General features: G+C 50.5%; 5 protein-coding genes and 2 long non-coding RNA genes across 34 annotated transcripts; 4 read left to right on the top strand and 3 right to left on the bottom strand.

Annotated features, from left to right (window-relative positions):
- The first annotated feature begins 9,909 nt into the window (after positions 1-9,909).
- Positions 9,910-18,478, top strand: Ccdc9b (coiled-coil domain containing 9B). Of its 16 annotated transcripts, none has more exons than XR_015682899.1 (11): positions 9,910-10,046; positions 10,803-10,916; positions 11,186-11,293; positions 11,775-11,927; positions 12,011-12,139; positions 12,772-12,928; positions 13,234-13,289; positions 13,856-13,909; positions 13,996-14,086; positions 14,618-14,657; positions 14,740-18,476. XR_015682899.1 is itself a non-coding variant. In XM_087651982.1 (11 exons), the coding sequence occupies exons 1-9, from the start codon at positions 10,035-10,037 to the stop codon at positions 14,088-14,090; spliced, it is 921 nt and encodes a 306-aa protein (XP_087508108.1). In that variant the 5' UTR covers positions 9,910-10,034; the 3' UTR covers positions 14,091-14,093; positions 14,618-14,657; positions 14,740-18,476.
- Positions 18,479-23,330: 4,852 nt separating this feature from the next.
- Inafm2 (InaF motif containing 2) lies at positions 23,331-26,333 on the bottom strand. Its single transcript, NM_001431871.1, is given in 1 exon segment — positions 23,331-26,333. A coding segment is annotated over 1 exon segment (456 nt). The 5' UTR covers positions 26,011-26,333; the 3' UTR covers positions 23,331-25,554.
- Positions 26,334-31,663: 5,330 nt separating this feature from the next.
- LOC102548045 (uncharacterized) lies at positions 31,664-50,349 on the bottom strand. 5 transcript variants are annotated; one of them, XR_015684551.1, is made up of 5 exons: positions 50,011-50,180; positions 45,343-45,468; positions 41,900-41,980; positions 33,857-33,955; positions 31,664-32,001 (listed from the first exon to the last, which is right to left on the bottom strand). It is a non-coding gene; the product is annotated as an uncharacterized LOC102548045 (long non-coding RNA). The 5 variants fall into 5 exon arrangements; XR_015684552.1 differs by lacking the exon at positions 33,857-33,955 and having other exon boundaries at positions 50,011-50,349; XR_015684550.1 differs by lacking the exon at positions 31,664-32,001 and having other exon boundaries at positions 33,225-33,955.
- A 74-nt stretch (positions 50,350-50,423) lies between these two features.
- Plcb2 (phospholipase C, beta 2) lies at positions 50,424-71,008 on the top strand. 3 transcript variants are annotated; one of them, XM_087654826.1, is made up of 33 exons: positions 50,444-50,605; positions 53,564-53,641; positions 54,216-54,284; positions 54,839-54,979; positions 55,111-55,190; positions 55,298-55,351; positions 55,451-55,526; positions 58,686-58,786; positions 58,938-59,104; positions 59,196-59,342; positions 59,481-59,638; positions 59,846-59,928; positions 60,185-60,269; positions 60,968-61,130; positions 61,196-61,320; positions 61,404-61,500; positions 62,928-63,012; positions 63,123-63,247; positions 63,785-63,939; positions 64,468-64,632; positions 65,094-65,193; positions 65,849-65,953; positions 66,089-66,183; positions 66,309-66,381; positions 66,730-66,774; positions 66,896-67,106; positions 67,187-67,349; positions 67,543-67,619; positions 67,709-67,804; positions 68,257-68,314; positions 68,853-68,939; positions 69,331-70,268; positions 70,779-71,008. In XM_087654826.1, the coding sequence occupies exons 1-32, from the start codon at positions 50,522-50,524 to the stop codon at positions 69,532-69,534; spliced, it is 3,552 nt and encodes a 1,183-aa protein (XP_087510952.1). In that variant the 5' UTR covers positions 50,444-50,521; the 3' UTR covers positions 69,535-70,268; positions 70,779-71,008. The 3 variants fall into 3 exon arrangements, with proteins under 3 accessions (NP_445930.1, XP_087510952.1, XP_087510953.1); NM_053478.2 differs by lacking the exon at positions 70,779-71,008 and having other exon boundaries at positions 50,424-50,605; positions 69,331-69,888; XM_087654827.1 differs by lacking the exon at positions 70,779-71,008 and having other exon boundaries at positions 66,674-66,774; positions 69,331-69,804.
- A 648-nt stretch (positions 71,009-71,656) lies between these two features.
- On the top strand, positions 71,657-79,560 carry Ankrd63 (ankyrin repeat domain 63). 2 transcript variants are annotated; one of them, XM_087654591.1, is made up of 2 exons: positions 71,657-76,441; positions 78,104-78,130. In XM_087654591.1, exon 1 carries the CDS (start codon positions 75,250-75,252, stop codon positions 76,420-76,422), a length of 1,173 nt encoding a protein of 390 aa, XP_087510717.1. In that variant the 5' UTR covers positions 71,657-75,249; the 3' UTR covers positions 76,423-76,441; positions 78,104-78,130.
- A 748-nt stretch (positions 79,561-80,308) lies between these two features.
- Positions 80,309-115,559, bottom strand: Pak6 (p21 (RAC1) activated kinase 6). Of its 5 annotated transcripts, XR_015682749.1 has the most exons (12): positions 115,114-115,429; positions 114,226-114,304; positions 100,590-100,695; positions 89,119-89,327; positions 87,708-88,361; positions 84,580-85,077; positions 84,309-84,442; positions 83,892-84,018; positions 83,672-83,797; positions 82,973-83,107; positions 82,004-82,091; positions 80,309-81,918 (listed from the first exon to the last, which is right to left on the bottom strand). XR_015682749.1 is itself a non-coding variant. In NM_001106498.2 (11 exon segments), coding segments are annotated over 8 exon segments (2,046 nt in total). In that variant the 5' UTR covers positions 89,323-89,327; positions 100,590-100,695; positions 114,226-114,308; positions 115,118-115,559; the 3' UTR covers positions 80,309-81,750.
- Positions 115,139-117,741, top strand: LOC147995645 (uncharacterized). 2 transcript variants are annotated; one of them, XR_015684548.1, is made up of 4 exons: positions 115,139-115,432; positions 116,317-116,453; positions 116,611-116,714; positions 116,819-117,741. It is a non-coding gene; the product is annotated as an uncharacterized LOC147995645 (long non-coding RNA). The 2 variants fall into 2 exon arrangements; XR_015684547.1 differs by having other exon boundaries at positions 116,608-116,714.
- The last annotated feature ends 3,309 nt before the right edge of the window (positions 117,742-121,050 follow it).

Here is a 121,050-nt window from a genome sequence, read left to right as displayed (position 1 = left end):
TCCGACTTCCATACTCAGTTCATGGCATGCTCATGTACACACACACACACACACACACACACACACAGACATACACACACAAACACACACACACATAGAGACACATACACACAGAGACAGAGACACACACAAACACACACAGATAGAGAGACACACACAGTCACAGAGAGAGACATACACATATACACAAAGACAGACAGACAGACACACACACACAGAGAGACACACATAGTCACAGAGAGAGACATACACATATACACAAAGACAGACAGACAGACAGACAGACACACACACACACACACAGGTAGAGAGACACACAGACTCAGACACACACAGACACTGAAACACAGACACACACTCACAGAGAGAGAGAGACACAGACACATACATAGACACACACAGACACACATAGATAGACCAGACACACACAGAGACACATACACACAGAGACAGAGATACAGACACACACAAACATACACAGATGAGAGACACACACAGACACACACACAGAGACATACACAAACACACAAAGACACAGACACACACACAGAGAGACACAGACACACACATAGACACACACAGACACAGATGCACAGAGAGACACAGAGACACACAAACACAGAGATGGAGAGACACACACAGAGACACAGACATACACACAGAGACACAGACACACACATAGACACACACAGACACAGATGCACAGAGAGACACAGAGACACACAAACAGAGATGGAGAGACATACACAGAGACACAGACATACACAGGTAGAGAGACACACAGACTCAGATCACATGGACACACACAGACACACACACAGACACACACACACAGACACACACAGACAGAGAGAGGAAGGAAAGAAAGATGTATGTGTGCGTGTGTATACACATAAAAAAGATGTTAAAAAAATGACAGGGCTGGGGTATAGCTCAGCAATCATGCCTAATATGTCCAGGTCTTAGGTCTGATACCTAGAATTTATGAGTGTCATGGTTTGTATATGCTTGGGAGTGGCACTATTAGGATGTGTGGCCCTGTTCAAGTAGATGTGTCACTGTGTGTGTGAGAGCTATAAGAGCCTCACCCTATCTGCCTGGAAGTCAGTCTTCCACTAGCAGCCTTCAGATGAAGATATAGAACTCTCAGTTCAGCCTGCACCATGCCTGCCTGGACACTGCCATGCTCCCACCTAGAGAATAATGGGCTGAACCTCTGAACCTGTGAGCCAGCCCAGTGTTGTTCTTTGTAAGACTTGCCTTGGTCATGGCGTCTGCTCACAGCAGTAAAACCCTAACTAAGACAAAGAGGAAAGAAAAAAAAAAAGGTAAAACATGCTTAAGGTGAATAGAAACCCAGGTTGTCAGCTTTGTGCTAACTTCTCCTAGCAGTCTGGGGAACAGCTAAGATAGTCTCTATCTTGTCCCACAATGTGAGCTAATAAACCAAATGTGGTACATACATCAATTAATATGAAGGAGTAAACACTATACAAACCACACTGTGGCAGGGGGTCAGGATAATTATGTGGAGTGAAAGAGGCCGCACGCAGAAAAGGCTTACTGTATGTTTTTGTCTAGAATAAAAAAGCCTAGACGGGGGTTGGGGATTTAGCTTGCCTAGGAAGCGCAAGGCCCTGGGTTCGGTCCCCAGCTCCGAAAAAAAGAACCAAAAAAAAAAAAAAAAAAGCCAGACAGTTGATAAGGACAGCAGACCCATGGGCAGTGGAGAAGGGCAGAGGGAATAAGCAATGAGGCAGGTGTCATGGTTGCTCTCTCAGCCATGATCGTGGCTTCATGAAATATACATATACCAAAACAATGTGCACAATTCAAATATGCGTGGTTTATGACATGTTAATTTGACCTCAGTTAGAATTGTAAAATAAAAACCACTGTGGCCACCATCAGAAAACAAGAAGAAAGCTTTGAGGAACAAGGTAAGTCTTCCCTATCTCAGTGCTGGGGAGGAAGAAACCTGCCAACCAGGGTCTTCTATAGTGTCAGTGAACTTGGGTAAGCTCTAGATGGTGTTGTGAATACATATATACATCATACATACATACACACACATACATACATGCACACATGCACACATCATACATACATGTATCATACATACACAAACCATACATACATATATACGTCATACATAGACACATCATACATACATCATACATACACACATGCACATATATGATTCATATATACATCATACACATATACATACATCATGCATGTATACATGCATGTATACATGCATTCATACATACATACATACATACATACATACATACATACATACTTGCGTCATTATGGGTATTTTGTCTGCATTTGTACCTGTGCACCACATGAATGCCTGGTACCATTGGAGGCCAGGAGAGGGCATTGGATTCCCTGGAACTGAAGTTACAGCTGGTTATCAGCTGCCATGTGGGTGCTGGGAATTGAACCCTGGTCATTTGGAAAAGCAGCCAGTGCTCTTAACTTCTAAGCCTTGTCTCCAGACCTGCAATTTAGGAGGTATTACCCTCACCTCTCTTTTTTATATTTTAAACCTTTGTCTAGATGTATTTATCTTGCCTTATGTCTATAAGTGTTTTGCATACATGCATATAGGATCTCCCACACGTGACTTTTGGACCTTCTGGAACTGGGGTTACTCATGGTCATGAGTCACAGGTGGTTGCTGGGAGTGGAACCTGGGTTCTCTGCAAGAACACACGCTCCTAATCACTAAGTCATCTCTCCAGACCCATCCTCACTTCTTTTAGAGGTGGGGCTTCAGTTTTTGAGACAGGGTCTCAATTCTCCCAGGCGGCCTCAAACTAGAGCAGCGGCTAAACTGGAGCTCTTGATCCTTCTGTCTCCATCTCCTCAGCGCTGGGATTGCGGATGTACAGAACCACACCCAACCAGTTATGGGTTTGTTTTGTGCATGTGTGCATGAGTGCACACATGGGCACATGTGTGTGTGTTGAGACTTAGTCTCTCATAGCTGAGACGGACACTGGCTTTCTGATGCTCTGCCTCCGCCTCTGGAGAGCTGGGATTATAGGCGCGCACCGCCACTGTAGTTTTATCTTCTTTTCTTTGACAGACTTTAAAGGGAACATGGTTCAGAGATATTAAGAGGTTGCCAGTACACAGTGGTTCTAATCAGGGACTGCCTGAATGTGGGTCCTGGGCTTTTCTTCCTTTCAGGAAAGCAGTTCTTTAAAAGAGGGGAGGGGTACCCAGGGAGACAGTTCAATGGTTAAGAGCACTGGCTGCTCTTTCAGAGATCCTGAGTTCAATTCCCAGCAAGGAATAACACGGTAGCTTACAACCGTTTATAGTGAGATCTGATGCCCTCTTCTGGCAAGCAGGTGTAGATGCAGATAGAGCACTCAGAGACACAAAATAAATAAATCTTTTAAATTTTTTTTTTTAAATGGGGCTGGAGAAATGGCTCAGCTCAGCTGTTAAGAGCGGTTAAGAGCACTGACTGTTCTTCCAGAGGTCCTGAGTTCAATTCCCAGCAACCACGTGGTGGCTCACAACCTTCTATACTGTCTTCTTCTGGTGTGTCTGAAGACAGCTTCAGTGCAATCACATACATAAAATAAATAAACCTTAAAAAAAAAAAACCCAAAAACAAACAAGCAAAACCATTCACTCTGCTTTGGAAATGCCTTTGGAAGTCTGCATAGAGGACTTTGGTTTGTAAGTAGGCAGGGCACTAACGACTGCTCTGTTTACAGTCATTGCCATTCTGAGGAGAGTGAGCCGGGCAGAGGCAGCAGACAGGCAGAGCCCCAGAGGAGGTCTGCAGTGTGGGGCCTGCGGAGCTCCTACATGGCAGTTCGGGCAGATGGTACTTCCTGTACCCATCACCACCTGTGTTACCAGCCCTCCTCTTTCAGAAACCGTCCTGTATCTTTAAGGGATACTGACAATACATCTTCCTCACTGCCAGCCTTGGGCAGGAAACTGAGAAAAGAGCCGTGTCCTCATAGACCCTCTCAGGAGGGAGGTGGGACAGTGCTCTGGGCTCCAGATTGGAGGCACCAGTTCTTTCCTTCTCTGGAGTCAAGCTCTGAGACCCTAGCCTAGGGCAAGGAAGGCCAAAGTAGAGGTGCTGAGGGCTTTGGAAGATGGGGTAGACAAAGATAAGACATTGTGGGTAGTCTGAGCAGAGACCTTGAGGGGACAAGGCAGCTGCCAGAGCAGTGATGGGCACACTGGGGCCAATCCACAGCAGCGCTTCTGACTGTGGCCGCAGTCCTAAGATTTGAAGGCCTCAGGGCTTCAGCCAAATGTGCATCCCCTCCCCCCCCCCATCTTCAGCCCTGTGCCTCACAGAGAATAAATGGTCCCAAAATGCTTGATTTAATGACAGAGGGGACCTTCCTGACGGTAATTCCTGGGAGGTGAGGAGGGCATTTTTGTGGTGAAATGCAGGGATTAGGCTCATCAGGAGGAAGAGCTGTAAGGGAGTCTCCTAGGGCAATGAGGGAGAACACACGGGCTCTTTGGGTTGATGAAGACACGCAATAGTCCCCCAACGCAGGACACTCACTCTCTTTGGAACCTCCCAATACTTGTCTGTAGAGTCAGCCAGTCCACCCTGCTCCCTTGGCTGCATGGCTGTGCTGACAAAGGTAGCCCAGCCTGGACATGGGTTGGAGAAAGTTCTATAGGGCTATTAGTGCCAGGAAGGAGGGAGAAGGCCTCACCCACAGAGACGTTTAAGCAGGCCACTGACCTTGATCTCCCCAGAGATGCCAATAGCACCAGCTCAGACTTATTCACAGATTTTGGGACTTGAAGAGATCAAATGACATCAGAGGTATGAGACTCAGCAATCTAGGCTGTGAGTGCAATGTGGTGCTGTGGTGAGTGTAAGCATCCTGGCCCGTTTGACCCTCTAACCCATCATGCCTTGCTTCACAGTGGGTATCTGGCTGCTGGACACATCACCACCACCTCTTTGGCTTTCGCATAATTGTACCTGGCTAGCTCCCACCTACACTTCAGCCTGCTCATGGCCTCTGTCTTTGTCACCCTTAAAAACTGTGCCAGGTCCCTCTATTTCGACAGGATGTGGCCTCACCCACACCCTAACCTGAGGTGGTAAGCTTCATGGTAGTTAGAGCCTGTGTAGTTCCTGCCCCTGGGCCTCTGCGCCTTTCTCCAGGCCTACATGAGGATTGTCCGAGGGAGACACAGACTAGCTCTTTCTGCTAGGACTCCTGGCTTGAGACTTGGAGACTGTCCTGGCTGGCTCTGTGTCCATGGTAGTTCTTGTTTTCCCTGAAGATTTCCATGCTCTCTCTTTCCCCAGATCCCCCAGGGCTCTCCCAGGCCCAGGCGCCACTCTCTGGTGTCTGGACACTGCCTTGGAGTGTCTATCCCAGTTCCCTCAACTGATTCATCTCAGAATTTCTGGCTTCTACTTCCTTGTCTGACACAGGGTCTCATCAGCCCTGCCTTGGAATCTTCAATGAAGCTCCTTGACTTTGTCACCGCTGAGGCTGCCCTCTAGTGACCTCCCCAGTCTGGCTGCTATTTTCCTAACCTGACATCCTCTTGCTGGTAAAGGCCACCATCCACACTCGATCCCAGCACTGGGGAGGCAGAGATGGTAAATATCTTAGTTCTGGAGCAGCCTGGTCCACAGAGTGAGTTCCAGGAAAGTCGGGGCTACACAGAGAAACCCTGTCTTTTTTTTTTTTTTGGTTCTTTTTTTTTCCGGAGCTGGGGACCGAACCCAGGGCCTTGCGCTTCCTAGGCAAGCGCTCTAGCACTGAGCTAAATCCCCAACCCCGAGAAACCCTGTCTTAAAACACACACACACACACACACACACACACACACACACACACACACACACAGAGAGAGAGAGAGAGAGAGAGAGAGAGAGAGACAGAGAGAGAGACAGAGACAGAGAGGGACAGAGACAGAGACAGAGACAGCGAGACAGAGTCAGAGAGAGGGAGAGAGAAAGGGGCACAGAGACAGAGAGAAACAAAGACAGAGACAGAGAGGGGTGTGTAACGATTGTTCCTCTGCCTCTTCCCACATAGGTCTTGAAGCCCACAGTCAAGGTTCTGCCAATGGCACCTGACGGAGGGTTCTGGGAGAACTCTGTGAGTCTCTGTGTCCACCATGAAGAACAGAGGCCCAACCTAAGGAGCCTCAGGGGCAGAGGGGGTCAGTCCCACACCAGGGTTCACCTCCCACTGCTAGGACTGGGGTGTAGAACACGTAGATTGGGTGTGTCTTCAGAATGGGCCTTGCAGCCTGGGAGGTTGGGGATGGAGTGAGGGCGCAGGCTGCAACACCCAGTCTGAGGACAGGTAGGTCACCAGCTCTGTCCAGAAGCCACCCTGCTGTGGCATGCATGCTTTTGGTAAGGTGGGGCGTAGACTTTGCAGCCTGCTCAGGTCCGGTCCCTCCAGCTCTACTTCATGTTCTAGCTTCTGCTTCGAGGTCTGTATTCCAGGCCTAGGAATCAGGACATGTCATGAGACAGGAGTGTCCGCAGCAGGGGCAGGTGGTGTTGGGGCCAAGCAGAAAAGAACATGCTTTGAGCTGCCTCTCCTCCCATCTGGAGGGTATCCTACCTAGGCAGGGCCTTCTTCAACCTAGCCTTGTCTCTCTTCTTCAACATTTCCCCACCAGTGGCCTCTAAGGACTCAGCGCCAACAAAGAGCCGTTCCTGAGCACTGGGGTGGGAGCTGAGAGCAGCCTGCTGGGATCCGCAGGCAGGTAAAGGCCAGCATCTGTTTCCAGAAGTACAGAGTGCTGGGGTGGAGAGAAGGGGCCTGGAAAGGGAGCAGACACTGGGGATTGCCTGGAGTGGGTGGTGCGGGAACCTGGCTTGGATATGTTGGGTGGAAGACAGGAAAAGAGGTCTGGAAAAGATGCTAAAGAGGCACCTTAGGACATCCCCAGTACAAATGACCCCTATTCACTAGATGACTTCGACTGCTCAGAGCCCCAGAACGAAGGGAGGCAGGCAGCCTTAGGCACTCCTTAAACTGAGGAGATGACCACCGTGAAGTTACCTGAGGCAAGAAGAAAACTGCTTGACCCTTCCTCTGGCTACACACTATTCCAAATATGGATGTTGCTAGGTATTTGAATGCTGTCATCATATGACTCACTGAGGGATAGCCACCTGGTTTTTATACAGAGATAAGGGACATTGCCTGTAAGGAGGAAGGAGACTGGAATCCACCATCCCACCTACCTCTGCCTAGACTGAGCCTGAGAGGAGTAGGACAAAGGCTAAACACTATACTCCATCAGCCAGCCGCCCACAGCAGCAGTGGGGGCAGCGGGGATGTCCACGGTGACAGAAATGGGGAAGAGGGCCTGAGCAGTGCTACCCCTATGGACTTCTTAAGCTTTTCCTCCTGGGCAGATCTCCTGTTTCTCCCCAGAGAAAGGCGTGGCCTTACAGCTCTCCTGTTCTTGAAGTTGGCTCCAACTGTATTTTTTCCAGATGCCACCAATAAAGTACATCTGATATAGGCCCTAAAAGGTGTGGTGGCCACCTGAGTTGGCAGGTGACCTGGGAAGGTGTGGAGAGCCACTTGGGAAGGGCAGAGATCCAAGCCCAGGCTAGGTCATCCAGCCCAACCCTAGTAGAAGAAAGAGAGGGCAGAGAGAGAGAAGTCTCAATCAAACTCGTTTTGGTGGAGCAGCTGTAATAAGAGGCCTTGAGACAGCAAGGCCACTGCCCAGGCCTTTGTGTTGTCTGCAGCACAAACAGGTGAGGCAGCCCAAGAGGAGGCAACACCTATCTGGGCTCATCAATAGAACAGAGCTTTTACCTCCATGTAGTTTGACTGTTCTGTCAGAGTTGGAAGGTGGCATTGAGCTAGACTTGGAAGATGACAGTGACACAGAAGGGGTGAAGAAAACCCCGCCCCCTCTCCAATCAATAGCCGAGCTTTTTAAATGCTTCTGCCCCCTAGTGGTGACTCAGAGTAAAAGACTCCTGGTTTGGAAATTCTCACCAACCCCCCCCCACCCTCACCCCCATGGAATTCTTTGCTACTCACCTGCCCCTCTTCAGTTTGTGTGCATCTGAGTGGTCAGAAAGGCAGTCACAGCCCGTGCACAGGTACCCACAGTGACAGATTGGCTAACTTCATACTCACGCTGCAGGCAATGATGCTCTGCAGCACGGGGGGGGGGGGGGGAAGGCTCAGGGCACTTAGCTACCAACCTCTGCCCAGCGGGAGAGCAGACCCGTAAACAGTGTTTTGGGGAGAAAGTGGTAAAAGACCATGGGGGCTGTCGAGGGTGTGAGAAGCTGTGTGAGTGACACTTGGGGTTCAGTCTTGACATGACTGGGAAATGTTTGCTTCTGCGTTCAGGATATGTTCCTGTGGCCCTTCCGGAGGGCTGGGTTTCTGCCTGTGACTCCTGACCCCTCTGCTCTGACCGTGCTGGGAGCTGAGAAGCACAAAAACCTTGCATTATCTCTGTCGTCTGTCTATGTCCCTCTGTCCCTCCTCCCTAAACTTGATCAAGGGCTGAAATAACAAAGAGGGGGACAGCATTAGGTCTCTGTCCTCTAGGACTGGGATCTGTGGACATCCTAGGTGAACGGAGCATAGAGGGTGCAAGTAGAGTGGGAAGCTAGGGACTTCTGGGATAGGGCTGACCTCAGCAGTATTTGTGAGTCAGGGTGCAGAGAAGATGGGGGAAGTGTGTGCATGAGCATGTGCATGTGTGTACGTGTGTGTGTGTGTGTGTGTGTGTGTGTGTGTGTGTGTGTGTGCAGACAGAAATGGGGAGGGAGACAGAGAGAGATCTAGGAGCTTGGGTGCGTCACTGTCACTGTTGCTGGGAAAGTCGACAAGAGTCTGACTCAGTGGGAACATCCGGCAGGAAGGGAGGAGGGTACACAGTGGCATTTGCAAGCAGGATGGGAACTCTGGAGCTGCAGAGATGGGGTGCGGGGCCAGGGGCAAAAGCCTAGACAGCAATGGGGCTGAGAATAGTAGCTGGAGAAAAGGGAGTGGGGGGTGGGGGGTGGGGGGTGGCTAGTTTATGGTGAGGGAAAACATCTGCAACCTGGTCAGTCTGGGATATGGGGAATGTCAGGGTTTATGACGATCATGTCAGGGCCTGGAAGTCAGGGCCACATAAGCACTGAAGGTGACCTAGACAACCCTGGGCAGAGACTGGCCTCTGCTGTGAACTGGGAAAGGGGGCTGTGTCCTTTCTTGGGATCAGAGAGTCTGCACAGGTTATCCTGGGAGTGCAAGGCATGAAAGGGCCCTGTGCAAGGATCCTGAGGGAGGAAGGCAGTTGATTGTTCCCAGAGGAAATGATAAGGACCCCAGAGAAAGGCTTCTTTCGGCATGGAAGGGGGCTGGAGACACAGGGAGTTAGGCCTCCAGGAGTGGCCATGCTTGGAGTACAGAGAAAACCACATTCCACTTCAGGAACCAAATGGGGGAGAGTGGCATTTTAGGTCTGTGGTAGTGTGGGGTAGTAGGCCTTGGGAAGGAGGCTTCTCACTCTTATCTAATGACTTAAACACACTGACTGGACAACCAGCAGGAAAGCAGAGAAACGCTTGAGGGAGGGCTGTTAGAGGGTGGAACCTCTTGCCTTTTTCTACTAGTGGGAGGGATGAAGACCGGTGTGTGCTGGCCAGCTATCCCATTTGCAGGCAAACACGGACAGGAGACTTACTGGGACTCAGGACCAGTAAGTGGGCCCTGCGTGCCTAGATCTCGTGTGTGGGGACACTGAGGCAGGGCAGGGAGAGGTGTTAGACAAGACCGGCCGGCTGCTGGTGCCCTGGTCCTCGCCCTCTGAGAGTGGAAGGGTGGGGGTGGCGGCTAGGCGTTCCTGGCTGGGAGCCCAGAGCACTCTTTTGTAATCACAACATGATCTCTTGTGCTGAGCAGCAAAGCTGAAGCCGGCAGGGAGAGGCCAACAGGCCCGGCTCTGGTGGCTCCAGCTTACCTCCAGCTCTGGCTCCCGGGAGCTGCTTTGGAATTCTCTCAGCGCCTGGCATTTCCATGCGTTTGGCTGTGAGTGGTACCTCCTCTTTGGCGGGGGTCTTCTAAGGATGGGAGGGAGCCAAACTACTAAGCAGCCACATTCTGGGGACAGCTGGTGGCAGCTGGGCCTGGGAAGAAGAGGGCCATGATGAGGCAGGTGGTGGGCTGGGCAGGGACCGAGGAAAGCACAGACCCCACAGCCCGACAGAATAGAACCTCGGCCCTTGATCCGGAGGCATAGCTTGCCCAGAGTAGCTCCCAGCCGGGGCTGCTATGGACCTGCTGCTCTACTGCTCCAGCAGCTCAGACCTGGAGGGCTGGCTGGGCCTGTGAGAGAAGCTCTCTTCTTCCGACCGCGCACAGGCTTAGGGAGTGGGGTTCAGTGCCTGGGAGGGCAGAACCAAACCTGTCTGTGTGTGCCGGTTCTAGACTTGGGAGGCAAAGAGTCGTCCCCCCGCCCCGGCCCCCCTCGACCTCCTGAATCCCCTGGCAGCTTCCCAGTCACGGCAGGTTCGGCTGCCAGAGCCATTTTTAACTCTCATTCCAGGCTGTGCTCACAGCAGAACCCCCTGGGGAGTTAGGGGGAGGGGCAGCCTGCTGCTGGGAGCAGAGGCCCTGGGTCTGTATCCCTGACCTGAGCCCCTCAGGAGGCAGATTGGCAGACAGGCATCCCTGGGATGGGGCTTGACCCTCTGTAGACTATCTTCCTAAGGACCTCTGTCACCCTGTGTGCTGTAGCTTAGGACTATAACCTGTTTCTTTTATTGGGTTCCTTGCCTTCCATAGGGGCCTCCCAACGCTGAGCCCACAATGCGCAGGCACGAGGAGAAGGATGCCGAGCTGGACCGTAGGATAGTTGCCCTGCGCAAGAAGAACCAGGCTTTACTCAGAAGGTACCAGGTGAGTGAACTGAGAGAACCCCGGTGACTGGCTACCTTCAAAAGGCTGTTTACACAGCGGGTTCTCTCTGAGGGCTCTAGACCATGTCCCCAGGCTCTGGCTCAGAGTTTGAGTCTCTCACAGAGGCGCGGTCAGAGTCTTGGGCACTGGTGATGTGGTGCCTCTGCCCCCTGGTGTCCCATTGGTGTTTCTCTGTGTAGGCCTGTCAGCGTCTGTGTGTCTGTGAGCCTGGGGGTCCATGGCCTTGCTGACCTCAGGCCCTCCCACAGGAGATCGAGGAGGATCGTCGGCAGGCAGAGCAGGGAGGCATGGCTGTGACCACTCCAGGGTTCCTCCAACCTGACAGCCTCACGGTCACCATCAGCCAGGTTCCCGGTGTAAGTGTCACCTTGGAGACTGGCAGGGTTGAGGCCTGGTCCATGCCTGGAGTGTTACAGCTATCCCATTTTCTCCTATCTGCCTTTCTGGGTGCACATATGCCCTATGTGCTCCTTACCTTTATCGCAGAACCTGAGACGGAAGCCTTGCAGGGAGCGGAGGTTGGAGAAGTCTGGGCTGAAAGCAAAAGAAACTGTTTTAGAGATAAGGCCATCTTGTCTGCATTCTCTGGATTTCTTGACTCAGGGATGACAAGCCCTTGTGGCATCTTGGGCCGCTCTGTTGGCTCTGAGCTCTGAATAACTAATATCATTGGCATGTGGACTCCTGAAGGGCTAAGCTTTGCCATGGGCATTCCTGGGAGGCCTAGGGCTGGAACCCAAACCTAGGGAGCCCCTCCCCCCAGCACCCAGCACCCAGCACCCAGGTTCTGCTAGGATCACCCATATGTCCTGAGGATGCAGGCGTCTCACTCTGCAGGAGAAGAGGGTGGTCAGCAGAAACTGGGCGAGGGCACCCCTTTCCCCTGGAGTGATGGCCACACAGACAGATGGAGATGCTGCAGACTCACTTGGTACTTTCAGCATGGGGGACCGGGTGGAGCTCGCTGTCACCATGGAAAACAAAGCCAAGGTGAGCAGTTAAGGCTTCCAGACCTCAGGTGGGCAGTCTCCCTCCCTTGGCTCAGCCATGATGCCTATTCATACCCTCTCCAGGCCAAACGGATAGTAAGTGAGAAACCCATGAGCCAAGCAAGGAGCCCAAGGGCAAAGGGGACATCTGGAGGAGGCCGGGGCCAGAGTTCTCCCTTGCAGACGACCTTCAGCCCAGATTCCGCAGGGAAGGTACATCTTAAAAATGGGCTAGGGACACAATCCCCATCTGGGGAAGGACGAGAAACTATGTCAGATATGTTCCTTGCCCAGGCGAACCTGGCCTAGGCACCGCCTGGGAGAATTCTGACTTTCTTCCCCTTCTCTGGCTAATATCCACTTTGGGTATGCCTTGTGGTGAGAAGTGATAAAGTCAGATACATCATCCAGCCATAATATGACCTATGACTCGCCTGTTAAGGTGTCAGAGGGATGTGTAGGGGACTGGCTATGTGCCAGCTCTGACCTCTAGGTGGCAGCAGCCCCTTGTAATTGTTCTCGATTTTGCTCACCGTCTGTGGGGGCCCCTCCTATCTAGGGCTGGTCTACCCACACTAACAACTCTAAGAAAAGAGACGGCTCCTTTTACAGAGATAAGGACCTAATATACGGAGAGGTTAAATTACCTGTCTCAAACTGGCAGCGACCAAGTGGATTCCTGCAAACAGTTCATAGCAAACACAGCATGCTAGAATTGAGATAGACCTAATTATGAACTGGGAAGCAGAGACCTTGAGAGAGGAAGGGGCTCAGCTGACTCTGGAGCTCTACTTAAATCTTCTCCCTACTTCTCCCCCATAACACTAAGTATCATCCCCTTGCAGGGTGCTCTGGAGCCCCGGAGTCCAGGCCTGGTCCCAGGCCCACCTTCCCAACAGCCCTTGGGGATGCCTCCTGAGGCCACCTGGGACTACACGCAGTGGAAACAGGAGAGAGAGCAGATTGACCTGGCCCGCCTTGCCCGGCATAGAAACCCACAGGGTGACTGGAGCCGCCCATGGGACCTGGACAAAGCCAAGCCCATGTGGGTGGCATGGCTGAGCAGCTTGCTGTGAATGTGGGACAGGGGTAGGGCTAACTATGGATGCCTCTTAGAGGGAAAAGACTTACCTGGGACTTCTAGTCAGACCCTGGTTCCAATGTTCTGTATGCCCTCTCTTTCTTGGAACCACCAACTCTGTGCTGCCCGGAGGTCTGGGGTTGGGAAGACAGTGTCTGCGTGGAGCCTGTCGCAGCCTCTGTCCATATTGCCACTAATGACTAACTGCCCTCCTCTGTCTACACAGGCCACAGAACTGCAACAAGCCTAGGGACAAGGACCTGGCCATGGGCAGCAGAAAGGGTGAGCCAATACCCACCTTATGTTCTTGTGCCTTGTTTGTTTTTTGAAAGTCTTAACCAGGGCTGGCCCAGAACTCATGATCCTCCTAGCTTGTCTAGGATCCTACTCTCCTCTCTATTCATCAAAGATGAAAAGGAACACAGAAAAAGTCTGTCCTTCCTCCCCTCCACACTACTTGACCTCTCTTGTGTTTTCTGAGCTACAGCTCAGAGTAGATTCAGGGAGCCTAACTACACTTTCCAGATGCTGTTCCTTGTGGGGTAAAAGTCCTGTTGACCTTCCCTAGCTTGCTGTGGGAGGAGTCCCCTGGATTTCTGGTGATTTCCTTCTCCATACACAGAGCCTTGGGGCCAATGAGCTGGCCAAATCACTTAGATGGGCAGTGTAAACACAGTCCAGGACCCCAGGCCAGGGGAGGCTTTTCTGGGGAGGTAGCTTGGGCTTCGGGAAGGTAAAACTCCTAAGGGAATGAATGACCATTGTAAGCTTCCTGTTACTAGAGAGTTCCGGTTTCTGTTTTAGATCCTTTGACACGTCCGGTCCCTATTTGCTTTGTTTCCCTTTAGGTCCTAGGACCCACCAAAAGCCTCAGCATCCACCGTCATTCCTGGATGGAAAATGTGAGTTGGGGGTGGAAAAGGAGCAGAATCGCTTCGGCTGTTGAAGGCAGTTGTCAGAGCCCTCTGCCCTCTTCAATGTCTTGCAGGTCGGGGTGGACAATCTGGAAGACCCTCTGTGACATCCACCATAGGCAGCAAACCCCAGGGGAAGGAGAGGCTAACTGGCAGGGCCCGAAGGTAACAGGTGACAGGGGACAAAATCAAGGCAGGTATGTAGGTGTCCTAATTTCCTGGACTGGCCCAGGTCCCTCTGCTCCATCCCCAGGGCCCCTGATTCCTGGCTGCTTGTTGCCTGCCACAGGTTAATGAGATACCAAGAAAGGCCACCAGCAGAGGTGGTAGCGGTTAGAGCCTGGTGCCCAGAGGCTGTGGTAATTACAACAGCTCACTTCCCCTGGGATGTGAGGTGTGCCTTTCCCAGGCAGAGCATGCAGGGACATGCCTGGAGTCCCCATGGATCTCAAGGTGCATCAGGCTTGGTCATAAACAGCAACTGGGAACCTGGGATGGATGCTCAGAGGGAACGGCTAGGTTTGAGAAGTAAGGTCAGGCTGGGAAGGAAGCATCCAGGAGCCTCTCTGACTCTCCTCTGAAATCACTGGGCTTTAGCTTCTTACTGGGGTATGCAGGCCACTAGCTATAAAGAGGGGTTACTGGAAGCAAGGTAGAGCCCGGAACAGGACCTGCTGCTTGCTTGTGTTTCTACAGGTGTGATGTCAAAGAAGACCAGAAACTGCAGAGCCAGGAGGTGGGTCCTTTGGCATAGGATAGGACAGGCTGGGGACAGAAGCCCCAAACGTACTAGCAGATGCACTATTCTTTTGCTTCAGGGAAGCCAGAGCACCATGAAGACTCCCAGTGCAGAGGAAGAGTGCATACAGAAGCGGACTGAAAGAGAGCCAGACAGACAAGAGACCAAGTCTGCAACCAGCCCAATTCTAGCCTCCCCAGAGGGGCTAAGAGAAGAGTTGGGAACCTCTACAGCCAGTTTGGCCCCAGACTCTCCACAACATTCTGACTTGGCTCCCCTTGACCTCTCTGTGGGAGGAGCTAGCAGCCCCAGGCCTGGAGAAAGTACACATATACCCAGTCCAAAGGCTGGGGCTCAGGAAAGTCCAGAGTCATGGCCAAATGGTTCTGAGCAGCAGACCTTGGAGGGCAGTGACCACCAGCCGGGGCTGGAAGTCCACAGTTGCACTGAGTCACTGAGAGAAGCAGAGACCCCAGAGCCCAAAGAGGACAGGGTTGCTAGGGCTGGGGCCCAGCAGAACCTGACACCAAGAAGCAGGCCCCCCAGAGGAATTGGCCCAAGGGCAAGAGGCATGAGTAAAAGAAGCAGGGCAGGGGGTCCTGGCCCTGCAGGAAGGTGCTGAGTGAAGCTCAGGGGATTTGGGGAGCTAGGCTGGGGGGAGGGAGGCTCAGTCAAGAGTCTTCTGTGAGGTGGGAGTATGGTTGCTGGTGGGAGTCTTGTACTTTTCTGGTTGAGCAATGTGGCAAAACTCCACAGGGACACCAAGTGAGGGCCTCTTCTGCATGCCTCTCTACACCAGTGGGTTGTTACACACAGGCAAGGGCCCTGGTGTACTTGCCAGGCTGGGGTCTCCTGTTCAGGGCTGGTACCCCTGGCCTGGGCTTACTGTTACCTAGGCCATAAGCCTTTCCCACAGAGATTTGGTAGGACCCCAATACATAGGTCTCCTGGCTCCTTGTAATTCGTCATTGCCTGGTCTCCCTCCCCAGTCACAAGCCTCCAGGCTCCTCAGCTCCAGGCCGTCTCAAAGCTGGTATGGTCAGCTTAGGCTCTTTCTGATAACCATGCCCTTCATCCAGGTGACTCTCAGTCCCACAGTTCCACAGTCTTCTAAGATGGCCAAACCTGGATTTCAACAGTTGATGGAGGCCCCGAGAAAGTGGTTTGGGGCTCACAGCTGTCAGGAACACACTTGGAGAGGAAGAGTAAAACCTAAGGCTTCTTGGGGGAAAGGAGGCATTCAGAGGGCCTCTTTGAACTGGGCTAGGATTCCCCTGTTGCTGCAGGAGAGTGGGAGAGCTCACTAGCAGGTGCTGAGCCTCCCTCCTCACATCCAGATCTGACATAATGGGTGCCCTGAGTAGACCTTGCAGCCGGGAGCCATTTCCTGCCCTCTCTTCCTTCTCCACTTCCCCTCACTAAGGCCATGCAAAAGCAAGCACACAGTCAGAGACAGAGGGATAGCAACCTCAGCTGAGTGCGACATTGGGATGTGTCTTTCTCACTCCATCCAGGCCCCTCCCATGAGGCCCACGTCTGGTGAATTATCCAGACTCTGCACAAGCTGTGGCTTCCTTTCAATACAACAAACATTTCCTGAGCATCCTCTCCCAGTAATCCAGCCAGTGGGCGAGGGTGACTCTGCCAACAGGAGGGAGGGAAGAAACCCAGTCATCCAACAGCTCGAGGCTGAATGGCAAGTGTTCTCATCTGTTGACGCCTGGCAACACTGGGTATCATGAGGGTAGGAGCCCCACCTCTACTCCCCTCTTGATATAGCATGTGCCCTCTGCGCCCAAGCCCTTGGTGGCACCATGTAGCCCCCCTTCCTCCCCTCCTCTCTACAAGGGTAAGTGGGTCTTCCATAACCCTCTGAAGCTCTAGGAAAAGTGCTTGTCTTCTCATCTTTACGCAGGAGGCCTGTGACTTGGGTTCCTGCCTTGTTCTTCCTGCCTCTTGGTCCCATCTCTATTCCCTCTACTCAGGCAGGGGTGAACCTTCAGCAGGTCAAGCTTTTTAGACAACTCTTCTCACACTTGTGTGTGACGTGTGGTGCAGTTGAACTCAGTGGGGCTGGGGAAGGTCCAAATGCTTACATTTCTAATATGCCCCAGGCGAGGGGGACATGGCTGCTCCGTTTTGGCCTGAAGAACCCTTTGAGGAGTAAGAGTCTGGACTTGAGTGTGCAAAGAAGCCAGTTTAGAGCAGACTCTAGATCTAAAGCGAGTTGCAGGCCCTTAAGAACCAGGAGAGTGCTACCCTACCAAGTGGAGGAGGCTTCCTGGCTTAGAGGTGCCTGCAGAGGATTATTCGGGCAGTGGGTATTGGAGTCAACTCTGCAGTGCATCAAAAGGAAGCTGACTGGGGTGTGGCAGGATGAAGGGGTGGAAGAGTCAGTGTGGTGGCTCAGAGGAAATCCAGAAATGGGAAAAAAAAATTCCTGTACATATGAGACATGCCTGGGCCAGAGGGAAGAATCCAAACTCATGTTTCCATTTTGCCTTCCAGTCTCAAGTATATTTTGATTTGGAGTGTGACACAGGCCCTGGAGCTCATGACTCCTAAAGATGGGACTGGAATAGAGCAGGTTCGAGCAGAAAGAGTTCTTGAATTCTGATGTTGCAAAGACATGGCTGTGATCAAGAATGTGAAGTCTTGGCTGGGGGCGTAGGTTGGTAGAGTTCGTTCTCAGCATACCTGAACTCACAGGTTCAATCTCTAAGACTCCTCAAGACAGAGACAGACGGTGAATGAGTGACTGAGTCGGTCAGTCAGACAGACAGACAGATACAGAAAGAGAGAGGAGATGAGGAGAAAGGAAGAGAGGAGAAAAGGGGTAGGGAAAAGGGAGAGAGGAAAAAGAAAAGTCACATTTACCTCCCGCTTGATGCTGCCCACTGTGCAATGTGATCCATCGAACAACACAGGGCAAGGCATGTCTGACCACAGGTTGAGGATGTAAAGATATGGCGGGGATCTGGTTCGGTCTTTACAAATGAACCTAAGCAGGAAGTGGCAAAGAGGACTGAGAGGACATGGGGGCTTCTCTTCATGGGCAACAGCCTTTAGAGGGAAGCCGTCCTGGCAATTGGTGAGACAGGAAGCTGACACAGGACATCTTCATTATAGAAGTCTGCAGTGCCTGTCACAACAGCAAGCTTTTCCTGGGAGAGGGGAGCTCTTCTCCAGGACAAGACACAGGTGACACCTCCCAGCTGTCTGTCCAGGTTGTACCATCCTGCTGTTAGTGTCAACTATGGAACAGGAGAAACCCGTGTCAGTCGTTCCTCTTGAGGCCTCAAGGGCCAGCCATGACTGTTCCTGGTTGCTTTGTTGAAAGGTCTGACCCAGAGTTTTCCCTTAGGAAACCCTCCTCCCTCCAACAAGCAGACGCAACTACTCTTTAAAAGTCCGGAGTCTTCTTTAAACGCAACTCTGGGGAACCAGCTGCATGGTTGGAAGAAGCCAGGCAAGGAGGGCACCCGGAGGGCCTGGCAGGGAGAGCACGAGGTTAGCCGGGGTGGGAGTTGGGGGGCAATCCTGTCAGAAAGGTGTGCATTTAGATCCCAGGCCCCAGGCGAAGCCCACTTTGGAGTCTGAGAGAATAAATCCCAACCCCACACCTCTCATCTACTTGTTCAACATTAACCTCTAAAAGCCTCAGTCTCCTTACCTGTAGAATGAGGCTTGCTGTGCTGACCTTGAAGGGTTGTTGAGAAAGCTAGAGTGTGCAAGACATGCCTACACTCAGTAGACACTCGGAACAGTAGCCTGGTGCTCTGAAAATACGTTGAATTAAATGAAGTGGGCGTTTGACATGTGGTCTTTATCTGCTTCTTTTTTTTTTTTTTTTAACTTTTCTTTTTATTGGGAATCAGTACTCTGTCAGGGAAAGGAGGAATGGCTCAAGCCATTCTGACAGCTCTTTAGGACAGATGGCTTCTTTTACTTCCCTGGAGGTAAGGCAAGGCACGTCTGACCACAGGTTGAGGGTGTCTGGTGGGGTAGGTACCCTTGCTTTTATATGGAGTACACTTCTCTGACTCCATCATAGCCCTCTGAACTCCACAGCTGACTTTAGCTGACAGGACGCTTCTTCCCTTCTGTTTAAAACAGAAACAGTCTCACAAATCCACAGCATGGCTTTTGTCCCACTGCTTTCCCCTAGAAGCCACCCCCACCCCAGGGAGCTTCCTCTGTGTCTCCCAGAATGAAGTTCTGTCAAATGAGCAAATGACCGAGTTCCTTCTGGCCGGCCTTAGCTGTTTAAAACAAGGTACAAGTTTGGAAGGTGTGACCACTAGTGAACTCCAGACCTGAATCCAAGGTCAGAGACAAGAATTACAGGAAGAGATGGCACTGGTCCTTAAAAACACCAAGAAATGGCAACATTTTCCCTTATGACCGAGGATGGGGCCAGCGGGGCTTGCCAAGAGGATAGAGATAAACAAAGTCACTACCACTTCGCACTGTCATTTATCAGTGGCCACAGAGCCCCACCAGCATCTCCTTCTGAGTCAGAAGCCTTTTCTGGGCTACAGAGTTAGGACAGATGGGTGGCTGTAGCTGCCTCACAGAGGCAGAACTGGAGGCTGGGAAAGGTGAAGAGGAGAGAGCCAGCAGATAGCCCAGGCTGTGGCTGCTTTCTCTCAAGTCTGCTGCACCTACGTCACGGCTCTCATTAAGCATCCACTTGACGCCAGGGAGGTGAAATAACGCAGACCTGGCACCAGAAAGAACAAATGTGGCACTCGCTGCTCCTTTTAAGGACTGGCTGGAGAAGCAGCAGGCCCCAGGGCAGGAGGTGAGGCAAACACACCAGCACCTTTGAGGCAGAGGGAGGAGGCTCTCAAGCCTACCTCCATCTTAACAAGCTCTCCAGGGCGCACTGTCAAAAACAATGGACAGTGCAGGCTTTTTCCTTTTTCTTACAAACTCTGGAGACAGTGTTTTCTCTCCTCTGCACAGGGCAAATGGCTCTACTGAAGCAAGGGGGCCAAAAGTCACCACGATAACAGAGATTCCCCAAACTACAGAAGCTAGAGGCAAAGGCAGGGCCAGCGGCTCTCCAACGTCAGTGTGCATTAGAATCCCCTGGAACGCTGATTTTTTTGGTTTTGTGAGACGGGGGTCACTGGCCATGCTGGAACTCACTCCATAGACCAGGCTGACAGCAAACTTTGAGATCTATCTGCCTCTGTCTGCATTAAAAGTGACACCACCACCACACAGCTGGAAAGCTGATTTAAAACAGAAGGCCTGCCTCCACTTCCTGAGCCAGCTGCCCAGCTGGTCTGGGATGTGGCCCACAGTGTCACAGTTCTCCCAATTTCCCAGGTGATGCTGATGCTGTCGGACGGGAGTTAGCGTCCTGTTTACTGGCTTTCCCTTCACATTTCTTTCCATGCATCATTTCCCCCCAAAGGGATGCACATGCCCTTGAGGATATATTACCTCATGTGTATGCACAGTCCCTTTATTCCCAAGGTCTTAAAGCCCTTTCACATCCACTACCTCGTTGGCTCTCATGACATGCCATTTGGTCGGCAGAACAGGAGGCTGAGCCTTTATCAATGCTACGGACGAGGTGTCATGTTTCTTACCTCCCTGTTCAGGATTCCTTCTGAGAACATCCTGCCTCCACATCTAGGTCCTGATCATGCATGAGCCAACTGTGGCTCGGAGATGGGCGCCTGTAACTTTTTTTTTTTTTTTTGGTTCTTTTTTTTTTCGGAGCTGGGAACCAAACCCAGGGCCTTGCGCTTCCTAGGCAAGTGCTCTACCACTGAGCTAAATCCCCAACCCCGCCTGTAACTTTTTTAAATATAGAATTTATTCTGTATAGGTATGGTGGTTTTGCCTATGTGGACATTGGTGCACCACGTTTATGACTGGTGTCTGCAGAGGCCGTAAGAGAAGGAGGACTCCTTGGTCATCAGCCACCATGTGGGTGCTGGGTATTGAACTTGGGTCTCTGGAAGAGCAGCAAGGGCCCTTAACCGATAAATCATCTCTGCAGCCCTGCTTCTGTAACGTGGCACTGCCCTGCAGGCACCTAAGGGGACAGGTGGCCTCTAGGACACAAATAGGAAAAGCTCGGAATGGCTATGAGCACTTAGGGAGCAGAAGAAGAGATATTTAAAAAGAAACCATTTCTGATTAACACGATTGCTTTTTTTTTTTTTTTTTTTTTTTGGACAAGTTTCTTTTGAGTTTTGAAGTCCACTTGGCTCAATAAATACCAAATTAATGGTAATGGTTTGTGGAAAATATTCCTAAGGATATTAAACAGAATCTTACTGCTGGTATAAAATCTGATGGCTGAAATTAGGGAAATGGGGCTGTTTAGGCAATCGAGAGAGCATGACAGCCACGGGCAAAGTGTGTGGTGGCTTTCTGGTCCCCTTCTTGTAGCTTAACCAAGGCTTCCAGAACTGACTAGAACCGCAAGAACTGGTCGGTGAAGGAGCTTCTGACTGACCAGGTGACTCGAGTGTGAGAGGGAGCACTGGAAGCCCTGTTTGTTGTGACTGTGGACTTCTTAACAGAGTCAGGGTGTGTGGCAGAGGCAGGCTTTGTTTATTTTTTTTTGATGAGCCATTGGAAGGAACAAAAAATCGTAACACAGGCTCTCTGCAGCAGAAAACCACAGGCTATGTTTGTGAGGGAAACAGATGTGACCAAGAGACCGTCAACAGTGCAGCTATTTTTGTAGCTCTGCATTAATGCTGGGGCAGACAGGACAATGAATGGGTCGAAAGCCTATACTGCACCCACATGATGACAGCCATGGCTCCCAGACAAAGCCAGAGGGCCAAAGCCAGGCCTGTCAACATGGACAGAAGGAACCATTCCGCCGGGTCAGTGTGGCTATCGTTTGAATGAGAGTATGGGCTATGTCCCATGCGGGTTCTGAGTGGGCCGTGACAGGGACACCATGATGGCATGCCAATTACTTCCAGTGTGTTGATCGTCAGACTCTGAGGGCCCAGTGTGTTGTGCCAGGCATCGAGTTGGCGTTGGTCATGAGAAATGAGCAAAGCGACTGTACTCCTTTCCTCCCCAGAGGGAGGCCAATTAAACAGTACAGCTGTGGCCCTTTTGTTGTTGAACTGCAATTGCAGAAATACCTCCATTTTCTGCAGACAGGAAAGGGAGGGCAGTTATTACCCTTTTAAATAGCTGCAGTGGCCCTAAAGCCACCAACCTTTCAGCCTCCTTACAGCAGCAAGTAGGAACAAGTCCATGTTCTGCCTTCAGCATTTCAAACCAGGATATAAATACTTGACTACAGAACACACCAGCGTAGAATTCCCCAGTGAACACTGGAAAACAAGGTAGACGCAAAAGCTCCCAACCGTGGTACTGTACTGTGTAGAAATATACAGCTGTCAGAGGGGAAATAGCGCTTCAGAGAAACAATTCTTTGTACCTGATCATCCACGGAGGAGAGAGGAAGATACAAGCTTAACCAAAGGGCTTCTGGACCCAGTACCTTCAAAACTTCATCTTTTTTTTTTTTTTTTAAACTCAGGCTGCTAAATCGTGAATGGTGGTAACACTCAGTATAAGCAAACACCAAGGGATCGTCCCAGTGCAGTGCAGTTAGAGGGAGATACGAACCCACTTCGTACAGACCTTCCAGGCTTAAAAGCACAAACAGTTTTTTTCCTTCCCAGCATCTGCAAAGAACGCTGTTGCAAGCTGGTTCCCATCCCATCGGGCCCTGTTCTCATCAGCCAGCAGGCTCTCTGTGTACCGACTGCTGGCTTTGGCCAGTGGGGTAAGCTATGTGCAGCTGTAGAAGCCACATGTCCCCATCTGCAGAAAGGAGGGGCTGTGCCCAAAAGCCAACAAACTCTCTCTCTCCTGCTCTGCTGTACCAAGCCCTCTCACAGAAAGCCTTTGTGTAGGCAGAGGAGGGAAATAAAGGAAGGCGGACCTTTTCCTTGCCTCGCTGCAGACTACAAGGTGAAGTAAAAGCACAGTGGCTACCCACTAACTGCTCTGGAGAAGTGCAGGCCACAGGGGGCTCCACCAACACTGGCTTCTCTTTCGGATTTGTACTGAGCTCCATTGTCTGGTAATGAGCTGAGTGCAATTTCGTACCATGTATTTTTGCAGCATAACGAATCCCTTATATTTATACTTTTCACCCACAGATCTTTTTTGTTTGCTTTAAGGGTAGGAAAAAACCCTTACCTTTAAAGCAACCTACAGTCTCAGCAGCTTGGCTCCAGGGGTGACAGGCTCTGATCAGGCAGTGCATATGCAAGGCTTTGTCTTTCCCAGTGTCAGTACCTCCTGAGTTAGCAAAAGGCCAAAGGTTTAGGGTGAGAATGTGATGCCAGCAGGCAACCATATCTTCACCTCAGACAGCTAAATGCTTGTGACTAACACAGTATTCACACTCACTAGTCCTTTAGCTAAGTATCCACTTAAGGATCCTGTAGAGTAGAACTTTTTGTGGCAAAAGCTGGCACCCTTTTCTGACCAGTGGCTCCCTGATTAAGATGGACCCTGCTACCCTCTCTGATGTCCAGTCGCAGGCACTGAGAACAGCAAGGCAATTGCCTTTTCCTTGCAAACCTATCCATCACAGTTTCCGCACCTGAGACCACCTCTGCTCCTCCTCCACCGAGTCAGTGAGAAATGATCCATTACACAGACTTAGGCAGAGTTCTTAGAATGTATTTTTGTTCACCTGAAAAATAAAACTTTTAAAAAATATACAGGACTTTTAAAGTACAGGTATATCTTGAATGGCTGAATTATAAATAATGTCTCTGGTCATGTTCACAGCTAGGGCTGGAGAAAATGTCCCAATTCCAGTGAAGGCTTATAGAGTCAGGAGGCCAGCTGGACCACAAGTGGTCTTGCTGAACTCTTTGATCCAAAGTGGATTTAAACAGTCCATAAAGCAGGGTCAGGAGGGGAAGAGGAATGGACTCCCAGACACTCTCCCACGAGTCCAGAGGATTCTTGGAATAAGAGATCAATTTACAAATTATTAAAATATAGGACTAAAAATTCACACCATGAATATAAATGACAGGCTATTATTGAAGATACAAAGTGGCATTTTATGTTTCTTCCCCCCAGTCTCTCATCAAAAATTTAAAAAGTCCCCATGGGCTTCCTAATGACTTAAGTCCTCATCAGCTGTGAAGAAATCTCCAAGCCCAGACACCTTGGGGTGTTGGCAGCCTGCTGGGAGGCTGCCAGCTTAGTTGCTATTTTCTTGCCCAGGACAGGACATGGCTTAAATCAAGACTGTTGTCCTGTAAACCTGAATCAGAGCTAACTACAAGGTAGGCCAGAAAAGTGGATAGACAGTTTCAGGACTAAGGTGGGCAAGGTTCCTGTTTTGTTTCTTTTTTAAATAGCTTATTTCCCAAAAAGGAAACACTAGGGGGTTTGATCTCTGTCACTACCCACACTCTATTGCCTAAAAGCAAGTGGCAGGAGGGAATGGAATCTAAACAAAGAATAATTCCTGCTGCCCTGGAGCTGTGTGTTTCTGTGTGTGTGTGTGTCACCACCTCTAGAAAATTGTTGGCTGCATTTAAGTGGAAGCTTATAAGGAATGAGAAAGACAAGCTGCCAATTCAACCTTCCCATAGCCGGTCTCTTTACTCGATATCTAAGCACACTCCTGAGCCTGAAGTCTACCTTCTGCTCTTTCTTACCCAATAAAGCAACTCAGAACCACATCAAAGCTCTGGTTTTGCAACTGATTTGTTCCTAACAGCAAGCTGCTGTGTTGGGCTCAGAAAATAGGAAATGCAAAAATGAGTAAGACAAGATCTAGAAGAGCAAGAAATTAAATAAGACAAGATCTGGAACCGATAAGATAGTTGAGGAGTCGGGAAAGGAATGGGAGAAAACACTTGCCAATCAGTATACTTAAAAAGGCTTGCTCTTCCTAAAGGAGTTCTGTGAGGGGAAGGGACCAATCTAAACACAGCAGCCTTACTCTTTCTCTCCATTGCCCCTGGCACGGATCCAGAGATTCAAGCTACAACAGGAAGCCACTTTGGTGGGAGCACTAGGATGGGAACCGGAGGGGGATCAGCACAGTCCCCACTCTCCCTAAACAGTTTCTATTGCTAAGGTTTTTCCACTGTCATGGTAGCAGTCTAAGAATGATTATACTCTTGTGTAAGAACGTCAGAAACTTATCTTTCTGAAACAGGAGGAGAACAGGTGAAAGAGTGGGTGATGGAAAAGAAAAATAAAAGCTGTGTTTGTGCCCTCAGGCTAAGTGCAATTTGAAGGCCAGCAAATAGCCCTTGCTGGACCCCACCATTCAGTAGCTACACAGGGTGTGGGGAGATACATAGTCCTATGTGATTATAGCGTCTAGTGCATATGTCAACAACTATATACAGGGATCTATAAATTAAACGCATGTCTGGCCACTGCAACTAGGTTGACGTACCTGAGCTCCGCTACTTTTGGTGCTCTCTTCTTCGGGAGAGCCTCAGCTTACTAAAAAAGAGCCCCTACACAATTCCCTACCTTCCCCTGAGTCTTGGGGAGGGGGCGCCCGAGTCACCCCCTGCGTTTAGGAAACACCAGAGCTAGCAGCGCAGAAAGGTTGGGTGCTAGGCTCTCCCCACCATCCCCCCAGTTCCCCTTATGGCTCAGGGCCCTCGGCGCTGCACGGTGCTGGGAAGATCAAACCCGGAGTCCCCGGCGAATCGTGGTCCCTTGGCTGAAGATCCGGTTGTGCATTACCGGCTCCCGGGGCAAGCTGGCTATCGTTGAGGTGTGTGGGGGCGTACGCTCGCGTTGGGGTCACTCCGGCGGGCTCCGGAGCCGGTCCTGCTGCAAAGTCCCGCTTGGGGGCTTGGGGGACGATGATTCCCGACCGTCCCCAACACGGAGAGATTCAACGACTCCGGGACTCTTCGGCCGCTTCCTCTCCGTCTTCGTCCGGCCCCCGCGGCCGCTGGAGCGGCCCGGCCAGGGGGCTGTCTACAGCAGGCTCCGGGGGCGCCGGCCTCGCCGCCTGCAGCGGGGGCGCGTCGCGTGGCGCCTCGCGGCGGGACGACCTGGTGGTGTTGGGCCCGGCCGCCCCCGAAGTCCCAGACGGGCCGGTGGTGTTGGAGCCGCTGGGGGGCGGGCCGACGGCTCCCCCCGAGGTCCCGGCGCCCACCGGCTGCCAGATGAGACTGTAGTAGACGGCCAGTACGATGGCGGCCAGCGACACGGAGAGCACGTAGGCGAACACCGTGGCTAGCCGGACCCACTTCTTGTTGGTCTTGGCCGCCATCTTCGCCTTCTTGTCCCCGGTGTAGGTGGCCGGCTTGCCCCGCTCGGCCGGGGCCGCGTCGCGCTCCTTCATGGGGGGGCCCCGGCCTTTGCCCCGGTGCTCCACGGCCCCGGCTGGAGGGGGCCTGGCGGCCTGCGAGGACTGGGCAGGGGGCGTCTCGGCGCCCTGGCTTCCCGGCGGCCCCGCGCTCCGCCGCTGCTCCTCACGCCGCCCGCCCGCAGCCCGCCACCGCGTCGCTACCGCCGCCGGGGCCTGGGCCTGTCACCGCCGCCAGCGCCGCCGCCGCCGTCGGCCCGCCAGCTGCTTCCCGGCCGCCGCCACAGCCACAGCCGCCCGACTCCGCGTCCCCATCCGCTGCCGCCGCCTGCCCGGCCGCCGGCCGCCTGGTCTCCAGTGGCCGCGCGGACCGCGCGCTCGGCTCCAGCCCGGCTCCCCCGCCGGGCGCGCCGGTGCAGGGGGCGGGGCCGCGCGCTGCCGGGGGGCTGCCCCTTAAAAGGGCGATGTAGGGGCCCGGAAGTGCAGAGCTGGGAGGCGGCTGCGGCGAGGCGTCATGGGCCCCGTGGGGGACGCCCAGTTAAGAGAGAGTTAAGGGAGGCTGGGCCTTAAAGGGGCGACAGGCGCTTCTTTAAAGGGGGAAAGGCACTTTGAGGGAGGGAGTGCAGAATGGGGAGGTGGCAGGGAGGGGCAGGCTCCTTGGAGAGCTGTCAACTCCGGCGTCTCCTCACATGGCCCCAGACTAGGAGGTAGTAGATGGGAGAACTAAACAGGCCCACGTACACCAGGTCTCCGAAGTGTGGCTAACACTAAGCTGGTGCTCTCGCGTAGGAGAGGATAATGTCCCAGACCCCTTCACCCCAGAGCCTGGTTTGGGTCTGGAAACCTGGCGCTCTCACACCGAAACCGCGGTCTGTCGCGCTTCTTCTATTGGGCTAGATTCTAAGACCACTCGAATCTTGCCTGATTGGGTCTTCTTAGGACCCCCGAGTCAGGCTACGGCGAGCCTCAGGGGCAGACCCAAAGGTTGAGTTTCTTCCTAGACTCGCCTGCCACCTTAATCTCAAATCCCACAACAGGTCTCAGGTCCTACTTTCTGGTCTTCTGACTGGATTTGAATTGTACCCTAGGGGCTGCACTGAACTGGTGAAGGACATCTCCCAGCGTTTTCATTCATTGAGCCTCTTCAGTCCTAGGATCTAGAGAATTGTCTTTTCCCATTGAGGCTTGTTCCTAGTGGGCTTCAGACTTTGTTTACTCTTAGGGCTCTTTGGATGCCAGCAACCCCTCCGTACCACCTTTTCTATGCCTTCACCCTCTTCTCCTTTGCTTCTTTCCTCCCTGATTTCTCTTTGTAATTCACTGGCGATTGATTTCTGGGTCCCTCCTGCTTGTGTTCCCAAAGCAGCCTGGATATCTCAGCGGATGTGCCCTGTGTGGGAGAGAGGACTGTTGTTCCTGATGTAGTTGGGGTGGGGTGTGGCCTCTGCAAGGGCCTGGCTGGCTTCTACCCCTGTCCTCCAACCCCCAAGCAGGACTCCCTCTGCCCGGTCCACTTCTCCCTTTCCAGGAGCCTTTGACTTGCCTTTCCTTATAAGCCCTTCCCCAAATTTTCCATCCCTAAGCACAGAAGCAGCTACAGAATGCAGTGTGCTAGTGGGCTGCTGGAACCACATTTCTAATCCGGTGCGGGTTGGACGCTCAGGTGGGGCTGCGCCTCTAGCAATGGCCCACCCAATGCTATTTCAAGGGAATCCGTGACTTTTTAATTTCTGAGAAATTACAAGGACATTGGGAGTTTAGTGTTTATTGGCTCCTGTGGATTGATAGGCCATGTGTGTCTATGTGCGTATGTATGAGACACACACACACACACACACACACACACACACACATACACACACACACACACACACACACACACACACACACACACACACACACGCGGTGGGGTACTGTTTCCAGGGCAGCCAGAGCAGGTCTTGAAGGTGGCCTGTAGCATTAAAGTTCCAAGAATTGCTATCAAATCTTGCTTTCTCTTTTCTCAGTTGTTCTCCGACCTTCCTGGCAGGGTTGATCATAGCACCATCCCAAGGTAAAGATCTTACAACTTAAGATCTCATATAAGAAACACCCGGAGCCCCTTTGACTCCCTTTCTGGAATGCACTCCATATTGCCTCTTCATATTTCTGCTGCAAATTACACTTCCTTTTTCTTGCTTGCTTCCCAGCAGAGTTGGAAAACAACGTGTCACTCCTTTTTTATTCTAAACAATGATGTACTTGAAGCCCTTATTCAATTCCTCTCCCTATTCTTCCCCAAATGAAACAGTGCCAGATTCTTTAACCTGTCGTCAATAAGCACTATTTATTATCTGGATTTACATAGTGTCTTTTACCCCTGGAACTCAAAATGCTTTCAGATATAATTGAGCCTGATCTCCCTGGTGCCTGAGCCATTAAGAAACCATTAGCGTATTCCTGTTGCCGGCAACTAAATGGCCCCCTAGTGGCCTTAAAGTGAATATGCTTTTCTAAGTGCCTCTCTCCCACCAAGGTTAGGCAGGAACTCAAGAATCAAGGCAAGTTTGGGGACAGAATGGATCCAAAAGGCCATCTTTGGTGAACCCTCAACCACCCTAGGGCCTCTTGTGCAACACTCCTGCGGGGCGCTGTGCCGCGTCAACTAAATGACTGTCTCTGCGACGAGCCTCGTTGTCTGATCCCCGAAGAAACCCTTTTGGCCTCTGGAAAAGTTTGAAGCAGTCAAAGCAGCAGCACAGCCTGTAGTCTCAGTATGTGCCAGGCACTACATCTACAGTCATAATTGTCTGCCATATATCAGGTCGTTAATATCTATCTCCGTCCGTTTTGTAAGAAGAAACTGCTTCAAAAGGGTTAAGGTGCTTATCTCAGGTCACTTGACTAGACTTCAGTTAACACCCAAGTCTCACTGACTCCAGGACTTAGATGCTTGATTCTGGCTCTACTCTGCTCGGAAGCACAGCCAAACCTTGTCTCTCTAGTGGATTCTGTGTGGCACCAGCCCTATGACCATGGGAGGGAGATGCTGTGCCAGGAGTGTTGGCTATGGATGGCTCCCTGCTGCTACTGTTCCTGGGAACTGTCCCCAGCCAGGGAGGGAAGCTGCCTCTTTCTTTACCGGACCATTAAGGAGAATGAAACGGCAATGAAACCCATCCAGAGATCTGCAGGGCCCTTCTGGGAAAAACAGGAGGCGCCTTGCGTCCTGAAGGAGTTGCAGATGTGGACACCCCGTACTGGCAGAGACAGATGTCCAGTATAGGTTAGTGGGTGGGACGGGCTGAACCAGCCTGTGAAGAAGGATTTAGGACGCTGACAAAGACTTTGGGAGATTGGAGAAACACCAGAATAAAACAGAATACCAGAACTGCCATAGAAGAAGGGTTAAAAAAAACCCCAAGAGTTGGGGTGCTACTGTGGATATTCTATGTGTGCCCAGACTATTTAAGTCTGGCCAGAAGGCTCAGACAAACTTAGGTATCAAATCAGTGAGGGATGGCTGGTGGGAAGGATACCCGTATTGTACCAGGAAGCTTCTCGGTCTGAGCTGTCCTCCGGAGGCCAGCAAGAGTTCCTCCTAGAACTGGCCCCATGAAGTATCAGAAGCCAGTTGTCAAGATTGCTAACATGAGTTAGCATCCAGTGGGGCCAGGCGCTCACAGTGGCCCACTGTGCCTCAACTGTGCCCGAAGTTCTCAAGCACTTTACCTCAGGTTTCCAGAGCTACTCTTCATAGCACAAGCATGTAGTCCTAGCTACCTGAGGGGCTGAGGTAGGGAAACCACTTCATGCTGGGAGTTCAAGACCAATCTCAGCAACATGAGACAGACATGAAAAACATTGAGGTCAACAAAACAATTTTGTAGGACTAGAGAGATGACTTAGCGGTTGAGAGCATTGAATGGTCTGCTTTTCCAGAGGACATGAGTTCAATCCCCAGCACCCACATGGCGCCTCACAACTGTCTGTAACTCTAAGGTCTGACATCCTCACATAGGCATACATATAGGCAAAACACCATTGCACATAAACAAACCTTTTTCTTTGTGTGGGTTATAATTATCGATAAATTGACACATTAGAAAGGAGGCAGGGATTTATAAACTATTAATTCGTTAGGACATTTCAGTCCCGTTGCATGTGAATAAAGGACATGTTTTTATGAAAATCAATATATTTCTTTAAAAAAATCTTTTTAAAGTAACTTGGTTACTTTTAAAGTAAGTTAGACTTACCAAGTCTCCAAGATGGATTACAGGTGTCTGTGGTGGGCCTGGAACTTGCTATGTAGATGAGGCCAGGCTTCCATGCACAGGGCTCTGCCTGCCTCTGCCTCCCCGGTGTTGTGATTTAAGGCATGTGTCACTACGCCTGGCCACTTTCACATTTTTACAACTCTCTTGAACGTTGCTTTATAGAAGACAGCTGGAGGCTTACTTTCGCTGGCACTGTGTTCCTTCGGTCAAAATATATAAAGAAAATCTGGCATCATGTAGATATGTGGTTGGAAAATAGAAGAGTATTTTAGTAGTCTTTCGGATCATCGTGGCTATTTTTTGTACTACACCAAATCTCAACAAGTGCTAAGTGGAAGTTGCAATGCAGACTATAAAACGTTATTACTAGCCGGGAGGGGGTGGCAGCGGCGCAGGCCTTCAATCTTAACCCTGAGGAGGTAGAGACAGGCGGCTCTCAGAGTTCAAGATGGGTTAAGTCTACAGAGTGAATTCCAGGACAGCCAGAGCTACAAAGAAAAACCATGTCTCAAAACAAACAAACAAAAACCAAAAACAGAAAAAAGCACAAAAACAACAAACCAAACCAACCAACCAACCAACCAACCAGAAAAAGCCATACCCCATTATTACTCTATCAATGAACTTTCCATACTTCCTTGATTAAAGTCACCGTCTACCTTGCTCTTGGGAAGGCGTTTTTATCTACGTATGATTTTGTAACATCCTGTTTTAGCTATTAGGAAAATATTGACTTAGTGGCATGCATAATTCCAAATATTAATACATTTAGTGGTGCAATATAACAATTGTACTTGGGAATACCAGAAACAGTTTAAGCAAACCCTGGGAAATCAATCAAGTTCATAATATAGCGGACACAGGTTATTCCAAATTCTATTTTTACTTGAGAGGTCAGACTTTTATCATTGGCACCAGATGTCAGTTTTCCTTAAAGTGACAGGGACACCTGGTTCACATTTGAGAAAACGCCTGCCAAGTTGTCAAGCCTGTGTGACAATGGCTTTATGTCGTTATTCTTCAAGTGAGGATAATGTCCCACAGCAAAGGTGGCTGGCTCAGGTCACAGCCCAGTCACTCAAGAGGTTTCCCCAAAGGACAGTCACACTTCTGTGTGCAGTAGAGTGCTTTACAGTCCTCTGCCACTGAGAATGCTGGAAGGAGCTGTGCCTAGGTGTCGTTTGTGATTTAGTATAGTGTAGCACGGTTTTTGCTTGTGAACATGTTCTTCAGTGAACCTGGGGCTTGCTCCCTTTTCTTCCCTTCCTCTCTTAAACTCACAGTCCCCGTGTTGCTGCTTCCTTCACACTACTTGTTTGTACCACTGGTGCAAACGTCAGAGCCATTTAAAAGGCAGAACAGACACCTTAGTATCGTGAAAATAATTTTGACTTTGTGAAGTCTCTGAAAAGGTCTGCAAACTTTTTTTTAAAAGATTTATTTATTTCTTATAGATGAGTACACTGTAGCTGTCTTCAGACACACCAGAAGAGGGCATCAGATCCCATTACAGATAGTTGTGAGCCACCATGTGGTTGCTGGGATTTGAACTCAGGACCTCTGGAAGAGCAGTCAGTGCTCTTAACCACTGAGCCATCCCTCCAGCCCCAGGTCTGCGAAGTTAATATAAGATTGGAAACTTTGAAACTTCCACAGGAAAACACTTCCAGATGTAGGACTAGGCAAAGACCTTCTGAATGGGCCTCCAGGAGCTCCGATAACCAGTCTGAACTGACATCTTGGATCCATTCCATCGCTGAAAGGGCTTCTTCATAGAAAAAGAAACGGATGCCAGTGTGAAGGGACAGTGTGTGTGTATGTGTATGGGGGTGTTAGTGTGTGTAGGGGTTACCAGCTATATGCATCTGACAGGGGACTAATATCCAGATTATATGCAGAATTCAGAGGCTGGAGTCATAGCTCAATAGTTAAGAGCACTGACTACTTTCCCAGAGGATCCAGTTTCGGTTCCCAGTATCCACATGGCCCCTCACAGCTACCTGTCTCAGGGCTTCTGAGAGCACCAGGCATGCCTGTGGTGCAGAGACACACATGCAGACAAAACACTCATACATTTTTAAATAAGATTTTAAAAAAGAATTTAAAAGGTTAAACACCAAGGTAACAAATAACCCAACCAATAAATGAGTGAATGGACTGAACACTGAGTTCTCAAAAGGAAAAAGTATAAATAGCCAATAAACACATGAAAGGGGGCAGGGAGGGCTGGAGAGATGGCTCAGTGGCTAAGAACATTTGCTCTTGCAGTAGACCTGAGTTTCATCTCCATGGATTTACAGTTGTAACTCCAGTTCCAGGGGATCCAGCATTCTCTTCTAGCCTCTGTGGACATCAGGCACATACACAGTGCACATATAGACACTCAGCCAAACATTCATATACATAAAATAAAAATAAATCTTTAAAGATAAATAAATAATTTAAAAATTATTGAAATATAAAAAATAATACAATAGGAGAGGGTGTTTATCCTTATCCATCAGGCAAAAGCAAGCCAAATAACACCCTCATTTACCCAGTTAGGATAACCATCATCAAGAAAGAGAATATCAAGCTGGCGTGCTGGTACGCACTTCTAGTCCCAGCACTCAGGAGCAGAGGCAGGTGGATTTCTGTGAGTACCGGGATAGCTAGGGCTACACACAGAGACCCTGTCTTAGAAGAAGAAGAAGAAGAAGAAGAAGAAGAAGAAGAAGAAGAAGAAGAAGAAGAAGAAGAAGAAGAAGAAGAAGAGGAGGAGGAGGAGGAGGAGGAGGAGGAGGAGGAGGAGGAGGAGGAGGAGGAGGAGGAGGAGGAGGAGGAGAAAGAGAAGGAGAAGAAGAAGAAGGAGAAGAAGAAGAAGGAGAAGAAGAAGAAGGAGAAGAAGAAGGAGAAGGAGGAGGAGGAAAGGAAGAAGGGGGAGGGGGGGTGAAAGGAGGAGGAAGTTATGGACCTAACTTGAGATCATAAGCCAAACCTAAAGACCAATTTCACACAAGAACTTGTATTAGGGTTCTCTAAAGGAACAGAACTGATAAAATGGATTGTCTTACAGGATTTGGTCCAGGGAGTCCAAGCAGCAATGGCTGCCTCATGTTGTAGAGGCTGTGAATCTAGTTCAGTCTACAGGCTAGAATCCTTGCAGTCATGATCTGTCTCTGATGGTCTAAAGGAGTCCTGAGGGAGCTGCTGGTATTCAGTCACGTTGAAATGCCGGAGATGCTGGTTCTAAAGTTGGTGAAGGACTGGTGCAGCAGCAGGATAGATGGATTTGCCAGCAAGAGTGAGAGCAAGCAGGCAAGAAGCAGTGCTTCCTTCTCCACGGTCTCTTATGTGGGCTGCCATCAGCAGGTGTGGCCCAGATTTAGAGTGGGTCTTCCTACTCCAAATGATCTGATTTAGAGCATCCCCGAACCACAAGCCCAACAGCTTGGTTTTAGTTAATACCAGATGTAGTCAAGTTAACAACCAAAATTACCCATCACAGGGATCTAGATTTTTAAAAAAGAAAGGAAAGTGGAAGAGGAGGAAGGAGACCAACAAGAGAGGAGAGACGGAGCAAGAGAGGACAATGGAGGCTAAACACCATCAAAGTATAGTAACGACATGTGTGAAAATGTCACCTTAAAATCCATTTTTTGGTACCATCAAAGTATGCTAACAGGGCCATGGTGACGGCTGAGCAGGTAAAGCTGCTGCTACTTGAAGACCTGAGATGATCCCTGGAAGGAGAGGAGAGAACCCAGTCCCACCAGTTACTAATACACACACACACACACACACACACACACACACACACACACACACACACACGTGTGCACACATGCACAAGATAAGCTGTAAAGTGCACTAAAGATGCACTAGTAAGACAAAGTGCGAAAGACAAGAGATCAATGGCAGCTGTGCCAATAAAAAGCTACGTATGTGGCCAGTTTCTAAACCTAATTCTATTTTCATATCTGTTACATTCAAACTACTGTGGAAGTTGGAATAGGAATAGCTCCCATAGGCTCATATACTTGAATACTTGGTCACCAGGGAATGACCCTACTTGAGAAGATTTAGGAAGTGTGGCTTTATTGGAATAGGTTGAAGGAAGGTTTGGGAATGGGCTTTGGGACTTTTAAAGACCAAGTCCAGTGTCTCTCTCTTCCCCATGCTTGTGGATCCGATGTAGAACTCTCAGCTACTTTTTTTTTTTTATTAACTTGAGTATTTCTTATATACATTTCAAGTGTTATTCCCTTTCCCGGTTTCCGGGCAAACATCCCCCTCCCCCCTCCCCTTCCTTATGGGTGTTCCCCTCCCAACCCTCCCCCCATTGCCGCCCTCCCCCCATAGTCTAGTTCACTGGGGGTTCAGTCTTAGCAGGACCCAGGGCTTCCCCTTCCACTGGTGCTCTTACTAGGATATTCATTGCTACATATGGGGTCAGAGTCCAGGGTCAGTTCATGTATAGTCTTTAGGTAGTGGCTTAGTCCCTGGAAGCTCTGGTTGCTTGACATTGTTGTACTTTTGGGGTCTCGAGCCCCTTCAAGCTCTTCCAGTTCTTTCTCTGATTCCTTCAACGGGGGACCTATTCTCAGTTCAGTGGTTTGCTGCTGGCATTCGCCTCTGTATTTGCTGTATTCTGGCTGTGTCTCTCAGGAGCGATCTACATCCGGCTCCTGTCGGTCTGCACTTCTTTGCTTCATCCATCTTGTCTAATTGGGTGGCTGTATATGTATGGGCCACATGTGGGGCAGGCTCTGAATGGGTGTTCCTTCAGTCTCCGTTTTAATCTTTGCCTCTCCCTTCCCTGCCAAGGGTATTCTTTTTCCTCATTTAAAGAAGGAGTGAAGCATTCACATTTTGATCATCCATCTTGAGTTTCGTTTGTTCTAGGCATCTAGGGTAATTCAAGCATTTGGGCTAATAGCCACTTATCAATGAGTGCATACCATGTATGTCTTTCTGTGATTGGGTTAGCTCACTCAGGATGATATTTTCCAGTTCCAACCATTTGCCTACGAATTTCATAAACTCGTTGTTTTTGATAGCTGAGTAATATTCCATTGTGTAGATGTACCACATTTTCTGTATCCATTCCTCTGTTGAAGGGCATCTGGGTTCTTTCCATTTTCTGGCTATTATAAATAAGGCTGCGATGAACATAGTGGAGCACGTGTCTCTTTTATATGTTGAGGCATCTTTTGGGTATATGCCCAAGAGAGGTATAGCTGGATCCTCAGGCAGTTCAATGTCCAATTTTCCGAGGAACCTCCAGACTGATTTCCAGAATGGTTTTACCAGTCTGCAATCCCACCAACAATGGAGGAGTGTTCCTCTTTCTCCACATCCTCGCCAGCATCTGCTGTCACCTGAGTTTTTGATCTTAGCCATTCTCACTGGTGTGAGGTGAAATCTCAGGGTTGTTTTGATTTGCATTTCCCTTATGACTAAAGATGTTGAACATTTCTTTAGGTGTTTCTCAGCCATTCGGCATTCCTCAGCTGTGAATTCTTTGTTTAGCTCTGAACCCCATTTTTTAATAGGGTTATTTGTTTCCCTGCGGTCTAACTTCTTGAGTTCTTTGTATATTTTGGATATAAGGCCTCTATCTGTTGTAGGATTGGTAAAGATCTTTTCCCAATCTGTTGGTTGCCGTTTTGTCCTAACCACAGTGTCCTTTGCCTTACAGAAGCTTTGCAGTTTTATGAGATCCCATTTGTCGATTCTTGATCTTAGAGCATAAGCCATTGGTGTTTTGTTCAGGAAATTTTTTCCAGTGCCCATGTGTTCCAGATGCTTCCCTAGTTTTTCTTCTATTAGTTTGAGTGTATCTGGTTTGATGTGGAGGTCCTTGATCCACTTGGACTTAAGCTTTGTACAGGGTGGTAAGGATGGATCGATCTGCATTCTTCTACATGTTGCCCTCCAGTTGAACCAGCACCATTTGCTGAAAATGCTATCTTTTTTCCATTGGATGGTTTTGGCTCCTTTGTCAAAAATCAAGTGACCATAGGTGTGTGGGTTCATTTCTGGGTCTTCAATTCTATTCCATTGATCTGTCTGTCTCTGTACCAATACCATGCAGTTTTTATCACTATTGCTCTGTAATACTGCTTGAGTTCAGGGATAGTGATTCCCCCTGAAGTCCTTTTATTGTTGAGGATAGCTTTAGCTATCCTGGGTTTTTTGTTATTCCAGATGAATTTTCAAATTGTTCTGTCTAACTCTTTGAAGAATTGGATTGGTATTTTGATGGGGATTGCATTGAATCTGTAGATTGCTTTTGGTAAAATGGCCATTTTTACTATATTAATCCTGCCAATCCATGAGCATGGGAGATCTTTCCATCTTCTGAGGTCTTCTTCAATTTCTTTCCTCAGTGTCTTGAAGTTCTTATTGTACAGATCTTTTACTTGCTTGGTTAAAGTCACACCGAGGTACTTTATATTATTTGGGTCTATTATGAGGGGTGTCATTTCCCTAATTTCTTTCTCGGCTTGTTTCTCTTTTGTATAGAGGAAGGCAACTGATTTATTTGAGTTAATTTTATACCCAGCCACTTTGCTGAAGTTGTTTATCAGCTTTAGTAGTTCTCTGGTGGAACTTTTGGGATCACTTAAATATACTATCATGTCATCTGCAAATAGTGATATTTTGACCTCTTCTTTTCCGATCTGTATCCCCTTGATCTCCTTTTGTTGTCTGATTGCTCTGGCTAGAACTTCAAGAACTATATTGAATAAGTAGGGAGAAAGTGGGCAGCCTTGTCTAGTCCCTGATTTTAGTGGGATTGCTTCAAGTTTCTCTCCATTTAGTTTAATGTTAGCAACTGGTTTGCTGTATATGGCTTGTACTATGTTTAGGTATGGGCCTTGAATTCCTATTCTTTCCAGGACTTTTATCATGAAGGGGTGTTGAATTTTGTCAAATGCTTTCTCAGCATCTAATGAAATGATCATGTGGTTCTGTTCTTTCAGTTTGTTTATATAATGGATCACGTTGATGGTTTTCCGTATATTAAACCATCCCTGCATGCCTGGGATGAAGCCTACTTGATCATGGTGGATGATTGTTTTGATGTGCTCTTGAATTCGGTTTGCCAGAATTTTATTGAGTATTTTTGCGTCGATACTCATAAGGGAAATTGGTCTGAAGTTCTCTTTCTATGTTGTGTCTTTGTGTGGTTTAGGTATAAGAGTAATTGTGGCTTCGTAGAAGGAATTCGTTAGGGCTCCATCTGTTTCAATTTTGTGGAATAGTTTGGATAATATTGGTATGAGGTCTTCTATGAAGGTTTGATAGAATTCTGCACTAAACCCGTCTGGACCTGGGCTCTTTTTGGTTGGGAGACCTTTAATGACTGCTTCTATTTCCTTAGGAGTTATGGGGTTGTTTAACTGGTTTATCTGTTCCTGATTTAACTTCGATACCTGGTATCTGTCTAGGAAATTGTCCATTTCCTGAAGATTTTCAAGTTTTGTTGAATATAGGTTTTTATAGTAAGATCTGATGATTTTTTGAATTTCCTCTGAATCTGTAGTTATGTCTCCCTTTTCATTTCTGATTTTGTTAATTTGGACGCACTCTCTGTGTCCTCTCGTTAGTCTGGCTAAGGGTTTATCTATCTTGTTGATTTTCTCAAAGAACCAACTTTTGGTTCTGTTGATTCTTTCTATGGTCCTTTTTGTTTCTACTTGGTTGATTTCAGCTCTGAGTTTGATTATTTCCTGCCTTCTACTCCTCCTGGGTGTATTTGCTTCTTTTTGTTCTAGAGCTTTTAGGTGTGCTGTCAAGCTGCTGACATATGCTCTTTCCTGTTTCTTTCTGCAGGCACTCAGCGCTATGAGTTTTCCTCTTAGCACAGCTTTCATTGTGTCCCATAAGTTTGGGTATGTTGTACCTTCATTTTCATTAAATTCTAAAAAGTTTTTAATTTCTTTCTTTATTTCTTCCTTGACCAGGTTATCATTGAGTAGAGCATTGTTCAATTTCCACGTATATGTGGGCATTCTTCCCTTATTGTTATTGAAGACCAGTTTTAGGCCGTGGTGGTCCGATAGCACGCATGGGATTATTTCTATCTTTCTGTACCTGTTGAGGCCCGTTTTTTGACCAATTATATGGTCAATTTTGGAGAAAGTACCATGAGGAGGTGAGAAGAAGGTATATCCTTTTGCTTTAGGATAGAATGTTCTATAAATATCCGTTAAGTCCATTTGGCTTATGACTTCTCTTAGTCTGTCGACATCACTGTTTAATTTCTGTTTCCATGATCTGTCCATTGATGAGAGTGGGGTGTTGAAATCTCCCACTATTATTGTGTGAGGTGCAATGTGTGTTTTGAGCTTTAGTAAGGTTTCTTTTACGTATGTAGGTGCCCTTGTATTTGGGGCATAGATATTTAGGATTGAGAGTTCATCTTGGTGGATTTTTCCTTTGATGAATATGAAGTGTCCTTCCTTATCTTTTTTGATGACTTTTAGTTGGAAATTGATTTTATTTGATATTAGAATGGCTACTCCAGCTTGCTTCTTCTGACCATTTGCTTGGAAAGTTGTTTTCCAGCCTTTCACTCTGAGGTAGTGTTTGTCTTTGTCTCTGAGGTGTGTTTCCTGTAGGCAGCAGAATGCAGGGTCCTCGTTGCGTATCCAGTTTGTTAATCTATGTCTTTTTATTGGGGAGTTGAGGCCATTGATATTGAGAGATATTAAGGAATAGTGGTTATTGCTTCCCGTTATATTCATATTTGGATGTGAGGTTATGTTTGTGTGCTTTCATTCTCTTTGTTTTGTTGCCAAGACGATTAGTTTCTTGCTTCTTCTACGGTATAGCTTGCCTCCTTATGTTGGGCTTTACCATTTATTATCCTTTGTAGTGCTGGATTTGTAGAAAGATATTGTGTAAATTTGGTTTTGTCATGGAATATCTTGGTTTCTCCATCAATGTTAATTGAGAGTTTTGCTGGATACAGTAACCTGGGCTGGCATTTGTGTTCTCTTAGGGTCTGTATGACATCAGTCCAGGATCTTCTGGCCTTCATAGTTTCTGGCGAGAAGTCTGGTGTGATTCTGATAGGTCTGCCTTTATATGTTACTTGACCTTTTTCCCTTACTGCTTTTAATATTCTTTCTTTATTTTGTGCGTTTGGTGTTTTGACAATTATGTGACGGGAGGTGTTTCTTTTCTGGTCCAATCTATTTGGAGTTCTGTAGGCTTCTTGTATGTCTATGGGTATCTCTTTTTTTAGGTTAGGGAAGTTTTCTTCTATGATTTTGTTGAAGATATTTACTGGTCCTTTGAGCTGGGAGTCTTCACTCTCTTCTATACCTATTATCCTTAGGTTTGATCTTCTCATTGAGTCCTGGATTTCCTGTATGTTTTGGACCAGTAGCTTTTTCTGCTTCACATTATCTTTGACAGTTGAGTCAATGATTTCTATGGAATCTTCTGCTCCTGAGATTCTCTCTTCCATCTCTTGTATTCTGTTGATGAAGCTTGTATCTACAGCTCCTTGTCTCTTCTTTTGGTTTTCTATATCCAGGGTTGTTTCCATGTGTTCTTTCTTGATTGCTTCTATTTCCATTTTTAATTCCTTCAACTGTTTGATTGTGTTTTCCTGGAATTCTTTCAGGGATTTTTGTGTCTCCTCTCTATGGGCTTCTACTTGTTTATTTATGTTTTCCTGGAATTCTTTCAGGGATTTTTGTGTCTCCTCTCTATGGGCTTCTACTTGTTTATTTATGTTTTCCTGGAATTCTTTCAGGCATTTTTGCGATTCCTCTCTGTAGGCTTCTACTTGTTCTCTAAGGGAGTTCTTCACGTCTTTCTTGAAGTCCTCCAGCATCATGATCAAAAATGATTTTGAAACTAGATCTTGCTTTTCTGGTGTGTTTGGATATTCCATGTTTGTTTTGATGGGAGAATTGGGCTCCGATGGTGCCATGTAGTCTTGGTTTCTGTTGCTTGGGTTCCTGCGCTTGCCTCTCGCCATCAGATTATCTCTAGTGTTACTTTGTTCTGCTATTTCTGACAGTGGCTAGACTGTCCTATAAGCCTGTGTGTCAGGAGTGCTGTAGACCTGTTTTCCTCTCTTTCAGTCAGTTATGAGGACAGAGTGTTTTGCTTTCGGGCGTGTAGTTTTTCCTCTCTACAGGTCTTCAGCTGTTCCTGTGGGCCTGTGTCTTGAGTTCACCAGGCAGCTTTCTTGCAGTAGAAAAGTTGGTCTTACCTGTGGTCCCGAGGCTCAAGTTCGCTCGTGGGGTGCTGCCCACGGGCTCTCTGCAGCGGCAGCAACCAGGAAGACCTGTGCCGCCCCTTCCGGGAACTTCAGTGCACCAGGGTTCCAGATGGTCTTTGGCTTTTTCCTCTGGCGTCCGAGATGTGTGTGCAGAGAGCAGTCTCTTCTGGTTTCCCAGGCTTGTCTGCCTCTCTGAAGGTTTAGCTCTCCCTCCCACGGGATTTGGGTGCAGAGAGAACTCTCAGCTACTTGTCCAGCACCATGTCTGCTTGCCTGCCGCTATAAAAGTAACTTTTATTTTCCTGAAGTAATTGTCTTCCCCAAGGCCTACTGCATCCATCTGCTAACTTAGGCTTAGTCCTGGAAGCTTCTAGTCTCCTACACTCTTATCTAGGCCTATAATGTTTTCAGCCTCTGAGACTTACTGCTGAGTAAGCTTGCCCTGTCCAGCTCTTTCTGAACTCTGGCTGACTGGTTCAGCTCAGCTGTCGGGGTTCCTCTCCACACTGACTTGACTCAATCTGGCTTCTTTCTTTTGGCCTCTCCTGAATTGCTCTGCTTGGCTTCATACTAACTGACAGTATGTTCTAATCTTCTGGCTCCTTCTCATTCTCTAGCTTGTTCTGTCTTCACCTGTCTCTGTAAAACTTTCCTGGTAAAGCCACCTCCTCCCTCCTTCCTTTCTCTGCACCATTCTCTTAAGTAACATCCCTTTCCTCTGTCTTCTCATGAGAGTTGGGAAGATCCTATTCTGTCAAATCTTCCTCTGATTCGTCAGTTTGTCTGTCCACTCAATCAGACATCACTTTCAAACACAGGCGCTTCCTTCTACAAACTGACTTTACCTTCGTTGTGGGGATTAAATGTGTATACTAGGGCACATCTTATTCCAGCAGAGGGATTAAAGGCGTGTGCTAAAGGTGAACCACACCACAACTAGAAACAGGGTTTTTTTTCCTTCTTCAGTAAATAATACAATCTCAGGGTTCACAGTGTGCTCCCTGTGTTTTACAGAGACAGGTAAAGACAGAACAAGTCAAAGAATGAGAACAGGTCAGCAGATTAGCTATCCTGTGCATGCCACCATGCTCCCATCAGGATAACAATGGACTAAACCACAGAGACTGTGAGCCAGCCCCGATTAAATGCTCCCTCTCTGGAAGATTGTTGTGGTCACGGTGCCTTTCCACAGCAATACAGCACTGACTGAAACATTGGCTTAGAGGTCCCCTTTCCAAGAGGAAGGCTCTCCCAAAGCACTCTGACAATGCTATCATGATTTCCCCACTTCTTCGGAGGTACCCATCACTGTTTGAACACTGAATACTTGAATACTGGGGCAAGCAGGAAAGCTAAATGCTAGACACAGCATCCAAGTAATGCTGCTACCTGACAGGAGATTACATCATCATCACGGCCATCCAGTATAGAGGCCTACCCTGAGTGTCTGTTCAGGCACAGGAGTCGCAGCAAATGCAGATGAAGAGCAAGGAAGTCTAGGGATTGGGGAGGCGTCCATCTGTGGAGACAGGTATGAAATGGGAAAGTGCGTAATGTTAATGTCCGCTCAGAAGAACCCACCACAAAGGAGATATTCAACAACCAAGTAGATAGAATGACCTCCATGTCTGACTCAGCAGTCATATGAACAGCCCTGTTGGCCTAGATGGAGGTTATGTACAGGCTTGTAAGTGATGGTAGGGGTGGTCCACCAGAATGGACTCCCATACTGTTGGCACCAGGATCCGGCTTTACAGTTCACCTCCGAACCCAGCGATGATGGTGACATCACTCATAGTCGATAGGGACCTATGCATCTGTTGCCACGACAATGCCATACACTCCCAGCATCCATTTGGTTTACCTCCCACTTTACCAGCGAGCGGTGATGTCACATCGCAGCCTAAATAAAAGACAGACAGACCCTTTCTGACCTTTGCCCCTTCTTCTCTCTTTTCCCCCTTTGTCTCTGCCGCCCGCCCCCTTTGTTCCCTTCCCTCACTATAAACCTCTCGTGCATGGAGCTGCATTGGCCTGGTGTGGTCTGTCTGGATGGGAGCCACAATGCTGTCACAACACACAGCAAAACAGACTTATCTACTACCTTCCAGAACCAAATGGCCATGAGGTAACAAGTTGATTGTTGCACCTGTTTTGCTCTAGAAGCACTGGTGTGTCACTTGACTCAAACTGGAATGTTTTCTGGATATGGGGTTGGCTTTCCACCTGAAATTCAGATCACTTCTGGGATGCTTAGAAAGCATTCACTTGGGGTTGGGGATTTAGCTCAGTGGTAGAGCGCTTGCCTAGCAAGTGCAAGGCCCTGGGTTCGGTCCCCAGCTCCAAAAAAAAAAAAAAAAAAAAAAAAAAGGAAAAAAAAAAAGAAATTATTCACTTGCTGACAAGGGGTCTCACAGAATGGTGCTCTATAGCAAAAGAAGGTGGATGATCACAGAGTCTTCTGGCCTCTTGGACAACTCACTCCTCTGAGGCTACAGATTGCACAGAGCTGAGACAAGAATGGGCCAGCCTCTCTGGAGTGCAGTTAAAGTGCTAAGAAGATGGGCCTCTGCAATCCAGAGGATGTGTACACCCTAATTAATATCTATTATATGCTACCATGGCCCAGCATAAAATCTTAAGAAACCAGAGATGGAAATAAGACTGACGTCATTTACCTACCATTCCCTGTGTTCCTTCAGTTCTAAGTAGGAACCCCCAGGGTTCAGAACTTGGCTTCAGAGTGAGGAAGAGTTCCCCCAAAGGAATAGAATAGCACCCCTATAAAATGTGCTGCTTTCTATCCAGAATCCTTGTAGAAATCAACCAGTAAGCAAGATCAGGAGTCACTTACTGGCAGGTGTAACTGACCCTTGTGCTTTGGAAGAAAGGACTACCATTGTGTGGGGTTGTGGTTTGTTTTGTTTTGGTTATTAGAGATAGGGTTTCTCTCTGTAGCTCTGGCTGCCCTGAACTTGCTCTATAGATCAGGCTGGCCTCGAACTTACAGAGATCAGAAGCATGTGCACCACTTCCAGCAGACTGCCATCATGTAACAGAGTAAGGAAACTGTACTTGGCATCCGGGGGATCCACCGTGCTGCCTCTTGGTATGCCCTTGCCTGATTTTGATGCAAGCTAGGTATATGCATGGTTGGAAAGGTAACCCATCTAGACAGGCAGCAGTCACACTGAAGGTAAAAACTCGAAATGGACAATAGAGGACAGAGATGGGAAAGAAATATCTGTTGTGACACTAAGGTTGACTGTGGTGGTGGGACCATTAGCTCATCCATTTAAATGTTGTAAGTTTCCCAGAGGAAAATGCCAGCACTGTGAAGGAGTTAGTCCTTGTAGAAGGGACTTACTCTGAGAAGGGAGACGCTGCAGGTGGACCCTTGGTCTTGTCTTTAGGACTAAGTTCTCGGGAGTGTTGGCTGCTAGGGGCTGGTGACTGAGTTTCCCCTAGAGACTTCCTTCAGCTGCCAAACAGAACTGCCTTACCCAGCTTCAAGACCCATCTCAAAGGTACAGAACTCTTTATTCAGTAGAGGGTCGCTTCGCACGGACATCCCAGCCCCAGAGCCCCCTGTTTAAGTTACTATTCCATTGCTGTGAAGAGACACCATAACCAAGGCAACTCTTACAAAGGAAATCATTTAATTGGGGACTTTCTTACAGTTTTAGAGGTTTAGTCCATTATCATCATGGTGGGAGCATGGTGCTAGAGCAGTAGCTGAGAGTTTTACTACATGATCCACAGATTGGCAGGAAGAGAGAAGGGGGAGAGAGAGAGAGAGAGAGAGAGAGAGAGAGAGAGAGAGAGAGAGAGAGAGAGAGAGAGAGAGAGAGAGAGAGAGAGAGAGAGAGAGAGAGGCTTTGAAACCTAAACCCAACTCCAGGGACATACTTCCTCTAACAAGGCCACACCCACTCCAGCAGGGCCACACCCACTCCAACAAGGCCACACCCACTCCAGCAAGGCCACACCCACTCCAGCAAGGACACACCTACTCCAACAAGGACATACCTCCAGATCCTTCCAAACAGTTCAGCAACTGAGGACTAAGCATGCAAATATACAGACCCATGAGGGCAATCTCATTCAAACCACCACTGTCTATGGAGGCATTCTGGGTTGTGGCCATATCATTGATAATTTCTTTCTCAGTTTTGTCCTGATATACTCCCACTTTAGAAGTGTTTTCTCTGAAAGGAGACCCTCCCCATACACTCCCAGCCCCAAGGTCATCTCTATTTCTGGCATCTGGGACCCAGAGAATAAGAGCCGCCCTTATGCAGGTAGAGCTTCTGGATGCCGGTGCTTTCTCTCCTGCTCCAACAACATGTTGCATGTCTCCTGCACCCTGGCTGATATCTAGCAAATGCTCTCCAGTTCACGCACTCCCTGCAATGAAGCAACGCAGACAGAAATACACAAGTATTATCTCAGATGTGGCCTAATGATACAGAGAGGGAGAATGGGGCACTAGTTCGAGGGCACTGGCTGCTCCTGGTACCAAAGAGTGAAGATCTGAAGACGGTCCAAACTGCCTAACTGCCTTGTCCTCTCCTCACTCTCACTCTGGATCCTGATTCCAAGGGTCTGGGTGCAGCAGGGAACGTGTCTGTTGGCAGGCGGTTCTGATGGAATTGCAAGATGAGGGACTGCGAGGCTCACAGGCATCCCAGCCCAGCAACTCAAGAGTGTCCGCTTTTATTGGCAGCTCTGTCTTTTGACTCAGATGGAGCTGGCTGTCAGCAAAATCCCTGTTTTATTCACACATGAGTCTGCTAAGCCGACACTTCCCCCATCCCGTCCCTGTACAGCCTGTGTCTTGGAGCCAAGCCTGGATCCCTCAATGAAGCCCTTTCATCTTACCTTGTGGGTTTGGGCTGTTGCTCCAGCAGAGAAGGTTGCATTTGGTCCCAATTCTCTCCAAATATTCCCATAATGACTAGCTTCCTGCTAGTCACACAACCAAGAGGCCGTGGTTTCCCTAGGGCCCTAATTTAAAAAAAAAAAAAAAGCTGGAGGTGGACCAAATTAGGAATAAAGACAGAAGCAATCGATCCCACCTAGGACACTTCATATGTGTGATGCACTGTGCTTCACAGACAGACATCAACTAACTTATTCTCATCGTCCATAGGAAAACAGGCCCCTTTTACAGATATATAAACAGAGGCAGAAAAGCTAAGTGACCATGTCTAAAAAATACATGCTGAGTCAAGTGTCAGGTTTTTTCTGTCATCTGTCGCTCTCACTCCTAAGGTGACCATCTCTCAGAGACAGGGTTGGCCCTCCTGATGGGAGTGGGATTTTTAGAACTAGACGGATTGGGACATGACTAGGCTTATTAGATCACTGAGCTGTCCTTTTGCTGGGACCTGGGACTATCACCTAGGTTCCTTGAGCATAGACCAGATTAAGTTTGATCCAAAATGACACCTCAAAAGGAAACTTACAGCCAGGAGTGGTGGCACACACTTTATCCTAGCACGGAGCAGCCAGAGGCAGGTGGATCTCTGTGAGTTCAGGGCCAACCTGATCTATATAGTGAGTTCCAGGGTGGCCAGGGCCTTACAGCGGAGATATTCTGTCTCAAAACCAAAACCAAAAACATATCTGAGGCTCTTTCTGTTCCTTTCCACGGGGACATTCCAGGTGGTTCTCCTGTATTGCAGAGGGCTGGGCGGGGAGGACAAGCAAACATGTAACTCCTGGGATTCCAGAGAACTTTTAGTTACTCATTTATTTGTTTTTGAGGCAGAATCTTATGTAGCCAAGGCTGCCTTCAAACTTGTGATCCTCCTGCTTCAGTTTCTTGAGTGTTAGGACTACACGCATATGCCATTATTCCTGGCTACAGAGAACTCTCTTTTTATTTAATTTAATATAATTTAATTTTTTTTATTTTAATTTTTGAGTGAGAGCCTCACTCTGTGGCCCAAGCTGGCTACCAATTTGTGGCAATCTCCCTGCCTTGTGAATTCTGGGATTATAGGCAATGAACGGTTCCAGTTTCAGATGAGGCTTGAAGCTTCTTGGTTGCTTTAGTTCCTTGGCACCGTTTCCATCTTTTGCCTCTGCCTCCACTCACACTCAGCCCCCAGCACTGCAGTGGGCAGCTAATGGAGTTGCAGCTGATGCACAGCTGGACAGTGATTGCCCTGGGTCCTCATCCTCATATCTGTCCTATCCGCTGTGGGGGTTGAGCTGAGACACACACGGAAAGCTGTGGTTTGTTAATAATTTGAGCCACAGTGCTGGTATCTGTGTGAGACAGCAGCTTGGAGACAGCCAATTTCAAGACCATAGTTGAAGCATCTCTAATTTGGTTTGCGCTGGGAAGGTGGGTCCAAGCATCATTGTTTGTGTGTGTGTGTGTGTGTGTGTGTGTGTGTGTGTGTGTGTGTGTAGCAACTCAGTGAAGACATATGTGGAAAGAATGTGTAAAATTATCCCTTGGTATACATGGGGCATTGGCTTCTGGGTCTCCGTATCCACCAGAATCCAAAGATACCCCTTATATAAGGCGGTATAGCTTTTGCATATCGCCTACCATACCTGCCACATTCTGTAAGTCATATGGAGATTCCCTTATGCCTGATATGCAAATGCCATGTAAATACTTATTATCCTGTATTATATAGAAAATACTGACAAGGAAAACATGTCTGCATATTCAGTTCAGATGCCATTTTTAGCCTCAAAAAAAAAAAATCTGTGGTTGGTTGTCGCCACAGATGCAGAAGCCATGGGTTCAGAAGCTAACTCACTGAGAAGGAGTAAGAGGAGAATTGACAGAGATGCCTGTGGTTCCTGCACCGGAGAACCAGAGGCAGAAGGGGGTGTCCTAGGTCAGGCTGTGAGCTTGGGTGGCTGGGACCCAATCTTGGGAGGCAACTGCGGAACATCAGCTCTTTCCCCAAAGCTCCCGCATGTCAAACTCAATGTCACAGATGGCGTATCTACCAGCATCCTCCTAGAGTGGTTGCTTCTGGGTCCACCCCTTCCCCAAGCAAGCTCAGCAACATCCCTATGCTGTAGGATTATCCCCACTATACAGGTGAGAAAGATGAGGTGCAGAAAAGGGTTCGTATCACCAGATAGTCCTCCTTGGTAATTGGTTGGGCTCATAGAGTAGTGTGAGGGAAACAGGCTTCAGAGGATGCAACGATATCTCTCTATCTCAGGAGCAAGGTAGCCGTTGCCCGACCCCAGGCCCCACATACAGTGTGCCTCCCTGTTCCTGAATCCCACTGCATCAAGTAGGAAAATTATCTACCTGGTCCGTAATTCTGCCACCTGAGGATATGAACTTTTCTGGTGAGCAGATGGGAAATCCAGTCACTCCATGGGTCCAGTGCCATGAGTGAGCAGGGGAAGCTGGGACTGGGACCCTCTCCCCCTGCACCCCTGCAGAGACAGCCAGTTAGTAGAAGCCCCTCCCAGTCTGCAGCCCACAGCTCCCACCTGTCAAACTCAGCGCCAAATGACCCAGATCTACCAGGGACCTCCTGGAGTGGCTGATTCCTGAGTCCGCCTCTTTCCCCAGCAGACTCAGCTTTCCAAGGAGCCCAGCAGGGGGCGTTCTTACCCTTCCACTGTCCACCCTGGGGGTTAGATTGGCCGACTGCCAGGAAGCCTTCCAACCAGCAATGCCCAAGAGGCAGTCCAAGGCCAGCTTCCCAAATGTATTCCTGAGACTTCCCTCCTTCAGCCATGGCCACTCTGATATTATTTACATCATGCCCCCCCTCCCCTTTGTCAACTTGATATTTTTAAAACTTAAACTCCAGCGTTCTGGCAATCTTCAGTTTGTTCCCCAAAGAGCTGCCACTAGAGACATGCGCCACCATGCTGGACAATGTGTATGTATTTTTAAAAGAGGAAACCCCTCTTTAGGAAAGGTCTTTCAAATAGTTCGCCACTCTTTTGGCTGGCATCCAGATTTAGCAAAAGAATACTACTGATGTTACAGCCGGAGCCGGTCCAGAAGATGCCATCAATGGGTAAGGTGTAAAGCCTTTCTTCTGTGGGCTTAGGGCCAGAGACTGAAGGAGCAAAGAGTCCAGAAATCTTTGAAGGAGGAACAGAGACATCCCTTCTAGGCTCTCTTCCAGGCCTACGGCTGCAGGCAAGACAGGAAGGAGGAACTTGGATATGGGGACCAGATCCAGATCCGTTGCAGGTGACAGGTGTAGGGCTTTGGGAAGGGGCAGGGATTTCCCTTGCAAAATTCATTCAAACGGAGGTGGAACCTGATCCCAGGGAGACAGCCAGTTGTGCAGGGGCTCCCAGGAGGCTCCTGGGAAGGTCCAAGGATAGAGGGAGGGAGCGGGGAGAGACGTTGAGGGAAGGGTTTGAACCTTCAGTGAAGACCTCCAGTGCACAGCTGCTGTCTCACAGAGGGGAGGCCCTCTGCTGCTAGACTCCACTTGAGTGTTCTTCACGCACAGATCCTGGAGGAGATGGTTCTGAGAGGCAGAAGGAACCCTGCGCTAGCCCCTGTTCGGGGTGTTGCGTCCCTTACGACAGTCCATATCTGTCCCAGAGGTTCAGTTCCAGCCCAGATAGAGCCCAGTCACTTCCTCTTACCTAATGCACTTGGGAGCTTGGGAGCTGTTTCCCTGTGTTTCATTCAGATCTTGCTCTGACTCTGCCCCTTTGGTCTTAGAATTGTTTTTCTGGGGACAATTTCTAAGCTAGCTTCCTCTGAGGAGTTCACTACTTTTATTGCGGGGGAGGGGCTTGTAGCCTAGGCTTGAACTCCTGATGCCTGTCCCTCCACCTTCAAGTGCCACAGCCCTGTAGTTTTTACCTTTTGATTCTCACCAATGCTAACCAATCTGTTCATCTAACCCGTTCTTCCTTGCCACCCCCCCAGCCTCCCCTCCCCCGCACATACACACTCTCCTGTATTGGCTTCTAACTACAGGGGTAGTTCCAGGGCATGGGGAGGGCTTCGTAGTTGTCAGAGGTGGCACAGAGACCCCTAGCGGGACCTACTGCAGAAAGCCAAGGCCTCAGAGGGGAAGGAAATCATGGGTTAAGCTTTTAGCCTCTCCAGCGGGGCTAAGTCATTTGATAAGAGTGCATTAGGTAAGAGGAAGTGACTGGGCTCTATCTGGGCTGGAACTGAACCTCTGGGACAGATATGGACTGTCCCTTCTGCTTCTCAGAACCATCTCCTCCAGGATCTGTGCGTGAAGAACACTCAAGCGGAGTCTAGCAGCAGAGGGCCTCCCCTCTGTGAGGCGGCAGCTGTGCACTGGAGGTCTTCACTGAAGGTTCAAAGACCCAAAGAAGTGTCATGGGTGAGAGGCAGGCATATTGCCTCACCTGGCTCTCATTTTCATGGGGAGGAAGCATTGAGAAAGAGGAGCTGGGTGTTCGAGTAATTTTGCTTATTCAAAACACTCAGTGCCAGCTGTGGCCTGGCCCATCCCTGGCTCCCACCTCTGAGAATGAGCCCACCCTCTGAGGACAGAACCCCTGCTCTCTGGAGGACCGGTTTCCTAAGAGAGCTATTTGTGTTCTCACCTCAGCCCGAGGCTCAGTAACGGCATCTCCCACTGTCCTTCATGATATATCACTTTCGTCCAGCCACTGGGGTAAATCTGAGCAAAGACGACTACCTTTGTGACAGGGATCCTAGTTCCAACACTTCCAAAACTCATAGCCTGCCCCTCCATTCACAGCAGCCCAGAGAGGGAAGCCCAGAGCAGGAAGTGCTGAGGCAGGGGGTGGGGAGGGACTCCCAGGAGGGGAGCCCAGCCCCTTGGGCAGAAACAGCCGTAGCAGCCCCCACTTCGGGTGGGGGCGGAGGCTGATTTACAAGGCAGATCAACTGGGCCTCTGCCTGAAGCTCTGAGTCCTGCTACCGGCTACTGCCACCCTGTAGGCTATAAGAGTACCCCGACTTCCGGACCAGTTCTGGGCGGGTGCCATGTGAGCCCAGCCTAGCTTCCCCTCCAGTTCACCCTCCTTCCTTCTCTCCTCCTGTCCACTGGAGAGGTTTGCCCAACCTCTGCAAAGAGGGACAATTGACATCATGTCTTTGCTCAACCCTGTCCTGTTGCCCCCTAAGGTGAAGGCATATCTGAGCCAAGGGGAGCGCTTCATCAAGTGGGACGATGTGAGTAGGGCTGGGCTCCCCCCGGGGACTGGACGGCGGGGGCAGGGCTGCTTGGGAGCTTTGCAGAACTGGAGGGTTGGTTTAGTCTTCCCAGCACCCAGGCGCCTACGTGGCTTGACCAGGCAGCTGTCACAAGAGTCTAGATAAACAAGTCTGGGGTGAGGATAGGTGCTCCTGGCTGCTGTAGGGAAGCCTCTGTGTTTAGGAATGAAGGGGGTGGGTTGTGTGTGTGGTGGAGGTGGTCAGTATCAGAAAAAGTAATCTCTTTGGACCTGATTCACCCCTTTCAAAACCCCCGAAGATGATAAAGGTTTGTTTCTAGTAACTTCAGTGTTGGTAGGGAAATGCATACCCCTCTCCTCCCTCCTCAGCTGAGATCAGTAAAAGAGATCAGTCAGGTTCCCTTCCCAGCACAGACACCCCAAGTTTACTCTGGCACAAGGCCTATTAACCAGCCCCACCACCTAGTCCACAGAACAAGATGTATCCTGTCCCAGAGAAGCCATGTTCTCTCTCAAGCTACTACTGTGGGAACAGTCACAAAAGTTGAAAACTGGAGGCTCAAGGTCTGGGGTCTGAGAAGGAACTTACTGACTTCTGCTTCCCTGTGGTGGCTCAACTCAGTTCAGTCTTCTAACCTGCTAACCTGTCTGCAGGGGAGGGGAGACCATTTGTATCCCAACCCAGAGTCTGCTCCATCCTAAGTAGTCTCTGGCCTTTCTGGGCCCTGAACACAGCCACTAACCACAGAATCTTTTCGTCTAAGGAGAATTATGAGGTCTGTCCTTCAGAGGGGGATAGACCCCTTTAAGAGAGCTCTAGACTGGCCTTGGGAAGGCCTGGCGCTTCCAACAGTGCGTATGCAAGGAGGAGAGTCTATGCTAGGTTAAGGCATCTAGCTGTCAAAACTGGGGGAATGAGGCTCTGGATGAAGTGCTTTCTGTCTCCTTAGAAGTGCTTTGGTTGGTGTGGCATGGTGGTGACATGCAGGTGATGTGGCCTTAGAGCCTATGGAAGGAGGGAAATGACTCACAGTGAAAAGTGAAGTGACTCTCTCAGTTCCTCTGGGAAGTGCGTATAACCTGAGGGGGTCATCAGGGATAAGGCTATATAACTAACTCTTTGTCCAACCTGTGTGTCTGGCTGACCAATGCCCTTCCCCAACCCAGAGTACTATGTAGTCCCTGGGCTCTGGCTTGCATGAGCAAGAACGTACCAAGTCTGGTCACAGGACACATGACCAGGTTCTGCTCTCTCAGGTTGCTTTGGGCAGAGTTAGTAGAGTTAGTAGATGACAATGTCACGCTATATTGATAGCTGTGACATAGAGGATATAACCAAATGTGACTCTGTTTAGTCCCCAACAGCCCCCTTCAGAACATACTAAGAGGGGAAAACTCCCCTAGCTACAGAAAGAAAGTCAGCAAGCTACCAGACCTGCCTTCACCCTTGGGAAATAGACCAGTGGTCCCCCACAAAAGCCAGTCCTGTTCCAGAAACAAATTAGAAGTGAAACTCTAACCTTGCTTCAACTTGCAATTTGCCTTTCTCCTTCCAGGACTAGGTGGGGGGCGACTGCGGACTCCCGAGAAAGGTGGGATTCTCAGCTCTTTCTCTTCCAGGGCCTTCTAGTGAGGCACGGGAATGATGAGAGTTCCTTCTTGAATACACGCTGTCAACAGCTGGCTTGGAGTCCCTAAGCCTGACAGAACTTAAGGCTTATTCTTTCTCTGGTGATCTTTTTGATGATTTGGGGGAGATGCTTCTCCACGTATTGGGGCTCACTTGCTTGAAATCTCCCAGTACCTCTATTCAGGGGGTCGCTCACAACTGGGTTTTCAGCTCCTTATTACCAGTCTTTCTCTCTGCAGCCTTGGGCCCTTTTTGCCCATCCCTCACGCATGAGTCTGATCTGGGCACAGCAAATACTCACATTTTGCTGCCCAAGCAACTGTTCAATCAGAGGTAGTCCACCAGGCACCTTCTGGGTTTCATAGGCTCCTGTCTATGCTGAGACTCCTGTCTATGCCAGCACTGACCATCCCTTGGGAGAAAGGATTCAGAGCTCACCACAGAGCTATTCTCCAAAATCAGCTTTCTTACCAAATCTTTCCCCATACTCTAAGCACCTCTAATGTGGGAACCGTTCTTGTACCATTTCCTTGGTAGATCCTGTATTTGTTCTGGTGTGTCCACAGCAATAATCATGCATTGTTGGAAACTTCAGTTGTAATACCTTGTTTATATATGCAAAGGCTATTAAAATAAACAATGGCCTATGCGCCATGTGTGGACTAGGGATTTAGATCAGTTTGCTCATTTGTTTATGCATTCATTCAGCAAACTCCAAGGTTAACCACTAAGCACCGAGTTTAAGGTCTGGGTGGTTCACAGCACTCAGGGTTCTTGAGTTCATAGGAGTTTCCCAGGTGTGTTTCTGCATCTGGGAACCCGCTCCTGACCACGCACCCCACTTATTAATACCAGCACACTTCAGAAAAACCCTTTTGAGACGGTTCAGGCTGAAGAGATTTGACTTCTTCACTTTGGAGGTGTGAAAGCCCTGGTGTCTCTTTGGCTCACTTGGATGGCAGGGGCAGCCTGTGCTCATGGTTGAACGGAAGGAATCTGAGGCTCAGGACTGACAGTAGATTGTACAGGGCCTTGGTTGTGCAGATCAGGACTTGGGGCCTCGCTCCCACTGTGCCAAGCTTTCCAGATGGTAGCAAGGAGTCTTGGAGAGATATTCATCCTTTGGTGGAGTCACGACCCCTGAGAACATGAAGAGGCAGAGGCATTGCTGGGGTCCAGAAATCCCACCTCTCTTCCTCAGAGAACGAAGGGGAATGCCTTTTTGTGATTTCTAGGAAGGGGATGGATTCTATCTGAATCCTTGGCCTGGGCCAGGAAAGTTGGCCTGAGACCTTAGAGCAGCTAGCTGACCCCTTCTTTCCCCAGGAAACCTCAATAGCCTCCCCTGTTATCCTTCGGGTGGATCCCAAGGGCTATTACTTATACTGGACACATCAAAGTAAGGTAAGACACTACCCAACATGGCCCTCAACTCCAACTGCTTCAATGAACTCTGCTAGACCCCTGGTGGTACAGGATGGAGACATGGATGCAGGAGATGCAGGGAGTGTAGCTCCTGGGGCCCTCTGGGCAGGGAGGGAAGATGCAGTCACCTCATGACTGCCCAGGGCTCACCTAGTCCTGAGTTAGTATCCCTTGGAGAGAGTGGGCGAAGTTAAGTTGCTGAGCTGAAGGGCAATGATCTCCGATGGCTCCAGCTCATTTCAGAGTTCAGGGCTCAGAGGACAGGCATGGCCACTCAGAGAAACAGAAGGAGGCATGGGCATGGGGTTGGGGGACTCCAGGATAAAAGACAGGCTGCAGGTTGCAGCTCTCATTCCAAGGAAGGGATGAAGTATACTTTTCCCTATGTAGAGAGAAGCAGAAAGTGAGGGGAGGGATCCAGGAAGCTGGGAGCAGTCTTGGCATCTAGAGAAGGCAGCAGCTAGGATGTGAGGGGATAGGGGAAAGCTCTGTCCCTCTGTGTCATTATTCTCCACTTGACCTTCCCCCAACCCCCACTGGGAACTGCTAACAGGAGATGGAATTTCTGGATGTCACGAGCATCCGAGACACTCGCTTTGGGAAGTTTGCCAAGATACCCAAGGTAAGTGCACCCAGAAGCAGCCACGAGTTGCAGAGGGCAAGGAGTGAGTCTCTATTGGGGGTGGGGAGCCCAGATGAGTGGGTTCTGGGCAGCTCAGGCCAAGGTGCTGATCAACTTGCCTGATTCTGAGGCTGGGAATTCCGGCCCCTAAGTACAGCAGACTGTCTGGAAAGTGTCTTCTGCCCCTTGCTCCCCACTTCTTGATAATGATTTGTCTACATTTGCCTAAAACTTGTGAGAAGATTGAAGGTACTGACAGTTGGAAGCAGGACTCCCTGAGTTAGGAGCTAAGAGTCTGTCTTCAACCGATGTTCCCAGATTCCTAGGTCCCACTGCCTTAGCTAAGCTCTTGGCCTCTCCTTGCCAAAGCAGGTGCTGGAGTCGGGGGGTTGGGGGGCTGAGGCCTGTGCTTCCCTGGTTCGTAGGTTCCATGGCCATTCTGCCTCAGTGGCCTGCAGTTCAAGTGGCTGAGGAGAAGATACAGGAAAAGACATGTTGGGCAAGACTGAGGGCATACCTCTGACTCTCCCTGTGTCACTCTTTCTTTCCTACAGAGCCAGAAACTCCGGGAGGTATTCAACATGGACTTTCCAGACAACCACTTCCTGCTGAAAACATTCACAGTGGTATCCGGCCCGGACATGGTGGGCCTCACCTTCCACAATTTTGTCTCTTACAAGGAGAACGTAGGCAAGGTGCCTTGGCAACACCTGGCTAGAGTGCAGACCCTTGGGAGAGCCTGACCTTCTTGAGAGTCAGAGGCCTGGACCCAGGGGCTCAGGTGCATGTGACCAGGAGTTTGACTTCTGGGCTCTGTGTTCTGTAGGATTGGGCTGAGGATGTACTGGCTCTGGCCAAACACCCAATGACAGCCAATGCTTCTCGAAGCACATTCCTAGACAAGATGTAAGTGTCTGTTTCCCCACTCCCTGCCTCCTCCTCCCCTCCCTGCCTGAGCTCAAGGGGCTGGCTTACCAGTCTCCAGACTGATGGGCTACTGACCATCCCTCCAGCCTGGTGAAGCTTAAAATGCAGCTGAGCCCTGAAGGGAAGATCCCTGTGAAGAAGTGAGTCTCTTGAGCTTCCCCTAAGGCCACCCAGCCCCCAAGCCTTCCCTCTTTAGGCCTGACTCCTCTGCTGCCTGGTACCTTTCTCTGCTCCCTCAGTTTTTTCCAGATGTTTCCTGCCGATCGCAAACGTGTAGAAGCTGCCCTCAGTGCCTGTCACCTTGCAAAAGGCAAGGTGAGTGAGTCCTTTTCCACCCCCAGGCAGCTCTGCTAATTCTCATTGCCACCAGAGCAAACATGGCCGGCCTGGGAGAGTGATGGACGAGAGCAGAAATGGCACCGCTATCCCATCAGTAGCTCCCAAAGCCAATCAAACTCTGGTTACTGACACTAGGCATAAAGGTGGGACCAGGGCAAGGGAATGCAGCACAGGACTCAGAGTGGGAAGATTTGCATCCAACAGTGCTGGAGGCCATGCTGGGGAGGACAGCAGCAGCCAGGACAAGCCAACAAGCCTTCCTAGCTGAGTGGGCATAGGAGTTCTATGTTTTCATTGTGGGGGATCAAGATAGGGACATCAGGGACAGGAGGCAGACCATAGGGTCTGACAGCTCCAGGGAAGGACGCTGCAGGGGTGTGGGGAGAGGGGCAGAGCCAAGAGTGGAAGCTGCCAGGGCACAGACTTTGGCTCAATTCAGAAACACATTTTCCACTTCTTTTTAATTAAACAATTAATTTTTAATTACAAATCAGAAGCAGGATCACCCCATGAGATGTATTCTGTGATTTACCAAAAAAAGAGCTTTCTAGGTAGATGCGGCCCAGAGCCAAGATCCAAGCCTGGTTTGGGGGTGGTATTGGATCTCAAGTCATTTCCCACCTTGGCCAGTGCCCTTGTGTAATTACAAGGTCTCACCCCATGAAATGTTTCTCCTGGTAAGAATTTAGGACACCAGAAATGAGCAAAGCTAAGACTCTAAGCAGCCATCCTAATAAACTGCACAAGGAGTTCTCCGTAGCACTGGTGACCCCGAGTGCAGCCACATACACTGGATCCAGGCATGAAGCAGGGAGAAGGTGAACTGGGCTTCTGAGGTGGTCCTCACAGTTCACACTGCCTGCCCGCTGCCTGCCCGCTTCTAGTAACATCCGCCCACTTTCTCTCCTGGGCTCCATCCCTAGCTATGTCCTTATTTGTCTGCTCAAACAGTAAAAACCACTGACCAGCTTCAGAGGCAGAGCTGTGCTAAGGAAGACGTAGCCATGCTCTCCTGTTCAGACCCTTGTCCCCCTACTAAGACTCGAGTTGATCTTCCAGTGTGATCCTGAAGGGCGTTTAACGTTTTGTTTTCTGGAGGAATAAAATGAAAAGCACAGTGTCCTGTACACTGTTGGTCTGATTTCTGTTTCTACTTCTATAAATTCATGTGCTCTGGACTCATACAACCCATGGTCTTTCACGTTGAGCTTTATTCACTCAACATTGTATTTTCCAGATTCATCCATGTGGTAGCATCAGTACTGTGTGTGTGTGTGTGTGTGTGTGTGTGTGTGTGTGTACATATGTATGGAGGATATTATATAGCAGTTATCAAATTCCATGTTGATATTTGGTTTCTCTCCATGTTTTGACTATAATGCTTATACAAGCATTTTGTCATGATTTTGCTGTCAGTCTTCGTGGCTATATATATCCAGGTGGAATTGTTCATATGACTATATGGTAAATCTATGTTCACTCTATGTCATTTTGAGGAGCTGACAAACTGTTCTCTCAAGTGGCTGCCACATTCTACTCTCCCGCCAGCATGCACAAGGGTTCCCGTGCTCCTAAGGCCCATTAACACTGCTACTGTCTGTTGTTTATGTTGTCCTGGCGGGGATGAAATGGTATCTCATCTTGACTTTAGTTTGTATTTGCTTAATAACTAATAAGTTCTTCTCATGTTTTATTGATCATTTCTATATCTCCTTTACAGAAACATCATTCAAATTCATTCTTTCATTTCTTTTGTTTTTTTGTACGCATGTGTGTTTGTGGTTTATGTATGCGTTTGTTCATGTGCGGAGGCTGGAGGTTGATGTCAGGGGTCTTCCTCAATTGCTCTCCATCTTATTTTTGAAAGGTTTATTTGTTTTTTAATTACATGATTGTGTGTGTCTGTGAGTGGATATGTGCGTATGAGTACAGCTGTCCTCAGGGGCAGAGGCATCAGATCCCCTAGACTGGAATTGCAGGCAGTTGTGAGATGTCTGTTGTGGGTGTTGGGAATTGAACTCAGATCCTCTGCGAGATCAACACTGGCTTGCTCTTAACTGCTGAGCTCTCTCCAGCTTCCATCAGTGTTGGAAGGGCTCTCACAGACCCTGGAGCTCACGTGCGGTGTGCATGACTGGCTATGAGCTTCAGAGATCTTGTCTGTCCATTCCTAACACTGGGACTACAGACACACACCACTGAGACCAGCATTTATGTGGGTGCTGGGGATCTGAACTCAGGTCTTCATGCTTGCACAGTGGGGACTTGAACAACCAAGTCCTCCCTCCAACCTTTGGGATATCTTTTTGTTGTTGAATGAACACTTAATGGATATTTGATTTGTAAATGTTTTATCTTATTTTGTAGATTGTCTATCCTCCATCCCTCGCTTCCTTCCTCTTTCCCTCCATTCTTCCTTAGCTCAGGTTAGCCTTCAGTTTCTTGATGATGTCCTTATAAACATACATTTGTTGTTTGTTGGTTTTTCAAGGCAATATTTCTCTGTGTGATCTTGGCTGCCCTGGAACTCCCTTTGTAGGCCAGGCTGGCCTCAAACTCAGAGATCCACCTGCCTCTGCCTCTCAAGTGCTAGGATTAAAGGTGTGCTCCACCACCACCCAGCAAGCACGCATATTTTAAATTTTGATCAAGTCTGATTTTGTGTGTTTGTTTTTCCCAATTACTTGTGTTTTGTTTGGTGTGTGTGCACGCGTGTTTGCATGCACATGTGCGTTCGTGTATGTGCACTCACTGGGCTTCGTGCATGTCAGGCCCCATCGTATTTCTCCCTCCAGTTCCCTCAGGCTTTGGCTCTCACAGTCCAGGGCTCTACTGTTGGGTACACATTTGTCTACATTCAAACCATTTCTTTAGAATGTTTTCTTTCACTTATGAAGGAAAAAAAAGTAACAGCCCGGGACCCTGTCAGGCAAGCAGCACCCCTGCTTATGACCTTTTGTCCTCTTCATTCTGCTCAAGACAACCTTGAGATTTGTGTGCCCAGTGTGTCTGCTGCCTGTCTGCCTTGAGAAACTCCTCTCTGATCAGTCCCCCTTCCCCAGAGCTGGGTGTAGGTCATGGTGAGTCTTATCTGAGCAGGTGAGATGAAGGATAACAAGGTGATGGTTCTTCCAGAATGATGCTATCAATCCCGAGGACTTCCCAGAATCTGTGTACAAGAGCTTCCTCATGAGCCTCTGTCCTCGGCCAGAAATTGATGAGATCTTCACTTCTTAGTGAGTTCCTTGGGTTGGGCGTGAATTGCTGGTAAGGGCAGTGATTCTTCTACCCATCCTTTTGGGAGTAACAGGGTTGTACAAGAGAAGAGGGTAGTCCAAGCCTCCAGGGCAAAGGACACACACCTGAGCTCTTCTCTCTGGCCTATAGTCATGCTAAAGCCAAACCCTACATGACCAAGGAGCACCTGACCAAATTCATCAATCAGAAGCAACGAGACCCTCGACTCAATTCCTTGCTGTTCCCACCAGCCCGGCCTGAGCAGGTGCAGGCGCTCATTGACAAGTACGAGCCCAGCGGCATCAATGTGCAGAGGGGTAAGGACCAAGGGAACCTGCTTCATGTAGTCCTGTCTGATCTTGGGCGCTGAGTTGCAGCCAGGACTGCTTGTTGTCCACTGTCTCACAGGCCAACTGTCACCAGAGGGCATGGTCTGGTTTCTCTGTGGACCAGAGAACAGTGTCCTGGCCCATGATACTCTGCGGATCCACCAAGACATGACACAGCCTCTGAATCACTACTTCATCAACTCCTCACACAACACCTACCTGACAGGTGGGTCCTGATGCTGAGCTGCACCCTTCACAGATGCTTCTCAACTACTGCTTACCTTGCCAATAGGACAGACTAGAGGTAGTGAGGGGCCTGGCCTGGCTGTGAGTGACATCCTTCTCCTTATCTCCATTGGTTCAGCTGGCCAGTTTTCAGGCCCTTCCTCGGCTGAGATGTACCGCCAGGTGCTGCTATCTGGCTGCCGTTGTGTAGAATTAGATTGTTGGAAAGGAAAGCCCCCCGACGAAGAACCCATCATCACCCACGGCTTCACTATGACCACAGATATCTTGTTCAAGGTGGGTCTTGGGGTGTGGAAGCTGGTTACCGTGGCCATCAGAATGGGCCTGAGGCGTTTTCTGTTAGGGAAGTGAAGCTGAAGGGGAGAAGCATCTGGAATACCTCAAGCTGTTGGGAGGCTATGGTGGCTATCTAGTTTTATGTGTATGCTGAGACTAAATAGTAGGGAGGAACTACCCTCTTTACAGGGTTCCTTTCTCTTTTAGGAAGCAGTCGAAGCCATTGCAGAAAGTGCCTTTAAGACCTCCCCATATCCTGTCATCCTGTCATTTGAAAACCACGTGGACTCGTGTGTATCCTGGCCTATTTGGCACCATTCTCTACCTCTGCCCTAGCCTCTTGCCTGAACTTCCTCCCACCCCCACATATACTGTCCCCAGCCTCTAGGCATTTGTTTGGTCTCCTTAGAACCTCAGCTTCTCCTTCCTCTGTCCCTACCTGCCACTTCCTGGTACTCCTGATCTGGGTTATCAGGGCACTGAAGATGGGAAGAGGTGAGTGCTAGGCAACTAACCCCTACCTGTACTTTTGTCCGCTGCTAACAGACCCCGCCAACAGGCTAAGATGGCCGAGTACTGCCGGACCATGTTTGGAGAGACCTTGCTCACAGAGCCCCTGGAAAACTTTCCTGTGAGTGCTCAGTCTTGTAGGGCATCTGGAACCAGGTTAGCGGGACAAAGAGAGTTGAATGTACTTGATAGATTGTGAGTCTGGGGTCCTGTTATCCACCATGTGTCAGAGAGTATGCTAGAATTAGGGGTCTACCAGTGTCAGAAACTTGGTTGAAGGTTAGGCATGGTGGCACTTACATTTGAGAGGTTGTTGGCAGGAATATTTCAAGCTACATGCCAATCTGAGCTGCACACTGAGACCCTATCTAAAACAAACAAACAAACAAAACAAAACAAAACAAAACAACAAACACAAACACCACAATTGCTGGCCCAGGCCTCTGACCCTCTTCATGAGGAGACAGAGAAGTGTCCAGGCCAATTACAGCCAGCTATGAGTTGCTATGGGAGGCAGTGCTCGGGTCTTAGAGGATGAAGGAAGGCTTTTTGGAGGGGTGTGATGGATAAGGTGAAGTCTGGAAGATGACAGAGGTTCAGTGAGCTTGTGAAAAAAGCGGTCTAGTCAGAAGGAATGTGGGAAAGAGACATTCTTGCCAAGCAATGGGTAATTTCAGTCAAATGGGAATTCAAGACACAAGGGACAGTGGTTGGAGGTGAGGCAACAACATAGGCCCACACCACAGGGACACACCACAGACACACCTCAGGGACACACCAGAGGGGAAGCAATGGTACCCACCTCTTCCCTGTCTACAGCTGAAACCTGGCATGCCTCTGCCTAGCCCTGAGGACCTCCGGGGCAAGATCCTCATTAAGAATAAGAAGAACCAGTTTTCTGGGCCAGCATCCCCCAACAAGAAGCCTGATGGGGTGTCTGAGGGCGGCTTCCCATCTAGTGTCCCTGTAGAAGAGGACACGGGTGAGTGAGTAACAGGAGTGGGGTGGGGATGGGGGAGAGCCAGGGCTGACAAAACTGTGTGGCAGGGTGGACTGCTGAGGACCGGACTGAGGTGGAGGAGGGAGAGGAGGAGGAGGAGGTGGAAGAAGAGGAAGAGGAGGAGTCAGGAAACCTGGATGAAGAAGAAATTAAGAAGATGCAGTCTGATGAGGTGTGTGTGGACTGGCCGCTGTGTACTCTCTCTGCATGGCCATGTGCTACTGTGCGGTCTCTGTATTCTCCTTTCTCCTCTAGGGCACAGCAGGCTTGGAGGTGACAGCTTATGAGGAAATGTCCAGCCTTGTCAATTACATCCAGCCCACCAAGTTTATCTCCTTCGAGTTCTCTGCACGTATGTACGTTAGTACAGGGTGGTCGGGGAGAGAAGGCAGGCTAGGTTCTCTGCACGTATGTATGTTAGTACAGGGTGGTTGGGGTGAGAGGGCAGGCTGGGTTCAGGAGCAGGCTGTACTGGTTCAAGAGTGGCTTTGTGAGTGGAATGAAAGGAAGGGACCTGCTCCCTCTTGCACGAAGCGCCTTATCTATAAATACCCAGCTTAGGAGTCAGGCAAAGGGCTTGTTTAAGTGGCAGTGGCTCCCAGCATTGGACTAAAGAACTTGGCAGCAAACGGAACGTTCTGGTGTGTGTCAGTGACCGGCAGGTGTGACAGGCCACCTCAGCCAGGCCTGTCTGGAGCTTCTGCAGTTTCCTAAGGTTGTGCAGCTCCCAGGACTGAACTCTCTCAAGTGCTGCCCCAAGTCTAGGTGCCTCAGACCTGGAGGAAGAGTTCCTGGGAGAGCATACCTTTAATCCTAGCATTCAGAGCCAGAGGCAGGCTGAGCTTTGTGAATTAGAAGCCATCCTGGTCTGCATAGCAAGTTCCAGGACAGCCAGGACTCTACATAGAGAGGCCCCATCTAAAGAAGGGGATGGGGAGGGAAGAGAGTTTCCATGAGTGGAAGGCAGAGCAATCTCCAGAGGCTCACGTACCTCATCGGATCCTTCCATTTTTGTGTGTCGCCGTGACATTTGCCCTGATCTTTTCAAGATGCCCTTAAGTGCATTTCCCACCCTCTGTGCGTCTCCCCAACATGAGCACCTCTCTGAGCATTCTCGTGCAGGTGGATCTCTGTAACACTCACACCCCATATCTGAATTCTCAACCTGGTCTGCTCCCTAGGCACACCCAGGATATGTTTGGAGGGTATGGGGTACTACCCTTACTATACAGCTCCTCTCTGCACTTGCTGACTGCTTGCACATTTCACTCCCTGTAAACATCACTGCCTGGGTAACCGTAAGGTTTCACCAGCCAAGGTCCCCCAGCTGGGTCTTGAAGGAAGGCCTGGGGTCCTGCAAACAGCCTTGGCCAACACTATGCTCAGGTACAGCTATAACAAACAAAATGTGAGCTTTGTGTGTCCCAGGGGCATACATATGGTCTCTTTCAACTACATGCCTCAGCTGTTCTCTCACCAGGTGTGTGTACCACATGTTCCTGATACCCTGGCCTCAGCCTCATATGTCTGCCACACCCTACATGCCTATCCATGGCTATAGTGGTCACTCTTTCCCACCATGATACAGGTTCCCTCCTGCATGCCCACCCTGGTGTCCCTTTACCCCAGCACATTTATAGTCTCAAATCTGGCTCCTCAGATCTCAACAGACTCCTGGGTTGGAAGCACCTCTTTGTGGAGGAAAGTGCCCCCAAAGGAAGGCAGGGCTGAGAGAGGGGCGCCCTGATGTGGACTCCCCTCCCTTTCACCCTTGCACAGAGAAGAACAGGAGTTACCTTGTCTCTTCCTTCACGGAGCTCAAGGCCTACGAGCTGCTCTCCAAGGCCTCCATGCAGTTTGTGGAGTATCCTTGAGGCTTTGCCAGACAAGGCCCCTGGTGGGATGGGGCTTGTGGGAGGGTCTGGGGTCCTGCTGGTGCAGGTGGCCTTGGCTAGCTCCTATACCCAACAACAGCTATAATAAACGCCAGATGAGCCGCGTGTACCCCAAGGGCACGCGCATGGACTCTTCCAACTACATGCCCCAGATGTTCTGGAATGCCGGATGTCAGATGGTTGCCCTCAATTTCCAGACAATGGGTAAGGGCACTTCCTAAATCATTCCAGACCCCCACCCCCGCCCCAGAACCTTCCTCTGGGCCCTGCCTATCCTATCTTTACTCCTCCCTAGATAAAGTTCTTTGATGCCTACTGGGTGCAGTGTTTGCATAGGTTCTGGGAGCATACCCTGGTGGCGAGAGCACTTTGGGGAGGGGCACATTCCCTCATACCTGTTGAGCTGTTCACATATGGGAACAAACATACGACACAAAGGCTGGCATGGGTTCTGGCTGCTCTGCTTGGATGTCACATCTGTGCCAGCTATCCCAGATCCTCTGTGAATTTGCATCCTGGTCATACCATTACTCCTTGCTGACTCTAGGTTGAAAGGCCCTTCCTGAAAGTCTAGGTACGGCCAAGGGACTGGGATGGGACATGAGAAACTCTCACCTTCATGATCTACCCAAATTCCCCCATTCCTGAGACAAAAAACATAAGGCTGGTGGAAAGTATTGAAAAGAGACTGTGAATGGATCCAGGATACACCATCCTCACTGCATCCTCTTGTCCCCCCAGATCTGCCCATGCAGCAGAACATGGCACTGTTTGAGTTCAACGGGCAGAGTGGCTACCTCCTAAAGCACGAGTTCATGCGCAGGCAGGACAAGCAGTTCAACCCCTTCTCGGTGGACCGCATTGATGTGGTGGTTGCCACTACCCTTTCCATTACGGCAAGGCCCAGGGTTGACAAGTGTCTGGGAGGGCTGGGTTCTTGAGAAGGAAGGCCAAGAAGCCCACCCCTCTACCTCAACCCCCTTTCCTGATATCTTGAAGACTTCAGCCCCAGCCAGTTCCTGCAGTAGCAAGTTGCCTTGGAAACTGCCTCCTCCTCAGCACTGGAGTCTGCCTCTTGGTCCCCATGGAAACCAAGGGGAAGGGCTGAGACTCTAGTGGGGGAGGGGAGAGGAAGAGAGTCTGAGCCATGCTGGTTCTAGACCGGGGGGTGGGGGGGTAAACAATTGTTGCTCCTTTCTTGTCTGGGTGGCCTGCCTCTCCCAAGTCCTGGAAGCACTCAGGTCCTTAGAGCTTGCCTGTAAATCTTGAGTCACACCGCTGCTATTTGATGGCCAATGCTGAAAGGGGACCTTCACGATACCCACAGTAGATGCTTGGCCTTATGGGGACAGAAGCCCCACAGGCTTAGGAATCAACTGGGGTGGGATATCTAATGTTGGTCTCCCCTGGGTTCTCACCCTTAGGTCATCTCTGGGCAGTTCCTGTCAGAGCGCAGTGTGCGCACCTATGTGGAAGTAGAACTGTTTGGCCTCCCAGGGGACCCCAAGAGGCGCTATCGTACCAAGCTGTCACCTACTGCTAACTCCATCAATCCTGTCTGGAAGGAGGAACCCTTCATTTTTGAGAAGGTGCTAGGGATGGGGCTGGCACTGGTGTCTGTCCCTAGTGCTTGGCCTGTCCCGGTATGCCTTCCTAACGTTCAGAAGTCCCAAACTCATGTTCACTAGGTTTGCTTGTGTGGGGGGCGGGGTGGGAGAACTCGTACATTAGGATTAGGGATCGAAACATGAACTCTCAGCCCAGAAGCTAGGGGAGGATGGGGTTCTTTATCTCCTTGGACACTGGTTGGCAGCTGCCAAGGGCTGTTCGCATGGGCCCACTGTCCTGGGCTGTACATCTGAGTCCACTTTCCCATGTGAGCCTGGTTCAAACTGGAAGATGCCTGTATGTGTCACAGGGCATTGCTTCTGCCTAACCTTACCAAATCTAGCAGTGCCTGGCAGGGTCTCCTCCTGGCATTGAGTGAGACTTCAGGAGTCAAGGGGAGGGGCCTGTCCACTCCTCAGACTGCTGTCCTAAACTACTGTAGATCTTGGTGCCTGAGCTGGCCTCCCTCAGGATAGCTGTAATGGAAGAAGGCGGCAAATTTATTGGACATCGCATCATCCCCATCAATGCCTTACATTCCGGTAAGGAGTCGGGGGTCTTCACTGCTTGCAGAGAGTCTGAGACCAAGACCAGCATCCTGGCTGGGGGCGGGAATGGCATTCAGGCAGGGTCTCTGAGGTCTCAGCGTCCTCCCTCATGTTATCAGCTGATCTAAGGAGTGGGACAGAAATAGACTTTGTACAGGAACCTGACTGGTGCCCATGATCTTCCGGAGTCAGTGTTACAGATTCCTGAGCAGCTGGCATTTCTGGGCACTTAGAATGTGTGAGAGGAGCTGGAGAGATGGCTCAGCGGGTAGAGACACTCGCTGCTAAGCCTAATGATCCGAGTTTGACCCTAGACACCACATGGTGAAAGAGAGAGAACCAGTTCCCACAAGGTGTCCTCTGACCTCTGCGTGTGCGTTCAAGCACATGCAGAGTAGATGAATTAAAATGTAATAAAAAGGTGTGAAGGGCTTATAACACATTCTCATAATAAACACACACAGCAGATATTTGAGGCATTAACCTAGGGTTAACCTAGCCTGCCCAAAGCCACACGGTAGGGAAGCGCAGCATTAGAGTTATAACCCTGGCCTTTGGCTCTCAGTCAGAAGTCCTAAGGGCTTGTTTGTGCTGTGGTACTGAGCAGGAGTGGGCTCTGGCTTACCATCCACCTCACCATGTTCCACAGGATACCACCATCTGTGCCTGCGCAGTGAGAGCAACATGCCTCTCACCATGCCTGCTCTCTTCGTCTTCCTGGAGATGAAGGACTATGTACCTGACACGTGGGCAGGTAGGACCTGTGCCTGGCCCCAAGCTCTCTGTTCATTAAGCCGATAACTGAAGTGGAGTTAGAGAGGGTGGTAGGTGGATCCTTTTAGACTTTAAACTCCATACACATGCACTGGTCATAACCTGTGCTTCCCAGATCTTACTGTGGCTCTTGCCAACCCCATCAAGTACTTCAGTGCCCATGATAAGAAGTCTGTGAAGCTCAAAGAAGTGACAGGAAGTCTGCCTGAGGTCTGTGTTGCCAGGACCACTGCCAGAACCCTCCACAAACTGTGGAATGAGTGGGGAGGGGCAGAGTCCCCTATTCAGGGAGTGTCCTGTTAGAGCCACCGTTCTAACAGGCCACCCTCATACAGAAGCTCTTCTCTGGGATTCCTGTTGCCAGCCAGTCCAACGGGGCTCCAGTCTCCGCAGGCAATGGGTCAACAGGTAGGTAGTTTTGGGTCCACCTACCTAGTGGATAGCCCTGCACCTCTCCCACCACACCCATAGTCCCCCAAAGACTAACACTTTCATTCGGGAGGGAAGATCTGAATCTGAAGCCTCCACACTAAGAGAGGGGGAGTTGGGGGCTGAGGATTTAGCTCAGTGGTAGAGCGCTTACCTAGGAAGCACAAGGCCCTGGGTTCGGTCCCCAGCTCCGGAAAAAAAAAAAAAAAAAAAAAAAAAAAAAGAACCAAGAGAGGGGGAGTTGCAGAGGGCTTAAACTACAACCCCGCAGGAACCAAACTGAGGTGCCTCCAAGGCACCTGACAGTCCAGCCCTGTGCTCTTACAGCGCCTGGGACCAAGGCCAAGGAGGAAGCTACGAAGGAAGTGGCAGGTAAGGCCTGCTGGGCCATGTGCTCACAGGGCAGGATCTGGAGGGGAGAGCCTGGGACTCTCAGGCCTGCAGCACAGGGAGGATGCTCCGGGTGGCACACACCTTGGCCATGCCTCTGCAGAGCCACAGACCACTAGCTTGGAAGAGCTGCGGGAGCTGAAGGGCGTGGTGAAGCTGCAGCGGAGACATGAGAAGGAGCTTCGAGAGCTGGAGCGGCGTGGAGCCCGGCGCTGGGAGGAGCTGCTGCAGCGTGGCGCTGCACAGCTAGCGGAGCTCCAGGACCCAGCAGCAAGCTGCAAGCTCCGCCCGGGCAAGGGCTCCCGCAAGAAGAGGTAAGGGCTTCGGTGGTGTCCTGTCTTCCCCAAGAGTAGTGGTACCTGGCTCAGGTTCTGTTCCCTCGTGGCTTCCACAGGATCGTGCCCTGTGAGGAGACCATCGTGGTGCCTAGGGAGGTCCTCGAGGGACCGGACCCCCGCGTGCAGGATCTGAAGGACAGGCTGGAGCAGGAGCTGCAGCAGCAAGGCGAGGAGCAGTACCGCTCTGTCCTCAAGCGTAAGGAGCAGCACGTGACCGAGGTGAGGGACACAGCGGCTGCAGCAACCAACTCCACCTCTTCTGCCCAGCCAAGGGCTTCTCACTTAACTCGTCCTTCCTTCCTTCCTTCCTTCCTTCCTCCCTCCCTCCCTCCCTCCCTCCCTCCCTCCCTTCCTTCCTTCCTTCCTTCCTTCCTTCCTTCCTTCCTTCCTTCCTTCCTTCCTTCCTTCCCAGCAAATCGCCAAGATGATGGAGCTGGCCAGAGAGAAACAGGCTGCTGAACTCAAGAGCTTCAAGGAGACCTCGGAAACGTAAAGTTGCCCCTCTTGACTACTTACTTGCCCCTACCTGCGGCCAAAGGCTGCGAACCACAGAATATCTACCCCTTGTCTGTCCGCAGTGACACCAAAGAGATGAAGAAAAAACTGGAGGCCAAAAGGCTGGAGCGGATCCAAGCCATGACCAAAGTCACCACAGACAAGGTGGCCCAGGAGAGGTAAACCCTGCAGGGGAGGGAGCCCCATCTGAGCAGACGGAACTCCAGCTGGACGAGGGTCAACCCTACAATGGCTCCTAACTTGATTCCCATCGATCTGCCTCTGTCTTGGCCCTTTACAAGTTGGTCCCATCACTGTATCTCTCCCTTGAGCAAAACACAGATGCTAACACTGCTTAAGGAGAGAGGAGCAATAGAAGGAAAATGATGCACAGAGAAGGAGATGGAGCCTAGGGGTAGCATCATGTCCCCTTAGATGTCTGCACTCTCCACAGTGCCCACCCGGGATGTTTTCATAAGGAAGTGGACCCAGAGCTCCCCCAAACCCCTTCCCCATCTTCCATGCTGGTCTCTCCGTTCCTTCCTGCTTCAGAGATGGAGCGCTTACTTGTTTTACCCTTAGGGTAATTTATCGACCCTGTCTCTTTATAAAACTCCAATCCTATCAACAGGCTCAAGAGAGAAATTAACAACTCCCACATCCAGGAGGTGGTGCAGGCTGTCAAGCAGGTACGCTGGCTGGTCCTTCCCAGTCATTCTCTCCGTAGGTGTGTGTGGGGATGAGTGTCCTCCCTTGGAGCCCTGATAGCAGGCTGTTCAGAGTGTCCGTGCAGCTAGGAAAGGGAGGAAGTATCCCAAGGGTCTGGCCTGTGGGTGGAGACTGCCAGCCCGAAGGGAACTGCCTGGGGAACATGAGGTCAAGGGAGGATGTGATTGGATGGGGTGGGAGAGGAAGGCTTCCTGAGGCGCCATGGAATGGAAAGAGGAAGGGAAACACTGCTGAGAATAGGCCTAAAGCTCCTTCCCTGGGCATTGCTGACCACAGTAACAGGCCTTCCACCTACTGTGGCCTGACCCTGTGTCAGGCCCTATGACAAGCGCTTCCTGTGGACCAGACATGTGATCCTTCACAATCCTGAGCCAAGTCCGATTACCTCATTTTACACATTGCAAAAGCTGCCCAGAGGTTAAGGAATTTGCTCCAAGTCTCACTGCTGGTATGTTGCTTGTCTCTCTATCTGATTCTCTGTCTCTCACCTGTACCCAGATGACAGAGACCCTGGAGCGTCACCAGGAGAAGCTGGAAGAGAAGCAGACAGCCTGCCTGGAGCAGATCCAGGCAATGGAAAAGCAGGTGAGGTGACCTCTGTCCTGGCCCCAGTGGAGCTAAATGGGCTCTTGGGTGAAAAGGGGTTCAACCCCAGGGGCTCCACGCAAGAGGTCAGGTGTCACCAGTGGGTCAGAGGCAGGTTCTCAGGGTGTCCCAAGGCTCCTTCGAATGAGGCATCTCTACAGATTTGTTTGCTTGATATTTCTCCTAGAAAGTTCTTTGATGAGCCTCATTCTCTCAATTCCTAACCCAGTCCCTGGGAAGTCCTGAATAGAATGGGCACAGTATTAGTATTCTAAAGTCTGGGTGGTGGGGGTGGGGGGTGGGGGAGTAGGGGGCTGGGGGGGTGGGGGGTGGGGGGAGGGCAGGCAAGGCCCCCTCCTGAGCCAGGTAATGGTCCCTGCTGTCCCCACAGTTCCAGGAGAAGGCGCTGGCAGAGTATGAGGCCAAGATGAAGGGCCTGGAGGCTGAAGTAAAGGAGTCAATGCGGGCTTGCTTCAAGGCCTGCTTCCCCACGGAAGCAGAAGAGAAGCCTGAGAGGCCCTGTGAGGCCTCTGAGGAGTCGTGTCCACAGGAGCCACTTGTGAACAAGACAGACACTCAGGAGAGCCGCCTCTGAATGCCAGCATCTCACTCCGACATTTTAGCAAGGATATCCACGCCTTTCTCCTCGGGAGAAAAGGACCTTATTACTCTGGGGCTGTGGGAGCCTGGGGCTGCCTTGGCTGCCGCAGCCCCGCTTCTCAGCCACATAAGGCAGAAATGGGAGACCATTGGGGCAAGAGCCCCATGGAACCCGAGTCTTTTCTAAGCTGGCTTCTTCTGTCGTCCCACCTGTAGTGCCATATACTTATTGAAGGCAAAGGAATATGGACCAAGAGAGAGGAAATTGGGTCCTGGTCTCCCCTCTGCCTTTCCTAACATACATGCAGGGGCTCTCCACTTGGAGCTCCGTTCCCTTTCCTGGATGCTTGGCTTTGCTCCCTGGAACCTTCACTCTGTGGGTGTGGCTCCAGCAGAACCAAGGCCTCTTCCCTTGTTGCATGACTTGAGGCAGTCTTCTAGCTGCATCTTCTAGGGCTGCCTTGAGTACAGTGTTGCCAACTCCTTAAGGCAGAGCCTGGTACTGCCTCAAGGCTCTCTGGGAAGGGCTACTTTCAGAGTGGCAGCAAAGGCCCCTGCCGTAGCCTCCTACCTATGGGGACAGAAGGCTGCACGGGGAAGCTTTCTCAGCTGCCCCTCAACTGATCGAGTATTGGGGGTGTGGGGGCTATGCCTGATGGCAAAGGGTGCTCTCTCTCCAACTCTGAAACTGGCTCACCCTGTTTTCTCCGTCTGCACTTCCTAGCAGCTGTGCCACCAGTTTTCCGTGGGGCTTGAGTTCATCATTTATTTTCTTTTTTTCTTTTTTGGTTCTTTTTTTCGGAGCTGGGGACCGAACCCAGGGCCTTGCGCTTCCTAGGTAAGCGCTCTACCACTGAGCTAAATCCCCAACCCCCATCATTTATTTTCTTTACTGACTTTATCTGGTTTATTTCTTTTTCTCCTTCCTACCAAAGAACCCAAACCAGACTCTCCCACCTTAGCCTGGCTGCTGTTCTCCAGTTAGGAAAAGACAATGGGAAGGTCTTTCCCCTCTGAATGAAGCTGCTTGAATGGTGTGTGGAAAATGGGTCCCTTGGGAGCTGCAGGAAGGGTGAAGGCCCTTCTGGGGCCCTGTCAAGTGGCCCTGCCTCTCTCTGGCTTCCCTGTCTGCTGATACTGATGCCATAACCCTTAAAAGATGATGTTTCGGGGCTGGGGATTTAGCTCAGTGGTAGAGCCCTTACCTAGGAAGCGCAAGGCCCTGGGTTCGGTCCCCAGCTCTGAAAAAAAAGAACCAAAAAAAAAAAAAAAAAGATGATGTTTCTCTTCTCTAACCCCCCACAGATGTGCCCCTTCCTTGTGTCCCCTGACCAGGGATAATCCCAGTACAAAAGTGCACCCTACACTCTTGGTAATTCCAAACCTTTGAGTTGTCTGGGCCTCTTCAGGAACACCTAGAGTGACCACACACAGGGACCTGCCCCTGCAATAAACTTTCTGGAGGCATAGCTTGCAGGCCACACCTACAGCTCTGTCTCAAATCCCAAATGGGCTGGCAGGGTGGGGTGATGCTGGGAAGAGGTTGTTTTCTTATCACAGAGTGACAACAGATGCCATTAACTGTGAACACCTGTGCCTTTGGAAACTGAACAGGGATACTTTCCCCCATCCCTCTCAGGGCCTGACCTCAGGGGTTCCTACCTGTCCCTGGCCGCAGAGTAAAGCTAAGACCTTCCATTCACACATCTGAAAGCCTTTGTCAGCCAGTCTCCCTGTCCTAGCCACACTGGATACCATCAGGGTGGGACATCCACACCCCCAGGCAGTGCCCTAACCTCAACCCATTCCCAGAAATCCTATTCTGCTCTGCCTTCTTACCTTCTGTGGAGATGAGAACCCAGACTGAGGGGAACTCACTGAAGCAGGTACATGGGCCTCAGGTAGAGCCAGCAGAGTCCTGGACAATAGCCACAGTCAATACCCACAAACCCACAAGAGAAGCCACCTTCAGTTCTCTTGCCAGGCCAGGATGCAGCCGGGCAAACGGGAAGGAGTTGCAATCCTGCCTCCCGAAGGGTCACTGAGTGGCTTCTCAGGCAGTCTGAATACCTACCTGCTTTCTTTCAGTCTGATGCCCAAAAGGGCTGGTTCTAGGCCCTGGAGATGGGTTAATCTGTGGTCACGGGGGAAGTACAGAGGAAGAATTGATGTCCTCCCCTGGGCCCTGGACACCTGGGTTCCATCCCTGTTGTGCCATAAGGCCAGGTTCCCTCTTGCTCATGATTTGCATCTCCATTTGACATGGAGAAGGGTCCTCACCCCTTAGGAGTCCCATGGTTGACTCAGTACCAGATCCTCTGCTGACTCACCCCACCCCCCCTTGCACACACACACACCCCTCCCAGCTCCCTGCAGCTCCAAGGCACGTGCCACTAGGCTCAAGCCTGAGGAGCTAGCAAGTGCAATGTGACAGAGTGAGGGGGCTGGTGACACTTGAAGAGGAAAGGAGGGGGCGGGGAGGGGCAGTTACAGACAGACAGACTTGCAAACTGAGGCACCTCTGGGAGGAAGCCCTTTTGCCAGCCTGGGGCCTGCAGGGGGAGAAGCTGGGTAGGTGGGAGGGGAGGAGTGTGAAGTGCCTTCCTGCCCCCTGCCTGCACAGCTCCTTCTCCTGTCAGCTTTCAGCTCCCTAAGCGACAGCTTCTAATTCCGGCTGTTGGAGCCTCTGTGCTCCACAGCGAAGTCTCAGCTTTTTTTTTTTTTCTCCCCCCAGCCTTTGCTGTTTCTTTTCTGTTCAGAACACAGTGAGCCCAGGGAAGAAAGTCAGAGCAAAGGCTCTAGGTTCTGAGACCTGGGAGGGAACTCAGCCCAGACCAGAGTGAGGCTCTGAAGAAGACTTGACCAATTTTTCCCACACACAAATACATTGTTTCCCTCTACCACAGGCAGTAGGGGCACAGGCAAAGCTGAGCTGGTTCAGGGAGGCTCTTGAGAGGAGGGGCTTGGCCAATGAGCTCTTCTGGGGTTTGGGTGCTTTTCTTCTTGGCGGTACACAGCCTAACCTTCCTCTTGATCCCGAAGGAAGAAGAGAAGAAAGCATCTTCTCTCATGGTGCAGACAGAGAAGATGGAGTCCTGAGAAATAAAAGCCTTTCTTCTGCTGAAGAAGGAGGGAGAGCACCCTATTCCTTTCCTTGGGGCGGAGAGTGCTCCCTGGTCCTTTGATGGGATGGACTTTGAGGGCCCTCTAAATGAGGTGGTGCTTTTCCAACACTGGCTCCTGATCCCTTGTGGTGCAGGCTGAGTTTCTCTCTCTGCTTCCTCTTACAGATAGGAATGTGCAGGCCTGGGGTGACACTGCCAGTCCACAACACAGGCTGAGACCTCGCTCCCATGCCAAGAATTGTGTGTGGGGCTAGCTTCACCTACTGTGCACTTAGTAATATGCCTCACAGGACAAAGGGGAGTGTGGGTTCCTGTTGTAGGGTCTAGCTTGAATCCACTCCTAGGCCATCCTGGAGCCTAGGTGTTCCAGAAGACATGGATGCTCTCCCGCACCCCGCCCCCACTGTCCAGCAAGAGCACTCCTCACAGAATCCTCAGGAGTGTCCTGCAAAGCCACCTACTCTTCCCAGACTGAACACCCCCTCAATTTTTCACTGAGCTTCCTTTCTCTTACAGCATAGGACCCCTGAACACAGCCCTTGACCTGTGCCTGTTGGGTGCCTTTGTCCCTGTAACCCTCTGTCTGGACCATCTTCCTTGTTTCTTAGCAGCCAATGTCACTCGTCCTTAAGGACTAATTCTGCTGCCTTCAGAAGACCTCAGTTCCCACTCTTTCCCAGTATTCATCTGTCCTTCCACTGGCTGTCTGAGTTTTGTATTTAGCAAATGTTTTCAGTCCTGGGTCAATTCTCCTTCATTCAGAATTGTTTGTACATCTTCCCTTAACATCGCTGGAAAAACAATGGTAGGGTTCTCATGTAGCCCAGGCTGGCCTCAACCTCACTATGTAGGTGAGGATGATCTTGGAACTTCTGATCCCCCTGCCTCCATCTCTCAAGTGCTGGGGCTGTTAAGTCCTGGTTTCATGCTGGGAATCAAACCAATGGTTTTGTGTATATTGGGCAAATACTCTACCAGCTTCGAAAAGTCCCCAGCCCTTCACTTATTCTACAAATAAATTCCATTCCAACTATTGTCAAGCCCTCTAGACATGGGAGCTTGTGGGACACTCATTGTAAGACTCAGCGAAGGCCTTCAGTATTACTCCTCCTTAGCACCTATGAGTTGTCCAAAGGAAGATGTCCAGTGAGTTTTCCACACATCTGACTGGAAAAAAAAATGGATCCCCGGTTCTTTCTTTAGGGGGTCAGGTAGAGAGCTCTGTGGCCTAGAGATGGTTTTTGTGCTCAAGAGAATCCAGCCTTCTGGGGGAATTCTTGCTTGTGTCTTTTGCCCTTTCCTAGACTTTAGCCCTAGCTCATCCTTGAGGGGACAGTACCTGGGGAGTCCTGATGCCTGCACACTCTCAGATCCTAAGGCACCTGCCCTGGGTCACAGCGGCCAGTGTCTAGTCAGCTTGCTCCACAGCGACCGACCGACCGTGGAGCTGGCACGCGGGCGCGCTGTCAGGTTTGGAGACGTCTGAGATTGGAGAATGCACCCCCGCCCTGCTCTGAGTGAGCGTGTGCGGGAGGCACAATTGTGTGTGACTGTGATTCGCTGCACTTTAGATGGCAGTTATCAGCCAGACTGAGCGCCCTCAGTCCGGAGCACAAATGCCTCATACCCCAAATTACTCCACCTCTGTCTCTGGCCCACCTCAAGTTCGTGCATTGTCCAGTTCTGTCCTCGTGGGGTCCCAGTCCCTTTAACCTAGAACCGATGGTAGGAGCTCCCGCCAGTTTCTAAGCAGCCGACGCTACCGATTCTGGCGGAGGCGGGGGGGCGGGGAAAGAAGACTGAGATTTTAGGATTGGCCCCGCCGGGTGCATGTGGCCCCCGGCGAGCAGCCTCCGCCCCCGCCCCGCAACCGCCGCCGCATTCCCAGGGGAGCGCGGAGGAGGAGCCGCTCCCCAACTTCGTGGCCCACGAAGGGGTGGGGGGTCAGGGGCGGTCTCCCTCGCCCTGTCCGTCTCTGCCCTGAAGGTGCAGCCTGCTTCCAGAGCAGCCATTGCCATGGAGACCCCCGAAGCTATAAAGCCAGGTATCTAGGCGTCGGGTACCTCACGAGCCGCTGAGCCCCCTAAGTAAAAAAGCAAGCCTCCCGGCCCCCGCAAGAGAGGAGGAGGTGGGGAGAGGCTCCGGGAGCTGGAAGAGCAGCGCTCCCCGCCGAGGCTGGAGGCAGGCGCGCCAGGCGGGAGCCACCCGCTCAGCAGGGGAGCAGGGGCTGCCCGGGGTACCGGTGAGTGGCGCTGCTCCAAGCCACGAGGGACCAAGGGGCGTCGGATACAGGGAAGAGGGCCCAAGAGTTGAGGAGGCCGAGCTTGAGCGGGAGTCAGAAGCAACAAATAGCCACCTCCGGGCGGGGGCCAGGGAGGAAAAGCAAGACGTCCCGGGAGCAGCGAGGCAGCGGAGAGGCAGGGAGACCCGAGCGGGAACTGCAGGAGACTCGGCTACAGCCACCTACGCACCGCGCGGGAAGAGCGGTACGGGTGTCCGGGCCGGGGCCTTAGCCCCGTGGGGTGAGGGAACAGGGGCGCCCCCGTGCGGAGCTTTTGGACTTCCCGGGCGCGGCGGCCGGAGCCATGCTCAAGCCCAAGGACCTGTGCCCCCGAGCGGGTACGCGCACCTTCCTTGAGGCCATGCAGGCGGGCAAAGTCCACTTGGCCCGCTTCGTGCTGGACGCGCTGGACCGCAGCATCATCGACTGCCGCGCCGAGCAGGGCCGGACGCCGCTCATGGTGGCCGTGGGGCTGCCGGACCCCGCGATGCGCTCGCGTTTCGTGCGACTGCTGTTGGAGCAGGGTGCGGCCGTGAACCTGCGGGACGAACGCGGCCGCACTGCACTCAGCCTGGCCTGCGAGCGAGGCCACTTAGACGCCGTGCAGCTGCTGGTGCAGTACAGCGGCGATCCGGAGGCGACGGACTCGGCGGGCAACAGCCCGGTGATGTGGGCGGCGGCGTGCGGCCACGGGGCGGTGCTGGAGTTCTTGGTGCGCTCTTTCCGCCGCCTGGGCTTACGCCTTGACCGCACCAACCGTGCGGGCCTCACCGCTCTGCAGCTCGCTGCCTCCCGCGGCCACGGGACCTGTGTGCAAGCCCTCACCGGGCCTTGGGGTCGGGCAGCCGCTGCGGCAGCGGCCCGGGGCTCCAACTCCGACAGTCCCCCTGGCCACTCTGCCCCGGTGCCCAGCCCAGAGCGTCGACGTCCCAGCCCCCGTCGTCTGCCGCGTCCTCTTTTGGCACGGTTTGCGCGAGCTGCCGGCGGCCACGGTCACGGTCACGGCCATGGCCACGGCCACGGAGGTGAGCTTGCCTCTGCTGGCAAGGGCTCGGGCCGTCATAGGGCACAAGGCAGCGAGAGGCCAGAGTTGGGCCGGAGCATGAGCCTAGCTCTGGGTACCATGACGGAGGAGGAGACAGCACGCCTTAGGGCAGGAGCTCTGATGGTTCGACCAAACTCACCCCAGTCTTCGGGGAGTGGGCGGTGGCGTTCACATGAGGTGCTGGAGGGAGCGCCACTAGCCTTAATGCAAGCCCCGGTCGGCCTTAGTCCTCATCCCGAGGGTGGCCCCGGCTCTGGCCGCCTGGGTTTGCGCCGACGTTCCACAGCCCCAGACATCCCCAGCCTGGTCGGGGAGGCTTCAGGGCCTGAGAGTGGTCCAGAATTAGAGAACAATGCTCTGCCTTTCTCAGTGCCTGGGCCAAAGCCTTGGCAGGCGGGCACAGAGGCTGTGGTACTTCAGGCTCAGCGGTAAGGAGCACGAAGGTCGAGCCCTGTAAAAGTCCACTGTCTCTAGTTACTGAGATATCTCCCTTTGCTCCAAGTCCTTCCTTTCTCTGCAATTTGCTGACCCCCCCCCCCAGTCCCCACTGCTAAAGGGAGACCTCCTGTAGACCTCTACCAGTTGTAGAGATCCCATCTTTTTGTGTGCTCATTGGTATTTCCTATGTAAATCTCCCACCTTCCTCCAACGTGGCTTTCTTGTCCTGGGGAAAAAGGAGGTGTGAACGGCTGCTTCTGTAGGCTTCAGCTTTCTAGCCAGAAAGGTGGACGGTTCAATCCCAATCCCAGCCCTGAGGTTCAGCTGCCTAGTCTCGGTTCCTGCAGGACCCCCTGCCTATTTCTAACTTTCCCTAACACCTTGGCAGCCAGGGTGGCAGTAGAACCGGCTCTGGAGAACAAGGACCCAGGCGACTGTGCCTGCTGATGCTGACCATAATAGTTGACCAACTACCGAAGTCTCCCTTCCCTATAAGGTTGGAGAAAGGGAGGAAACGAGGTAGCCCCATAAGCTTTTTGGACAAGAGTGCTGATTATGAAGCAATCCAGTGGTTAAGGTTTTCTGAGGCAGAAATTCCTCATTCAAGGCAAAGATATTTTGGAACTTAATACCCCCTTTAGGTATTTACTAGCTTTCCCTACTGGGAAATAAACTTCCTTTGACTCTGTCTCAGTCAGACTCAGGATTCAACTTCATTGGCATCGTAGGCTTGCTACTGTAAGCCCCTACTAACTCTTGGCTTCTGGGGCAGCTTGACCCCCAAAAGGATTGCAGTTGAATTTCATCTCTGAGGTTCAATGCTTCCCTCATCTTGGCCCAGCCTTAATTAAATTTCCACTTCGTCCCGGAGGCCTGAAATGGAAAGGACATAGCACCCCACCTCCTCCTTCCTCCCAGCTCCCCCATTCCGCACGTGGGTGCTCCAGGAGGGTGGAACAGCTAGGAAGGACTTGCTTAATTGTATTTCTCCCAACCCTCAAAAGAACTCGTGTTTTGAGCCTTTGTGTATGAAGCAGAAAGCAGCAGGTCTGATCGGAGGCTTAAGAAACTGACAACGTCTCTTTAAATAGCACCTCCGCAAGGGGGATAATTGACTAGAGTGTTTGCAACGTTAAACGGCGGCGGGCGCGGGAGTCGAGAGCCCACACGAACCGCAGGTCCCGGTCTAAATTACATCAAACTCCCGAGAAAGCATAGGAAGGGGCTGCTAAATGTCTCCTGCTTCTTGCTGGGCTGTTAATGGAGGGCAGGGCAGATGATGGATGCTAGATCGAGACCAAGGACCCCTGCCTGGGCTCCACCGCGTGGGATGCAGGCCCAGCCCAGCTTCCAGCTTTTATTACTGGGCAGATTAGTGAGTCAGAGGCAACTGTGGAGAAGTAGTTAGCCCCCCTCCCCGCGAAGTCTTTTGTCCTCTCCCTCTCCGCCCCTGCCCTCCAACACTGTACCGCCCCAGAGAGGGGGCGAAGAAAGGAGTTTGGCAGGTTGTATGCTCTACGACCCCAGTGTCAGTGCTAGCTCCTGGTGGAAGATCTGTACCAGCCAGGTGGGGTAAAAACTCCTGCTTCAAGGCAGAGAAAGTTTTCTGGCCGTAATAGTAACTCGGGTTTTTGTTTGTGAACCCGGAAGAGTGAGCATGTAACCCCGCACTTGCCTGCGATAAAGTCTTTTAAGACGTTGATCCTTGTGGAAGATCATCTTTGTGGAAAGGTTTCTCACCAGTCACTCCGAGGGATCTGCCAAGAGAGAATGCTGGTGCTCAGAAACTGGGTCTGCGGTAGAAGGGTAGGAAGTCGGAAACCAGTTTTTGCCGGGGCCACAGAGCTCGGCAGTTCCTGTTCTTCCTCCCTTGCGTCCGAGGCCGCGCGCCAGCCCACAATTAGGACCGTAATCCTTGCTGCCCCCTGGTGGCACCTCTGCACTCTCCTCGCTGCGCCCTGGGAGCTCAGACTTGGCTTTCATCGGGAGATCATCGATGTGTAACTTCTCCCTCTGTGTGCTTTTTACCCATGAAGCGTGTTCCTCTCGTAAAATGTTAAATCCGGATACTTGAAGTCGCTTCACTTCAATGAAGTGAGGAACAGTGAACAAGGAAAGTCAGCACTGAGTGTAGTAAGAAGTGCTCAGAAGCCCACCAAGAACCCCAAGTCATTTTGCAAGCTAAGGGTACTGTTGGAAGATCTCCTGCTATCTTTAGAACAGCTGGAGCTGCCAACCCTTGTTGCTTCTGAACCTTGACCTGACCATGTGTGTTGTCTTAGGACAGTTGCTATCCATTCTGGGGTGATCTCTCTGCCACCCCACCCCTCCTGGACACACACAGATAGACGTTCCCAGCCTTTGCCCCCCCATACCCATACACACACACCTGCCTTTTCTCACCCTGAGGGTCAGAAGAGCAGTATACCACAGTGTCTGAAAAGTCAGAGGAGGTCCGGACTGGGACACCCCAAGTGAGTAGTGCTTTTTCTCTGACCCTTCCTCACTCACATTCCATTTTCAACAATGTTTACTTTTAGTGATGTTTTTAATGGTGTAAGGATACTTTTTTTTTTTTTTTTTGGCTTACAAGCACCGTGAAATCTGGTTCACACATTATGTCCAGGGGTGCTGTCAACCATTCAGTGTCACTGATGTGTACCCCTGTGGGAGCGTCACCTTGGTGAGTCTCTGTTGGGTAAATGCTTACTCCTGTCTATTCTGTGGAGTTGCTGGAAGACGGATGGTCGGAAGTGACATTTCTGATACACTGTAGATCTTTCCCATCTCAACTGAGTTGTGGGCCTTGTTGTCTGCCCTTAGCCTCAGCTAAGCCTTAGCAGGCTCTGTATAGAACTCCAGCACACTTTACTCTCTCCAGACCTCCTGTTAGCTCTAGGTATACTGAGGCTGCGGTCCTCCCTGTCCCCTCCCGGTGTAGAAGTGACTTTGCTGCATACTCTGCTTTTCCTATCATTGTCATCATTGTGAAGAGTCGCCCCAGCCACTGGCACTTAGAGCTGGTTGGTTTTGGTATGGTGTAAAGGGCATCGGCACATGCGTGTGGAGCAATGTGCCGAAAAAGACCAGCAGGGGTAGGAGCAGCTAATAAACCCAGTGTTGTTCTGTTTGGAGAACTGGCCTCTCTTTACCTTCCTGCTCACTGCTGCCTCTTGGCTTCCTTTGAAAAGACAGAAGCATACACTTGATTTGGTGGCATGCCCTACCTTCATCAGCCTTGACCATGGCCGTTCTACAGCTAGAGAGTCATAGGGGCTGCTTCCGGGCCGGGACCGGGGCCAGGTCTGGGTATGGCTCCTTGCTCCAAGTTAAGTGGTTTCAGTGAGCATTGTGTTGGGTATAAAGCTCAGAAGAGGAAGATTGGAATCACTGTCAGAGTAAAAGTTAAAAGGCCACTTTTCCCACTCCCCAACCCCAGGGGAGTTTCTGGCTACTTTTCTGCTCTTTTGAAATTTCAGTCTTTCAGTTTTAAGAAATCAACATGGGCTGCTTTCTCATAGGTAGAAATTTCAAGAAACTTTCTATGGGCAGCCTGAAGACCAGCAGAAGGGAGAAACCAAAGTTGAGAGAGGTCAGCCTCTCTGGCCACAGGTTGCCAGAGCCCTCCCATAGCCTCCACCCAGTGGTTCCTCAGAAGGCTCGGGCTAACCAGAGGGCTTCTTTCCCCTTTGCTTCCATCCCTAGGGCCTTCCATTTCTGTCTCCTCCTTCCTCTGCCCTCATTGCAGGTGTCCAAGCCAAAGAAGCTGTGTGTTTTGTGGATTCAAGTAACTACAGAGGAGCCCACCAGGCACCCACTCCAAGGGCATCCAGCTCCAAGAAAGCCTGGCTCCAGTCCCAGAGAATGAAAAACTCAAAGGTTCGAACATTTAGTTTAATTTAAAACAGGCACAAGTGCAAACAAGTCACAAAAATTTCTAGGGAAGGATGCTTTTGTTTTTTAAAACTCTGACCCTTTAAAAAAAAAAAGACCTTGCAATTTTCTTTTGCCCTAATGCAGGTCATCAGGGAGCAGAGGAGTCTAAAAAATATTATCTGGATAGGGTCCAGACACTGGAGTTCTTCCTTGGCATTCCCTGTCTCACAACAGCCAGGAAGATGGGAAGGGAGGAAGGTTAGGGAGGCAGGTAAGTATCTGCAGGGCAGCTGGGGCAGCAGGCTCACACAAGGAGGTGCACATCCCTTGGCATGAGGGACCTCCTCCCTGGAGGTGGTTCACCTTTCTGTCCCAGCCCAGGGTTCTGAAGAGGAGGGGTCCCTGATCTGGCTACTGAGAAGTTGCTGACAGGTAAAACAAAGTTTATTCCCTTACTATTCCTGCCTTAGTATGGGAGAAACTCAGAAACTTCGAGGGCCCCCAGCATGTGTTAGACTTGACATACACACACCCCTTCACTGTTTTAGGTAAGAACATGGGACTTGAGAAGCAGAAAGCCAGGTCCAAAGTGGAGCTTGGTAGAAAAGAGGTGGGCAGCTCTTCTGAGGCTCTCTGTGGGTAACTGGAAGGACCTGGGCTTTTGGGGAAAGTTTACACACACACACACACACACACACACACACACACACAGCAGAGAGAGAGAGAGAGAGAGAGAGAGAGAGAGAGAGAGAGAGAGAATGAGAATGAGAATATGTTCTCTACATCCTGGAAAATGGAACCACATTTACTGCCAATCCCACTCTCTCAGAAGATTCCCCCTTGCTGCTCCCGTGGCCCACACACAGGCGATTCACAGTCCTGTAGAGGCTTTCTAGGGAGAGGCAGTGCCAGGGGACAGACAGGAAACAGGTGCAAGTGGGGCTTCCCGAAGTCAGACCAAAGGAGGAAGAAGGATTTGGGCAGTGAAATCCTTCCCCATGGCCCTCTGGGACTCCAGGGTTTGAAGCTTTAGCTGAGAATAGCAAGTGTCTGTGTGAAGGAGGAGCATGCACCCTCTTGGTGGCCCTGGTCACTGTGGACACTGCCTTTAAAAATCTGCAGCAGCCTGTCAGCTTTGCTGGCTCGGGGCCAGGAGCACCACTCTCCATGTTTCTTAGAAACATCCCTGTGCAAATAACAAAGGGCCAAACCTGCAGAAGGGGTCACTGTCATCCCAAAGGCAACTGGGACTCTGGGGAGTGAGGCTGAGGGGGCAGGTCCAGCCTAGCCCAGTGGGCAAAAGGGCAAGAGGGAAGGGATGGAACTTCACATTCAATCTTTGGAGAGAATACTGAGAGAACATGGCAGATCAGCCCTGCCACTGGAATGGCTGCCCAGCGTCCTTGGCCTGTGGACAGAGGTGGCAGGTGCACCCTGGGCGTGGGCTCAGCAGGTGGAGGTCTGCTTGCGGTAGAGCTGTATCAGAGGCACCAGACACTCGGGCAGCCCCGTCTGCAGCAGAAAGGGGTGATCCAGGAGCTCCTGGGCTGTGGCTCTCTCTTGGGGTTCCCGTACCAGCATTCGTTCCAGGAAGTCTCGCAGCACTGGAGAGACCTGTGGAATAGAACAGTGAGGGGAAGCCGTGGCTTGCAGTCATTTCTCTGTGGTCTGACTGCTGGGGCCCCCCACTATGTCACACCTCATCTTCTCTGCTTTCTTACTTCCTGGTTCCTCCCAGGTTCACTGATCGTCGGAGTATCAGGCAGAAGGAGGCCATTTCACCTGTTCTGAGAGTGGCAGAGCAATGAATGGGATGAGGATGTCTGGAAGTCTGGGTAGCTGGGTTCCGTACAGGGCCCATTCCCCCTGCCTGCTTCTCGGGGTTCTGGGCATTAGGCGCTGCAGCTCTGCGAAAGGGGCATGGAACTGGCATCCGCGATCCAGTTCCTGATCTGCCAGGCTGCCTTGGGATGCTACAGAAGGCTGCCTCCTGGGGCACTTAACTAACGGGTGCTCTTTGAGACCGGCTCATCAGCTTCTCAGGGCAGTCTCCATGGCCCAAGCTGTCTTAGAGCCTATTAGAAACTTGTGCTTCAATCCTCCGGGACATTTTTAGATTTGGCCACCAGGTGGCAGTACCATTAGGTGTCTGTCCTGTGCCTATCCGGCAGCAGGTGGATGGATTTGACAGGGGAGAGTTAATTATAATAAGTGTATATACTGGTTCTGAGGTGCAAACAGTGGCTCAGCTATAGTCGGGAAGTGTCATACAAGAGGAAAAACCCATTGATGTGATGGCACTATGGTATGGGGCCCCAGACAGGTAAGATGGAAGGATTTGTACTCTGGAGACAGCTAGGGCTCCTCATAGGTATAGGTGGGTTCCTGTCAAGAGCCTGCTGAGGAGTGGCTCTCCTGCTGCAGATGCAGGTGGGAACCTGTTGGCATGAACCTGGGAGTTGGTACATACATGTGACTTTGTACCCAGCACAGGTTTTATGGACCAAAAGTATATATACATACGTGTGTGTGTGTGTGTGTGTGTGTGTGTGTGTGTGTGTGTGTACCCTTCTGATTCCATGGTACCCACGTCCCTGTCCTCTTGTCTCACAAGAAATGGGCTTGGGGGTATGAGGTTGGGGAGTTCACACCTAACACAGTAACTGACCTTGTAAGAGTTCTTTAGCTTGGGTGGGGGGCTGTCCCGGAGCCTCTTCATGGCTTGCACTGGGGAGTCGCTGAAGTAAGGGGGTTCTCCATCCACCATCTCAATCACCATGATGCCCAGAGACCAGATATCCACCTGCAGGAGAATAGCCCTGACTCTACTGCTGGGGTCTGGCTCTTGGTGGCAGTGTGTTGGACGGAGCATCTTGTTTCCTTCCAGGTGTCCTGGAGAGGCTGCCCCCGACCCCCGACCCCAGTCAGATGCCCTATGCTTAGCCCCCTTTGTCTGAGTGGCCAGGGGTCATAGAAACCACCACCCATGCAGAACACTGGGCACTGTTTCCTTGAACTGAAGAGAGGAGAGTGTGGCAGAGCCTGCCCCATAGTGAAGTCCAGGTGAGGGTAACTCCGTTAAAACAGGGAGGAAGGTTCGGGTGTAGTGGGCCTTTAACCCCAGCATTTAGAAGATGGGGGAGCAGGCATATTCCTGTGAGTTAAGGCCAGTTTGATCTAAGTAGTGAGTATAGGAAATCCAGGACATATTGAGACCCTGTCTCAAAAAGGAAGCAGGGGACAGATACTGATTAAGTGAGGACCTCAGAACTGGGGTAATTAGTGGTGGAAATATTTAATACGTGCAAGATAGAGGAGTTACATGGTCTTCTAAATCAGGGGGCCTTGGGGTGGAGGGAATAGTTACCTCAGTAGCGTACAGGGATCTGGAGATCACCTCAGGAGCCATCCAGTATGGAGTTCCTACGAGAGACTTTCTCTTGGGGACATCTTTGCTGATCTGAGCACAGAACCCAAAGTCTGAGAGCTTCACCTGGAGTTGGAAAGGAAGTAGGTAGAGACCGGGAAGAGAAGTGACGCCAGAGAGGATGGGGTGGGCAGCTGAGCTGTGAAAAGGGAGGACCTACCCTGCCATCAAGGGTCAGCAGGATGGAATCACTCTTGATGTCTCGGTGGATGACACCCTGGGCGTGCAGGTAAGCCAAGGCCTGAAGCACAGCTTCACACACAGTAGCAATCTGTTCCTCATTGAGTCTGGACAGGGAAGGCAAGCCACCCATGGGAGAGCCATGAGGTCAGGGTGGCTGGGTTGGATAGACAGGAGTCCCAGGCAAAGGGATCTACAACTCCTAGGCTCATACTCTGCAGGCTGTAACCCTGGAGTACACTTTCTCTTGCCCATTTTTCTAAGACCATGGAGTCTCAGTTGCCCCAAATAGGCAGGAGTCTAAAATGATTAGTTCTACTGGCCAGAGGCCACTGATCTCCACATCAAAGCAGTGTTGGGGTGGTCTTCCCTCAGCCCAGCCCTTTCAACTGCCCACCTGACTTGGGAGATGATGTCTGTGAGGGCCCCGCCCTGCAGGAACTCCATCAGCACCCACAGCTCCTCTCCTACCAGGTAACTCTTGTACATCTCCACCACATTGAGGTGCTGGTAGTCACGCATGATCACCACCTGAGGGCAGAGAGAGACTAGAGTACCTGACACAGTATCCCATGGTCAGGCTCCCCTTCCCCCTGCTATGTCGGCCCCACGTGCTGAGCCTCATTGAACACTTTTACTGCCCGGCTGGCATTCCATCAGGTTCCCACCTCATTAAAGAGCAGTTCCCTGCGTTGCTGCTTTCTGAGGTCCATCATCTTGACTGCTACCTGGCGACCTGAATGCTTCTCCCGGGCCAGACACACAATGCCCGTGGAGCCCTCCCCAATCTTCACATAGCTGTCCAGCAGCAGCCGAGGGTCACCCTGGTCCACCACCATCCTGAGCGCAGCTTTGAACTGCTCATGTGTTACGATGCCTGTGTCTTCGCCACCCAGGGCCCCCTTGGCCACTGTGGGGTCCTGGGGCAGGTATAGATTGCTGGTGCTGATCTGGGCATGCCGGGTGCGGGGGGAGCCTGCTGGAGAAGACCGGCCTGGAAGTGGACCAGTGGCTGGGGCTGTGCGGAGGGACTTCTGGGGACTGCTGGTATCTGAGGTGGTCAGAGGACTGAAGGTCCCCGTGGGCTGATCTGAGGGCAAGGACTGGGCCTTGGCTACCAGGTTTGAAGAGGAATCTTTTTGTGGTGGTCGGAAAGCAGAATTGAGCTGTGAAGACAAGGAGAGACAATACCGGGTGAGTTAAAGAACATTTGAGATAAGCTTCCTAGAGGCAGGGTTGGCTGCTGTGGCCTGGTCCCTAGCAGGATCACCCAGGACTTCAGATTAAGTGGGGGAAGCAAACAATGAAGCTGAACCTTACCAGAGCAGCAGATGTGTCCCTAACCTCCCAGGCGACAGGCTCAAGAGCATCTCTTTATACCCACTCTATGGTTCCAGGGAAGACAAAGACAGCAAGTCCCCTGGGTGTCCTCCAGCTGGGTATTTCTTCTTGGTCAATTGACAAGCAACCTCAGGGAGACAAATTTCTCAGAGAGGATGGGTCAGAGACTTCTGGTGTGAGTGGAAGAGGCCCTGGGTAGCTGTGACTGACTCCCAGAACCAAGACAAGGAAGAAGCCATGGCTGCCATGTGTCTTGTGAGGCTGTGTAGCTAGGAGATTAGGCTCTTAGCTGAAGAACCCTTGGAGAAGGAAGTGGGGACCTAGCCTTAGAGCCTCAGTTGTGGGGTGAGGCAGAGGAAAGACTGCCCATCCCCGAAAGCTGGTGAAGCCCTCTCCCATCTGAGTTCAAGTCTTCCTGTGCTGGAGCAAAAGGAGCCCACCCCTCACCACCCCTTTATGGGTCTTGTATCTTTAAAAGGCACATGGAGAGGGACTCTCTAGGGACTACACAGAAGGCTGCCTAGGGTTCCCCTAATCTACCCCAGGGGCTGATGTCTGCACTCACTAGGGTTTGGACATGGCCACAGCACTGAACTCATTCAAGGCAATCTCCTGAAACTACCAGGGCCTGTCTAGGAGTCTGCAAGTACACAGTGATAGCTGCCATGTCTTTAAGAGCCCCAGCCAGAAGAGCGTTTATCTGGAAAGTCGACTTCAAATTAAACTACTCCCCTGAGTCGGAACCATGCTGTCTCTGAGCCCATGACAACCACCAAGTACTTCCACTGTGGGAGTGCCCTGGCATACAGAATGGCCCATGAGGGGCTGGAGAGATGGCTCAGTGGTTAAGAGCACCCGACTACTCTTCCAGAGGTCCTGAGTTCAATTCCCAGCAACCACATGGTGGCTCACAACCATCTGTAAAGAGGTCCGATGCCCTCTTCTGTTGTATCAGAATGGCCCATGAGGGTTCTCAGTACCCATCCAGTGTCACTCATGGGGATGGACATCACGGTGACTGGCAGTTCAAACAAATGATGTCAGTGCCCTGTTCAGCATAGCACCTCTTTCCTTTGGAGCCCTGAAGCTTGCCCAAGCAGATAGAGGGGTCAATTGACCCTCACCTTCCTAGTGCTATGCCCTGCCCAAGTCACAGCCTTGCAGAGACCCCCTAATGTCACAGATATGTGAGGGACAGGAGCATATGAAGCCCAAAGGCCTCCTCAGTGCCTCAGCTGGAAGTGACCTGGAGCACTTGTTGGCTCAGGTCATTCTCCAGTTCAGGTTAGACCACAATCATACCATCACCACAGCAAAGGATCCAGCTTGCTTTCAATGCCCTCCCTGTTCAAGGGGAGGCCCCACCACTGTCAGCAGCTGTTTCTTAGGCGTACGTAGCTTCCCTCAAGCTCATCCTGTCTTTCAGGGGCTAGATGATAACTATCCCATGACTGCAAAACTCCGTAGAGAAGATCTAGGAGGCTGGAAGGCCTGAGACAGGATGACCTGACCTTCCCTGCTTGCTCCTGTGATCCACTGGAGACCCTAGCATTAGCTCACTCTGAGTGGGTCATCTGCCAAATGGGAAATGGCAGTCCTGTCACTGCAGATAGAATGGGCAGGCAGGCAAGGAGGAAAACATACTAATCTGCCTGCCAAGAAATGCCACCCAGACTCCCTCCTCTCTTTGTCTCAGGAAAGAACCCTCGTCTCTGTCCTGCTACTCCAAGTTCTGGTGCAAAGTCAGTCCTCGTGATTCTCATAGCACGCACCCTCTGGAAAGTTGTACCCCTCCAGGGACATTAAGGAATTAAGCACACACTACTGTAGAAGTGAGAACTGAAGCCTGATTCTTCTTTGACCCTTTGGTTTTCTCATGACACCTTGGGGAAGAAAGAACTATGGAGAGAAAGGGAAAAGGAGAAAGAAGAGGCGGTCATTGTAGGCAGTGAGCGATACCCAGAATCTCCTGCAGTTCTCAGGAAGCAGAGGGCTTCAGAACTGTCCCCAAAGAGGGAGGCAGAGAGAACCTGCCCTTTCCAGGTAAGGGCACACATCCCTAGTTGGGCCTTGAGGTTCTGTCCTGAGATTTTGGTTAAAGGTGCTTTTAAAGGAGGGTCTGTCTCTCAGCGTGGACTGCCAGGCCTCAGAGAACAGAAATGTCAGCCACAGTGTCCTCTTCTCTCTACCTGAAATGACTTGAGTTACAGCTTGTGACTAACACATGGAAGCCTTTGGAAGACATGAATTCGGATGGTGAATTCAGGCTCTATCCATTAGCCTAGACCACTCTAGTCGGCCATTTTGTTTTCCCACATTCTTATCCTCATTCAGTGAGTGGGGAGGGCCCCTCTAGGCTTGGGATCTCTAATACTTATTGGCCTACAGATGTCTGCTAGATGTGCTTTCTTGTCCTCCTTAGAGTGACCCCAGGAGGAAGCCCCAGGTCATATACCTTGTTCTGTGGCAGAGGGACCGGCTTGCTGCTGCTTGCAGAGCCTGTGGCGGGAGTGGACAGGAACATGCTGCGGAAGAGCCGGTGCTTGAGGCTGCTTTCCTGGGTCTTAGGGCTGGGGCTGCCTTCTCCACCTGGTCTGCCAATGGCTGAGCCCACCAGGCAAGATTGTGGTCGAGCCTCTTCCGAGCTATGCTTGGTAACCTTCACCCCACGCCTCCCTGTGGCCATAGGGGGTGAGGTACCAGGTGGGGAACTCTGTAGGCAGGCACCCAGCTGCAGGCAGCGTTGGGAGGCACCCTGGAACTCAGCGGGGCCCAGCGACTGTGCCTTGGCAGCCATGCCATTGGGCAGGGCCTGTGGGCTCTGTGGTTCTGGCCATGGCGTTTGCCTGTGACCTGCTGGTGTGCCCCCATTACAGCTGAGGTAGACGCCATGGGGATCAGTGCGCTCAGACTGAGGACTTTGGAGGTACATATCCGGGTCAGCCGCCCACTGATCATCTCCTAGCAGCCCCAGGGACTGTGCCCGCCGCCGGCTGGTGGGGCTGCGTCCACGCAGAGTGTTGGAGCTGATAGCTGACAACTTCTGAATGTCATTGAGCAGCCCGGAGATGTAGCCCTCTGTGGGCACTGAGCTGCCCCGTACTACCGTCTGTAGAGGAAGACAGAAGAGTATGAAGAAACGGCCCCTTCGTGGCAGGGGGTGGCTCAGAGCCTCCCAGGGGACCCTGGGGAGTAATCCCACCCACACACCTCCGCTATCACCATCCATCTGTTAGGATTTGAGATAATCGGCTGTGTTCACAGTGGGTCAGGCCCATGCTGTGCTGTCTGTTTATAAGGAGGCAGGGAGAAGCAGGACAGATGGGTAGGGTAGCCACAGGGTTAGGGTCCAACATGAAAGTGTGTGGCCAGCTGTGCCTAGGGAGCTGGCGAACTCAGAAGAGGCACTTCAGACTCTAGATCTTCCAGTGGTCTTCAGAGCAATGTGTGAGAAAACCAGTTCTGGGGCTTTGCCCCCCACCCTACCTCCCATACTCTATGACAAGTCTCCTGACCTCAACTACCAACCAACTCTTAGATCTCCCCATGTGACTCCTGATCTGTGAGAGCTACCCCTGGTTTGAGGGGTATTTTTTCCAATCCAGGGCCTCACACTGTGGCCAAGGCTAGCCCTCCAACTCCTAGCAATATGACTGCTTCAGCCTGTCAAGCGCTGGGCTTATAATTGAGAGCCCCAACACCCGGCTTAAAATTCTCTCCAGGTGGGAAGACTGATTAGCAGAGAACTGAGACAGGAGACTTGATTCTGATACCCAAGTGAGCCCTCCTGGTGCCTCTGGGGTCTCACAGACTGCTTCCTATGGAGTAGGAGAGACGGAACATGGCTATAAGTCTGTCCCCCTTACCTTCATGGGCTGCAACTGCACCCGTGTGATTCGAGAAGGATCCACCACAGGCTTGGGCCGCCTCAGAGTATCCAGGATGTTCTGCCATTGTGGGGGCAGGCCCACGAACTTGCCTTCCTTGGGGTCAAATGAGGTGTGAACACGGTGCTGGAAGTTCTGTGGGGCTGATATCTCAGGGCGTTTCTTCTTCTTCTTTCGGAACATGGTGCCTGTAAGAGGAGGGTTAGCTGAGCTGGTCCCAGGGATCCTGGGTGGCTCAGTGGGCACTGAGTATCGGGCTCAGTCCTCTGTGTGTCTCTCAACATAACACTCTGTCCCTGAGGCTTCTTTTACTCTCTTCTGGACTCCCTCAGGGAAATGGATGGCTCCCAGCAGAACAGTTATAGAAACAACAAAGATTTCTTAGTCAATCAATCAATCAGTCAGTCAATCAATCAATAGCCAACATAGATTACAAGCCAGAAAAAGAGGTGTCCACCTTATTGCTTGTGCCAAGTTGCCTGCCAAGGAGTGCTTTTATAAAGCCAAAAGCCCTTTGCAAGCATCAATCCACATTGAAAAATTACAAAAAGAGAGCAGGGGGATAGGAAGCCAGCAGACTTGTTGCCTGAAGCTGGCATGGTTAGCCAAATAATTCAAGAAAAGGAAACTCTGACCCAATCTCGCTTAAGAACACACACGTGAGCTGGGCCCTCATGTTATGGATTATATGGCTGTAATCCCAGCTCTTGGGAAGTTGTGGCAGGGGGATTGTTGTGAGTTTGAGGCTAGCTTGAACTATATTGCAAGACCCTATCTAAGCTGCAACATCCCTCCCCGACAAATGACCATAGATGTGAAAGGCCTAGACAAAACTAGTAAACTGAGTCAATGACTTGTTAAAAGTTTCATCACGGTCAACTCTTGTTTGTTGCTGACTGACTAACAGAAAACCTATTAAATCAACATTAGCAAGAAGCCAAACAGCCACTCTGCAGCATTGATGCCCAGGCTGGGTGGATATCATGTGACTTGACAATGCCAACAGGGTCCTTCTCATGAACATGCACTTTGCCTTACTTCTGAAAAGGGCTGAGCCAGGAAGTCAGCCTTGTGTAGGGCCAGAGTAGTTGCCTTATAGGTCATGTTCTCCCCCCAACCCCCTAAAGAAGGTAGAGTCCCGCATAGCCACTTTCTGTGGATTTTAATCTGATCCCAGGACACCTCAAAAAATGTCTCTTGTAGTCAAATCTGCATCCCTCACCTTGCTGATCTGGAGTTAGCATGAGGCTCTGCTGAACCCTGCCAATGGAAATGATGTAGACTTGAAACAGGTAATATGACTAAATCTGAAGGCGGGGGCGGGGGGTGGTGACCTGGAGGGTAGCAGGACTTCCAAAGGGTTGTCCTGGTCTCTCTTAGGGAGTCCCAGGCTTGACTAAACATACTGATAAACCACACTTGAGTGCCTTTGAATATGAAGTAGCTCAAAACACTTCAGAAATGAAACGGACCAATACGTCTTTGACTCTGAACAGGGTCTTACTGTGTTTCCCAGAGGGTTATCCCTCTGCCTCTGCCTCTGGAGTAGCTGGGACTCCAAATGCACTTACAGAGCTCACACTGTTTCTCCTTGTGAAGGTTTGGATTACTCTTCCAATTGAACAGTTGCCGCGCAGGGCCATTGCAGTCTCCAACTGTTCTCATTCTAGAGACGGTAGTTCCCCCATCACTCTGGTAGGTTCTGGAGAGATTGCAGGCAATAGTACCACCAAGAAAAGGTGGAAGGACCACCACTTCCTCGCTAGGAACTTGCCATATGGCGAGTGGAATCCATGGCACACCCCTAGAAGATCAGCAGACTCTAATATTCCCTAGGGGCAGAGTTGTGGCTCCAGAACCCCTGTAGACTGAAGACTTTACATTGAAACGCATCTTGAGTTGCAGAGAGTCTCTGCCCTAAATAGGAGTGACTTGGAACGGTTACCCAAGCAACTCGAGCCTCTGCACTCCTTACCTATCTGTCTAGTGGTGTTTGTGGAAGACAACTCACGAGGTTGGGGTGGGGGGAACAAGCGACAGATTGCTGGTCATTTCTCTAGCTGTGTTCTCTCTCACCTTGTGCCTCTGCTTGGGGTCTTCAGACACTGACACTTGGGTAGATTTGGGTCTGGGAGTGATGCCAACGTTCTTTCCCCTCTCATTTACTTCTCTAGGGGTCATGACTAAAACTCTAGGTTCTGGGCCTCTCTGGACCACTTAGGCCTCTGCCTCTTGCTTTGGTCAGCATGGCCAGTCTCCACAGCCTCTCAAGCAGACCCTCTCCCTGGATTGTTGTTAGCAGGCTCTGTGGGCTAGTTTTATGTTAACTTGACATAAGCTCGAGTTATCTGAAGGGAGGGAACCTTGATTGAGGAAGGGCCTCCATGAGACCTGGTTGTCGGGCATTTTCTTAATGATTGAGAGGAGGACCCAGCTCATCTGTGGGTGGTCCCATCCCTGGGCTGGTGGTCCTGGGTTCTGTAAGAGAGCAGGCTGAGTTTGCAATGAGGAGTAAGTCAGTAAGTAGCACTCCTTCATTACCCCTGCATCAGCTTCTGTCCTGACTTCCCTCAGTGATGGACTGCTAGCTGGAATTGTAAGCCGAATTAACCCTTTCCTCCCCAACTTGCTTTTGGTTATGCTGTTTTACCACAGCAATAGAAACCCTAACTAAGACACAGATCCACATGCTTCCTCTGTAACTGGGAAACCTAGAGTATTTACACCCAGAGACACAAAAGAAGTGCCCAAGGCCTTCCCTCAAGAACCCTGATTTCTTCAACTCCTCCATGCCCACCAGGAGATCAGCTCTTGGCTCTTGCACAGGGATTCTAGAGGAGGAAAGGCATCAGCGTCAAGTGGTTATCAGTGGTTCTAATACCTTCCAGACCCACCCTAACAGCTATTCCTTGACAAGCTCTCCCCAGAGGCAGAGATCTGAGAAGAAAGACCATCAGCCAAGGGATCACAGAGGTTAGAGACTAACAGAAGTAGTCAGTGGAGCTTCGGGTAGAGGAGATCAGATCAAGATTTAAGAAATCGGCTGACCATTTAAACAATGGGAAATCTGTAACCTAAAGGAAGGCCACCAGGGCTCATCCAAAACACAGTCAGGCCAACTGTGCTTGGGACAGCATATTTATGAAAGTGGAAAAGTCAGAAGAATCTGCAACCACCAAATTAATTTAGAAAGTTCTTAATTCAAGGTCAACATAAGTAAAAGTTAATTGAATTTCAATATAAAATGAAATAAAGTGGGGTTGGGGATTTAGCTCAGTGGTAGAGCGCTTGCCTAGCAAGCACAAGGCCCTGGGTTCGGTCCTCAGCTCCAGAAAAGAACAAAAACAAAAACAAACAAAATGAAATAAAGTGGTGCATGGTAGCTCGCACCTGTAATGCAGGTGAGAGGATCAGGCATTCAAGGCCAGCATGCATTGTATGAGTTTGAGGCCAGCCTGGGCTAGAGAGCCTGTCTAGGAGGAGGAAGAGGAGGAGGAAGAGGGAGAGGAGGAGGAGGAGGCAGAGGAGGAAGAGGAGGAAGAGGAGGAAGGAGGAGGAGGGAGAGGAGATGGAGGAAGAGAAGGAGGAGGAAGAAGAGGAGGTGGAAGAGGAGGAAGAAGAAGAGGAGGAGGAAGAGGAGGAAGAAGAAGAGGAGAAAGAGGAGGAGGAAGAGGAGGAGGACTGGAAAGATGGCTCAGTGGTTAAGAGTAATTACTGCTCTTACAGAAGACCTGAGCTTGGTTCCCAGCACCCACATGGCAGCTCACAGCAGCCTGGAATTTCAGTTCCAGCTGATCTGACGCCTCTGCAGGCTGATATCCAACGCACACACATATGCACATGCACAACAAAATAAAGATAAATTTTAAAAGAGAGGAATGAAATGGCACTATTTATCATCTACCATTAAAAATAGCAAACACCCAGGAATAAATGTCTTCATATTGAAAGCCGTAAACCATTATTAGTGATATTAAAGAATGTTCATCTGCTGAGGAGTTCACACTGTGAAGATGTCAGTTACTCCCAAGTCAACCTACAGACTTATTTCAGGCTCAGCATATTTCTTGTGGCAGAAACTGACACACTGATTCTAAAATGTGCAGGGAAACAGAGAACCAGGAATAGCTGCAGCAATCTGAGAGAGCAAAGTTGGAGGACTACACTAAATATATACCGAGGTTTACCATAAAGCTCCCAGAATTAATATACTGTAGAAACAGCACAAGGACCGACAAACAGAGCAATGGGACAGAAGCATGAAGCCAGAAATAGACCCACTCAGATAAGGTCACTTGATTTATGGCAAGGGTGACATTGCAATGTGGTAGCAATGGACGGTCTTTTCTGTAGCTGAAGCAATTAAATGTCTGTGGGCGGGGATGAACCTGAAGAGATGAGCTCTTGGCATACCCTCAAATTAACTGGTGACAAATCATAGTAACCCACATGTGAAAGGGAAACTCATAAAGCTGGTAGCAGGAGTGTGTGTGTGTGTGTGTGTGTGTGTGTGTGTGTGTGTGTGTGTGTGTGTGTGTATGTGTCCATTCCCCCAATATGTGAAGACTATATTGGGCCCAAGTTTGATGGTTTCTTCTGGAATTTCCGACATGCTGTGTCCCAAACCTGTCTGTGTTCATGGATCCCAAACCAGAGGCAAATTAAAACATCAAGGTTTTCTTTGTTTAAACAGGAATAGGGGATCATTACTTGAAGTTTCACCTCTGCCATTTGTCAGTGCAGTAGGAAGGAAATAGATGAAAATAACTGGTGAGTTTAACTGCTAGGGTAATGGGGGATTTCCTCAGATGCCACCTCCCTAGTCTTCTAAGGAAAACAACCAGTTTTTTAGATAGGGTTCTTAGGACATATGGAGCTTTTCTCTGGCTACATTGTGTCTTTGTGTCTTTTACCCTTTTCCACTCTTGTTCTATCCTTTCAACTCCCTCACACTACATAAGAGAGAAAAAGGAGGGGTTGGGGATTTAGCTCAGTGGTAGAGTGCTTGCCTAGCAAGCACAAGGCCCTGGGTTCGGTCCCCAGCTCCGAAAAAAAGAAAAAAGAAAAAAAAAAAAGAGAGAGAGAAAAAGGGATAAAGAGGAAAAGAGAGAGATCGCTGAATAAAGTCGGGGGTCAGAAAGGGGGCGACGTTATCGTTATTGTTAGACTACTTCCCGCCGATCGGGGGCATCGAATTCCTTGGGGAACGTTTGATCTTTGCTGTCAGGATATCTAATTTCTTCTTGTTGTTTTAGTTTCTTCCTTTTGAACAACTACTTAACAAATCACAACTACAAACAACCAACATCAGCCCACCAAGAACCCACCTATTGGGACCCTAGCATTTATACACTCCCTGTGAAGTCCCCAGAATTCCAAACACCACACAATCTCAGAAACTGTCGCTGGCAAGATCAGGCGCCTTGGAGAGCTCGAGGCAAATCAGTCAGCTGCTGTGCACAATCGGAAGTAGCCCACACCCCACACTTAGGATTAAAACAAAAGCATACTCTTATAATATTTCTGTGGTTTTTAAAGAAACCAGAATTCCAAAATTGTCATTACAGATATAGCCCAGGCTGGCCCTTCCATTGATCCTTCTGCTTCACACTCCCAAGTGCTGGAATTTCAGGAGCGGATCAGCACACCCAGATAAAAACTTTTTTTTTCTTCTTTTTTTCGGAGCTGGGGACTGAACCCAGGGCCTTGCACTTGCTAGGCAAGCGCTCTACCACTGAGCTAAATCCCCAACCCCCCAGATAAAAACTTTTATCTATTTTGTAATGGTTTGGCTTATTTTACATCTGCGTATGGGCATGTGAGTGCAGGTACCAGCAGAGGCCAGAAGTGGGTGTAAGACCCTTCGCAAGTGGAGTTACAGACACTTGTGTGCCACCCAACTGACCTGGGTGCCAGGAGCCAAATTGCTGGAGCAGTTCATGCTCTTAACCACTGAGCCGTCTCTCCAGACCTCACAATATTTTTAAATAGAAGAGTGAGCCAAGGTAGCCAGTGTTGCCCAGGCTCCATGAGTGAGGCAGGACATCCATGTCCTCTGCCGAGGACAGCTGCTTAGTCAAGGCCTCCAGCTTGGCATTTCTAGGGCCTCCTTCTCACATACTTCTGAGAACACAGAGGGCAGTTGCTGCATTTGCCACCATGGCGGGGGGCATTCCATCAAATCAGGCTACACCAGTCTTTAAATGTCACCACTCTATTCATCCAGAGAAGAGCTAGCACCAAAGAGGAGCAAGGCAGGAGTCTCTGCTCAAACCATACTTTTCCTTCTGCCCAGCCTGAGAAAGAGACTGTGGCCTCAGATCTATGTAGAAATGGGCAGACACAAGGTGGCTGGCCTCTCCCCTGTCGGGTTCCAGCTCCAACCCAGAAGTAGGATGCTGACCGAGGATCAGACCTCAGGCTCGGCATGCACTGTGGTTTGAGGTGTGCTTTCAATATTACCTTCCAGCTCTCTGACCCATGACTGGATCAGAGCAGGGTGCCCAGTGCTGGGAAGGCTGACTCCAGCCAATACCAGTTAGAGACGGAGGTTCCTCTGGCAGGGAGCCTATCAGAAAGAATGTAGCAGTCCCTGGCAGAAGCTTTCTGGGTGAAGTGTTACCATACGCAGTGAACCCAGGAGGAGCACTGGTCTGACAGTTCAGGGAGCCACAGGCCTGGGATCACTGAAAGAGGGATCAGAGTCCAAGGAGATTTGAAGATTCAGAAGAATCAGAAAAGGCCAGAGCTGTTGTTGAGTATCTGTTAGACCTTTTCTGAGGGCTAGCAGCTCTGCAAGGGAGTAATCATCTCTCATCATCTAGATGATGAGACTCAGGAGGGCAGAGCCTGCCCCAGATCACAGAAACAGGAAATGTTTGTGTATGTGTGTGGGGTGGGGGTGGGGACTAAACCCAGATCAGATTCTATGAGCCCTGCTCTACGCCTATGCCCACCCATGCATGGTGAGCAGTGTCGTATCTACGCCTACCTACGCATGGTGAACAGTGCCATTCCTATGCCCACCTGTGCAGTGAGCAATGCCTTCCCTGTGCCCACTGATGCACTATGTGCAATGCTGTGTTAACGATCTTCTTCTTGGAAGTCTTCACCAGTAGAAAACAGGGTCTAGCTAATGGCCCAATGAAAACCAATGGAAGTCTAAAGTGGGAGGGACAGGACCTTCTCTCTCCACCTGACCTAGGGCTTGTCTGAGCCCAGGTAAGCAGGGCTATCCTGACTTGTAGGCTGTCCCTTACCGTATATGGAACCAGAACATTTTGTACTCTGTAAGGTGTAGGCGAAATGTTTTTTAAAAGGTTTCACTAGGGACTGGGGATGACTGGGGTCTGGCATATATTAAAAATAAAGCCCCTGGGGTGGCAACCATTGACTTGGCTCACTGGGAAGTGGGCAGGGTTCCATGTTTGATGACATCATTCTATAGGGACAAGGGAAAACAGTTCAAGCATCCACTTGGAAGATGAGTGGGTAGCTCTCAAACTGCTGCTCCTGGAGGAGACAAGACAACACATAGCCAGCTCCTCACAGATCCAGAACAGAGCTATAGAGGGCCAAGACAGACAGAAACCTCACAGCAGAGCCCTTGGGGTATATACATCTGTTGTACTGTGCTATTCTATTTGGGAATCACCTTTGGGTCCAATCTTGAATCAATATCAGGTGTTTGTTCTCCTAACCTGCCACTCCTGCCTTCACCAGGAGTGAGTGTCCAATGTGGTCACCCACCTCACCCTGCCATTCCTGCCTTCACCAGAAGTGAGGGTCCAGTGTGGTTACCCACCTCACCCTGCCACACCTGGCTTTCGATGACTTTAGGTTTCTGCACTTAAAATTCCTTCAGGGAAGGGACCACAGGAGAACAAACGTGAATGGAGAGGGGTGTAAAGCTCCTGGGAAGGGGACTGGAGTAGGTTAGATTAAGTTACTTACACAAGCAAGTTCTGGGATACTGGAAGGAGGCTGGGAGTCCCAGGTCAGTGAAGGACCCCCAGCCCAGGTGACAGTAACATAGCGGGGAGTAATGGCCCAGTTTCCTCACAAGAAGGCTCAGGTCATGCTTCTCGGAGTTCATATCTAGGGCCCTCAGGCTCGGCAGGAATCTTGGAATCTGTGGCCTTGACCTAATCTTTAGGTCCCAGCCTTTGTATCCACTGCTGACAAGAGAAGAAATTCTTTCCCTCTGGGCAGCTTCTTTAGGTACACCAGAAGAGAAGAACAGCCTGTTCTTACGAAGGGGGCAGTTAGAGTGATTTTTAACAAGAATCCCTCAGGTTTGAAGTGCCAAGCTCTAGGTGAGCACCCCGAATTCAAGATCTGTATCTGTTGGTCTGAGAGGAGCTCTCTTTGCTTTCCATCATGGAGGTGAAGAATGAGATGGCCACAAGGACCAAATTACTTGCCCAAGGATAGCAGCAAGGAAAAACCAGGTCTGTTTAGACCTGAGGCAAATTTAGCTACGGTCAATTGTCAGGACCCCAACCCCACCCAAGTGGTGTTTCCACTTGAGGAAGGGCCTTCTTACTTCAAAATCAGACTGCAAGACAGAGGCAACCTTCCTGGATTCTGCAGAGCTTAGAATTTTTTTTTTTTCCGCTATTGAGGCCCCACGTGGCCTATAGAAGGAGGAGGGCCTTGTTCCATGTCATCCCACCCCTCTAGGAGGAATGGCAGTCCCCATCAGCCCCTGATTAGAAATTCCTGGGAACAGAAGACGGTTTCAATTGTCTTGTTGGCCAGGAAGATTTTCTTTAGCCTTTACTCTCTGGGGTTTGCCTAAATATCAAATTATATCATTTACTGTGCACCTGCTTCACTCCCAGCTCTGCACACACATACCATAGTACACAAGACTTCACTTTTGGGAAAGGTAAGCTTGCTTCTTCCAAATAGATGCTGGTTATCCTGCCCCAGAGGAAGAGATGCCCACTCCATGAAGCCTCTGACCTACACTTCTGCTTTTACCCAGATTTCTATCCCCGTGGTGTTCCCAAGAGGAGTCCGGCCGCACTCTGCTTAAATAAGTTCAGCAACAGGGAGCTCCTGTCCCTGCCCCGGGCCTGTCTGGTCCCCTCATTGCTCAGCATCCACAGGGTCCAGGCCTATCTTTTGTTTGTCTGTATATGCCCTGAGAGTCAGAAAAGGTGGCACCCCAGCTTCCTATTTTGATTTCCCAAACCACACTAGGAGGAAGTTTCAGAGTGAGAAGTTAGACTCAAGCTATGGCCCTCTGCTGGCTTTGAAGAGCTCCAAAGGGCCATGGTGCTGAGGTGTAGAAGGCCCCAGAAAGCAGGACACAGGGTAACAGAGTACACCACTCGTGTAACCCAGGGAGAAGAAGTGGGTCTAAATCTTCCTACCATTCCCACACTATAGGCCGCAGAGAGACTCCTAGGGGAGAGATAATGGCTGTTTAAAAGAACACGATGATGAAGCTCATTCAGTAGCTAATGTCAACACTTCTGCTGAAGGAGAGGTTGAAGAGCCAGGCTAGCCAGCTCGGGACAGTCGTTATTGATGTGGGCCTTGTCTGGGCCCAGGTCCAGACTATTCTAACAGTGCTGTGGTCCAGCAGCTGCTCACACTAGCACAGCTCTCTGACCTCTGTGTGCTGTACCTAGAGTCTCGGTCTTGTCCCATCCTGCTTCTGGTGCAAGTGCAAGACAGCACAGGGTTGTCCTGGGCATGAGGTTCTAAGTTGGACAGTGGCTCTAAGAAGGATGAAGGAGGACGTTCCTTCAGGGTGCTCCAGGCCACGGCCCTTCTTACTATCAGATCTCAGTGACTTTCCTGTAGAAGCCCTGGTCTTCGGTACCTTTCCAGAAGAACTTCAGCAGTGATTCCCCAACCACAAGACTGTTTTATATTTCTGTAGCCCTTGCTTTCCAGATCTGTTTTGTCGACCTCCCTGCTTTGTGCTCAGGGAGGTAGGTGAAGCCTGCTTTGTCAGAGTCTCCCTACATAGTCTTGACTGTTCTGGGGCTCACTATGTGGACCAGGCTGGCCTTGAACTCACAGAGCTCTTCCTGCCTCTGCTCCCTAGTTATGAAGCCATCCTGGATGGTTTTGATTCTCGTATTTGTGGTTTGTAAAGCTATCCTGGGCTCTGTGTTACAGATGGAGAAACCAAGGTTCTGAAAAAAGCCGTTCTCCTTGTGGAGATGTGGGATACAAAGTCTCTCTGACTCCAAGCCACTCCACCAGGAGAAGTACGAGAGATGTCAAACAGCCTGCCCTGTCATGCATCTACTTAAGAGTTGAGACGGACAGAGAAACCATAAGCCAAAGGCTCCTGGTGTCCCAAAAGTACCCCAGGTAACACTATGCTCAGGTCAGGCCATGAACATTCGAGAACGAATGTGAACACACAGATGCTGCTGTTCTTGTCTGTGAAGCTCAGTCTTCTTCTAGATATGGTCCCTTCCCTCCCTCGTGTTAGAGGTGGTGAGTTAGGGCCTCCTATTATTATCCTTCCTTAGTCTCTCTCTCTCTCTCTCTCTCTCTCTCTCTCTCTCTCTCTCTCTCTCTCTCTCTCTCTCTCTCTCTCTCTGCCTTGGGTTAATGCCCTCCAAAATATCTTACTGAGTGGACCACATTGTTCTCAAAACTCAAAAGTCCCCAGCTCAAGGTAGCATAAACCCTTCTAGCTGAAGGCTGGTGAGGTACCTTCTTGGGCTGTTGAACATTAACCATTCCAGTTTCACACCTGAGCTGTCCGATGCGGACAGCTCTATCCTTGACACTTGACGCTGAACCCCACTTTACAGACATTGAAACTTTTAGGAGGAAAAACAACTGCTTAATTAATCATCAGCAAAGTGGGGGTCTGAACCCACTGCCATTTGGTTCCCAATGCCTTCCCAGCCCAGCCCAGTTCAATATACGCCGAGCCGTGCAAAATAATCCGACCTGGAACGGGGACCACTCCCCACCTTCACACAGGAAAGAGCCAAAAGAACTTTAAAAGCATTAGAATATGGCAAAAATGCAGACTACAACTCACATCCCAGGAACTCTGGTGCCTTAGCCCCTGGTGATTCCACAGCAGACCCCACATGGAGAGCTACTCTCAGGGTGTGGAATGAGCTGGAGCCTGTTAGCAGGGCTTCCTGCACCGATTAGCACAAGCCTCGTGCATGCATTCCGTGAACCTGAGCTGTAGGACACTGTCTTGTTCAGCGGGTTATCAAACCTCATGACATCAGAGACTGGGCCCAAGACTGGGCGGGCCATTTGACTCCCTGCTGGCCTACCATGTGCTGGAAGAGGTTGCAAATGACTTATCTGACACACGCTATGGATTGAGAAATCGCACCTCCACCGGGCCACAGCCACTGTCTAACAGTACCTGGAGCAATCAGCCCCCTGCCCTCCCATACCCCTCCCACCTTACCCCTAGGAAGGTCTGGGGCAGGAGGCCCCTCACTCACCTTCTGTGGCCTTCTCGTCTCTCCTTTCTCCCTTCTGCGGTCAGCTCTCTAGAGCATGGAGGTGAGGGAAGATCCCAGGACCTTACAGGGCCAGTCCTCTGCCGACCTAGGGAGAAACACACTGTGATCAATGTAATTAAGTGTCCCCGCGGATTCTGCGACTGGCTGGAGTCCAGGACGTTGGGAACCGCACCCCGCCCGCCTAGCGACTGAGCGAACTCGGGTGCCTGCTGAGCCGCAGAGAGTGGAGCTGAAGAGGGTGGGGGAGGGGGCGCAGCGCCGCTTCGGAGGTCGCCCTTGTCCCCGCGCGCTCGGTCCCGTGCGGCGCTCACGCCGAGGTGTGTCGCCGAGCCCGTGTGCCGGAGCCCAAAGGCCCCTAGGACCTGCCGTGTGCCATCCCCGAACTTCGGGGATTGAGAACCCGGGGCAGGGGCCTCGTGCGCGCGACCAGCCGGTCCCCTAGGGAGTCGTAATCCCCGCTCGGGTCCCGGAATCCCCGGTCCGCCCGGGGCCCCGGGCACCCACCTGCCAAGCGGGAAGCCGCGGAGAGCCCCGAGAGGCCGCGGGAGCCGGGCCCGCCCTCCGCGGGAGGGACCTCGGCGCGGGCACGGCAAGGAGGGGCGGCAGCACGTCGGTGCGACGCCCGCTTCACCTGGCGCGGAGTTGGACTGCAGGGTGTGGCTTCAGGTGGGACGCCGAGAGCGCGGGAGCTCCGGAGAGATCGCGAGGGGCGCTCCCGAATCAACCTAAGGGGAGGCTGCATGCCCACCGCCTTCTCTCCATTAGCTCAGCCCCAATCCCGCCGACCACCGCTTACCAGCGGCGACCTCCCCCACGGCGCCAAGCCAGGACTTGGATTATCTACTAATCGGCTGTTGTGCAATCGGCTCGTTAAATTGCTCGCAAATGCTTGTTTTGGAGCCCCGGGCCCACTCTCCAAGATGTGCCCACTCGCACATCTCTCAGGGCCGGATCCGGAGCCCTGAAATCCCGCATCTTGGCTTGCTTGCCGAGTCTGGACAAGTTCCCCAGCTCTGCGACTGTCCTGGGGTGGCCTCTTTATGCAGGCAGGAGAGCAGGATATAAAGGGATCCCGCTTTCTTTGTCATCCTGGCTTAGTCCTGAGAACTTTATGTGGCTTTAAGATTACAAGAAAGGGACTTTGGGGAGAGCTCGGTTCCAGCAGCCTGGCACGCGGAAACAGAGTGATAAGTTCCTACAGGAGCCTCTACCTGACTTGGAGGAGCAGTGGCCACCTGCCACCTGCCACCTGTGCCTCCTCCCCAAACAAGGAATGGAAAAGACCTTCGCTGTCCTTCCCTTGGGCTCCCGGACAGAACCGTACTTGCTAAGTGCTAAAGGAATTCTGGCTTAGAAATATGTGACATTTGGCACCCAAGGGACTGCTTCCTATGGGGGGCTACGTGTCACAGACATCCCTGTGGACACAGGGATGGACACGGAACAGGACTCCTTCTTTTGCCACCATTGCTGGTATCTCAAACTTCGGCTTTTAAGGGACATCATGCTCGCCTGCTGCTGATGTTTACTCTTTAGCCTCATGGGTGATATTTCTGATTAAGTCATCCGCATTGTGGGCTGGGTAGCTTACCTAGAGTTTATGATATGGCTTCCACTAACCAGCATGAAGGGGATCCATGGGAACTTGCCAGACCCACAAAGGCCTGTGCCCTGTCTGGTTGCCCCTCAGACTCCCATGCCCCCTGCTGTACTGGAGAAGGCCAGACTCAGGTGCAGTGCACTGAAGGGTGGGATAGAAGCTTCCGAGGCTGATCACAGGTTCTAGTCACCCACTCTTGTCTACCATATCTGGTACCCATACATGTGCGGTTTGTGGCTCTTTGCTCCCTACTTTGCCACATCTTTCCTAAGTGGATTCGCTTTCCTTTGGACCTTGTAAGCGAACCCTAACATCTGTGGCCGGCCGGGAAGCTGCCAGAGCCCCTTGCAGTGATACAAATGGCTTCCCCACAGATCTCTGGGGCCAAGGTACTTGTCTGATGCTGGCTGTAGCAAGAAGGTTGTGCAGCGTGGAGGGAAGAACGAGATTGGTTGTTGTGTGTTTGAAATGAACTACAAGCGAAGGCTGGAAAGAAACACAGCGTTGAATGAATCTAGAACCAACACCCTAAATTGCTTTTTACTGATCCACAAGTGTACATGCGAATTACTATCTTTTAATAAAATCCCTTTATATGCCAAGACCATGGCTCTAAGCATTAATTTTGAATTGCTGAACTACAATAAAATAGGAATACTAGAATATTATCAGAAATCAATTGGCATCTAATTTGAATCAAGAATTACATACCCCAGGGGTTGGGGATTTAGCTCAGTGGTAGAGCGCTTGCCTCGCAAGTGCAAGGCCCTGGGTTCGGTCCCCAGCTCCGGAAAAAAAAAAAGAAAAAAAAAAAAAAAAGAATTACATATCCCAGGGTAGATATCAGCCAAGTCTCCTCCTTTCCTTTCAGGGAGTAAGTTTAGAAAGCCCTAGGTTCCCCCTCCACCCTTAGATGTTGAACTAGGGACTGGGGCCTCAAGAAAGGCAGGGGCTCCCAAGCAAGATGGATGAAGTTAACCAAACCTGCTATCAGTAAGAAAAGTCCCCATGCTCCGTACAGGACCATACTGGGGGGGCATCTCAGTCAAATGGTCTAACACATATCAAGCCGCATTTTTACACTTCCCACTGCCTCTACACAAGTTCAGCCGCACTAGGTTGGATGATGCCCAGTTGGGATGACTAGAATTTGCAGGGTGGATTGAGGGGCTGATTCCCCTGTGTCTCTTTCTCTGCTCCTCTGCTCCATGCCCAGCTCAACCCTGCCTCAGAGGAGAAAGCAGGACCACAGTGTGGAAACTCCTAGCAACAGATGAAAAGTGTTGCCTCCTGTGTACAGGAAGCTCACTCTAGGCCTCTTTTCCCCATTGTGGTGCCAAGGATGTGGGGTACCAGGCATACACTCCTCTGAGGAGACATGGTCTCTGGCATGGGTCTGCTGCTGAGGGAGTTCATGTGTTATTGTCCACGCAACAGGCAGGAGCTTTGGAGAAAGCACTGGTAACACCAGGAAAAAGGGCTCTTGGAATATTGGCCAGTCAGCCAGCCAGCACAATCTTCAAGTGCCTCAGGGTGGCACATGGGGTGGGGTGAGCACTTCCCAGTTCTCTCTCAGTCAGTGGCTGTCAGGCCTGTTGTAACATCTGACCAGGCACAGCTAGGGCTGTGAGCCCAGGTTAGGGCCAAAGAGGAAAGATATGGATCAACTTGTGGTTTAGAAATACAAACACATTATCCTTCCCGGCATAATCCTTTCTGCTCAGGACTTGAAACACTTCCTAGGGACTGGAGCTTGCTAACAAGCTCTCTACGAGTTTCCTATCTCTGGATGCCTCTGCTCCCTAACAGTAGTAATCAGACCTGCCAATTATTGAAGGCTTCCTGGGCGGCGCCCTGAGTGTAGCTCTTAGCATACACTGTCTTATTTAGTCTGCACGATAACCCTGGAAATACAATATTACTATTATTACTTTACAGGTGATGAAACTGAGGCACACCATGGCTAAGAAAGGACTCATAATCCCTTCGTAAAGCAAATGTATGGGTCCTCCCCACCCCACCCCCACACTTAACCTATTCAAATGTTTCGATCAAATCACCAGCGTGAGAAGGTTACTAAAAGGCAGGGTCTTACACCTAAAGGCCCTGTAACTAGCCTAGTGGTTAACCCCAGTCAGCCCTGGGAGGCGTAGGCAGGTGGATCTCTGTGAGGTGGAGGCCAGCCTGGTCTGCATAGCAAGTTCTAAGACAGCCAGGACTACAAAGAGAAACTGTCTCCAAAACCAAACCAAACCAACCAAACAAACAAACACCACCAAGTAACTCCTGGCTCGGAGGGAAACATTCTAAAGAGCAACGCCTCTGCCCTCCCTTCCAGCTATCAGTCTATGAGGTAGTAGATCACAAGGAATTATGATTTTCTGCTTGAATTCCTTTCTAAGGAAAAGGCTAAGCGGAAGCCCTGGTGCCAGCCAGAGCTTGCCTCCCAGGGAGGGACTTCGTACAGATCTGACAGCCCATCCACCCACCTAGCAGGATGTTGCTGAGACAGAAATGGGCTTCTAAAGTGCAGAACCGCACACTGACAATAAGGACCGGTTACTTAGTTACACACTCTTACTGCTCTCTATTCAAAACCAAACCCCTCGGCACTCCTGAAGATGGACTTAGGGGGTCACTGGATCCCTCATCCGTTCCTCTTCCCGGTGTGGCCTTATTGTATACATCTTTTTCCCCCTACTCCCACTCCCCACTGCTCTCTTCTTTAATTGGCACTGTATCAGTGAGGTGGCTGCACCTGGCTTGCTGGGGCTGCAGAGCACAGGCTTCTACCCTAAAACCCTATAACATGGCATGAGTTAGAGTCAGTGCCCTACACAAGAGGCCCCAGAGTAGGCCTATCTCTAGCCCCCTGATGTCATTATGAAAAGACAACCACTAATAAACCAGAAAATGGGTCTTACTGAACATCAAACCTTCCAGCATCTTAACCTTGGACTTCTGAGCTCTCAGAGTCAGGAGGAAGAGCCTTGTATAGAAGGTGTGTGGTCAGTGGATTCTGCACAGCACCCAGTGTTGTAAGCCGGCTGCTGAGTGAAGAAGCCACATGTATATGACACAGGTGAAGGTGCTCAGAAGTCCCTGAGACAAGGACAGTCTGAAAAGGTGGCGGTGGGAAGAGGGAACCTTACACCACTACTCAGGAAGGGTGAGTCCTGTACAGTGGATATGTCTAACCAGAATCTGAAGAGGACAAGGGAGCCTCCATATGTGCAAAGCATAGGTGGTCACTGAACCACTGCAAGGAACCAAGTCCTAGGTTTCACTACTCATGAGTCAACAACGTGCCTGCAGACCCTGCTTCACGCTATCTGTCCATCGCAGACCACAATGGACTTGATGAGTCCCACATTCAGAGACTACTGGGGAGGCAGGCATTGACACTGCACATTGTAGGGGGGAGAAGGGGTCCTATGGAGACTGGGCTCTAAAGGGAACTCTCAGTCCTCTCTTCTAGAATGTTCCACACTTATCTCTTTCTGCTCTGGGATTGGTTCTAACTATTGCCCTTCCTGTGCAACCCATCCATGCATTTGCTGGTGGGACGAGAGCACAGTGCTTAGCTCTAAGGGTCTGGCAGCATTCGTGGGGAGAGCTAACTTTGTCAGACCTTTGGGTCCTCCTGTAGGAGAAGGAAGAGTCTAGCTCTAGAAACCACCAATTCCTGCAGAACCAGAGCTCCTTGCCCTGTCTGGGTGTTCGCCATGACCTCAGCTTCGGTTTCTTGATGTGGATAGTGAGAGAACTTTGCTCCCTTCCCTTGAGAGAATAATGAAATGATGAGGTCTAAGCATTGGGGTGCAGGGGTCCTTAGGACCAGTACCTCCAAACCGAGTGAACACACCTGATGAAAGATCAGGAAGACCACACACACACACACACACACACACACAGTCACACACCACACATACACATACACACACAGTCACACACCACACATACACACACACAGACACTCACAAACCACACATACACACACACAGACATTCACACACTACACATACACACACACACACAGACATTCACACACCACACATACACACACACAGACATTCACACTCCACACATACACACACAGACATTCACACCCCACACATACACACACACAGACACACACCACACATACATACACACACACACATTCACACACCACACATACACACACACAGACATTCACATACCACACATACACACACACAGACACTCACAAACCACACATACACACACACATAGACATTTACACACCACACATACACACACACAGACACTCACACACCACACATACACACACACAGACACTCACACACCACACACACACACACACACACACACACACAGTGTATCCAAAATACACCTTCCATAAAGATCAGTCAAGCCCATTGAGGTTTGACACAGAGCAGAATCCCAGGATTCTTCCAGAAGATAGACGGCCAACTACTCAACCAATCCATAGAGTAGGTCCATCTACTCTATGGCCCAGGGGGGGGAAAATTAGCTCTGCCTAGCATCCAGTTATTGTTGGGAAAAGTCTAAGGGTGCCCACTTGATGGGACCATTCATCCATTTGCTGATGGGACAAGAACTCAGGCATACTGGGCTTACCCATAACACACTTTCTCTCTCTCTCTCTCTCTCTCTCTCTCTCTCTCTCTCTCTCTCTCTCCCTCTCTCTCTCTCTCTCTCTCTCGCTCTCCCCCCTCTGTCTTCCCCCCTCTCTCTCCCTCCTTTTTCCCAAATTCTGGCCTTTTCTAGAATGTTCTCCAAACAAGAACTGGCAGTGAGAGTTCAGTTCAACTAGCCAGACCTTCCCAAGGGACCTAGTAACCTGAGAGAAGCCATTCAGGAACACTGGCCTCTCTGCAGACCATGGCACCCTACCCGGGTGTGTGGACTATGAGCTAAGCCATCCCAGGAAGGCCTGGGGAGCAAAGCTATCTCTACAGCAAGGACACTTGCTTTAGAGCCATGATGAATTCATTTAATATCTTCTTGCTACAGTTGCTTTGCAGGCACTACTATTAATGGCCTCCAAAGTTTCCTCCAAAATTTCTTTCAAGTGCTGCTTGCTGTCGCTTCAGCTCACTAGCTGCCATTGCTACAGGCTTAACTAACCGCTGGAAGGCCCCTTGAATAGAACCCCTTCATTATTCTTTCTCTCTGTTGGACCTGCCATTGCTAGCTCAGGTCTGAGGCTGGGGAAGGGCTATGCCTGTAGCCCTTGGGTCTGATTTTCAGGGAGCCACAGATGGTGATGGTATGGGGGTTGGGGAAACTCCTGTGCCTGGACAGATAAGGACCAAAGTTTCGGAGGGTGTATGATGTTACCCTCCCCAAGTACCACCCCCAATTCTTTGAAAATACTTAAGTGTAGTTGGATGGACATCATAGGGTCTGGGCTGTGCGGTGACTGGGAATCTCTGACCTTTAGGTTGATATCTGAAGGCATGGCTTATTTAACTGCCACTTGGCTGGTCTGTGCTTGACTGAACTGTCTGTTCTCCCTGGGTATTTCCTTTTCTGGTCAAAGCTCCTGTTTGCTTACTGGACCATTCCTATGAACACTGACAGGGTGGGTCCTGGTCACACCATTGCCATACCCACACCCTTGCCACAGCGACACCTGCGCCCCTGCTTGGCTGGTGGATGGTGGGGAGGGGTCCCCCGTATTGTTCTTTCATGCTTTATAGAGTCCCGAGTATCTACTTATCCTGCCCCATCTGCTGTGAATCTGGCTCCATTCTTCCCAAGGGCTAACACTTCTACCACCCCTCTCTTCTGGACATTGGGCACACCCTCTCCCAGCAAGTTCTACCCTAAAATCCTCTTGCCTGTCTTAGATCTGCTGACATGGGACCATGCTCTCCTTCCTGGGAACTGACCTCTGATGGTGAGGGCTGCACACTTACATTCCTTCTTCTGGGATAAAAAGATGACTCAGTGGGCCAAGGAATTGCTGTGCAAGCATGAGAGCCTGGATTCAAACACTCTCCCCTGCCAAGACCCACATAAAAGACCAGCTATGGTGCAGCACGGAGTGTATCCCCAGCTCTTGGGGCAAGCAGGAGACAGACCCTCCAGGGCTCACTGGCCAGGCTGTCTAGCTGACATAACAGGCCCCAGGTTCAGTAAGATGCCCTATCTCGAAAGGGGTGCTAGAGAGATGACTCAACACTTGACTTCTTTTGGCATTTCCAGAGGACACAAAGTTCAGTTCCCAGCACCCATATCAGGTGGCCCACAACTGCCTATAAGGACAGTTCCAGAGAACCTACCATCCTCTTCTGGACTGTACACACACATTGGCACCCACATCCATAGATGGCATCTACATCCACAGACACTCACACAGAAAATTTAATCTCTCTCTCTCTCTCTCTCTCTCTCTCTCTCTCTCTCTCTCTCTCTCTCTCTCTCTCAAAAAAAAAAAAAAAAAGTAGGGTAGAGAAGTAATTGAGGAAGACAATGATGTCAGCCTCTGGCCTGAGCAAATCACCATGTAACACACAGATGGACGGATAGACGGGCAGATAGACACACGATGAGAAAGAGAGAGGAGAATATATACTGGGGGAGAGATAGCCGGAGATCTGCCTCCACACATGCCTTCTCTCCCCTCCCTTCTGCCCAGATTCTCTCATTTCCAGATATCTTATCATTGTCTGCTTCTTGGCCTAAGGCTTTCATCACAGCCTGCGATACTTCCTGGGACACAACAGAACTTGAGTCAGTCCATTTACAGATTAGTTAGCTCTGTTTATTGGCCAGTGGCCTAGTGCAGTGCCCAGGAATGATATCTGTCCTTGGGGAATACTTGGTTAATAAACACAGGCCAGACTGAAGCCTTGTGCTGAGCAGAATGCAGGGTGAGATGGCCAGCGCAGGCCCTGTTACAACATGCACAGGTGGCAGAGGAACCTGTCCAGCCTCCCACTGTCAGGCCAAGCCACCTCTCTCAAAACCATCAAGCTACCAGCTATACTCGCCTACTGTTGGTCAAGGGAGGCAGGGCTTCTACTTAGCGGAGTGACCTCAGGACCCCCCATTTTCTCTCTGGGCTGGTTTTCCTCTATACGTTAATGAGAGTTGGATTAAACATGGTCAGAAAACCCCTCCTCTGTCTTGAAGGTGCTGCAACATCTAAGAGGGCCAGCTCCCTTCTGGATAGCCCACTTGTACTTTGGCTGAATGGTCCCCTAGCTCCTCCCCGCTCAGTTCCTTCTTGTCCAATTCCACATGATGCCTTTGAAGCTGGAAAAAAGAAACGAAGCTGGAGAAGCTCCAGGCCAGAAAACCAAACTACAGAACCAGTACTCCCAGTTGTAACTCTGCTGATGCCTGAGCTTCTGGGAGTCCGGGTGCCATGTAGGCAGCCTTGAGCAAGGTGACTGGTTTGTTGCTATTTGCCCTGGGGGAAAGTAGCCTGGGTCCCTGCTGCACTGAGATCAGAGGCCAGAACACAGCTAACTTGAGGTTTCTGCCCATACTTTTCTGAGCACTCAGGGAAGCCTTTCCAAGCTTTGGGTATCCTGAAGTGAGAAGGAAGGACTCAGCCATGATGCTCCCTCCTTAGCCAAAGGCCTAGGGCCCTAGAATCCAGACAAAAATGCTGACCCAATCAGAGCATCCTCAGTACAGTGCTGCCCAAATCATGAGCAGAATGAGTGCCCCAGAGAAGTCCCAATTGTCCAAAAACGGTCCTCAGTGTCCCTCTGTCAATGCTTGGGCCTCTGCACTGTAACACCATACTGAGCTTTTATACACATTACTGACCAATGTGAGTGTTGCTTTGCTGGGGTTCAGGTCCTGTGACCTCTTGTCCGGAAAGAAAATTTCTCCCAGGGAACTTGTCTTGTTCTGGGTTTGCCTTGATTCTAGGTGAAATCAGAGAGGGCAGTGGCGGCAGTGATGGTGGTAGTGGTGGTGTTGGTGGTGGTGATGGTGGTGGTAGTGGTGGTAGTGGTGTTGGTGGTGGTGATGGTGGTGGTGGTGGTGGTGGTGGTGGTGGTGGTGATGGTGGTGGTGGTGGTGGTGGTGATGGTGGTGGTGGTGGTGGTGGTGGTAGTGGTGTTGGTGGTGGTGGTGGTGGTGGTGGTGGTGGTGGTGGTTAACTTTTCTAAATTACTAGGACAGAAAACCACTTGGTAGGAAAAGTTTTAAAAGTGTCTGGGATTTCATCAGTGGTCCTCTCTACATGCAGCCTTTTCTTTTCTTTTCTTTTTCTTTTTTTTTTTTTTTTTCCGGAGCTGGGGACTGAACCCAGGACCTTGCGCTTGCTAGGTAAGCATGCTACCACTGAGCTAAATCCCCAACTACATGCAGCCTTTGTACGTCAGATGGGCATAGTGAGATCATGGCTCGTCAGGAACTGCAGCCTCCACTGTGAGAAAGGTGTCAGGCCCTCAGAGGAGTGGTACCAAGCAACACTTCACCTCCCCATCCCTTGCATGGGTACAGCGTACTCCAGATCCCTCAGGACCCTGAATGCTGGACCTCAGAAGGAACTGTTTTCCATGGCCTGGGGATCTTTAAAGAACCTGGGCACACAATTTGCTCGATGGGGCAAACGGATCTGATGTCGCTGTTCTCCCTGGCTTTCTTGGGGGTGGAGCTGTCAACGTTATATCTTCACTTCTCTCAGGAGAGGGTCTTCCACAGTCACCCAGCGAACCTTTCCTGCGTCCCCTAAATAAGATGGGCACCTTCTTTCCAGCACCTTTCTCCTCTGATGGTCTCAGCAGTTTCCAAAGCATCCTAGCCACCCCCTCAAAAGCCCTAGCTCACAGGTACTAATTACCCTTGTGGGTTGGGAGAGGAAACTGAGGTGGAGAGACATCATCAGAAGCATCAACGCAGGCCTGACACACACTCCTGCCTCTGTCGGTCGGTGACATGTCCCAGGTCTGGGACTTATTCCTGAGCATGCTTTGCCTGGACCTAGAGATAGGAGCTGCTTCCACATAGAGTTCCCTCATAACATGGGGACTTTGTGGGGGTGGGGTACCTTTCTATGAAGTTCTAATTTAGGGCTTGCTTGAATTCATAAATTATTTGGACTGGATGAATCATGGGTGACAACTTCAGAAATGAGACGGATCAAAGGCATAAGGAGAAGCCATCCAGTTATAACCTGGCCCCGTGGCTCAGCCTTGACCCCAAGCTCAGCCTCTCTCTCCATCCCTTTACTCTGTGCAGACTTCCCGAGGCGCAGAGATCTGTCCCGTTTATCTTTCCCACCCCCTCTTCCAGCCATCTGGATTTGGTACTTAGTAACCAGGCGATCACTAGCTACCAGCCAGCAAGCAAGAACAAGCACTGTCTGGATCTCACGACCTGCCAGGTAACACGGTCTGCTGGCAACTTAACCCCCAGTGCAACAGGGCTGAGAGGTATTTGGGTCACCAGGGTGTCACCCTCATGAGTGGATTGCTGTCCTTACACAGCGTAGATCAGAGTGGGTGCAGCTCTTTTGCCTTTCTGCCTTGTAACATCTCAGTCAGCACAGAGGCTTTACTAAATGTGAGCCTTTTGGCCTTGGACTCCCTGGCTTCTGAAACTGAGGTACAAATAAAGCTCCTTGGGGTGTAAATTAGGTAGCAGTACATTATTGCAGGATATTTGATCACATCGTGAACCCCAAGATCATGGACCAGAAAAAACTTGCGTTATAGCTCAGCCCTAGCACACACCTTTAATCCAAGAGCTAAGTAAGTCAACCCCAAGTCAAGAGGCAGAGCCAGTGACCAGCTGACAGAGAACCAGCTGACGGGGGATGGCGTAAGTAAACAGAAAGGAGGGTCTTTGAGTCGGAAGGTATTTAAGACAGAGTGGAGAAGGAGAAGGAGCTTTTCCCTCTAGGATATCAGTAGAGTAAAGACAGTGAGGTGCTTCTCTGGCTCTCCGAGCTAGCAGGCTTTCACTTCAGTGTCTTCATTTGGTAGACCGAATGGCTGGGATTTTGTGTTTAAAACAACAGCACGTACTATGTTGTAGTAGCATACACAGACTGAGACACCAGAAGAGACAAGCCTCCTCCTTCTCACTGGTCCCATTCTCGGCTTATTCCTTCCTGGAGTCAGAGTTTAAGTTATGATGGAGATAGAGTATATGTGGGGTTCAGGGGCTGGCAGTTTTCCAGGTCATGCATATAGCTCACACACACACACACAGGAGGGCCAACCTCGGCTAAGAAGTTCCCATTTCCTATGCTGTGCCCCATTTTCCTAGCTAGCCCACTTGTACCAGGAGACTCACAGAAATGAGCTCTTTTCTCAAGCTGCCTCCCTACCAAGGTTGGCTATAAACTATCTAGATGCCTGACAGTAAGGTTTGCAGGGCCCAGTGCTGTCCAGGTCTGACCACCTGCTCTACTGCTGGGTGTCCCCACTGACATCTGGATGGCAGCCACCAGGAAAGGCTCTCTGCTTCCAGCCACAGGTCTCTCAGAAGCTCCTTCTGCCTTCTGCAAGGGAGATATACTGCACTGGGGGAAACCTCTGGGCCTTGTGGGTAAGGAATAATACCATCTTCTAGTATTTCAGCCTATTCCTTGACTGGCTCTGCCAGTCCTCTGTACTCAGAATCTCCCACAGAGACAGATATGGTCAGAAACCAGCCTAAAGGCTTCACTGAACCCTCTTAAGACCGCAACAGACTTTCCATCTCCCGGTGGCCTGGCTTCTACCCTTGGCTTCCTCCTGGCCATGCCAGCTGCCTCCCTGAGGGACTACTGTTTGCTTGCACATTCTGAGCATCTGCCATCCTGCTCGCAGCTGGGCTCTGGCTTCTGCTCAGTTTTGCAGACCTGGAGGCTCCCAAGGTTAAGAATCACCTTCTGAGAGGAAGCAAGAAGCCCTTCCACAGCCTAGTCATTTTCCTCATCCTGGAGCCAGGTATAGAAAATACTAGAGTCTCCTCCTGACTGTGATCCTTTGTGTTCTCTCTCCCAGGACCAGGACAGGGAACTGTGCTGGTCATCCTGAGGAAAACTACATAGAGTAGGCTGGAGCCCCACTGGCCTGCACCTTACCTGTGCCTGGCAAATCTCAAATGCACTCAGTATATGTGGGTGGGGGAGGGGTCATCAGAAAGGTTATGCAGTTCCTATATGCCCTGCAGGGGCTCAGAGTTTCCACCCAAGTCAAATTCTTTTAGAAGAGTTTATTCTTGGGGCCAAGTCCCCTGGTACCTGCCATTAGCATTCCTAGGCTGATCACCAGGAAAAAAAAATGTGGGTAAAAATGCTCACAGAGGGGGACCCTTCATAACCCAAAGGCCAATCCCTGATCTTAACTAGGTGAGCTCCCAAGCCCACTCTGGGAACTCAGTTTATCAGAATCAATTTAGGGAAACACACCCCTGCCACCCCCACCTAAGAAATGCAAAATTCTCTGACCTTGGCGTTCTACACCAGAGGCTGCACTGCGTTAACCTTGTTCCCTGGAGCATGAACTTGAGTTCCTGGGGCCTGATGAAGCCACCAGCTCAGAGCCCTGAGCATAAGTGGGGAGCCCAAGCAAGACTAAAGGTAGCACTAGCTTGCTCCCCAGGCAGGCCCCTGGCCCTGTCTTCATGCTGACTTTCAGAGTCAGAGTCTGCCAGGTTAAGTTCAGGGAAAGGGCACAGGTAGGAAACAGGAACCCAGTAGGCAGAGGACGCACCATAAATATTTGTGGAATGACTACATGAGGGGCAGGTGAGAAGGGCTTCTTGGAAGGCGTCCTGGTGGCCCTAGCTGGGTCTGGCAGGAGCAGGAAGCAAACACAGGGACTGTAGAAACAAGCCCAGAGCCAGAAACTGGTTTCCACTGAGCTGTTTCAAAATCTACCTGAAGAGGGGGTGGCCAACAGTCAGGCAGCCTCTTTAGTCCAAGCGCTCACAGCTTTTTTTGTGAACATGGAGTTAGCTTCTATGGCTTAGGTGAGGAGTGGCCTCAATATATGGACACCCTGTCCCCGCTTAAGAATCCAGAGCCTGCTGCCACAGTGGAGACCTTACCTTGGCACTCCTTCTGGGCAGTGGGACCTCACCCTCTCCCTCTGCAGGTTGGTGCTTGTCTGGAGCCCAGAGCTTGCTGCTACCTTTAGGCAAAAAGAGAGAGAGAGAGAGAGAGAGAGAGAGAGAGAGAGAGAGAGAGAGAGAGAGAAAGAAAAAGAAAAACCCCAGTGATTTTCTCTTTCAGTCGCTTTTCTCCAGAAGGTCCCTGATTGGTATCATCTTGCCTCTGTGGGCACAACCTCCCTGCCTGCGGCAGCTTACTCACCGGTGTGCCTAACAGCCTGCCAGTTAGGAACCTAACAGTTGTGTGGGGGAGGTAGGGGGCACACACCCCTCTGCCTGACACACAATGGGCATGACTGAAAGGGGGTTTCCGGGGTGGCCCCCAGCTGAGCCTCAGCCTGTAGCCTGTTCATTGAATGTGTCACACATAGGAAGGAGCTTAACAGCTCAGCCTGGAAGGGGGTGGGGGGTGATAAGATCCCCCTGAGTGTTCCCTGGGCACTCAGGGCTGTCAGGAAGACAAGCAATGGACCTGAAGTCCCACGCCTTATGAGTTTAGCTCTTAACACTTGGCCAGGCCTCAGGACCACTTCCTACCTTGGCATCTGGCCATGTCTCTGTCCTGTGGACCCAGGAAGGGCTTGGGCCTGCCTGAGCAGGCAACTGTTCTTCAGTCTACTCAGGCTATGCGTTTCATGTCTCTTCTCCCCAGCATGCATTCAAGACTAGGCTGGCCCAGCATCAATCAGAATCAACTGCTGTAAGCTCCCCATCCCAGCTCTCTGCTGACCAGCGGCTGTCCTTAGATCTGGCTGGGCGCACACACACACTGTGACACACCCTCACCCTCTCACACACGTGGGTCCACACCCAATACAGAGCCACCTACCTGCACAGGCCTGCCTATGCCAGTCCAGCCTTGCTCTCCAAATACCAATGACTCTGGAAGCCACACGTTTTACAGAAAGATCCCCTTGAGAGGTGAGCTCAAAGGCAACCCAGAAGGACTCCAGTCGGTGTGGACCAGACTCCCCTTCTCTCCCAGAACCTTCAGAGGACACACGGGCAGCCTGAACACCATGTCTGCTATTGTATTCTGCCAGCTGAGGTCTCTCCATGGGCACCTCTGGCTCCCTCCGTGCCTTCCATGTCCTTAGAGGGTAGTGGCAGCTTCCCGGCGAGTTCCATCTTCCTCCAAGCCGAGGTAGGGCGGGGAGAGTTAGAAGGGGCGGGCCTCAGGGACACCTCCAAGTTTTCAGCTCCCCAAATAATCAGATGCAAAGGAGGAAGGAAGAAAAGCCAGGGTGGGTGGGTGACTCAGTGACAGTGGGCCGGCTTAGTCACCTGGATGGCTGCTTGCTGCTCCTAGCATGTCAGGAACCGAGCTGTGCCCTCCCCCCACCTGCTGTGGTCCGCCGCTGCTGTCAGGAGGAGCTGGCGTGGAGCCCCCGGTTGTGTCCAGGCTGCGGAGCAAGCGACAGCCGCTCCCGCCTTCCTCTGGCCAATCGATCAGGGCCCGGCAGCCCCGGCCGCGGCGCACCCCTCCTCCACCGTGCGCCCCAGCTCACTTTGGGATTTCTCCATTAGATCCTCAGGCAGCGACCTGCTCCTGTAGGGCGCGAGCAGCTCCAACGTTGCCTGGCAATTTTGATATCGTCGGGGGTTGCCATGGGGAGGAGGGTGATGTCATTGACACACACACACACAAAAAAAAAAAACCCCACTGAATTTACAAATCAGCTGGGGCTGGAGCTATTTATAAAAAACACGTTTCTCACTGCTTTCCTTTGCTGAGGGGGAGGGAGAGGAAGGACTGAGGGGTGGGATTCAGGGGAGCCTACTATGGTTCACCTTACCGTTGTTCCCCAGAAGCCAGTCCTTCTTGGCTCACAGCCAAGCCTAACCCCCTTCCCATCCCCGCCCCAGGTTTGCAGCTGTGGGTCTCAGCCCTGGCAGGCGTGGCCACAGCTGGGCTGCGCGCTCTTGCTGGTTCTCATCTGGTTTTATCCTAAAGGGCAAAAAGGGTGAGGATGGAGGGTGGGGTACTCAGCCCTGTGGGTACCATCTTTCTGTTTTCCCTTGCTCCAGCACCGCCCCTCCCAGGACAGTTGCATCGACTGGAACCGAGACTTGGGCTCTGAGGATGCCCACCTGCCGTTTCCCTGGAGAGCACTTGCTGAGCTCGGCCCCTCCCTCCCTGTCTTGAGCCTCTGCCTCCTTCACAGGTCATTTTTTCTCATGTCCATCTGGGAAATGCCCAAATGCCCGTCTTGGCCAATTGTTTGTCTTTTCCCTGTTCCCACGAATAATTCCATTGAAACGCCCTCTTTCTGTGGCTTCTACTAAAATCTGCTGAAGGCTGACTTCAAACCTATGTAGCAGGTGCCCCATTGTGGGGAGTCCAGCCTACACTGCCCAACACATGTTCCTAGATCCACAAGTACTGACAGGAGAAAGCTAGACGTTTTTTATTCTAACTGTTCAAGGTGGGTACACATTATTTTTGAACATTCACTCTTAAAATTTGGCTAACACCCTGAGCTCTGAATTTTCAGTCTTGGACTCACATCTCAACTCCATTGTCCTCTAGCTGAGTGACTCTGGCATGCTGGCTAACCAACTGAATCTCAGTGTCATCATCTATAAAATGGAAACAATTTCACCTGCCTCCCAGGATTATGAGAATTCAGTGAACAAAGTTCCCTGGTCAGGGACTGCTCATCTGAGAGCTCGACAAACATCTGCATTCTTCTCCATTGGCCTGTGTCATTTATTGCTCATCTTTATCTACCTCATCACCAAGCTAATCTTCTAAAGCCAGGACTCCCAGTCACTGCCTGTGCAAAGGTCTCAGGCTGCGCACGGGGACAACTTCAGTGTCACACATCATGGACATCAGAATCAAAATACAAATGTCACTCAACGGCCAACAGGAAACATTTTCCCTTGAACTAGGTAGGCATTGGGAGAACTCTGTATTTCTTTTTTGTCCTTCAATATAACATCATGAGGAAAAGGTTATAAATGATCCTTGTAAGCTCTGAGAGCAGACAGAAGCAACTTAAGTCAGAAGCGAATCTACGGTGGAGCGTACCTGCAATTCCAGCACTGGAGGAAACTAAGAAGGAGGCTTACTGCTAGTTTGAGGCTAGCCTAGGCTATGTAAAGAGCTTTAGATACAGAGAATCTGATATCTCTCTCATCCTCCCATATATACCAGTATTGCTTATAATCAGAAAAAAAATGGAAGCTATGAAAAGGTTCACAAATAAGGGATTGACTAATATAGGATGGCACTTTCTCGTGCAACAAAATACCTGGATCCTGAGGAAGGACGGAGTTAGGCCAGCGAGATGGCTCAGTGGGTAAAAGTACTAGACACACAAACAAACCTGACAGCCTGAGTTAGAACACTGGATCCAATGGTAGAGGGAGAGAAGGTGTACATGGGTCCTGGCATTCATGCACATGCACACATGCATAAACGTGTAACAATAAAATAATTAAAATTTGTATCTGTTTCTCTGTGGGGGGGGTGGCGCTGACAACAGAGAGAGATGACATCACGTGCTTCGAGACAATAGCGATCTCATGCCACGTTCACGGAAAAGCACAGCTATTTCCATACTTGCTTTTAACCTTGCTGTTATTCTGAGAAAGGGGCTAGTGAATCTTCTACTTTTTAAAAATTGTAACTTTTGCATTATCTGAAATTTTTTTTTCTTTTTTTTTCGGAGCTGGGGACCGAACCCAGGGCCTTGCGCTTGCTAGGCAAGCGCTCTACCGCTGAACTAAATCCCCAACCTCCTGAAATATTTACTGAGCATATTTCTCTCCTTTTCAAAAGACTCAGTTAAAATAAGCAAGAAGGGGGTGGAGATATAGCTCAGTGGTTAAGAGCACCAGTCGCTCTTCCAAAGGACCTAGGTTTGATTCCCAGCACCACATGGCAGTTTGAACCACTTGAAACCCTAATTTTAGGGAATCTGGTGCCCTCTTTGGCCTCTGTGGGCACCACACACACACATGGTGCACAAACAAACGTGCGGGCAAACAAACATTCATACACATAAATGAAAACTACAAAAAGCGAGGGTTTAAAAACTGAAATCCAAGATGCCAAGCTAGCATGGAGGCGCAGAATCTTTAAAGAGCGCGCAAAGTGCATACAGCCGAACGTCCTGCCTCCACAGTTCCATTTTAAGGCAATGTGGGCTTGTGAAAAGTCCTTTTTCTTCTTTCAAATGTCCAGAAATATTTTAGGAGAGCAAGATTGAAGGAGTTAAGGAGGTGGGTTGTTTATTACACTACATTTGAAGGAATAATTGATCGGGATAACAATTACATCCACTCTCTTTAGAAAATATGACGTTTCTAAGTTCTTGTCGGTTTATAAGAAGTAACAGAAATTGCTGAAGAAACTGTCGCAGCCCGAGGCAACTCTGCCTTCTGCTATAATCCCAACAGCCACGGATAACAGCGGGTGCAGGAAGAGAGCAACACAAGCCCCTCCCCATCTCCTCCAAATCAGCCACGTTCTCCAAATACCCAGGAATGGAGGACAGAACAGAGAAGTCAGGGCAGCCTTGGGGGTTCTAAGCATCAGCACTGACCACTCTTCACACGTGCCCACACCTGGACAAAAGGTGCTCTGAAACACCTACTGCGGCCAGGCACGGAGACCAAGAGGATTCTGATTGGCTGACTCAGGTCACGTGCCCACTGACAAAGGGGAGGGGGATCCTGGAGACAGTGCTCTGCCAATCTACTAGATGTAGGCTGGAAATTTAGAGTGGTACCATTAAAGGAAAGGGAACTGTGTCCCAGGGTATCCCCCAAAGTACCTTCAACAACAAATACATCAGCCGGGAGTCGTTACAATATTTCCACCACTTTTTCTAATTAAAGTCAATTCCTGAGTATGAAAGTCAGCAATTGCTGACTCTTAAATTCCTCCTATCTTTCAGGACTTGTGAAAACGGATGGCCTGCAGACTGAGACCCACTCCTCTGCAAGGATGAGCGATGTGGTGAGGTAGCCGTAAACTTGGGTCTATACACATGCACATGCACGTGTGTGTGTGTGTGTGTGTGTGTGTGTGCTCGAAGTGCGCATACAAATTTGTACACGTGTGCACACATCTGTACGTGCACGCACACATACACACACACACACAGGCCATATAAAGGGAAGATCTGCGAGCCATAGGAAGAATTCCTGAAAAGGCTTGGCTGTCTGTTGCAAGTGAGAGTACTCAGTTATCTAAAGTCGTGGCCAGTGGCTCATCCCTCGCCCTTCTTATCTTTCTGGAATTATCTCTTTCATTCCAGTAGCCTGTGAGCTCTCTAGGACAGGATATAGCGGCTCCCTGTGCCATTTAGTTGGATGAGTGAGTGAACATCTGAAGAGGATCAGTGCTCTAGCCACTCTTCCTTAGAACACGTGATCCAGAGCTCAGATGGATTCCAGGAAGCCCCACCCCTCCTCCTAAAGGTGCTAACAGCCAACTGCAGCTCTGGGAAATAAGGTGACTCAGCAAAAACACAGAGGAAATTAGAGGCAGTCAGGACCAGAACTTAACTTTCCCTGCTCACAGGTTTGAGTGTCCCCCTCACTGCTGACAAGCACCATTGTAGAGGCAGCCCTGAGAGTGATGTTTCAGTAACTCTACTAAGGCAGGAGCAGTCCTGTCTTGTGGGCATGTTGGCTCCCAGTGATCTCGCAGTGTGAGTCAGCCAAGCCAGTGTCCTTACAACTTTAAAATAAAGTCTTTCACTTCACCGTCCTGTGTTTTTGTGAATGAACACATACTTAGAAACTCAATAGTAACCGGCCTTCCTTCATGGAGTCAGCTAGGCGGGGAAAAACTGCTTATCCTTGCCTTATCCCTTTATGGTTTTAAACTGTCATGTGTGGGTGCATTTGAAAAAGCCATGTCAATAACAAAACCTGAAGTTTTCATAAATTAATAATTCCAAAATTATTCTAAGGAATGTTTAGACACAAACTTTGAGGTTCTAGTGTGTCCAAAAATTTCCCCTTTATGACCCCAAATGGCTAGATCTTTCGGTGCTTCCCCAGACTCCCCACCCAGCTTACAGCCTCTTTGCTGACTGAGCCCAGCTTGTCTCTACCTGCCTACCCTGTCAGTGCCTGGAAGGAAGGAACGCACTGTCTGCCATACCCACCCCACCCCAGCCCAACCCAGTGCAAGCCTGAGAGGAGCAGCTTGATGGCTTGGCTACCTGAGCGGGTGTGGCCACTGGAGGTCCTGGTGTCCAGCGCCTCAGAGCTGGCCTACCCCTGGCCTTGAGGGGAGCTAGGCCAGAGGGAGAGGTCACAGGCATTCAAGGCTACTATATTCGTTCTAGGGTATTGTCCACAAAGGGGAGAATCATTACATCTATTCAACATGTTCCTAGAGGGAAGAGGACCCCAGGGTCCCATCATGAGATGATCTAAGTCTCTCGTGTGTGCCCTCCTTGCTCTGCTTCCCCTTTTCCTGTCAGATGCAGAAGTCGAAAAGGCCTGGTCTGATGGCGAGCCTGCCACCGTTCTGTGCTCTAGATGTGGGTGAATGTCTGCCAGAAGGGACCACCAGTGACCACCTGATACAGGCCGCTGTGGGTTACACCCCTTCAGCCGTAACCTGAGGTGAGGTTGTTTCTCTTCCTGGAAGCAAAGAGGAGGAAGAGGAGCTGGGCTACATTCCTGGCTGCCAGTGGGCAGGAGCAAGGGAGGAGGAACCCGGAGGGACCTGAAGGAAGGTGGGGATAGTTCCCTGAGCAGCCTCCACACCCACAGCACTTGTTTTAGGGAGCT

The sequence above is a fragment of the Rattus norvegicus genome, chromosome 3 (assembly GCF_021556685.1).
Source record: "Rattus norvegicus strain SHRSP/BbbUtx chromosome 3, alternate assembly SHRSP_T2T, whole genome shotgun sequence".
Taxonomy (NCBI): domain Eukaryota; kingdom Metazoa; phylum Chordata; class Mammalia; order Rodentia; family Muridae; genus Rattus; species Rattus norvegicus.
Note: the sequence above shows the minus strand (reverse complement) of the source record. Positions and strands in the feature narration are given on the sequence as shown.

Excerpts from the sequence above, each read along its gene's own strand:
- Ccdc9b (XM_087651978.1), top strand. The coding sequence starts at position 11,225 with ATGGCTGTGACCACTCCAGGGTTCCTCCAACCTGACAGCCTCACGGTC. Across the intron at positions 12,140-12,771 it reads GCCCAGATTCCGCAGGGAAG|GGTGCTCTGGAGCCCCGGAG; the intron begins GTACATCTTAAA and ends ATCCCCTTGCAG. Across the intron at positions 12,972-13,233 it reads CTGGACAAAGCCAAGCCCAT|GCCACAGAACTGCAACAAGC; the intron begins GTGGGTGGCATG and ends CTGTCTACACAG.
- Ankrd63 (XM_087654591.1), top strand. The coding sequence starts at position 75,250 with ATGCTCAAGCCCAAGGACCTGTGCCCCCGAGCGGGTACGCGCACCTTC.
- Pak6 (XM_087650914.1), bottom strand. The coding sequence starts at position 89,322 with ATGTTCCGAAAGAAGAAGAAGAAACGCCCTGAGATATCAGCCCCACAG. Across the intron at positions 84,443-84,579 it reads GGGAACTGCTCTTTAATGAG|GTGGTGATCATGCGTGACTA; the intron begins GTGGGAACCTGA and ends CTCTGCCCTCAG. Across the intron at positions 81,919-82,972 it reads AGCTAAAGAACTCTTACAAG|GTCTCTCCAGTGCTGCGAGA; the intron begins GTCAGTTACTGT and ends TCTATTCCACAG.
- Plcb2 (XM_087654826.1), top strand. The coding sequence starts at position 50,522 with ATGTCTTTGCTCAACCCTGTCCTGTTGCCCCCTAAGGTGAAGGCATAT. Across the intron at positions 63,013-63,122 it reads GCCTCCATGCAGTTTGTGGA|CTATAATAAACGCCAGATGA; the intron begins GTATCCTTGAGG and ends ACCCAACAACAG. Across the intron at positions 68,315-68,852 it reads TGGTGCAGGCTGTCAAGCAG|ATGACAGAGACCCTGGAGCG; the intron begins GTACGCTGGCTG and ends ACCTGTACCCAG.